The sequence below is a fragment of the Drosophila nasuta genome, chromosome 3 (genome assembly GCF_023558535.2).
Source record: "Drosophila nasuta strain 15112-1781.00 chromosome 3, ASM2355853v1, whole genome shotgun sequence".
Taxonomy (NCBI): domain Eukaryota; kingdom Metazoa; phylum Arthropoda; class Insecta; order Diptera; family Drosophilidae; genus Drosophila; species Drosophila nasuta.
This window is the reverse complement of record NC_083457.1, coordinates 10,653,652-10,774,684: the sequence shown is the minus strand read 5'-3', so window position 1 is coordinate 10,774,684 and position 121,033 is coordinate 10,653,652. Positions and strand designations below refer to the sequence as shown.

Here is a 121,033-nt window from a genome sequence, read left to right as displayed (position 1 = left end):
TTGTTTTTTTCTGCCAGTTTGATCTTTGCCATAAAAGTGATTTTTTCCCCCTGCTGACTGTTGCGTGGCCATTGCGCTACAGCAAATTGTGTGCTGTACTTTTGTGCCAAAGAAGCTGTGTAAGATTTATAGATTGTAGTTGCTAGTTGAAAGTTCAGCAAAGGTTACCATAACAATTGAGTCACTGATTTAAGCACTGATTGAGTAAAATGCTCCTCACTCCACCCCCGCCCCCGCCTTCATCTGCCAGTTAAACTCGCTTAGAAGCATGCTACTATACTATTGGGGTTAATGAATCCTCACCGAAAAGTGAGAAATCGTTGCGCAGTGGGAGATGAAGATTCAGATATATGTAGCTGGATTATTGATGGCTCTTAGTTAGTTATGGCGTGCAGAGGCCAACGATTTGTGTAGATCGTGGTTAACGTTCTTTAACTCTGAAATTCTCTTAAACAATTTTAAATAAATATGAAAAAAAAATTTGAATATGTCGTTTTACTCACTTATTTTAAAATTTTACAAATTGTAATATATGTAGATTGGTGTTACATTAATTAATGTTTCTAAAAGTAATTGTAATAAGAGCGATACAAAAATGTATACTTCCATACTGTCCAAATATATTTAAATCCTGATTAAAAACATAAATCAGAAAATAAAATTTTCATTAAAATCTTTTTTTTATATATTTTACAAATACAATGTGTACTCAATAAACCAGAAAATCAAGTATATTATTGTAACAAACATGCATCAAAATATTTATGTTTCAAATAATTTCTATGATTTATGATCCAAGTCATTTATTTTCACTAACTCCATTTAACGCTTGATTAAAACGAAATCATTAAAATGTGCAGGGCAAGCAAAGCTCGTGGAAGCGAACAATGAACTATAATATAATTTCTTTAGACAGGTATTCCCCAAATACAAATATGCACAGTGCATCGTTAAGTGAAATTAATCTATTAGCCAACATCGGCTGTCAATTTTCACGCCCTGCGTATAGCGCACATTGAGACCCGCCTAATTCAAACGGCCGGCTTCGGCTTCGGCTTCAATGCTGCTCTTAACTCTTGATCAAGTTTCTGTAGGTTTTTTTTTGCGTTGACTGTTTCTTGTTTCTTTTTATCATGTCTTTTTTTCATTTTGCTTTTTTTTTGTATTTTTTTGGCAAAAGTCAACTGTGCGCCATTGCCTACCAGGCAACAATTTGCTGCAGACAAACAAAAAAAACGTCCACGTTTGTGTGTTTAACTGGTTTTTAGCTTGGATTATTTTCGCTGGCTGTGGCTATGGCTGCCATATACAGGGTGTCGTAGTTCATTCCTGTTCGATACAAGCAGTTGATGCTGGTTAAATCTGGTGAACTTTCCAGTTGCAATCAAGTTTTCGTTAACTACTTTAGCTTTCGAATAAGACACCCTGTATATCCAGCATATTGTTAACTTTTGTTAATTTTAGCCTGCGTACAATATAATTTCAAACATTTTTCACCCGCATTGTTGAAATTCAAAATCAATAGCAATAGACACAGAAATACACACACACACATTCGTGTAGTGCCTTAAGTAGAGACACCGTCATTAGGCAGCGTCTTTGTGCCAAGTCGCCAGGTTATGCCGATTCTATATGTACATATATACCATACATACATATGTACACCTTGTCTCACACTGATACACACACACATACGTACGCATGTACAATTGTACTTGTCTTTACCTGTGCCTCTCATTTGGCGGGAAATCATAGCCTCAGAGCGCTCTCGAAAGCAATAACAAAAACCAAAACCCGAAAATCAGGTAACCAACTTGGCTCAGCAGCAACAGCAGCAGCGGCAGCAAAAGCAGCGACGTCGACGACGCGTCGAGAGCAGCGCAGAGCACAGGTAAGCGATCGGATCATCGTCGTCGACGTCGTCGTGTGGTTGTCTTCGTGAGCTACACCAACGCAAAGCGAATCAGAGACACACACACATACGCACACAGAGCAACTCACACTTCAATCTTTATATACAGCAAGGCAAGCAAAGTCTCTCGACGTCTCTGCCGCAGTCGCTGCCAACGTCGAGCGTCGCGAGTCGAGCGAGCTGCGCGTCTCAAGAAGCTGATCTGGAGCCCGTTTGTCGCATTTTTACCAAAACTGAATTTAGTTTAGAAGCGTTTGGCGGCGTTGAAGGTGTGTGCAAAAGCGCAATCCGGTGCCTCTGAGCAGCCACCGCATAGAGCATATACCATATTGGAGAGCGCTACCAAAAAAAATCTACAACTATATATATTATATATATGCCTCACAAGCATCATCGCACACTCACTCACTTAGGGTCTGTTGTCTGTGTCAACAAAACTTATACGAAAATAAATTCAAATTCAAATTAAAATAAAAAAAAACACCAAGAGAAATATTCAAATCGCAAGTGTTTCGCAGTTTAAGTGCAGTTACCAAAACGTGTGTCACACAACACTCTACTCATCGCAATTAAAATATATATATGTTATCTCATATGTATCTGAAGATCGAGCAACTCTAAAAGTTTCCAGAGCAACAGCTGAAAATCGTTAATTGAGTGGCGCCAAAAGGGTTTCTGCAGGTATGTTAAACAGATGACACAGACTTAATTCCTCTATACTACGAATACATCCGGCTACAGAGCAACGATATATCGTATATTGTATATATAAATCTGTATATAGATATGTGCACACGTTTCCAGAATTTTCAAATATCTCGTCCGTCGTTGTCGTCGTCGTCGTCGTCGTCATCGACCTCATCGCTTATTCATAGGCAATTTTTCAGCTCGTGTCGTCGCTCGTTCGTTATAAACGTGTTTTGGGGCAATCGGCAAATCGGCATCAAGATCGGTTTTTTTTTTCTCTGTTGGTTTCGGTTAATCGAGCAATCGAGGAGAATTGAGAATCGTTTGCGTTTGTTTCTATGCCATACTTCATTCGGCCTAATCAATTGCGGCATCTCTCGTATCCACGCATTCGCATATATGTACATATATAGTATTATACTACTCTAGTCTGCTGTTGTATCTCAACATCTTGATGAATGATTTATTCTTGGAACTACCACAGACATTTTTGTCTTTTTTGCGGTCAGGCGCAGCAACTTCGTGCCGAAGATCACAAGTATACAACATAAGTACACACTATATAGTATAAAGTAAATCTGTACAGCTCGCTTTCGTCATCGTCGTCGGCTCATTATGCGCGTTTATAAGTTAGCAACGACTTGACAGAGACTTGACCAAGACCTGGACTAGACTAGGCGCGGCTTGTTTGTCTATCCACAAAAGTGTTGAATGTTGAAGTGTACTCGAGGTAGAAAGATCTAAACTTGCTATTATAGCGTCGACCACACACACAGAAGATGGCAGAAAACGTGCTTAAATCATACACAAGCACTCAGCAATTAACATTGAAAGAAAGAGCTGGGTTGAAGGTATACAATTAGTTCGCTAACTTGGTAACAAGCTGTTATTTAATATTTCGAGAAAACTAGCCAAGTGAAGAAATTTCTTAATAATTCATCTGTTATGTGTTTCATAATCCATTCCTTAGCTTTATGTACTTCTTTTTTGAAACAACTTCATCACAAGCAATTTTCAACTTAAGGGATGAAACCAGAGTTTGATCCTCAGCAGAAATTCGAAAGGAACCAGGCTTATTGTAAGCCTGTTTTCATTGAGATTTAGTCAAGCGTAGCTCGTTTAACTGCAAGGTTGCTGGAAGGTCTCTGAGCGTTGAGCTCTGCATTGCGAGACCTGTGCTTGGCTGAGCGATTAGCCTTAAGTAATCCACAAATGACATCTTCTACGACAGTTCCATTTAAGTGTGCAGCGTATAAGTGATTGCTACTACGACTAGTTAGTTTGTCTTATGCCGACTGTCGTCATATCCATTGCACAATTTGACCAAAGTGGTAAAGTGGTGGAAAAGAAGAGAAGAAATAAAACAGCAGCAGCAAGCAGAAAAGAAGTGAAGTAAGACATTTCAGACATTTTGCAGGCTTTTCAACATTTTCCGCCGCTTTATGTTTCAACGATTATTACAATGAGTGTCGAGTGTGGAATGGTCTCAGGCAAAACACACGGAGGTGAAGTGAAGTGAAGTGTAGTTTGGAGTTGAGTTGAATCAAGTCGAGTCGAGTCGAGCGAGGCGCATAATTGTGGGAACCTACGGTTACGGAACGTTCGTCTAGCAGTCAGTAGACATAGCTAAGGCCAGTCAGCCAGTCAGTCAGCTAGCTAGCTAGCTAGCCAGCTACTCAGCCAGTCAGCCAGTGAGCCATTCACTTGGCTTACACACATTTTGCCGGCGCTATAATGCCAATGCAGCCAAGCAGCCAAACAACCACCCAACCAACGTGGGTTTCGCGTCCACTCTGTCGTCGTCTTGGTTGTCGTTCCAGTTACAGTCACTTGACCAACCGAAACAATAAGAATAAGAAGACGAAAACGCTTCTGCTTTCTGTTGCTGAGACTAAGACTCTGACTGAGACGTTCGGTTTTTGGTCGCGGGCATAATTGTTGATCGCCGTAGCGTGCATATTTATGGGAATATTTCTTTCTTTTTTTACGTAGCATAGGAAAAATCATTGCAATCTTTCCCCCCCATTCTTACAAAACACAAAAGTTCTGGACGAACGCGCGCGCGACCAACTTTGACCTTTTTTTTATTCTTCTCAATTGTTGTTGTTGCTAAGAGAGTTGTGTTGTGTTCACGGGGCCCCTCCTCAGAGTTTTGTTGTTTGCCTATGCAAAATGCATAAAAATTCCACGTAGCATTTCTCAATGCAATGTCAGTCGACGGCGACGCCTGCGCAAAAAACAAAATAACAAACGGCCGCCGACGATGACGACAGACATAACGTTGTGGACGGTCGACAGTCGACAATCGGCAGTCTCCAACATTTGCTGCAGTCGTGTGGGCGCTACCAACTCGACAAGTCGAGTGTATAGAGTTGAGAAAACCGAAGAAACCAGAATCCATTAATCGAGTGAATGTTTAACAAACTGGCGCGCGAAATTGGAAGGCCAAAAAAGCCAACATCAAAATCAAAAAAAAGTGAACGATTGCAATTGCCAAGCAAAAATCGCGACAGTTGGATTTGGGAATTGCGCAAGAGCTGTGTGCAAAGCAGGGTGCTATGTTGTCTTTGGTTATCTAGCTGTATGAGTGATAAATAACGTCATAAAGCTAGCTTACCGAAGTTAATATTAGTGTCTGTTCAACGTACCACGGCGCGTATACTCAATAAAACAGTGCCCAAAACGAGCAAGCATCATTTTTTAGCACCTTCAAAAATATCGCTTTAATTTTTAGGTGACGTCCACAAAATGTGCATTTAATTGCCAATGGAAGTACTACATATATTTAACTTAATGGTTTTTTACTTTCGAAAAGTTGCAAGTTTTAAAGTGCACACAAAAAATGAATAAAGAAAAAGTAATCACTATAGCAACGACCTTTAGTTTGTGACGGGCTTTAAGTACAAGTTGTACTGAATGCGTCGTTTTGTTTCTATTTTTGTCTCTTCAATTTTAACTATTATTATTATTATTATTTTATTTTCACCTTGCGTTTTCAATGACGTTGCTAATGAGCAGCTGATTTGTTGAAATCGATATGGCACAAAAGTTGTACCTCGTATTCACCTAGGCTACCGGCAACTGCTTCAGTATTGAAAGTCTCTCGGTGTTTTGAGGACTCAAAAGATGCGATGACCATGAAAGAGACTGCAAAAGAGAAACCCTCGAATTACTCTAAGCTTGAGGCGTTAAATGACTCAAGGTCTAACTCAAGTTGGCAATCTGCAATTAATCGCCAAAATTAAAAAATATTTCTGTATAATTTATTGCAACTAAAAAAGTATTCACATATAAACTTTAACGACACCATTTGAAGTGCAAAAGCTGTCAAAAATATTAAATCTTAATAATTGATAAGTGCTGTTGTGATCTTATAATTGGAATAAAATTACATGTTTTATTAAAATAAAATATTTTAAACCCCAATTTGAAAGGCTAAAACTAAATAAACTCTTCTGCAATATCATTAAAACCACATAAAAATAAATAAACTATTTATATTCATACAGTCATATATGTATATTATAAAATTTAACTAAATGTGCCATGAAGTTATAATAAAAGCAATGATAATAAACATATTAATAGTAATAGTCAAATTAATGAATGAATCTTTTGACTATCTGTCTGAAATGAATTTTAAAACAATTTGTTAAGCTCTTAGAATTCAGTTGCTGTTGATTAGAACTACAAATATTAATTTGTTTGTTCACGAGCAGTTGAGAGAGAGTTATGCAATCGCTTTAGTCACACACAGCTGCCTTTAATTCGGATGATTTTCAATGGCAAACTGAATATTCGGTCACACAAAAGAATAAAAATAAGTCTGAAATATTACTCAAATTCTTTAGAAGGAATTTCAAGCCAAAATTTCAAACTTATACTTAATTTATAGAATTTATTGCGTGATACTATACTATTGAAATTCTCCAGTATCTCAAGCCTTCACAGCTGACTGAAGTTGAGGCCTATGTCGAGAGAGTAAGCACTAAATTATGAACATATCTGTCTCTAAATAAATGACTAAGACTGAGCTATGCAAATGAGTCTAGCCATATTTGTAAGTCAGCCTAGCAATCAAGCACAACATCTGTGCATTATGGATAAAACAAATTACAGCTGCTGATTCAAGTAAGTATATATCTCTCCTATATATAACATACATATATAATACATCTGTGAAAGCGAACGATCTGACTATATCACATATATGTAAGTCTCTCAGTTGCTCCAAAGCAAACAGCATTCAGTTGGGGTACGATGTGCATATTCTACTAGTTATTACCTAGTATAGATCTCTAGTTTTATATAGCCGATGATGTATGGTGGGAATTTCCGTTAACTGGTGCTCTCGACTTTGTGTGTTTCGATTGATCTGTCGCTAGGCAAAACAGAGAACAGAGAACAGAAAGCAGAGCTTATAGAGAACTGAGAGCAAACGAAGTCGCGCATTTTTGTTGTTGTGGAAGTAAACAGATTTCTTTATTTATTTTATTATTAATTTTTTTATAGTTTTTTTCTTTGTTGTTTTTGTGTTCTGTTCAGACACAGACCCATGGCAGAGTTTATAGGTGTCAATTCGAATAACATATCACTAAAAATCAAAACAGAATAGTTCAGTTTCTTTCATTAATTTTAAATGTACTTAATAGCTTTTAGTTTTTGTTTTTGTTTTCGGTTTTTGTTTTGTAGTATTTAGTTAATTTGGTTTGCTTTTGTTTTGTTTGTTTCTTTTAGAATATCGCTACAGGAATTAGCTCTAGTGGCCAAAACTTGTTGTATTGTTAACCAAATTCATCGTATTTTATATTTTGCATTGGAATCATTTAAAGTTGTTTTGAGTTTGCATTTCATTTTTAGTTTTTCTTTCACTGCAATACTTTGTTGTTGCACAGATTGTTGCTAAATTAATGTAGAACTTAAGGTATTAGAAATTAGAGTTAAAAATACAATTGAAATAGTCAACACCATAATAATAAGTACATAATAATAATAGTAATAATATCATCATAATAATAATAATTATAATAATAGTAAATTTATTATACATACATACAAGCTCAATTTTGTTATTTTTATTATTTGTTTTTAATACGTATTGAACTAATTTTAAATGTTTGATTTGGTTTAATTTATATATATTTAATTTACTTTGAGTTTGTTAGAATTTGCTAAGAGTTTTAATTTTAGTTTGTATTTTTGTTTTTCTTTTTTGGTTTTGGTTTTGGTTTTTAATGCTTCAATTTCAATTTAAAGCCTCACCTACACACACATACATATACAGTTAAATAGTTAATAACTTAGTTCTTGGAAGAAAGTTTTTATTAAGACGCTTTTTCGAAATATTTTGATTTGTTCATTGGAGTACGATTTATTTGACTGATACAGATATAGAGATAGATAGATAGATAGAGAGACAGAGAGAGAGAGAGAGTATGTCGAAGAGAGATGACTGAACTGAAACCTTTTGGACTATATCAAAAATATATAATATACGAAAATTTTGAATGCGCTAAGAAAATCATAAGAATTCCTAGTAGTAATACGTACTTAAGAGGTGCCAGGCCAAATGGGCCTGGGAAGATTTGCCTCTTGGAAGAAATAATAGTGGATAGTTGAACATTATTATAAATACATACTAAACTACGGACCATTTAAAAAATACGTGAAATTTGTTCATTATACTTTTTTTTTTTAATATTAATTAAATGTTTGCTTTTGGTTTTTGCTACTACACAAATCGTTTGCTTACGATGTTTGCGGTAATGTTTCCTTATCGATTTTGTTTCATTTTGCAATTTTCATTCTCATTTTGTTTTTGTTTTTATGTTTTACTTTTTGGACCCAATGCAACTTGCTTGAGTGTGTACATTACGTTCGTTAATTTACTTTCTTCAATCTATTTGCAAATTCTATTATGTTGTTATTTGTTTTTTCTTTTTTTATAATTTATTTTGTTAATGCCCGCTTAAAAACATACACAGTAAATTCCTCTAAAATGCTTCTGTTGCTTATTTCTTGTGTTGTTGTTGTTGTCTTGTCACCTATATAAAGTAAATAGTGTTGCATATTATTAATATATTTTCTTATTTTTCATATTTGTTAACGGGGTCTCGCTAATCAAATCCGACTTTGCCGTTTGGTAATTAAGTTTTCGGGTGTTTCTACTCATCATACATCTATCATCTTTCCTCTTTCTATGTTTAACCTCTTTAATGTGTAGCTTGTGTTGTGTATTGTTCATTTGTCGTGTTGTTTGTATTTTAATTACATTTTACACATTCAGATGTTTGCATTTTGGTGTTTTTTGCAAAATTTAATTAAATATACTTTGCATATAACTCGAAAATCAGATTTTAGAGATTTTTAGATTACACATTGTTTACTTTTGTTTTTGTTTTCTTGTTTTTTGGTTTAGTTTTGTTTTGTGTCTACAACAAATTCAATTTAGTTTAAAAACTTTTCAAGTTAGACTAAATGTAAACGTAAATCAGCATCATCGTCAGCTTTATCATCATCATCAACTCCAGTTCAGCATCAGCTTCTCTGCCTTATCCACCGTTGGCTCAGAACGAAGCCTCCACCAGATAGGTGCCATCCATTGGCTGATTGTTTTGGCTATTTTGAGCATTGCTGGCAGCTGGCATATACTTGCCACAAGCCTGAAGAATAAATAAGAAAAAAGAAAGACATTTGCAGGAGATGCATTAAATTATGGGTCGAACAAATGATAAATGCGACTTTGAGATATTGTAAATACATAAATAAATGCCAACAAAGTTTAATTTGTGACCATACTCGTAAATATCTGCAGCTTCAGTTGTGGCATCTTCGCACTTAGATTTCAATTAAAATGTTTAAACAAAAAATTGCAAATAAAAGTCTTTCATCCGGTTCATATGAGATATGAATCATATTTGATGTGACTTCAGTGGGGTATTATGAAGCAGATTGAAATGCTATAATAGTTTCACAAAAGACACAAAAAGTACACATGCAAGAGCTACAGTTCTGTTCAGTCCGTCGAATAAAGTGCTATAGCAGACGGACACGTATAAATCATTTTAGTTAATGTTTCTAATCATTTTTAATGTTTGTTTTGCATGCACGCGTGACAGAATTGTTGCAATAGATAACTATATTGTTTCTATTCTATTGTCCACACAAGTATCCTTCGCCTTATTTCGTATTCCCAAGGTCACTCGACCCCATTTCGACGAGTTTCTAAAACAAAAATTTCAATTTCAGCAAAAACTAAACCCCATTTATCCCGACGGCCTAAAAGCATGCAACATATTTTCACAAAGAACATTTGTTGCGGCTGGAGGTCAAAGTGTTGCATACTTTTAGGCTGCAGTGCAACTGTACTAGAAAATCTCTTGTGTTTTAAGTACTTGTCTTTGTTATTGTTGTTGTAGTTGTTGTTGTTGTTGATGTTGGTTAGAAATGTACATGATGAACACCGAAACAAGAGCAACATTTAGCTAAGTATATTATACTTAAGTACAAAAAAATGTAATTTAACACCCACCTGTACTTGAAACACACACATACATACATACAACAGTAAAGTATACAAAGGATATTACGTAAGTAAGTATGTAAGTAGTATTTACAGTTTGTGTCTTACCTGATAACGCTGGGAACAGCAGCGTCCGCAGCAAGATTGCAACAGACCCGCAGCGCTGTTCGTCGAGTGGGCGGGACTGGCCATCGGCGAGGGCGAGCCCGGTCGCTTTGGCTGGCCGTTATATGGTATTTCTAACTCGACAAATTCACGATCCTTTATGATTTCGAGCATTTTGAGTGTGAGTACCAGAAGAATTTTACAAAGAGAAACGTAGAATACATAGAGTACAATGTTTGGTTTTACTTTTTTTTTGTTTTTTTTTTTTTTTTGCTTTCAAAACAATTCGACATAAATGTACAGAAAGAAACATACTTTAGGAGTGGGGGATATTAAGCCAGGTTTTACACACACTCACACAGACACACACACGCACACACATACATACATACATAAAGACAAACACAGGATTGGATATTACATGTATATATAATATATGGTAATCATAATAAATAAGTACTTATAGAGGTTTAGTCAAAACAACAATCAGAACAGTAAAGCAGGGGGGAAAATTGTCAAACATTAGAACGCTTAAAGTAAGTACGATTAAGTTAAGGCAAATATAATGGTCGGTGAGGGGGCGGGGTGGGAGATTAGTATCGGCTCCTAAGCAATGACAATATTACAATAACACAATGAGAACAATGTTGTTAGTTAGCCAGTCAATGGGCGAGAGGGAGTGGGCATGGTCGGCGAAGGGGCGGAGGACTGACAGCAGAACGAACGCCAGGCAGCAGGGAGAAGGATTTCAAAGCAAGCGCGAGCGAGCGATTGTTTGGTTAGCGGTTAAGGACGCGCACGCGATTTACCGTTTAACCGATTCGTTTAACAGTTATAATAATTATTATTTAAACGTTTAGAACGCACATCAAACGGTTTTCTTAGGATTCGTGCTGTTGATTCTGTAAATGTTTTTAAGAAAGAAGAATTACTCTATTGAACACAAAAGTATGCGGAATTTATTATTATTGCAACATTTTCAAATCAGATCTATTTTTAGTAGTTGAAGCCATTTAAAAACCATAAATTTAAATTCCTCCCAAGTGATTTTTAATTGAACTAATTATATTCACATAAAAGCTCAGTTAAAACATGCTCAAACTGGATATTAACCAGTTGTATGCTGCATTATAAATTTGAATCGAATCCAATTAATTTTCCAAAGTGATGCTCATATAAATTCCATAATATCATTTTACAGATTCAACAAACAAATCTCTAATAAATTAGCCCATTTGTTGTGCGCTCTTTTGCAATCGAATTGTTTAATTTTCAATATTTTTTTTTAATGTTCTTTCTTTTATTTAGTTTAAGTATGTTTTTGGTTTTGTTTTCAGTTTAGTGTGTTGACAGCCATCGATTGCATGTGGTGGCGGGTGGTGGGTGATGGCATTTTTTCAGATCTTTCTTATAGCATTCGCTGGGTGCTTTTTTAAGCATTCTCTTTTTTTTGTATTTCTTCAATAATTGCCAATTAAAAGAACTTAAAAAATCTTAAGTTAAAACAGAACACAGCGCATAGCTTTCAACACAAATCGTTTTCTGCTTTAGAAACGAACAACAAAATCGTAAAACTTAATTGGTACGCGTAAATGAAAGAAATACAGAGGAAGAGAGAGAGATAGATGAAGATAGGGGGAAAGAGTTAGAGATAGATACAGAGAAAGAAATAGCGAAAAGAATGGCATTTAAGTACTAACCGAAAGCACTTACTTTGCAACACGAATTTATTTACGTTTCGCTCTTTGATATTTATAGAAAGGAGTCATAAGTACGTAAGATTGTTTTTGCTTGATTTATAATCGTATATTGTTTGGAATACGATCCATGTGAACAATATGATACGAATGGAAAAATCTTTCGAAACTCAACAACGAAAATAAAATACACAAAACACAAATTTTAAATTATTTCTAGATATTATTTTTGAGATTTATATTGAATACAAATGTAAAATGTACAAAATGAAAATAAACTGTAGAATTTCGCACACCATTTTCTATGTTTAAATTATTCAAATGCTTTTTTTATTATATGTAGTTGTAAGTACTCGTATTTATGCGTGTTTAGTATGTGTATGTATCTAAATTATATGCTAATATTTAACTTTATTCAGGATCGAAGACAACAAAACAACATTTGTTGATTTGTGTTGTCCCTCACTTCTTATTGTTTTAATATTTTATATTGTGCATTAATTATAGATGTAGTATTAAATTATTGGTATAGTTGCAGTTGTTCAAGTTGCTGTGTGGCTTGTCATTGCTTGCCTAATGAGCACGAGGCAAAGGTGAGAATTGTTTTCTACTAGAAAGATGTTCAAATGTTGCTACATCTGTCGAAAAGAGAACACATAGAAAACAAAACAGAGACATCTGATAAATCAATAATGTAAATGAAAACGAGAACGATAACGAGAACAAGAGAAAAAACAAGAAATCAAGATAACAAATCAAATATCGCACGTTGCGTTTCTTTTCTTTTCTTTTCACGGTTCGTTGTTGTCCTGCGAAGAGAATCCTAGAAAGAATACATCGATATGTTAAGTATACGCACCGTTGTCTTTTCAAGACACCGCAACAAATGATGATGCTGCAGTTCAAAGATGTCCTCATCCCTATAATTATCATCCAGCTCAATGCCTGACTCCTGTGCAGCCCAGCGCGCCTCTGCCGCCTTCTTCTTGCTAACAAAGGCAGCTCCCGATGATGCCTTGGCAATCCGTATGCGCGCCAGCCGTGCTTTCTGCATTTACAGCGAAACAATTAAAACGTGAAATGCTTGAATGCATGGGATGCAACTTACCCGCTGCGCTTTACGCTTGTCTGCGCGCTGGTTCTGGTGATAAATTCTACTGAAGTTCGATACAATAACAGGTACAGGTAAGGCGATGACCAGCACTCCGCTGAGCGAGCAAACACCACCAACTATTTTGCCAGCTATTGTCTCCGGCACCATATCACCGTATCTGAAAAACGAGGAAACGAAATTAAAAATCGTATTTCAAAATGCAAAGAATTTCTTAATTTATAGCTGTCAGATTCAATACTGGAATAAATTGAAAATTTCCATTTTTTATTCTTTTTTGCTGTTTAAGTAGGAAAACATTCTGGCCAAAAGAAGTTATTTAAGATATGTTTTATAGGACACAAATTTGGCTGCAGTTTGGCTTGACAAGGTGGTCTATAGTATATTTTGAACGCAAAGTATATCGATATACCAAATAGGGCTCTATTTAGCTTTTCTTGATTAAGAGTATCTCAAAGTCAAAAATTTTTGACAGACGATCACACACGACTTGTTTATATGTTTTTTCTACTTCTACACTAGCAAATACTACTCTACCTTTTACTTTTTCAATTAAAATACTGAATTGTACATACATCCATTTTCCAATGCAAATATTTGTTGCATACTTTTCAGAGCAAGCTTATTTTAAATCTTTTAATCTAAGGCTAAACTGTATTATCATTGATTACAGCAGCTATACAACTACTTAGCGAAATGCAAAACATAAAAATAGTATCAGCTTTATGGTCAGTAATGATATATGTATGAGCATGAAAAAGTCAATAAAAAGTTATTTTATTGCCCATTTAGCTCGTAGCCTCGGCAGTAAAGATTTATACCGTATATGTAGCACTTTTCTACGGTTTTAGCCAACTGAATCAAAGACACATTAATCTTAGCGAAATATAATTTTGAACATATAAAATACTACATTGATTTACCGACTGAACTACTTGCAAATAGCTAGCTGAATTCTCTAGATATTGCAGTTTTCTTAAGTGCGCACTAAAAGCGGAATTTTTGAAAATTCCTCCCGGAAGGGGGTGACATTTGTTGGAATTTCCGTGGAGGAAGCTTTCTTAGGAGAAATCCCCCATGAACACTGCAAGTAAACAGTTTATTTCTTAGAAAATTTACTATGCAATCGAGAAATAGCCGCGTGGGATTTCTTGAATGTGTAATGTCGAAAAGTTTTAATTTATATTCAATTGCGCCGGAACTAATTTTCTAACTTTTTGGTTTAAGAAAATGATAGGAGGGGAATCAGTTTCTAACTAGTTGCTTTAAGAAAATGATGGGAGGGGAATAAGTTATGATACAACTATTTTAAATAGTAAGAGAAGAAGTTTAAAAGTTGTTGATTAAGTTTTAAGGTTATTCTCATTAAAGTTTTAAGGAATGGTTTTTGGGATGTTTTTTACCTTCTCTTTAAGCATTAATAAACTCTCTAAAAATTCCTCTTTAAACTATATTATATTTTTGTACTATATGTTATACTTTACTTACCCCAACGTCGTCATGGTGACAATTGTGTACCAGAAGGCCGCCGGTATGGAAGTGAAATTGGTGCCATTCACGTTCTTCTCGGCATAGAACATGACCGTGGCGAATATGATGATGGCCATGGCCAGTGAGAAGACCAGAAAGCCCAATTCACTGGCGCACGACTTGAGCGTATAGCCGAGGATGCGAAGACCCTGCGAGTGGCGGGAGAATTTGAAAATGCGAAAAACGCGGAACACACGCAACGTGACAAAGGCGCCGCTAACATCATCATTGTCCGTGATGCCCAGACCAATGTAATATGGCATAATGGCCACCACATCGATGATGCTCATCACGCTGCGCACAAACTTGCAGCGATCGGGCGCCGCAAAGAGACGCAGCAAATACTCGGCGGTGAAGATCATCACACAGGCGGTGTCCAGGCAGAAGAATACGATTTTGTAGCGCTCGCCGCAGGGCAAGGTGCCGGCCCGTCCGGGCCGATGGCCGCAGGGCACTGTCTCCACCACATTGGCCATGACGGAGACGGCAATGAAGAAGCCGGTGACATAGTAGAAGACCAGCGCACTGGTCGATGTGTGTGGATTCTCAAAGGCACGCCACATCTTCTGGCGTATGTTGGTTAACTGCTGTAAATTCTGATCACCATTCTCCGACAGTTTGTCGTCCATCAGGCGCTCGGCATTCTCACGCTTCCGATCGCGATAGTCCTCGTAGCAGCAATCCCCAATGACATCCGGCAGGATGCCAAAGAACGCGAGCTCCTCGTCGTAGCTGGTGAGGCATTCGTGTTTCGGGTAATGCAATTTCCCAGTGCGATAATAGTTGAGTATGTGCCGAAAGATGTCCGGATCCCGATCAAAGAAATACTCTTTGCAATCCTCATCGTAAAAGAATTCCCGTTCGTTCGACCCGAGCAACGTGTCCGGGTATTTTTCCAACGTATTGCGCCAGGTCTCAAACCGACGACCAGAGACATTTATCAGCAGCTTCTCGTCGTCCGTTTTGCGACGATCCTTGGGCATGGGAGGCGGTGGCAATGGATGCGTAGCAATCGGCACCCCCAACCGATGGCCGCCGCCCGTGCAAAGGGCAGCCAAGCGGCGACCGAGGCCATACTGTGTGGTGGAATGTTTCAGTGTCCCAAGACGATCACGGGGCGTATTTGTTTTTGGTTTTTTTGTTTTTTGTTTCTTTGTGTGGGAGGAGGGATGGTGGGACGAGGCGATTCACGAGGTATTCGGCGGTCAATGGAGGCTTCACTGTGATCTCTCTCTCTCTCTCTCTCTCTTTCTCTCTTTGAGCTTCTCTTGATTTTGCTCTTCTTGTATTTGAAGTTTTTCTCTTTTTTTTCTTTGGCTCACTTGGACTTAGTTCTAGTTAAAGCTTTCACACATTAACGGCAGCTTCTTTGATTTAATTAGCTTAATTTATTTCAACTTGCTTGATTGAGTAAAGTAGTAATTCTTTGCTTCGTCTTCTTCTTCTTCTTTTTCTGCTTTTTGGGTTTTCCTCTAACTCACTTTGCTTACTTTGTCGCTTCTATTCTTTCCTTGCATTTCATCTTGAGTTATTGATGTTGTCTTGTTGTAGTTGTTGTTGCTTTTGTTGGTGTTGTTGTCATTTGGCGCTGCTGGCCAAGCATTTTCTTATTGCTTAAACGTATTGCTGTCATTTTCGCTTTATTGTTGTGCGCGTCGGGGAAATGGAAAATTTTTGCTTTGCTTTGCTTTGCTTTGCTGTCGCTTCTCTGTTTTTTTTCTCTCTGGGCTGCAGCACTGCAATTGGCAAAAGAAGAACAATAACAGAATAAATAATACAAAGTTTTTTGCCAAAAAAGTTTCGCAATAAGTTAAAACACAACTCGCACTCACACACATACATATTCGGAAAAGTTTCGCACAACCCACACACACAAATACGTATGCGCAATGCCCCAAAGTGTCACCCACGCACTGTGTGTGTGTGTGTGTGTGTGCGGCAGATTCGGAATGCCACTTTATGTAAACATTGTGCAATTTTTGGTTTCTTCGCATCCAGAACATGAAAAAGCAATGTAATTATAGAAATGCCCTCACGCCAGCATTTCCAGCACTCGAGTAAACAAAAAGAGTTGTCAACAATTATAACATAGTACAACTGCATGGGCATTAATAAAGAAGGAATCGACGAGAGGGATACTAAATGACGCAAGCGAAAATCTTTTAGAAATTTCAGAAGTGTTTTTATACTGACACCAAAAATAGAATCATTTATTCTTAGGAATTTTTTATGTATTGAACAAAGAACGCTTTAAAACGAAACAGCTAACGAAAATATTAATGATTTATTTTCTAAATTATTGCATTAGAAATAATCATTAATCATTATTTATTTAATTTTAAATTATAAATAGTACTAATAATGATCCAATAAAAGAAATCATAAGTCTGTCAATTTGGACTTTTTTGTTCACAGTATTTAAATGCAGAAAGACGGAATAGAAAACTTTATCAAAAATTTAAGAACGTTTCTTAAACTGGCATAAAATATATAATCTTTTATTCTTAGTAAATCTTAAATATATTGGAAGCAATAATTTGTGTATTGCTTAAGAAATAGTCATTAATCATTATTAATTTAATTTTGATTCCGAATTTTAATTTAATTGTTTTGAAATCATTATTTATTAAGTTCACCTATTAGCTAAATATATAAATTAGAATGAAAACTAATGAATAATCATGACGATAAAATTATTTCCTTTGCGTTTAAATTAGATTCTTAAACACAAAAGTTAAAAGAAAAGTTATGGAAAATAAAGGACAATTTTGAATCTATATAAAACTCTTACCCCTTTGAATATTTAAAGAGGATAATTTTAAAATTGTTCTATAAATTCACAAACAAAAATAAATTGCAAGAGTTAAGATTGTATCCGTAAATAGCAAAACTACCCACACAATTCGTCGCATAAAAAGCGAAAAGCTGATTTCCATTTTATGCAGATTTAAACATACTTAAACTCAGCAAAAAAATACTCGCAGTAAATTCTTTTTAGCGAAACGTTCCAGATTTGCGATAAACATTCAACACGTGTCGAGCAATATATGGCGCCTTTTCTTTCTTTCTTTTTTTGTGTTTTTTTTGCATATGCCTGCAATGAAATTTTATGAAATATACAACAAACACAGTTTTTTATGGTATCGGTTGGGAAAATATTTTGGCATTTCCGGTTTAACAAATGTATTAAATCGAATCATAAAACTCAAAAAAAACATTCGAAGAGCATTCCGGGGGAAATGCTCTGGCGTTTGTTTACATTGTTGATTTTCGAACAGAACAGAGCAGAGCAGAGCAGAGCAGAGCAGAGTTTTCAGCTCATCCTCATAATGCAGACAAGACGCCAACATTCAAAGTTGTGTTGTCTAAACATCTAAAAACGAGCCACATGCACATGCTAGGAGAATGGCCACAGCTGCCCCCAAACAGCAAACATCGTTGAATACTCGCCACCAGTTTAATGAGTCTGTTGTACTTTCCCCAAAAAAGAATCGACCAAGCAAACAAATCTATCGACCAACCAACTGACTGACTGACTGGCTGACCAACTGAAACTGAGCAATCAACCGACTGGCTTCCATCTGTCTGAGAGCGTTGGCGTTTTTTTTTCATTTTTTTTTTTTTTTGTGTTGTGTTGTGGGTGGTGCTTAATGACTGGATGGTTCAGTGGTTCAGTGGTTGGGTGGTGCTGTTCTTGGCGTATTTTCGTACTAAAATTTATGTGCATTTCTACACAGTAAACACCCCGAAACGGTCCCAAAGTCATTTTCCAACTACAATTAAAACGCAAACATTATTTTGCCTCGCTTCTTCGAGTGTCTTTCGAATTTCCCCCCCCCTCCTCGTCGGACAATCGACGTTGTGGCATTTGTCTTAAGTCGTTTGACAAAAAGTCATTTGTTTCCATAAATGTCACATTGCTGGCGTGCTCTTCAAGTCCATATAATGTGGCTCTCTGATTTATATAATATTTACGAGTAGTATGACTGGCACGATAGTTGTTCTTGTTATTGTTATTGTTCTTGTTGTTGGTTGACAATCGATCCGAGCGAGACTTGTGAATTGAATTCTATAAAACGGGGGAAGAAGTGTTTGCATATTTATGGGCGCTGTCAAATGGATTATAAATATTATTATTAATGCAGATCTAAAATTGACGAGGGGGGGGAGTGCAGGGAGTAAAGAATGTGGCTTTTATAGCTTAGGTGCGTGGAGCCAAAGACCGAAGGAACATCTCGTTCGTTGTCACAGTCGAAGCCATGGCAAATGCCATTAGAAGTTATTAGTTATTTGATGGTCGTTTCTCGATGCCGTTAATAGGTGATGGCTTTTCGGCTAAGGTTACGCAAGTTTGACCTGTGCTATCCGAGGTCAGGTGTTAGAGTGTTTTCATTTCACCCACAGCCCAAAATGGGAAATGCGAAAACAAAAGAAGCAGATTGAAATTGATATAGCGGAAAGTAGCCACGGGAATGTCGTAACATTAAATCTAATGCCATTGTATAACAGAACATTAATTAACGCTTAGCAGAGTTCATGTACATTCAGTAAACAGACATCTAAAAATTATTATTGCAATGGAAATTTGTTTAGAAATTTAATGACGATAAACAAATAATTTAAGAATATAGAATATCTTAACTTATGTATATTCGGCGATTGAATATCTACGAATATTATTAGAATAGAAATGAGCTTTAGAATAATTCCAAATGCAAATAACAATTTAAAGATATATAAAACAAATCTTTAAATTTATATTCAATTAAATTAATAGGCATACATTAAAAGGCATCATAATATAAGAAACTGTGAAATCTAATTTTGAAACTGATATCTATGTATGTATATAATATATTTAATTTAGTGCACACTCAATTATTAACAAAGTAAAGTCTATAGCCATCCAAGTTTTTGACATAATTCTAGAAGTTATTGTTTTTAATGAACTGAATTTTTATTTTATATTTCTGAAATAGAAGTTTTGTAAGTATTCCAAAATAATAAATTCTATTTAAATACTGCTATTCTTAATAAAAATATATAAAAACACAAAATCAATAACAAACTCATTAGGTAATAAAATTACCAATCACACAACAAATAAACTCATCCCAAGAAATATAAATTTTTCCAATGAAGTGAGAAATCTATTTATTGATTTTTAAATGAAATGCTTCAAAACACATTTCAAATAATATAAAATTTATAGACTACAATTTGCTACTGGAGATGTTATTTTTGATAGGAATACTGTCGTTTTAATGAAAGTAAATAAATTCAGAAAACCATTAGGTTATTTTTAATAAACAAAGTTCTACTCCAAGATATGTGTTATATTCATATTTTTTAATGAACTGAGAAATCTGTTTAATGATTTTTAAATTACTTAACTCAAACACACACATTTTAAATAATTCAAAATAAGTCGTCTACATTTTGTTCCTGAATTTCTGCATTTTATAGAAACATTTGTAAAATATTGTTATATTATTTTTAAAAGTTTTGAAAATGGGGAATACTATTGATTTAATAAAATTAATTAAATTCAGAAAATTATTAAGAAATCTAAAAATATTAGATTATAAAGGAGTTTCATATAAGGGGTTTCAATGAAGTGAGAAATATGTTTATTGATTTTTGAATTCAAACACACACAATCTAAATAATTAAAAGTGAATAGACTACATTCAGTCACTGAATTCACAGCAAATGTTTCTTAAGTATGCTTTTATTTAAATACAGTTTTTTGTTTTATAAAATCCTAGATCAATCAATCTGACCCTACAGCACAAACGACAAACAGCTTCCCTCTGTAAAAAGTACGTGAAGCAAATACGAGTACACAAGGACATTTAGTTGGGCAAACGAAACTCGTTTAGCTTTGTTTTAGCATTTGGGGGCGGGGTCTTGACTTTGCTTTTATATTCGATATAATGTAATAAAGTAATTGCATTTTATGCTCGTAGTTTACGCTGTGAGGAGATGTCGTCAGCTCCAAGTGTCCAATCGCCACCCGCTTATCACTCAAAATCAGCGCACATAAATGTACACACCATTTGACACACACACACACACACACACACACACACATACGCATAGACACGCTCTTCAAACAGATTCAACGGTTGATAGACTGACAGCTCGGCATAAACACACACACACACACACCCAAACACACACACACACATACAGAGGCACTCTAGCTGCTGCTGTGGCACTTTACCTCAACGCCTCAATCAAATAGAATCACCCAATACTCCCGCTTCGCACTTCTCTGCTTCCGAACTCCCCGCAGCAGCCGTCGCGCCTTAATGTTTTAATGCCACATTATCCTATCAACAATTTTGCTGGCATAGGTCGACCTTGCTGCTTTCGGTCGGTTACTGTGCCCCAAATGGAAATTAATCAATGCCGTTTGCTTTGCTCTCTTCCATTGATGTTGACGTCGCGTCGCCTTGCTGACGTCGTTGACTCGGCGCCCGATGTTATGCTATAGTTATACAATTACAACAACAACGACAACAAGAAAACAACGAGAACAACAGCAACCACATTGAATTGACGTGTGCGTGTTGTGCGCCATCAAAATAAATTGTCAAACATCAAATGGTTGGCAAAAGCCAGCCTCAGCAGCCCAAACGCAATACAACACCTAACACACAGTCTAGCCAACAGAAAGTGTGCGGAAAGGAGAGGAGAGGAGAGGGGAAGAACTTCCGTTCACCTAAACAAAGGCGCCACATGTCCTTTTTTTTGCAGGCTTCATTAATTATTTGCGTAGCTTATTTTTGAGACAACTCTCGCTTGGCCCCTGCCTAATTATTTGTTTTTATTTTTTCGCGCATTTTGCGTCTCAAGGTTATGCTACAAATTTGCTCTATCTTCAACCCGAGAGTGCAGCACAGTCAACACCAACAACAACAACAACAACATCTGCTAAAAACAATGCCCCAGCGTTTTTATAATGATGCACATCCATCCATTCGCACCGCGCGCCCATAAACCAACATTGTATACAATTTGTCTTCGCCCTTGCCAAAAACGAAAAAAAAACAAAAAAACACAGAAAGCGAAAAGAAAACGCGAAAAAAAAGAAAGAGAGAGTTCAAATGGTCGGGGTGATTGACTTGTTCTTGAGGTTTGCGACGTCCATAAAACATAAACAATTGCCAAACCGCAATTATGAATAGAACAACAATAAACAAATCAAAGAAGATCTATTTAATTGATGGCAGTCATGCAAACATTTTGCGCTATCTTTGAATGGGGGGCTATAAAATTGATTTCAGCTCTACCTCACGAAAGTCAACATTAATAATTGCCTTGAGCGTAATTGAGATTGTATTTAATTGTTTATCCATTAAAAAGTAATCAATTTACCACAAAATATATTTAAGTTAAATTGATCAGAACAATATCAATTTTATAAACATGAAAATAAAAGAAAATTAAAAGGCTTTAAAATTTATGAAGATAAATAATTGTATTGTAGGAAAAAAACAAAGAATTATCAGTGAAAAAATAAATAAAATTTGTATAGTAAAATGTAATTATTATTCACCAAATATAAGTATACTTTTAAATGTAAAATGTAATTATATTATTATTATCTTTTAAAACGTTAACAATGAATCGAATATTATATTTTTCGTCTAAGCCAATGCAACTTTCAAATAAAAAGCTTCCAAGTCTTCACTACCAATTATTATTATACTATAAATAACCTTGACATTTAAAGCCACAGTTTCTCATTAAAGAGGTGCTAATTTCATTTTAATGGTGAATTATTTTAATGAGTTCTTCGCAATGAAATTTATAAAGAGCAAACACGAAAGAAACTTTGTTACTTTATTTGGACTTCAACAGTTCAAATTTAAATCCAATTAAAGTACATTTACAATTCGCATAGTAATTAAAAATGGAAATTCTGCCTATTTTTTGTTTTGATGATTTCTCAACGCCTATCTTAAATTAAAGTGTATATACAATTCGCATATTAACTTGAGATAAAAATTCTGCCTTTATCATTTCCCCCTATTATTTTGTAGCTTTATTTTTTGCGCGACGCTTTTGTTTTTGTTCTTTCCTTTTTTTAGATTCTGTTTATTGTCGAGTACTGCGCACAGCCTATTACCATTACCAGCCTTAAACCAACCCCTTGAAGCCCCTCTTCATGTGACGACGTTCTCGCATCCGTTCGGCAGCTAGTTAGGCATTAATGTACAAAATACACGTAAAATCTACGGAAATCCTGTGCATTTCTTTTTTCGAGGGACCCAATTACCAGAGCATTATTATGAGTTTGGTTTTTTGCTCCGCAACTAGCGTTTATTTTTATTCTCTCCCACTCAGATTGTCACTCTCTCTCTCTTTGTAGCTGACTCTCTCGCGCACGCACACACTCTCTCTCTCTTTTTAGCGGCAGCAATTTCCAACATTTTGACCACCGGAACCGCCAAAATCCCTAGCCATATTGGAAAAAAAAAAAAGAAAAGGGGACAGTGCAACATTTAAAAATGAAACTAAAAATTGCTTTCAGTTCATAAACGCATTTTTACGATTACAACGACGAGTGCGAGTGTTGGGGTTGGGGGGGTTGGGGGATGTGCATTCGAGAATATTGTATTTTTATGGACATTAAGTTAACAATGTTTACATTCAGCTGTGTTCTATTTTTAAACAATAACAACGCAACTAAAACCAAGCCAAAATCCATCCGTCTGCTTTTGCTGCTGCTTCCAAATTTTGTTTACAACCAATTTGTGTATGTTTTAATTTGTTGGATTCTGCGTTGGCGGCATTCGTATAACCAAACTATTGAAAATTTCCAAATGCAAAAAAGAAAATGAGACTATTTTTTTTTTGTTGTTGGGGAGAGCCGAGTCTGCGCCTGCTCAGAGGCCCCAAGGGGGAGGCGGCACTTTTTGATATGGGTGGTTGATTCTGGGGTTTGGGTCGCTAGGCGGTTTTCCTTTACTTTTCTTTTCTTTTCTCGTTTCGTTTCTTTGCTTTGCTTTTCGGTGGGTCGTCGTCTTTCGCCTCGTTGTCGACGCCATCGTCGTTGCGTCGTCGTCGTCGTCGTTGTTGGTTGTGGCATCTTCTTCGTTGTCGGCTCAACATCAAAAACGTTTTGCTGTTTGTCTCTGGGACTTATGAACATTTTATAATTTTGCGTCCGGGTTACTTAAGTAGCGCTTATGTATCCATTTCTCCAGTGGCCCAACAACTCAATTGAGGTGGGGTTTTTCCTTTCGGTTCTTTCCACTGCTTTTTTTGCCCAGGCCAAAACCATGCTCATTGCTGATATTTAGAATGTTGATTCATCATTTATAAACAGGCCTAAATGACATTTCTAAGTAAGGACATGACAATTGATGACCCAGGCGTAATAAACAACAGTTTCGATAGCTTGATTGATGAATCCCAATTCAATACGAAATTCTAGCCAGAAAAATGTGTTGATCAAAATTTCGAATTCCTTAAAGAAAACGCTCGGCTGAATTATTGAAAACTATGGTGAGAATTGTGTCAATTGAGGTAATCAGCCACATTTCGTTACTATTGGGCCAACGTTGCGTATGCTTATTATTAATTTAAAACATTGCGTATACGTCACGTTGTTGCCAAGCAGCAGCACATTCGATTGCCAAAAGCTGATGTATTATTTAAATTGCGTGCGTAGTACGCTCGACAATCAGATAGGCACCTCAGACGATGCTGGACGATTCCTCCCATTGGGAATCAGTGGGCAGGACATGTGCAACTTATTGGATTTTACAATCGGCCATTCGAATTAATTGCAAGAGCCATAAAATTCATGTATGTGTGTGTGTGTGTGTGAGGGTGGGTGAGTGTATAATTGTGCTTATCGGTGGAACGCATCGACAGCACCGAAAAACTTTACGTTCGCATTTAACGCGCCACTGAAAAAGGCGAATCCGAATGAAAACGAAACCGAAACCAAAACGTGATAGTGACCCAAACTAGGATAACATGCAGGATGTGTGGAGGGGGGAAGGGAGGGCCAAGGCAATGGCGTAATTTATGTAGGCTCGCTAAGCCTTTCATGCGTGAAATGTGATTATATCTACGTATAAAACCCTTACATACCAGAAGTGTTTGTTTGCTTGCGTGTGTGTGTGAGTGTGGCAGATATAATTCAGGGTTGTCAAGCAGTCTCAATGAGCATTAAATCCAATCGGAGAAGCATCTCAAGTACGATTAAAACATTTCATAAACATCAACCATAATCAAATCTATTAACTTTAACCTTTTGCAAAAACAAATCTAAACAAATATTTTGATTTATATTCGCACCTTCGCAGAATTGTTCTTGAATTCTCTTTGTTCGCCAATTTTGCTTACAATATTTAGCAAATTTATTGATTAAGTGTTTTTTTTAAATTACTATCGTGAAGAATTTGTGTTCGCCGCATGAAATATGAGTAATGGCAAAAACAATAATTATGTTTATGTTTTTTTCGTGGGCATTTTTCAAGGTTGTGCTGGAATATTGAACCACACACAATTATTTTGTAAACAACCTATGAGCACATTTTATGATTTATTTATGAAATATTGTATGAAATGTGAAAAAGTGCAAGAAGTCATGGTCTATTTATTTTTAGCCAAACTAAAAAACAATTTAAATACAGAATCACAGCGTAATGAAAATTTCTTGAGTAAACAGCACAACAAATTTTTGTAGATGTTGAATCGATGAGTAATTTAAAAGATCTTGTACGGAAGGTCGAAGAAAATATTTATGTTTACTTTATTGATAATGTTTGCTAAATGATTATTGTGATTTAGATGTTAAACCTATAAATATAATCTGTTTTACTTATTGATATTGATAATTGTAATTTTGATTATTGATTTATAAATATTTAAAACATCATTAAGCAAAATATTTAATGAGCAAATAATTGCATGGAATTTGCTTTTGAAATGGGTCTACAAATTTAATTTTAAAATATAAATTGTTTCATTGATAAACATAATTTGTTCATATCGTATTTAATAGCCAATTAAAAGTAAAAGAATTTATTTTAATAAAAAAGGCTTTAAGTTTCTTAATTCATATTGAAAATATTACATTAAATTATTTTAGATCAAAACAGTTTCTTTGCGTCGCAGAAAGAACTAAGTGAAAGTACAAGAATTTAATTTTATAAAAACTTATTAGTTACGTTATTCAATTTATATTTAGAATTTCAATTTGTCAGATTCTTCGTGTCCCAGAAATGACCAAGTAAACTTATAGTGCAAAAGATTGCTAAAATAAAGGGTCTAGCCAAACAGTTTATTTAGATTATTAAATTATCTCTTTCTTCAAAACTTGATAACAAAAAAAATGGTAAAAATAACAAAAACATTATTTTCTTTCATAATTGGCCTAAAACACTAAATTTTAATTAAGAATACATGTAGAATATTAAATTGAATCAAATATGTTTTTCCTATAAAAGTGTTATTTATTGGATTGATAAAAATAGCGCAGTGAAAGTAAAAGTGCTTATCAGCAGGTTCATGCTGCTAATATTAAATGGTTACTATGTGCACAGCACTTTGCAAAATCCTTGAAAACTAGCGCAAAAAAAAAACCGTTAAGCCTAAGCACAGTTTAAAGCTTTCATTGGATTTCCATCTATGTTGATAATACAACGGCATTGGCAACAACAACGGCAGCAGCAATAAGTAAAAACCAAATGCAGGACGACACGCAGCAGCAGCATCAGCAGCAGCAGCTGCTGTGCATCAAGCGCGTCATCAACACACACATACACACACACAAGCAGGACACCGACACAAAGGCACGTGCACATAAACCATTATGCTATATATACATATGTGTGTGTGTGTGAGCAAATGTACACACATATGCACTGTGTATGGGATGGTGTTGGTGTCTGCGTATTAATGTGGCTTTGTTGTTGCGCCAAAAACCAAGCCAAGGATTTTTCGCACATTTGCTCCAGCAAATGGACTGTTTGGACTTAGCTGCTGCCTCTGCTGATACTGTGCGCTCTTTCTCTCCTACAGACGACCTTCACTTTCACACACTGAGAGCGCACAACACAGCCGCCGTGGCCGTCAACGTTAGTTTTTGTTGAATGACTTTTTGTTGCTACTGCTGTTTGTTGCACATTAAAATAAAAAGCGGGCGCACATTAATTAGGCCAACACCGTGCACTTGCACGCAACGAAGCGTAATTAAAATTAAAAAAAAAAAAACTAAATTATAATGTCTACACTTATTATGAACATGAATTTTCACAAGGACAATTTTGTATTCCTTTTTGGCTTGTATTTTGTGTTGTTTGTAGGTGTCCCTACACGAGACGACCGACTGTGTCGTCTCGTCGTGCAAGAACAACAACAAGAGCAACAACAACATTCGCGCGGATACACACATTTTCACAAATCAAAAAAGCAAACGAATGTTGCCACACACACTCACTCTAACCCACCCACATACACCCACACACACACGCAGTAGCCGTATAGAAAAAAGTCGCTCACACATACACACTCAGACACACATGTGGAGCGTTTAATTTTCATTGTTATGGATTTTCCGCCTCAATCTGTTTTATTAAACAATTAGTTTATGCATATTTCATTAAGCATTTGGTGTTATTGCTGCCTGCTGCTTGCTGTAGTACTCTAGTGTCTGTGGTCATTGTTATGCCACACACACACAAACACATACAAATACCCAAATACATATACACATTTACAACCAGGCACTTACACTTACATTCACGTATGCGTTGTGCGGTTGTGTGTGTGCGTGTTGTAGTTTACATTTTTACACTTGTTCTCGTTTTAGCTTTTTTCACGCTGCCCGCACATTTTCGCTTGACGCGCTTTTGGCTTTTATTTTTGCACTATTTTTTTGCACATTTCTTCCTCAGCGCGTTTGCTTGCAATTTGGAATTCTTTTTTCTCTTTTCTTTTTTTTTTGCTGTTCGCTCAGCTTTTTTTGGGGTTCGCCTGCACGCACGATTTCCAAAAGTCCCGTTGCGTTCAAACGTTCTCGACAAACTGAAAGAACGGAAAGTGAAAAGCGCGCAGCAGCAGCAGCAATAGCAGCAGACCAGCAGGAGAGCGGCAGGGTTGCTGCTGCTGCACCTAGCTGCGCCTCCTACGTAGCCGCCTACTGGCCATGTGTAATACTACGTAGTCGCTCTCCTCTCGCTCTCTTTACAGCTGGCAGCAATCCGGGACGCGCATTGATTCACTCTCCTTTGCTCTCTCTGCGCAATTGCACAGACTTTTGGCGCAAGTGGTGGTCACTGTTGATGATATTTCTGCTTACGCACAGTGGCTCACAACACAAGTGGACCACTAAGAGATTATCGAAAAAATAACAGTACAAAATTTAAGTAACAGCGAATGAAATATCGATATTTTTCAAGCTTAGCTATCGCTTTTGTCTTCCCATAATAATGAATGGAATTTTACAATTTAATTTGCAATTTTAAATATTGCATCCACTCTTCTTGACGCTGTCAATAAAATTGATTGAACTTCTAAGACAATTATTAATATTTTTCCACTGCATATTGTAAAGCAATAATAATTATTTGCCCAACTGATCGCCAATTGCAAATCAAACATTAGACATGCCCAATAAATATGAATTTCTTTGCATCTGGTTTTCTACATTTTAATATCTCCTCTAATTCTCACATGTGCGTCGGAGCCAAAAATATTCTCGTAATAAAATTTTCTAAATATTTATTTCAGTGCTGTGTGTGTGCTACAATAACAGATTGCATCTGGATTCTACTCGATGCTAACAAAGAAAAGTTGCAAATATCACTTATACGCACCGAAGAACCCAACATCAAATTATACATAATACATATTTCCATAAGGTTCACAGTTGTTGCATTTAGGGTTTTCGTGTCGCGTATTTATTTGCCTCCAGCTGCGGCGTCCGTATTGGCAGCAGCCTGATTAAACTGATTATGCCATTCCAGATTTTGCTTTGTCACCGATTCACCTCGCTTTGCAGCCTGTTTACCACTATAAACCATAAGAGCGCAACCGACTACAGTTAAGCCAATCATGATGTTTGCCATCTTGATACGAATTTTGTTGCGGCAACGCTCCATTTCCTCCTGACTGTAAATAGTAAAAACAAAAAGAGTTACAAACAAAACTGGCAGATGGTAAGTAATAATAAATCATTGTCATACCTCACCAAAGCAGGAATCTCGCTAGCCGACTTGTACTTGCCACTCCAAACCAAGAAGCGCTTCTCCAAATCATTGGGAATATGATTTTTAATGCCCTGGCTCAATACTTGCGTGCTGCCAACGCTACGTTGCGTCAGCATATTGCAGGCACGCTTTCCCAAGGCGGCAATTAACACTGGCTTAGTTAGCATGTTGTTACTCAGTTTCGTCTGCGATGTTCTAAATAAAAACCGGCTTCTTTGAGTTGTTTTTAAATCGCAATTGCTCGGGGGATGAGGACGGTAAACTTTATGCAATGGTCGTCAATCAGCGTGACCACCAGTTGAATTCAAATTTATACTATTTTAGGTCTACAAAAAATACCAAGAAATGTAAGGCGCAATTTTATGAAAGTATATTATTTCAATATTTTCTTTGTAAACTACAGGACTTATTGAACGTATTTAGTTTATTACTCAAATATTTTCTTTAAACTAATTATCTTTCATTAAAATATTTTTATTTTGTGATTGCACAAACAAAAGGCTAAAAACATTCAAACTGTTGGTGATAACAGAAGTGCTCCCATCACCAAATGCACTTGTTGAACGTTGCCACTTCGGGAAAACAAGCTATTCTGATTGGAGTTTTTCGTGAATGTGATAATCGATAAGATTGCATCGATAACAAAAAACTAAAACTGCCGGCGAAAAACAATCCCAAAAATGTTTTTAAATATTATTCGTCGAACAGTGCAATCGAATATTAAGAATGTGAATTACAATGTGTTGCGGTACAGCAGCTCTGCTGGTCCAAAAGATGAAATTAAGGATGCATTGGACATTGAAGCCAGTTTATTTGAAAATTCATTGCTAAAGCATGAACCAGTGAGCACGAGGGACGCTTTACGCAAGCACAAAACATCAAACACTAGACAAAAGAAACAGTCGGCCACGAAGTCAGAAGCAATCCCTTCGACTAGCATAATAAAAAGTACAGTGGCTAAAAATGCAGTTCCACAAATTAAACGCGATCCAGCGCCCCTTATTAAGGACAGTGAATTGAATTTGGAGTTTACCCGCCTCTCCTTGCAGGTAAGTTAACGATTTTAATTTCCCTAGCAATCAATTAAATCGAAATCTTTTTCGCCACAGGATCCACTAATGAGCACTTTGCTAACCGAAGTGCGTTCCCGCAAGCGTCGCGATAAGAACAATCAGATCATCATCGAGGGCAGACGCCTTATTGCGGAAGCCCTTCAAAGCGGATTGCGTATGAAATCATTATTCTTTAGTCAGAAAGATCAATTGGCACTACTACGCGAACCAGTTGCACAAGCTCAGGAAGAACATAAGACGAAGATCTACAAAGTGCCACAACATGATCTGAAGACCTGGTCCTCTTTGGTGACGCCGCCAGGATTAATGGCACTTTTTGAACGCCCCTCCTTAAAAGGTGTGGAGCAACAGCAATCGCACGCTGAAACGCTGCCCATAACTGTAGTCTGCGACAATATTCGAGAGCCCAACAATCTGGGTAGTATTATACGTACCTGTGCCGCCTTGCCCTGCTCCCAGGTTGTGGTCACACACGGCTGCTGTGATCCCTGGGAGTCGAAAGCATTACGAGGCGGTTGCGGCGGACAATTCCGTTTACCCATTCACGACGATGTTAAATGGAAACAGCTTGCATTACATATTCCACCTGAGACAGCTGACGACTGTCATGTATTCATTGCAGAGAACAATTTAGAGAAGTTGAAGGAGCAAAATGGGGTGGCCATTGATTATGCAGATCTGCAAAACATTGGAACGCATAATATTCTGATCATTGGAGGAGAGAGTCACGGTGTCAGCGAAAATGCTTACAAGTAAGTCTTTTAAATGTCATTCATACCCACAATTAAATCAATTCTTATTTCAGATTCATGGAGCTGGTGGGCAACAGAGGCAAGTGCGTCTACATACCTTTGGCGAAGGGCATTGACAGTCTTAATGTAGCTTCTGCACTTACATTGCTGCTCTTTGAACTACGCAGAAAGTTGATAGGTTAAACATGGTTGAGTACTCGATTGTACAATGTTAAATAAATATGAAAATGTTATGGGAAATTTCTTTTCTAATCTGACAAGATATTTCCTATCTTGGCATTACGACTGGCCTGAAGGCCAGTATATATCAATTTAAGTGCTTTCTCAGCTATCTTTAAATTTCAAACTTCAAAAGAGGGGATGTTATTTCTGGCTGTTTAAATTCCAATAAAAATTGACTATTAACTCCATGCTCAGTCCTTAAATTCCTTACTTAATATAGTATGTTGGTATGTATTTAATAATGCGATTCGATTTCATGTTTTATGTATGATTTGACATACTACAAATTTATTGCTAATTTGTTTCACTTATTGTTGCGTGTAAAATAAATAAAATTCAACTATTAGCTTCGATCTCCTTGTAGACTTCTTTCTTGTATTCATCCAAGCCACCTTCGATAGCGCGCACTGTGCGATTCCCACAAACCCAGAGCTCTTTGCAGACGACCTTAATGAGACGCTCGTCGTGAGAGACAAGAATGACGCCACCCTAAAAGTGGAAGGAAAATTATTTTAGTTATACAGTCAATATTGTATAAATAATTTCACTGCGCACCTTGAAAGCATTTATAGCTCGCCCCAGAGCATCGATCGTTTCAATATCTAAATGATTAGTCGGCTCATCAAGTACCAGGAAATTGGGTTCCGCTAAAAATAACCAAATTACGAATTAGCTAAAGAAATTAAAGCAATGTATTTTATTTAATACATACCCATACACATTTTCGCTAAGGCCACGCGTGATTTCTGCCCTCCAGATAAGCTGGCTATGCTCTGGAGAGCGAGTGGTCCCGAAATACCAAAACTACCTAATTGTCGACGATACTCCTCGTCTGGCTTGCCGGGATACAGCTCAGCCAAGACACCAACACACGTAACATTCATATTCAAGTGATCCACATGATGCTGGGCAAAATAACCGATGCGCAGACCGCGATGCAGAACAATATTGCCATAGATCGTACTCAGCTGACCCACAATGATCTTGAGCAGTGTCGATTTACCAGCTCCGTTCTCGCCGACAATACAAATGCGTGAATCCGATGTGGCTGATAGATTGACGCCCTTGAAGATGGGCAACGGATCTGTGGGATTGTAACGGAAGGAGACTTCTGAGATGGCCAGCACGGGCGGATTGAGTGGTTCCACTTCGGGAAACTTGAGCGTTACAATGGTTTCCTTCTCCACAGGCTTAAGCTCAGGCCTGCCAACGTAATTAAAGTCAATTAATTGAATATATAGGTTTAATGATAAGTCTTCTGCTTACAGTTTCTCCAGCATTTTGATTTTGGACTGCACAGATGACGCACGATTGGCATTGTATCTGAAGCGATCAATGAACTCCTGAACATGCGCTCGATGAGCCAATTGTGCCTCGTACTCTCGCCGCTGCGACTTTAGTTTCTCTGTCTTGGTCTTCTCAAATTGCTCGTAATTTCCCCTAATCAATTTAAATACGTGAATAAGAATTGGAGTTTAGTTTAATCGTCTACTCACTTGTATGCCTCAAGTTCCTGGGAATGTAAGTGAATAATGTCCGTTGGCACAGTATCCAGAAAATTACGATCGTGAGACACCACCAATATGGTTGTGGGCCACGTTTGCAAATAAGTTTCCAGCCAAATGATGGCCTTAATGTCCAACATGTTCGTCGGCTCATCGAGCAGCAGGAGATCCGGCTTAGAGAACAGCGCCCTGGCCAATGCCAAACGCATACGCCAGCCACCTGAGAATGATTTCGTGGGTCTCAGCTGCATGTCCGCATCGAAACCGAGACCCTTAAGTATCACAGACGCTCGTGCCACTGCCTTGTCCGCCTCAATGTTCTGCAAGGCGGCATATGTTTCGCTCAGCTCGCTGGAAAGCGCTGCATCCTGTACACCGCTATTCAAGGCGGCCAGAATTTCCTTTTCGCGGGTCAAAAGACGCGTTCGCTCCGTATCACATTCGAGCACACTGTCCACAGCGGAAGTATCGTCGCCAACCACTTCCTGCTCCACATGCAGCACAGAGATATGCGACGGTATTTGCAGCTGACGCTCGGCAATCATGCGCAACAGCGTTGTCTTGCCCAGTCCATTGCGACCAACCAGACCATAGCGACGACCAAAGGATAGCAACAGATTGGCATTTTGCAGTAGAACTCTGTAAAATAAAAATATTAATTAGTCCAACAGCCATTAATACTAACAATGTCTGTTATCAGCGACAAGTAGATGTAACAAAAGTGCTATAGTTAAGTATAGACAGTAATAAACCCTTTCCTTTTTTTTCATTTCTAGTTAATATATAGAATGAGATTTAAAACATCTAACTACTATCTACAGTTCCTGACAGTCAGGTGTAAATAAAGTTATATAGTTAGCCTCGGATATTAATGCAGATTGGAGATGTCTTCTTCCATTGCAATTTTGATAAATTTAATAGACCCTTTCCACTTTTTACAAATGTAAAGGGTCTCAAAAACAAGTATGGAAACACTTGTCGTCAGTTATCGGAAACATTTGCCTAATTGGAAGAGGGATAGAGTACACATTCTATTTCTGTACTCACTTTTCTCCAAAAGCTAAATCGAAATTTTCGATTTTGATATCCATGGAGCGATTGAGTCCCTTCTGGTCCAATTTGGTATTCTTTTTGTTGGTCACCTGCGAAGCAGTTGCCGTCTGCAACTTGACGGCGACTGGCACAACACCCAGTTTGGTTACCTCCTGACGCTTCTCCTGCTTCTGCATCAGCTTTGCTTCCGCCTTCTCCAGCTTTTTCGAGTCCACTTTCTGTAAGAGTAACATCAAAAATGAAACTGCACCTTAGACACACTACACTTTTTACTTACGTTACCACCATCCTTGTTTACCACCCAAATGCTCTGCATATCCTTGTCCATACGCTCCATATTCTTAGCCATTTCCTCGATATTAACGGGAGCATTGAGCACCTTACGTTCTACATTCTTCGAGTTGTTTTTCATAATGCCGAAGAATTCATCACACAGAGCTCGAATGTTTTCTTCCGAGCGTTCGCCATCAATGCCTTGGAGAATGTCGCCGACGGCATCAAAGATATCGTCGCACGTATCGAAGTCTTCGACACTGCCCGTTAGGACGCCCTCCACATAGTCCTTCAGCTCATTGTCGATTGCCGGAAACTCGCGTTGCAAAATACTGGCGTATTGACTCATCCTGGCGTAACTTATTATTATTTGTAATACCTACAATTGACCTTGATCAAGCGCAATCCAACTTGGGTTGCTGCACAATGGGACGCTCTGGCACTGGCCTAATTTTAATTGATTTATTATTATTTTTGATTAAGTGCTGCCCCAATGCGTTGGTCGCTCGTCAACGTGCCAACAAAAAAAGAAACCCCAATACAGGGTTGCTTCAGCGCATGCGATACATCGATAGCAAGCCGTCACAGAGCTTTCGCTCGTGTTATCGAAAAGCTTGCTTGCAATCGACATAGTAGTTAACGTTGATTTGAATTGTACAAGTTTTGTGTTGTTTGATTGTTAATGAAAATATATATTTTAATTTCAAATTTGTGTTAGAAGTTGATAACAATTTTTTCCAAAATATATTTAAATTAAAACTAATCGCGCATTGAGTTTACTACTTGTTTGCTTCAAGTAGTTTTGATAAGCAGCCATAACATAATACGTAATAAATTAAAATAACAATGCTCTAAACGCTATTAGAAGGAGACGGGGGCGTAGGTTTTTGTAAAACATAATAATTGGAAATGCATAGTTAAACAATTTTTTAAAAAATATGCAAAATTCTTCTATTAATATGCTTAGTATTGTTTTGCAATAAAAAAAAGCAAAAGCATGCATGAAATTGTATAAATATAAATAATTGTCATAAACGTAATACACAATACATAATATAAATAGAAAGAATTACAATATCTGTATAAATAATTGCAATATATGATGTTAAGTTGCTCAAGAAGTTGTTCATAACAATCTATAAACTAGAATTACTACTATCACCGTTTTATGCGCTTTACAACTTAAGATCTAGGACTAAACTTATATAGCTAATTATGTTCGTTATATATATAATTATGTATAAATAGTACACAATGCCTCTAAAGTCGATATTTATGTACATGGCTAAACATTTAAGCATCCACTAGGCGCAAGGCGTTGACGAATTGTTATTATTGCTGCTGTTACTGCTGGTACAATTAGTTTTACGTTGACGGGCACCTCGACCACTCAGCAGATAGGACAAATCGATGGGTTGCTCCTGTGCCGTCTGTGCATCCAGGCACTTGAGCTTCATCGTGTTGAGTACCCTCTCCAAGCGTGAACGCTTCTTTTTCAGCACCTGCAAAAAAGGAACAAGATAAAGCGTCTTTTTCAATGGATTATGAAGTAATATTTACCTGTCCATTGGGAGCCGTTGGTGTCAGTACTTGAACAGCTGTTTCGGTTACTGCCCCAGCCGTTCCAGCTTGAGCATTGCGCTGCTTTCTACTTCCTGTTGACACTGGCCCTGCCCGTGGTTCTTGCCTACCCACTTTAATGCGCGTTGTAGCTACATCTATATCAGTCTTTTGCTTCTTCGTCTTCAACAACGATGGATCCACATCGTGTGGCTGCAAAAAGTAATATATTTAATAAACATTGTACGCAAATTATTTATTATTATTATTCCACTTACCGCATAGCTCTTTGAGATCTTCAGTTTTTCGGGGAACTTTCTAAACGCATAGCTCTTAGTGCATGCCGGATGATTGGCTTTAGCTTTCGAGAAGAAACGCGCCGTTTTGTCCACACGCAATTCACAAATGAAGCAATGATCCTCATCGTTGCACTCCATGGGTCTACCCTTGCAGAAAGTGGTACGATCCAGCACCCAACAACGTCCAATCACGAGCTCAATAGGCACTACCTCGTACAGTGAGACTCGAACTACTTCGTTGGGATAAAATCGACGCGATGGCTCATGAAACGTCTCGTGTGGCCGCAGAAAATGATGGCCAAAGATGAAACGCTTTCCCTCCTCGTTCTTCCACAGATGCTCCACTCGAAATATGTCACACTCTTGATAATCAATTGCGCCAATCGTCTCGTAAGTGTGTTTCTGGCTGGGCAGCACTTTGCCTGCCTCATCCTTGATAGGTATGTCGCGCAGTACATAGACCGCATCGCCTTGACGCACCTGGAGGTCGCCACGCATCAATGACAGATAGTAGCGATGCCCCTCCTCGGTGTAGTCATCCAAGGGTATTTCACGATCCACTTCGCGAGGCTCGCAGCGTTCGCATTGATAGTTATCCGCATCGATGTCCGCCTTTGTGCATTCGGTGTGCTGCCAGACCATGCACTTGGCACACTGAATCATCAAACCCTCGTCCTTGTACAGGCCACAAATGCAGCGTATGACATCCTCCTCATCACCAGCAACAATGGGCAACTGGGTCGTATCAAACTGTGGCACGGCCACACCAACTGCATTATCCGGTTTATGCAGCTGCTCGTTGCTCTGTTGTGATTGCTCCACAATTGGCAACTGCTCCAACTGCGACTTAAAGCTATGCAGCAGCTCCGGCTTGCCAAGAATCTCTAGCAGATGGGCATAATTATTTGACTTCTGCTGCTCATAGCTGGCCATCAGCGTTTCCAATGCTTTGGTCTTGATCTCATCCTCACCATGTAATTGACGCACTTCCACAAATAGTTGTTGCATTTGTTCATCGAATTCCAGTGGTGTTTTGTAGTGTCCTTGCTCCACTTGAGCCTGTATGGCTTTGAAGTCGAGTCGCGACGCTTTAAGCTGTTTCTTTTTCTTATTACTGGTCACCGTGGTGAGCAGTTCAAACATCTTGACACTCTCCAGGGCCGTGCAAATATCACGCAACACCACCGCCATTTTGGCCATCTTCTCCAGCTCCGGATCCTGTACAGCTTGAGTTAGGCCACGCGTCTTCATGTTGCGTGGCGTGCAAAGTGCAGAAATCTGTGCAGCGAGCAGTGAAGTAGATGATGGCGTGGATGGACGACGTCCTGGTGCGTCAGCGTCTCCAGCTGCCGTAGGACTTGCTCTCTGCGCCTTTGCCGCTGCTTTCTTAGCCTTGCAGCGACGTATCTGTGGGAGGAAAGTTCCATTACAGTTATTTCAAAGAAAATTTAATAATTTTTAAATAACTGGTATTTACCTTTTCAAAGTTGCGCACCAGGAAGATGCTACACTGCTTGACGAGCTTCTTCTCCTTCTCCGACAACTGTTGCACACGTGCAACAACTTCTGCTTCCTTGGCCGCCTGTTGCTGACGCTGCGCATGCTTCTTCGCTTTGTGTTTACGCTGCCGTCCATTTTGATTGCTTGTAGCATCCCGTGCACCCGGTGTAACCCCGTCGCCGCCAGCACCGGCCTTTGCTTCCACAGGCAACGGTTTAATACGCTGCGATTTGCCGCCAATGACGCCACGACACTGCGGCATATTGCAACGGCAGGGCTGACCCTCGGATGGGTTAAAAAGCGAGAAATTGTAGTCGTAGGTGAGCTCCTCGCCCTGCTCTATGGCACGCTTAGCAAACAGCACCATGCGCGACAATCCATTAACACTCCACTTCTGCATCTCACAATTGGGTTCACACGAATGATTGACAAAGCGACAATCGCTACCCATGCGCTGTCCATCGATGACCAAACCACCATCCAGATGCAGGCAATAATGATGTGTGTCATTCAAATAGATGCTGGCCATGCGCTGCTTAAATTCCCGCTCGGTCACCACCTCGCCGACATATTCCAGTATATAGGTGCCCTTGACAATGGGAAGCTTTGTGCGCACGCCCCAGCCCTTGTCGGTGGTCATGAAACGCTCCACTCCAGGTGCAACCTCATGCCGTTGAATCTTCTGATTGCGACACTTGTCGCCAGCCGGACAATTGCTGGGAGCGCACTCCGTGTAAACCATGCGATTGAGACAGTTATCCAGACAGGAGCCACTGGATTGAGGCTTGCAATTGCAATTGGGATGATCGAAACCCGCGAGATTGGGTCGCACTGACTCCGCATAGACATTGGTGCGTATTTTCCGATAGTTCCACGACGGCACAACATGACGTGTGGGCAACTTGTCGTGACTGTAGGCCCACCAGATGTCGTAGGGCAACTCAAAGTCACTGACGGCACGTCGGAAGTAGCGCTCACAATATCTTGGTGGCGGTAGCAAGGAGCTGCCCAACAACTGTTGTTCACCCGGAAGTTTCTTGCTCGTCTGCTTGACAGGAACAGGTGTTGCACTTGTAGCTGTTCCTGTGGCTACCGGCAACTCTTTGTAGTGATTGGAAAATAATCCGGCTGGCAGATAATTCTTCTTCAGCTTGGAGCGCTTCCGCTGTGACGTCGTGCTGCACTTATCCTCGCTGGTATCGCTGCAGCTGGCGTAATCCAATGACTGATGCGCCGAGGACTCCTGAACGGGCAGCACGTCATGTTCATTGGCGGGCACAGGTTGTTCCCTACGTTTAGCGGCCGCTTCCAGTTCAATTAGTGCCTGCTCATCGTTCGACTGCGGCATTGGCGGATCTGGTAGTTGCTGGGAAGGTTGCGGATGCACTGGCTTAACTATAGGTTCCTCTTGCTGCATATTTTTGCGCCGCTTAAGGCGTATCTTGCAGCTAAAGTTGGTGTTGGGATCGATGCCCGCAGGTAGCTTTATGCTGGTCTCCAGTTTCCTCTTCAACTTGGGAGAAGCAGCAGCATCTGACTGCTTCGATGCACGTCCACGCTTCTTGGCTGGTCGCAACTCCAAAACCAAAGAATGCTGTTGTTGCTCCTGATGTGGCTCTTGCTGTTGTTGTGGTTGCTGCTGTTCTTGTTGTTGAGGCTGCTCCTCCTCTATCGTTGCCTGTGTCGGCTGTGCTCGCTGCATCTTAGGTCTGCCTCTGCCGCGTGGTCTGCCTCGCCCGTTACCCGTAATATTAGCTGGCGTTTGAGGTCGCTGCAGTCGCTCCAATGCCACGACAGATAAACGCGGTGTGCGCTGATTGCTACTGCGTGCCACAAAGGTTTCTCTTGCCTCACCTGCTTGCGGCACTCGCTCGCAATCCATGGCCACGGCTGGTGTTTGATTGCTGCTGCTGCGAGTCTCACGTGCTGGCTGCAATGGTTCCACCGACTGCTGATCCTGCTGTAATGCAGCCTGTTCGATGCTTACTTTCCGCTTCTTGCGTCGCACAGTTGGAAAACCGGTGCGATTAATCTTCTTGCGCTTGCGTTTGAGCAGGAGGTTGCCGCCAGTCTTATGGAGCAGTGTCTCCAGCACACGCTGACACTGTTCCTTCTTGTTGGCATCCTCCTTGATGTCCAGTGCGGCCAGCAATGGCGATTCCACCTCTGACTTGGTTATGACCGCCTCATTCAGTTTCGCTATGGGTATTTGAATCTCCAGTTCCACCGATGGCTCAAAGATGCCGGGCGGCGGACAACTGTTGCTACCCGCCGGCGATTGCAGCTGCTGCGACAACTCTCGGGCTGCAACACCTGCAGCAGCAGCTGCGGCTGAGCTCTTTGATTTGCCTCCCTGTCGACGCTGCTGCTTGAGCGAGCACAACGAACTCGGACTAATGTCCAGCAACTTGCCGCCACTGATCGAATTGTTGTCCACAACAATGCGCAACGGTGATGCACTCGCTGCTGCTGCCGCTGTAGGAAGAGCTGCCTCTTGGCTGACGAGCAAATGGCGTTTCTTGGGCGTCAGCTTTTTGGCATTGAACTGCGCCTGGGCTTTGGTACTTGCACTATTCTTGGCAGCCGCTGCAGCTGCTGCCCATGCCTCTGCATTCAGTTTCCCATTGCTGGCAAATGCGGTGGAGACATCCGCGCCCGTTGTGACCAAATAATGCCGCTTCTTCAGCGGCAATTTGTGATCATCGGGACTGGAACTGTTGCTTCCGCCGCTGTTGCCACTCGACTTCTTGTGGCGTCGCTTGGCGCCATTGTTGTTGCTGGTATTGTTGCTCAAATTGTTGCTGTTGCCCGCACTCGCCGACAACATGGCAAAGTCAATCAGTGGCTCGTTTAGCTTGCGCTTCTTCAGAGCTCGCTTCACTGGCTTTGTGGCCCCAGCGGGATTTGGTGTGCCATTGCTGCCTATAGCGCTGTTGCTGCTGCCATTGAGGAGTGGTAATGCGGTTGCTATGGGTGCCGTCAATGTTGCCTGCAGTTTGTTGGCTTCTGCCAGCAGCTTCTCCTTGCCACTGCTGGCAGTCAGTCGATCATCCTGTATGCGACAACGCGCATGAAAGGTGCTTGCAATGATATCGATCTCGGTAAGCAGCTTCGAGTCAATGTTCAGCGATTTAGCATGACTGAAACTCTTTCGCCGATGACGACGACGCATTCGCGACGCACTCGACACATAGCTACTGCACATGCTGGCCGCCGAGGAGCGTCGACTTTTGATCTTGCAGGCACTTCTGCTGGGCACAATTGTGTCGCCGCTGATCGAATTCTTGCGCTGCAGCATCATTTTGCCTGTTAAATTAAAAAAAGTATAAAAGTCAATCATTCGAATTCATTCAACAGCTGCTACTCACTCTGCATAAAGTTTTCCGCTGAGGCTGTGGCAGCTGCGCCGCCGGCAACGCCGCCAGTGATCGCCTTCGTGGTTCCACTAAAGTATTGGCCCGTGGTAACGAAGCGATTAATCTCACCATACTTTTTACTGGCACTTGTGCTTGGCAAGCACTTTTGAGACTGGGTTTGCTAATGTACTCATTGCTTTCCTCGCTGCTCTGACCCAGCGAAAGTCCTGCCAGCTGCAATATGTCCTGATCATGGTCATCGCTCAACGCATTCGACGTCGGCTCGTGGCTGCTCTTCAGCATAGAGGCGCGTCTCCGACGTCGCAATGATTTGCTCGACTTCCCTGATGACTCCTTGCAGTCGCTGCGATAGCCACAACTCTTGGCGCGACTCATGCGACGACTGGCGCAGCTACGACTGCTGTAACGACTCTTACAACTGGCGTCTGATTTGTAGCCCGAATTGTGATTGTGACGCTGATGCCGCACACTGCCATAATCCGAGACATAGCCACTTTTGGCCGCGAGTATTTTGCTGCAAATGGTATTGGAGGTGCCACTACCAAGACCACCACTTCCTCCGCCTCCACCGCCATCACTTTTATAGCCGCTGACGGTGCGCAAGCGAAACTTTTTATTAACATCGATTTTGCGCCACAATGGATCGAGTTGCAACTCCTCCTTGTTGGCCTTCTTGTTGCTCTGACGTCGCTTGCTGCGCGGCGGTGGATACAACACTCGCTCCGTGGCATACATGCGCTTATCCAGATAGGCCATGTCAATCTTGGGCTTCGGATTGTCGCTCAACGCTATCTGCTGCATTTTGGGCGATGGCGTCGTGCTTATCACGCCGGAGTCGGCAGATTCATTAATTGTGGGCACGGCGACGGCAACAGCGGCTGCCACAACGGCAGCTGCAACAGTTGTCTGCAACTTTTTGGGTCGACCGCGTCGCTTGCGTTGCTGCTGCTGTGGTTGTTGTTGCTGCTGCTGTTGCACATAGCTTCTCTCGCTAGTTGCCGCCTGTCCTGGCTGTGTAGTTGGCTTTGTAAGAGTTGCCGCATTGCTGCCCGTGTGATTCAGCATTTGGGTCTTCTCCATGAAATCCTGCAAGAGCGTTGACTGATATTGTGGCAACTGTTGCTTCGATTTAGCAGCTGCTGCTGCTGCCACACTGTTAGTGTCTTCCGTGTCACTTTCCACACACTTTATGGCCGCCTTCACCAGGTTGGGCAAATACTCGTTGTCGCTGCTAGAGATGCCAATGTTATCGGCCTGCGACTGCATTCCTACGCCACCAATAGCGGTGAGCAACAGACGTGGGGCACGTTGCATGTGCATTTTGAGTGGCAAATCATCGTCGGAATCTGAACTGAATGCTGCAGCAGAAGGACGCTTCGATTTGCTGTTGTTATTATTGTTATTACTGATGTTGTTATTATTATTCAGGTTGCTGCTTCCGCTCTTCGTGGAAATTTTCTTTCGTTTGACTTTCATCTTTTTGGTTGTATTCACAATGTTTGTTGTCAACAACGCCGTGTCGTTGTCCCTCGTCGTATGCTTATTCCTGTTACTTGCTTCTGTGGAGCAACCGCTCCCTTCATGCTGTGGTGCGTCGCTCATTTTACGCACTTTTGTCAGCTTTTTTCGAGATGAATTCGATGCTAGTTCAGCGACAACTTCTCGGCTGTTCGCTGCTGTTTTTTTGTTAAGGGTTATGAGACTTGTGGGCGGGTTTCTTATGGCGGAGATTTTCATGCGTAATCCATCAGTATCCGAACGTTGCACGCTAAATTGTGTTGCCGATTTCGTAGACTTCGATTGACTCGATTGATCCGTAATGGAATCAGTTTCCTGCATTAATATATAAACACTCCTTTAACACTTTCTATACATATATATAGATAATTGGGATGATGGGAGATACTTGCCTCATTTTCACTGCCGGATTCTTGTGTACGTTGCTGCGTTTCGAAAACCTTTTCCTTTTTTGCTGCTGCGGCTGCCTCATTTTGGCCACTGTTCATATTTCAACACAAAGACGGCTCTGTAAAGCAATCACAACAACAAAATGTCAAACTATCCACATTAATTACAGCACGTTTAGAATTTTTGACAATCAAACTAGGTCAAACCACAAAACACACAGTGACAAACACACACACATACGCACACACACACAGAGTGCAGCAAGCGATGACAAATGAAACGCTTGGGGCGGGGAGTTGACGTGAGATGGAGCACACAAACACACGCACCCACAGACGCACAAATACACTTACGTTTCAGATATTTTCGTTTTAGCGTTAATTGATTGTGCACAACGATAACGAAATTGTTTTTTGAGCATATGCAAATACGTTTTGCGGCTTTAATTGCATCGCATTCAGGTTTTGCTTTCTGCTTTTGCTTCTGGCTTTGTTTTGTTTCTTAAAATGGCGCCGTTTTCACTTCGCAGTCTCGCGTTGAATTTTCACTGCTGCTGCTGCTGCTTTGTACGAAAGGCGCGACGCGACATGCTTCGTTGCACTTGCATTCAATTCCTGTTTATTTAATATGCACTTTTATTATCTTTAGATTATTTACGGCATTACGTTGGCTAAAATTTTTAAGATATATGCAATAATTTCAATAATAAAACAAAAAAGCCACAAGGTACGAAATAAATAAAGAAAACAAACTACGAATCAGGGATGATACCAGCGTGACCGCAATTTTTATTTCAAAATGTACTATTTTTCTTTGAAATATATACCACAATTTCTATCACATCTCTGGAAATTATTAGTATTTATGTATCACAATATCGTTTTGGTCTATTAACGGTAACACTCTCGATATGCAGTCTGCAAACTCATTCGATTGATATTTCCTTAAAATTTACCAACACTTTGTATGGATACTTCATAATTTGCTCAAAAATATCACTTAGAATGTGAAAAATAATTCTTGTTAAAACAAGATCGAAAGGAAAAAATATGTTTGAAATACCAATGCATTTGTAATCAAAAATTTTGCATGTGGTTATTTAGTATATTTTTGGCTTTGAATAATATATTATGAATAAGTATTTACGGTCACCCTAATCAGTAGTAGTTTCACCACTAGCAGTGGCAAGAAGAAGACGACTTCTGCTTTTGGGTGGAAAAAACTTTGTTTTGTTGTCAAAATGAGTAATAAATCGTCAAAAACAAATAATGCCGCTAGTAGTATGCTATACGGCTCTAGTATATCAGCGGAATCAATGAAAGTAATAGCTGAAAGCATTGGAGTTGGCTCCCTGTCTGACGATGCCGCTAAAGAACTTGCCGAAGATGTGTCTCTCAAATTGAAGCGTATTGTCCAAGATGCCGCCAAATTCATGCACCATGCGAAGCGCCAGAAGATGTCAGTTAGAGATATTGATCAGTCGCTCAAGATACGCAACATTGAACCGCAATATGGGTTTGTGTCCAAGGACTTTGTACCCTTTCGTTTCGCCTCCGGCGGCGGCCGTGAGTTGCATTTCACTGAGGATAAAGAGTTGGACTTAAGTGAAATCACTGCAAACAGTTCAATAAAGATACCACTAGACCTGACACTGCGCTCCCATTGGTTCGTTGTTGAGGGCATTCAACCCACAGTGCCGGAAAATCCGCCTCCTCTCTCTAAAGACTCGCAATTCGTGGACTCTGTAAATCCGGTCATAAAGCTAGATCAAGGACTGAACAAAGATGCTGCTGGTAAACCCACGACTGGTAAAATTCACAAGCTGAAGAACGTGGAAACGATACATGTGAAGCAACTTGCTACTCACGAGTTGTCCGTGGAGCAGCAGCTGTACTACAAAGAGATCACCGAGGCTTGTGTGGGATCTGATGAGCCGCGTCGTGCTGAAGCCCTGCAGTCTCTTGGTTCCGATCCTGGCTTGCACGAGATGCTGCCACGCATGTGTACGTTTATTGCAGAGGGCGTTAAAGTGAATGTGGTGCAGAATAATCTGGCATTATTAATCTATTTAATGCGCATGGTGCGTGCATTGCTCGACAATCCATCGCTCTTCCTCGAGAAATACGTAAGTAGCAGTAGCAACTGCGTTCCAGCTTTGAGTTAATTTTCTCATTCTTTGTGTAGCTGCACGAACTTATACCGTCTGTGATGACCTGCATTGTATCGAAGCAGCTTTGCATGCGTCCAGAGCTGGATAATCACTGGGCATTGCGTGACTTTGCCTCTCGTCTCATGGCCCAAATTTGTAAGACCTTCAACACGCTCACGAATAATCTGCAGACACGTGTGACACGGTAAGCATTTAAATCAAATAGTTTGCATCTGTTTACTTTACGAACATGCTCTTAATTCCTTTACAGCATCTTTAGCAAGGCGCTGCAAAACGACATGACGCATTTGTCATCTCTCTACGGGTCCATTGAGGGTTTAGCGGAGCTGGGCGGCGAAGTGGTGAAAGTGTTTATCATACCACGACTCAAATTCATCTCGGAACGCATTGAACCGCATCTGCTGGGCACATCGATGAGTAACACGGACAAAACAGCAGCTGGACACATACGCGCGATGCTACAGAAGTGTTGTCCGCCAATATTGAAGCAAATGCGCAGTGCTCCAGACATTGGCGAGGAGTACAAGAATGACTATGGCTTTCTAGGTCCATCGCTATGCCAAGCTGTCGTCAAAGCTCGCAATGCGCCAGCCAACAGCACTGTGGCACTGGCATCCACTACCATCAATACGGCGCCTATAACAAGTGCAGCACAAACGGCCACCACAATTGGACGTGTCTCGATGCCAAACACCACACAGAGGCAAAGGTGAGACTGCGAGTATTTCATTGAGAGAGAACAGTAAATGATTTGTTGTCATTGTCATCTTTAGCAGCCCTGTGGTGGCGACGATGCCGCAGATACGTGCCATCCAAGCCAATCAGCCGCCGCAAAAGTTTGTGATCGTCACACAGAATTCACCACAGCAATCACAACCCAAGGTGGTGCGACGCGGCAGTTCGCCGCACAGTGTGGTGTTGTCATCGTCCTCGGCGAATGGCGCCAATGCATCTAATTCGAACTCATCGTCGACGGGAAGCGTCAGCGGCAGTGCAAATAGTTTGTTGACGTCGCGCAGTAATGATAATGTGTGTAGCAGTCCTGGGTACCTGCCAACTCCCTAAATGAATCCTCCAACTCTAATATGCTGTTTATACGCATTTCAGAGCATTGTGGATGTCAATTCGTTGATCATTGAAACGGAAATCGTACGCGCACCGCCCGAGCTGGATGATTTATCACATCTGGAGTAGCCTTAAACACAGTCCTCTTGTCTCTCCCCATCCCTTTTAGTAATTTAAGTGTAATCGTTTATATGCAATAAACAGTAAAACAATTGAATCAACTACCCTACAAACTAGCACTTGAGATTAACCCTCAAACTACACGATACAGCGATGGCACGCAATGCAACACGCAATACGCATGTGCGGGAGCTCGTGTAGTGGAATCTATTGATTTTTACCCCAAACGGCACGCAGCACACAAAGCAAACCTCTTGTACATACCCAATTTCAGTGTGTTAGACAAAGGCAAAGTTCATTGCAGCAAAACGAGATTTCTTCGTTAAGCAGAATTTTCCAAAATAAAAATTAAACAGAAAAATTCATTAGAAATGCACGCCAGATTCGCGGATCCTGAGCCCGCCTCACCGGACAGTGTGGACAAAATCGAGACGGAAACGTTGGAGTCACGCATTGAGGACTTCAAACAGAATCCCAACAACATGACCGTCCTGCACGAGTTCATCGATGAGGTAGTCCAGCATGCCGAAACCGAGGCCAATAAACGTGCGCTTGAGGCACAAAAATCGCAACAGGTTGGCTAATCATTTATTATCCGTGTATTTGATATAAACAATGCAACAGGAAGAACATATTTACGAAAACACACCTATTTTCTCTTTTCACAGGGCAAGGAGAAACGACAGAGTAAGTAGAACCCAAGTATCTAATAATGTTTGTACTCCTTTTCGTTAGACATTTTTTTTGTTGCTATGGAAATTTGAAGTTGGCACGATCAAAGTCTGCCATGCACTTGCTTATGTAGTAGACCTTCGCGCATGTATCCTTGTGTTCTTTCTCTGAAATGGGCAATTTATCATTAGTATACATGAATCTTAGTCTTTGTCTTATCGGGATAAAGCTAGAATTGAGTACAGCTAATAATATTTCTTGCTTTTTTTCTGAATTGTAAGAACGCAAATTATGCATAACTAAATATAGAAAAATATTAAGAAGCCAACGATTTTTTATCATATTTAAGTTTGCATGATAATAGAAATAATAATATTAAAATACTTTTCTTAAGTACCGTTTATGAAACTTTTTAAATTAAAAATATTGTCAATTCCATTGGACTAGTTTTTAACATCATTTGCGACAAAACTAAAGATTTAATAACAATATTTAAGAGAAGTGGAAAACTTAGGTAGTGCTTTCAAATTAAAATATTAAAAATAAGGGGCTCAAAGGTTTGACGACAAGTGCTTAGAATAAGAAGTTTTTTTCTGATATATTTCCGCAGATAGTGAAATTTCTGACTAATAATTTAAAGGGGTAGTAAGGATATCGCTTTACTTACGTGCATCCTTGCAATGATTTAGCGCTACCTTTGCGGGTTCCTGCAGCTCAGGAGGCAAAATGATGGGCATTTGAGCCTGAGCCTTGGACACACTGAACTCACCCTTCTTGGTCAGGGTGCCCGCCAGCTGGGCAATGCATTTCGTATAGCACTAGGGGATAAGACGGAGTAATGCAAGAACATAGGGAAGTAAATGCCAAAGAGGATAATTTCTTACCAGCAAATCTTGATCGGGCTCTACGCTAAAATCGCCATCTCGTATGCGATCCAATTGATCCACTTGAACCTTAAATTTGGGCATGCAACCGTTGCGCATCATGTCAAGCGATTGGATAAACTGTTGCATGTTGACGCCGTCACAGAAACGTGGCAGCAGCAGCAGGAGAGCAAGCACCAGCTGGTAGGACATGCACCTACAGGTGCTTTTGCTACACCTGGAAGCTGAAGTGGATTCGTTGAGTCTCATGATGACACGCAAAATGCGTCGGATCAACGTTGTTTGCTTTGATTTATAAGCTTGCCTATGGAGCGTGAGAAAACTGTTGGTGCTGCTGCTTGGCAATTAAAAACAATAATTAAAAGTTAATAATGCTGCAATTTTTCTAAATTTTTGTTTTTTTGCTTGATTGCATGCGAATCTTTTTCGTGGCACTTTTCTCGTAAGCCTCTCACCGAACCTTGTTTTTTTTTCATTTACTTTCAATCGCTTGCCTTGGCACTAATCGCTTTAGGTTTCGCCATACCAGATTTTAAGAACGGTAAGGTTGTCAATCGTGCCCGTGGCTTTGTGGTCCGCATCTTCGATGCCATCTGCAACTGTGCCAACAACAATGCAGCTGCAGCCACGACGCGTTTCAAGTTGCGCAGCAATGGCACCGGAGGAGGCGGTGGAGCTGGTGGTGGTAAACGTCAGCAATCCCAGGATGAGCAGGAAACGTTGGCGCTCAGCAAGAAGAAGCCATCGGCGGAGGGCAAGAAGAAAGCCAAAGGCGTCACCATGGCCGACAATGTCGAGGCAGGCGTCCGACTCATGGACTAAGGAGAGAGAAGAACTTCCCCACACTCTCCAAATGTGAAGCTCAGCAAAGGAGTCGTTACATAATAAAATCATTAATCTGTAAGAAGCATGCAAAACATTCAATATCCTGGCAGAGTGAAGACTACTTATAATGATTCATATTTGACTTGTTCTAACTGTCTGTGTCAAGTCAAAGTTCTTAGAGACGCAACATCTAAATATTTTTTATTTTTTAATTTCTCCAATTTATTTTATATATATATTCATATAATTCCCTAATTCTGCAAATTTTTATACAATTTTGTTTTTGAACCAAGCTTATCAAAACCTTTAAACATTGTAACAGAAAGTCAGAAGGAAAAACGATCACATATGAATTTCTTCATCGTTCTGATCGCTCTGCTAGGATATGAAAAGTTCCAGGCATTCTTTTAGCTATAGAAAAGCAAATGAATGAAAACTTCGGTTGATAAATTTATATGCTGCCAGCTTCAAAAACTTATTGAAGATACAAAAACTCCGTAACAAATCAAAAGTTCCATAGAACCAAACTCCAATTTCACTGAGTAAAAACCTCCCAAAGAACTTTCCTACGCTTAACTCTACTTGAAGTTTCTTCGTTGCTCAAATCTAAAGAGAACAAAGCACAAATTGTAGGTCTTCCCCTGGATTATGAATAAAAAAGCTTTAACGGCACCAGAACTGTCCCGAAAACTACATACATATGTATGATTATATGCATGTCTAAATTGAAATATCGGCATTACTTTATGATTTCGTAAACCTAAATGTGATCCCAAAATGTATGATAACAAAAATTGAGAATATGGATGACTTAAAATACAGTCCAAAGAGCACAATATTATATATCTTTAGGTTAGCAATTATCTAAGAAAGAAAGCAACAAATTGCGAAAGATCTCATTTCACATACAACTATCATAAAAAAAGCAAACCTTCACGCACAACACAATCAATTTGAAACTGAACAGAGTCGAAACATCCCACAAAAGGCCTGTAAAACTCCACCTAATTATAACTGTACGGTTAAAAAAAAAAATTAAAAAATAAAACGCAACATACGAGTACTACTATATTATTATTCCAAGATGTGTGAACCTATTTAGCTGTGTGTCTAGTAGTAAATGTTTTCTTATATATACAGATATATACAAAAAGCATATGAATGTGTACTGATTTTATATACATACTTAATACATACAGATATATGTACTTATATACTTAGATATATTTAGTTATTTACACCGCAGATTAAAAACAAAAATGTGACAACCGTACAACTCTTTCGATACCGCATAGGTTTCTACACGACACGCTCTATTAATATTTTTGTGAGACCCTTTTTGGATACTACTTATAGATCTACTACTTACATACATACCTAACTATATCAACAAAAACAAAACCATAAAAAAAAAAAAAACTGAAAAATAGCTAACGATCTTTATACACAAATTTGAAAAAAAAACAAACGATTTTTATAAGAGCTCTTTAACCAAACGCTGTAGAAATTCCCAAAAAAAAACAAGTTAAATAAGATGTTTAATTTTATCTTTTGTTTTGCGTTGCTTATAATATGTGTATTATAAATACTGTTGTATTCAGTTAACAAATATCAGCAATAAAATGTAACAATGTTTCAAAGATGTTTTTGCGGAACTTTATTGGGGAACGTATATTTATATTCCACGTAATCTTAAGTTCTAAATTAGGGGGGTGATAAATAAACTAACTAATTCTTAAAACAAAATATATAAACGTATATATAACATGTAAACCATCTTCAAATATACATAGATAGACTCCGCAAATAGATGCAGGAAAACATGTTTTCAAAAATTTGTGTAGATTTATTTTGTGCCCTTTAACCGGACACCCCTGTGTGATCTGTGATGCTATATTGTGGTATACTTCTGAAAATTCTTTCCGCATGTTTACTATTAAATGCTTAAAATAAAACGATAATAAATTGCCTGTACATTGATGTGGGTATAGTGCAGAATCAAACGAATAACAACAACTAATTTTAGGTTTTGTGATAAAGAAGTGGAGACCCTTACATGCCATTATATAAAAGGCATTCCTTAAAATATTTATGATCAGAGTGTTCAGAACGATTGAATATGAAGGTGCTCATTATATTTGCTTTGGTGCTAGCCTACGCCTCGGGAACGGTTCTTCATGATGAGCTCAACATTGAGTCTAGTAACATGTGGAATAATCGCAATGTTAACATCATCAACGGACATGACGCTTCTCCCGGACAATTTCCCTATCAAGCCGGACTAATTATGTACAAAGTTGAAAACATTTCTTTTTGCGGTGGCTCCTTGATCAACAACAATTGGATTTTGACTGCTGCGCACTGCACGCATGGGTAAGTCGATCAGTCCCTAACTAAATGACTGTTCACTAATCACAACTCTTTTCGGTAGTGCCCATAAAGTCCACATTTTCTTGGGCAGTGTTTTGCTTAACGAGTCCAAAGTTACGCTAATCGTTCAAGAGAAAGACATCATCGTCCACGAAAACTGGAACGGTACTCTTAGAACCAACGACATCTCACTCATCCGCATTCCATATGTGGAGTACAGCAAAGACATTCAACCCGTTAAGTTGCCGAAGATCCAGTCGCGTAATGAGACCTACGCTAATAATCAGTCAATAGCTTCCGGCTGGGGACAAACCTCGAACGCTAACCTTATCAATATACTTCAATACGCGAAAGTAAAGATCATGTCGAACGAACTTTGCAAGATTTATTTTCCCTATAAGATTATCTCTTCCACCCTCTGCACTTACACGAACAATGCAACACCTTGCTTCGGCGACTCTGGTGGCCCATTGGTGGAGTTGAGCAACTTGGTTCAGGTCGGTATATCCGCTTTTACTTCAGCAAAATGTAGTCAACGAAATCCGGCTGTTTTCACCCGTGTAACAAGTTTTCTCGACTGGATCAAGGATCACACCGGCATGATTTTTTAATTAGCTATCCAGTTTCGGTCGCATTGTATTTTGATAATTGTATGGAAATATTACTACATTATATTATAAAACTCAGAGCTAGAGCTGTTTTTTGTTGTTCTAGTGTTCGCGGATGTTCAATCACTGAATGAGTGAATGAAGAATTTATGGCAGGGAGATATATGTACATATGTGTATATGGTGATTATTACAAACACCACGTTCCGTCAGAGAAGGATCAGCTATTTACATCTAATTTGGCTTTTAAATATGAATCAAAATAATTATATTACATTTCCGAAAGTGCTATTAAATAGCATTTACAATTTCCAAGACGGCTCACTCAATGTCTTCCTCACGACATTTTTCTCTCATTCCGGTTTGTTAAATTTATTGTGTTGATGTATAGCTAACATTGTACATTGTTATAAGGCAATTAAATGTAACCAGCTACTCGCGAGTATTCGTATTTGATAATAGTTGCAATGACTTCTATGGAATTAAAACCCGCCGAACCGCATCATTAACAATGCACGGCACGTCGATTTTCTTTATGGGTAACAATGCCAGGCTATAGAGCATATTGCGGAGCAACTTTTGCAACAACAACAGTTCATCATTAAATTTTGGTAAGTTGGCGAATTGAAAACGAAACTAGGTCTAACACTTTGCTCATAAGCATAAGCAGCACAGGGACCGGCATTGTGAGAGCTGATAATGCTCACTTTATGGAGAAATATTAACATGCAATTATTACGAGAACTTGAATAAATTTTATAGCAGATAATACTGAGTGAGTACTTTTGTATAAAGAAGCAAGAAGAGTACGAACATCGCTTAATCGCTCCCGAGAGCTTGAGCAATATGGTTCGTTGGATACGCGTCGGGAAACTTTAAATATTACGTATACGCACATATGTCCATATCAATTTCGTAAAGGAAAAACCAAAAGTGTCAACGCCTTAAACCAGTTCAGTGGCAAGGTGAACTATTGTAATCCGATCCAAGCTTAAAGAGAACCTCAGAGAAGCTCAGCTCGGACTCATCCGAACAAAAGTGCAAAAAAAAACACAAAATAATATCGCGATTGCGCTCAGCGGAAGCGGCACGTGATAAAAATTTTAAAAAAGTTTCGCAAAACTGTCACGAATAAATTCAAGTTTTAAGTTTTACATTCTTGTCGACAATGATGAAGTGCCTGCAGCTTAGTTTTGTTCTTCTGCTCAGCTTCAGTAGGCAGCTGGTGCTGTCCAAAAGCTATTCAAACGAACACATTGGTAAGTAGTATAATTTTCTAATTCCTAAATGAATAGTTTTGATTAATCATTCTCTTACGTGCCGCAGATCTGCTTGACTTAAGCGACAACGATGAGTTCCAGTGGGGCGCTGACGAGAACAAGTTGTATAGCCAAGCTAATGCCAATAATGATAGTAATATAGATGGAATATCCAATTTTCTGTCGCGTCATCGACTCAACAAACGTCAAGCTCCGTCTGACAGCCCTTTGCTGGTGAATACCCCAACCATAAACCTAGACTATCATTGGATTACTATAATCAGTGAATATATACTAACATAAAGCACGACTGTTATCTACTTGTAGGAGAACAAGGATTATGGTGCCTGTCGCACGCCACTTGGCGATGTGGGACGCTGTCGCCACATCATCTACTGTCGCATGCCGGAGCTGAAGAACGATGTGTGGCGTCTGGTCTCACAGTTGTGCATCATTGAGAAAAGGTTGTGTCCCCAGAAAGACCAAGTTCAAGTTAATTACTTTCAATTGTTGCAGCGCCATTGGCATTTGTTGCACGGATCAAGCGACCAATTCTCGCTTCAGTCCGCAGATTGTAAGCGGAAGCGATGCGGAGACTCCACGTATCATTAATCGGCAGCCGGAGCAAAGAGGCTGCGGCATAACGACTCGTCAATTCCCTCGCATCACTGGCGGTCGTCCAGCGGAGGCCGATGAGTGGCCCTGGATGGCAGCATTGCTACGCGAGGGTTTCTCTTTTGTCTGGTGCGGCGGAGTGCTCATCACAGATCGTCATGTCTTAACCGCTGCTCATTGTCTGGAGAACATCAAAAAGGATCAGTTATTCGTACGCCTGGGAGAATACAACACGCATGTAAGTTGAAATCCGTCTTTAAATCGCCATTTAAGAATTGTCACTCAAGTTTCAAATCCAAATAGCAATTGAATGAGACGCGTGCGCGTGATTTTCGCATTGCCAGCATGGTGCTCCATGTGGACTACGATACACACAACTATATGAACGATATTGCCATGATACGCATCGAGCGACCCACGTTGTTCAATACCTACATTTGGCCAGTGTGCATGCCGCCTTTAAATGAGGATTGGTCGGGACGCAATGCCATTGTCATGGGTTGGGGCACGCAAAAGTTTAATGGTGCACATTCCAAAGTGCTTATGGAGGTAAGGCAAACAACTGGAGTTGTGATTCTTAAATTCCTCATCTAATCTATTCCCCAAGGCAAATTTGCCGGTGTGGAAGCAATCGGATTGTCAGGCTGCCATGGTGGAGCACATACCGTCCACAGTCATCTGCGCAGGTCTACCAGAGGGTGGACAGGACAGTTGCCAAGGCGATAGCGGTGGTCCGTTGGTGGTGCAGTTGCCCAACATGCGTTGGGTCACCATTGGCATTGTCTCCTGGGGTTTGGGATGTGCTCAAGCGGGTCGTCCTGGTGTCTATACACGCGTCGATCGCTATCTGGACTGGATCATCTCCAATGCAGACATTTAACATAAACAAATTCTTGACATTTACATTCAATTTACTCTCGGCATTAACACAACAAATGCTTTGTTCTAAATACATATTCCTAGACATATACATATATACCTATAATCTTGGTAACAGTTGCTTGTCCCCAAGGCCCAACCCAGTGCTTAGCCTAAAATTAGTGGCTACCACTAAGAGCTGCCTGTCTTAGGTGAGGCTGTGGCTGCGCTTGGGATCTTTTCACGCTGCGCCACCGGTGTGGTGCTATTTGTCTCTGAAGTCGTCAAGTTAGTGTCAGCAAAGGCAATCTTAAAGACATCGTCGTAGTCGCTAGCAAAGTGCACTTCTAAACCATCGGTAATAAAGCCGGGTAACTCCTCAAAGTCCTTCTTATTGTCAACTGGTAAAATAAGGCAAGTGACACCGCTTCGTCGAGCCTGAAATAACATAAATAATATCAATATATATGCTACAAATATAACGAGTTATCGCTGTCTTACAGCAATGGTCTTCTCCTTTATGCCGCCCACAGTTAAGACTTTGCCCTTGAGTGACACCTCGCCCGTCATGGCCACATCAGGACGCACAGGCTTGCCGGTGGCCAATGAAACTAAAGCTGTGATGATGGTTACACCTGCACTGGGTCCATCCTTTGGCGTAGCGCCCTCAGGCACATGCAGATGAATGTGTCTGCAAAAGGAATATATTTAACATCAACGACATTTACTTATTAACAGCTCTTACTCTTGCTCTAGGAACTTGTTATTTGGCTCATGAGTGTACAGGAAGTTGCGTGCTACGGTGAGCGCGATTTGTGCCGATTCCTTCATCACATCGCCCAGATTTCCAGTCAAATGTAGACTTCCCGTGTTCGATTCAGGCTTCTCGGCGCGTATATGACGCCTGGAGGTCTCAATGTACAACGAAGAGCCACCCATGGCCGTCCAGGCTAGGCCCATGACCACACCAGCTGGTGTTGTGTTGTACATGCGATCGGAGCTAAAGACTTGTTTGCCCAGGAACGTGGTCAAGTTGTCTGCATTGACGGGGAATTCCTCGCCCTCTTTCTTGACCAAGCGGAACGCCACCTTGCGTATGACCTTCTCGATTTGCTTCTGCAGATTACGTACACCACTCTCACGGCAATAGCTCCGAATGAGCATATTCAGTGCATCTTCAGTAATATTAATTTGTTTCTCCGTTAGACCGCAATCATTCATGGCCTGTGGTATTAGGTATTGACGTGCAATGGCCACCTTCTCTTCAGCCACATAGCCAGACATTTCAATCAGTTCCATGCGATCACGCAGAGGTTCTGGTATGGTATCAATGACATTTGCGGTGCAAATGAACAGCACACGCGACAAATCCACGGGCACATCGAGGTAATGATCAAGGAAATTGGCATTCTGCTCTGGATCGAGCAGTTCTAACAGCGCAGAGCTAGGATCACCCTGATAGCCTCTGTGGAACACAAATGTTAGATAAATGCGTCTGGAATATTCCGATTGTTTTACTCACTTGCCAATTTTGTCGACTTCATCGATGAGCACGAGGGGATTCTCCGTTTTCGTTTTCTTCAGGCACTGAATAAGTTTGCCGGGCATGGCGCCTACATAAGTGCGTCGATGTCCCTTAATTTCGGCCACATCCGTCATGCCACCCACACTGAAGCGGAAATATTCGCGATTTAATGCGCGTGCTATCGACTTGGCAATACTCGTTTTTCCCACACCAGGTGGACCATGGAAGCACAAGATTTTGCCCTGGGTTGTGCCCTTCAGTGAACTGACTGCAATGAACTCCAAGATGCGCTTCTTGATGTCCTCCATGCCGTAGTGATCGTTATTCAGAATTTCGGTTGCCTTGTCAAGGCACAAGTTTTCGGGGCTAATGACGCCCCAAGGCAGTGAGGTGAGCCAATCCAAATAGTTGCGTGTAACGCTAAAAACAACAAAAAAAATTAACAATTTGCAACAAGTAAAAACATTTTCTAGCTGCAATATTTACTTAAATTCTGAGCTGTGGCTCTCCAAGAAATTTAGCTTGGTCAGCTCTTCGTCAATAACAGTTTTAATGCTCTCCGGCACGGTTTTGTCTTTAAGTTTCTCGCGATACTTCTCACCAATGGCATCCTTGTCGTCCTTCTCAATGCCCAACTCCTTTTTGATAACCTTTAACTGTTCCTGAAGTATATATTTGCGATGCTGCTGTTTGACCTTCTCCTCGACCTCACGTCCAATCTTTTGCTGCAAACGCGACAGCTCCAATTCCTTTTTTAAGCAGCGCAAGTGCTAACAGCAGTCGTTGAGGTATCTAAAAATAGTACTCTTTGATTAATTCCAGCTTCATTTGCGCAACCTTGAGCTCTTACATCGGTTTCCTCTAATATTTTCTGCAGTTCGCCAGGCTCACCAGCTGACAGGGAAGCGCCTAAATCACACAAGTAGATGGGGTTGTCAACAACTCTTTGATTCTGATGTAGCATCTGCTGCAAGCTCTCCCTGAAAATGAGGTAATATGCTATAAATATAGCTTGAATGTAATTGGAAATGCTAGACTTACCTGTAGAGCGGATTCATGGTTATGATATCACGCAACGTCTTAATGATCTCCTGAGTTAGCGCCTTCACTTCCTCGGTTTGCTTGTAGGCAGGCAGCTTGATATTCTCTACCTCCACAATAAGCACAGGCGGTGTTGTTGGCGTCGTTTCCGCATCCTTGTTCTCTTCACCGGCTTCGCCAGCGGTCTCACTTGCTGCCACTGTGGGTGGTTTAGGCGTTGCTGTAGGCTTCACACGACCACTTGGCAATGGTGACTCCAGCGTCTGGCGCTGCACAAGCTCTTCGGCAGCGGCCTCTTCACGCTTATTCGTTTGGCGTCGGGCATTGCGTCCACGAGGTTTGCGCATGCTACGATTGACCAATCGCGATGTGGCATCAGCATCGGCATTCGACTGATCTTCAGCTGGGATGCGTAATTTTATATTAAATAGTGGATAATGCAAAGTTGTCATTTTCGCTGGGAGTTAAGAGACGACGCAATTGTCACAATATCAATGTCAGTGTTACAAGTGTCTTGGCAATTTACCTGACTTTGATGCGGGCTGCACATCCTCCATCACCTGTCCAGTGATGCGAATGCGTCTGTGTGCCACCACAACCATACGCAGCTTGTCGCCTAAATCTTGGAGTTCTTGGATCTGGGCAAAAGTTCCCACAGCATAAACATCATCCAAATTGTGAATGATTTCCTCTTCACCGTCGGTTTTCTTTAGAAAGACACCAACATAGGGCTGATTAAGCTTCACTTTGCGTCGCAGCAGATCCATAACAATTGGATTCGAGACCTACAAAGGAAATGTATCAGTAATATATACAACACCATCTTAATTGTGTGTTGTCAAACCTCAACAATCTTCATGAAGCGCGGAAAAAGCGGATGCCGGCGCATTGCCAACATTGGCACATGGGGCCAAACATCGGGCACCGCAACTGTTGCCGGTAGTTGTTGTCCGTCACGTTGATCCGTCAAGAGTTCGGGTTCCGCTTCCGCCATTATATCATCCTCATCACCACGCTTGCGACTAAAATACCGCTGAGTCTGTGCCGTCGAAGCAGCGGCTCCCTTGAAACGCAGCAGTCGTACCTCATTGAAATACTCAACCATCGAATTTTGAGCATGGCGATTGTGGCGTGTGTACGTAGAAGCCATTGTGGAGAGGCCGCGCAGCATTGAGCGCATACGTATGGCACGTGTAAACATTTCTGTTTTTAATTCAACACACACAACTAGAAAAATAACTCAGAAACAAGAGCAGAAGCAGTGAAGAATCGAAAGTGTAAGTGTAAAATGATTATGTGATAGCGCTGATGAAATGTCAGCCCAGTATGATACAATAGTTCGTTCGTTATCGATAAGCAGAGCGATATTTGAGTATCGATTGATTCATATTTTGTTCTGTTAATTCAAATTGCAAGCAATTATTCGATGAGTAACTGGTCGAGTGTTCCAATAAGAAACAAATTGTGCAAATATCAAAAGTAATTATTATGGCACTCAAAATAAACAATAAATAAAAATGTTATATTCATTGGTGAAACAAATTTTAAAAACAGTGGAATAAAAGTCGATATTTCGATTACTCCAATAAGAAATAAAGCGAAAAGCTTATCAAATGTTAAAAAAATCGACATTTGATATTTTTACACATCACTACGTTACATTTAACTATCGACCTGTCGGCAACGTCCACATACGAACTGTAAATAGTTGAAAAAAAGTTGAATTTTCTTGCGTGTTTTCTCCTGTTGGCAACATGGTTTCACGTTTCGATCAGCAAAAGACGAAGCACCAGCTCTTCCATGTGTCCATCAGTCTGGCCACCATACTGATATGCATGACCTACATGCAATACCGCCGAAATTGGGCTCATCTTGGCAGCTTCTGGGACTCGCTGATCGTGCCGATTGTGTTCTTTGGCGAGCTCCTCAAAGTGATACTGGCCCGCTTCTTTGGACGCATCGAGGACGGCGTGCTGACAGTTAAGCAACGACAGAAAAAGGCCGCCTATTTCACTCCACGTGAACTATTAGGCGGACTAACATTGCAATTTTTGTGTACGCTGCTCTATGCATTTATCTGCATCATCTTGGGCGCTCCAGTGTTAGCTAATTACGAACAGACATTTGTGTTGTCGCTGCTGATGACATTGCTGACAGTGTCGCCCACTGTTTTCCTACTGGGCGGCGGTGGAGCACTCCAAGTTTGTTTCTGCGAGAAGCCCGATTTTATAACCAAGTGCGAGGATACGGCTCTGCATCTGTTCAAGTACAATGCTCTTGGCGGCATTCTTGGCGCCTGGGCTGGCAGCGTTGTGGCTCCGTTGGACTGGGGACGTGACTGGCAGGTGTATCCCATACCAAATGTGATTGGAGCTCTGCTTGGTAGTGCACTGGGTAACATTTATGCCTGCACGCATGTCCTGTATATGTGCGGACGTGTGTACATGAGCAAGAAGCGCTCTTAAGAGGACACTGCGATGGAATGTATTCAATATGTACTTATCCTGCCACCAAGATATTTACGTTGCGCTGCCACCATACACCACATCCAAAAAATTAATGAATGAATTCCACATCATTGTCGTCTAGTCAGCAGCTTAAGATAAATATAAATCCCTTATACCTAATACATTCATATACATATACTATATACCAAAAAAGCAATTAACAATACTTTAATGTTACCAGTTTAAGCAATTTATTAGCCATGTACAATTAACACATTTCTAAATCAATCAAATAATAATAAACTAACAATTTAACACTCTCGTCTACAGGATCTCCGCAAAGGAGTAGCTAATATTCATATCTCATTCCAATTTCACCTTCATCAAATCCATGCAAATTTGTTTTGTTATTGTATTATTATTATTATTATATATACATAGATTAACAGTCAATTTATTAGCTTATGTAGATCTGTTTAATCACATGCAAAAAGACACAATATTTTAGTTTTTCTGTTTTTTGGAACGCTCATGAAGTTAACAATTACACAAATAGATACAAATTGAATAAAAATGATAAGATTCAAGTAGTTTTCAGATTTCAGGCTCTGGCTGACAACACAAAACTCTCATCTTCCAATATGCAGCGTTGCGACACATAATGTTCGTTTGGCTCCCAAAAATCAGCCACATCATCATCGGCAAGAGGCTCACTCGCTGCTTCGTTACCCACATCTTCAGGCAGTTGAAACTCACGTCTATGGTGTGTCTCATCTGTGGATGGTCGACGTCTGAGTAAAGCCTCTCCAACAGCTGGGCAGCTACCCGTTTCGTAGAGATTGAAGAGCTTTATAAAGTGCACACCACTTGCAACCCTTTGCACATCATCCTTTCGCGTCAGAGCACTCCAGCTGAGTGCGACTGTGGCATGTGGCACGTAGGTAGCGATACTGGCATTAAATTCTTCTGTGCTTATGTTGGTATTAAAGAAAACGGTTTCCTCGTTACTTAGAAAACTGTGCGGTTCCTGCAGTTGGGGTGCGTGCTGTTCCAATTGCTGTGCCGGCATCACATCCAGGCGTGAAAGGCGCGTTCGCAGCAACGTTTTAAGGTTGGGTTTCTCCTGCAATTGTTCTTCGTCCTTCGGCTGCATGCGACATTGAAAGCTGCAACATTTCGCCGACTTTAGGCAACGATTGCCAGCCTGACCAGGGCAAATCTCCATGTTATTCATGACTAGCAGAGGAAAGCAAGTTAATATCACTTCGTAAAATTCTCCATGCTTACTTACTGTACAAGTTATTAGGCTTCAATGCATAATCCTTGGAGTACAAGGATAATGCATTGATGTAGACCTCGGTTGATTGCGCAGCGTGCACATTTCGTAAGCTGACATCGAGTCCCAATTCACGGTTCACCGCATTGCTGATCACACAGGTAGCATCAGCTTGCAAACAGCTTTGCACTTGAACTTGCCAAATGTGACGCACCAAGCGATACTTAATGTGGGCATTAACCGATGCCGGCAGTGCGTAATAAAAGAGAAGACGCAGAGTAAATGCGCCAGCGACATGCGGTGCCTGTAACCACATGGATATAGTGTGACCCTGTTGAGCATCAAGAGCAGCCAGTCCAGGACGCTGCAGTAGACGAAACACGCGTTGGCGTCGTATTTCCTTGTCTTTCACCAGCTTGTCATTTGATAGATCACGCAGCGCTGCAAGGAAAAATGCATTAGAGACGAAACTTTTAAATAATCTATTCACTCACAGCTCATCATGGTCAGGGGCAGTTCCGTCTGCTGCTGATCGAGCAGCGTCAAACATCGCGGATTATCGCAACCCAAGTAGATTTCCTCAATTGGAGAAATGCCCAAATTGCGTAGCGTTATGGAAACAGGCACAATTTCGCCAGCCAGCAATTCAGCTGGGACTGGACTAAAGCTGACACATAATGCTGGAACTTGTGGCACCAGCTTTATGCTTAGCCTGCTGTCCAACAACGTTTGTGAGGATTGTTTGGCCGCCGTGGGCTTAATGCGTTGCGTTTCAAACTGCAAAAGACCCAGTAAACTGGCTGTTGGCTCCGCCTTGGCTGCCACACGGCAGATAACACCCAAAATAGATAAGCGACCCGTCAGCTTGGGTGTTAACTTAAAGTGCAACAGTTGCTCAGCCTGTTCCGCCAGATCCAAAGAGGCCACGCAACTGGTCTTAATAGCAGCACTAACTGCCAGTTTGCTGGCGCTGTCCGACGATTGCTCGTATACACACTGATTTGAGAGCACCTCTTCGTTGTCCAGCGTAAGGCGCCACAGCAAATCTATGTCCGACAACGCAATGGGACAGCGTACACTGTTGGAGAGCGTCACGGCTAGCTCAATGGGTTCACCCTGCACGGCCAGCGGACACTCTGTAGCCGGCTGCTGTTTGGTGAACAAATAACGCGATGGCTTAAACACAAACGGCTTATTGGAGGCGGCTGTGATGACCAGCATTTCCTCGATCTTGTGCCAAATCGCCTCGTCGGCAGTTAAATTTGAGTTAATGTCAATGTTGCTTGCTGGCACTTGAGGTGGTTGTGCGCTGGGCGGCTGCACCAATGTCAACACGCGAACAGAAGATTGCACGACTTGGGGCAAGGCATGTGGCAGTAGTCCCAATTCAGGACTCCGTTTGAGTAGTTCCTGTAAAGCACATACATTAGTTAAGCAATGCAATGACAAAACTTGTGTAGTAAACTTACATTCTGCGTTAAAATGTACTCTTTCAGGAAGCTGCTCTGCTGCTGGGCGCTCTGCAAGCTGCCAGGGCGTAATAAATGAGCAAAGGAGCGACTTGCTTCCTCCAGTTGCTTCAGCATATACGCCTGCTTGGCGACCGTGTACTGAATGTGATCCTCGGCCAAGCTCCATTGCCGCTGCTGGAACACCTGATACGCCTGGCGATAGCAACGATAAGCATGCTTGCGTTGCCCCGCACGCGAATAACGATTCCCGGCAAGCACAATATGGAACGCATACTTGCGATGCATGGGCGGATGGGTAACAAGAAAACAGTACGCCGCCTGCTCTAGCAACAAGGCTGAACGTAAATCCGACTCCTCACTGGTCATGCGTATGAGTTGCTTGGCCACCTCGCTATAAAGACGCGCCGTCTTGAGGCACTCCATGCTCAACAAAGTGGCGCGCGTCGCAAACTGTTGCAGTCTAAAATACAGTTAATCATTAAACTAACGATTAAGGTCAAATAAAACTTCTACGCACTTGCAGACTGTTAAATAGCACATGATGGCATCTTCCATGTAGTCGTAAGTTTTGCGATGCGCTGTGCCCAGCATAAACGCAGATAACGCCGCCATTTCCAAGGCACCAGCATAGTACTGCCAAGCGGAGTCGGCATTAAAATCCCGTTTTGCCTGGTGATACGACTGAAATGCCAAGTTGTAGTGTCCAAACATAAAGTACAGATCACCCAGCTTGCGTGTTTGCAACTCAGCTGATTCGTTGGTATATCTAAAAGATAATGCTGGTTAATTTCTACTCAATTCAGTTATTCTTTGCCACTTACATGACAGCATTTTGATTGTTGGTGCCGGCGCCCGGTTTGCTGGTGACAAACCAACGTTTGGTGGCACTCAACAGCGATTTGCTAACACCCTTTTTATTTGTGACACCCTCGCTGAGTATGGCCACCAAATGCTCGATATACGGTATTAAGGCGCGCACCGCATAATCCTGCACAAAGTGTCGCAAATTGTCCACATCACGCGCAGCTAGACAACGTCCATGTGGCGCATCTGCATCCAAATCGTTTGCCCACACATTAGGATTGATCGTCTGCGACGCAATGCTTTCGGTGCTGATGCTAAACTTTGAGTTAATGGCTTCGGTGGCGCTCTCCTGCATGGGACTCAATGGATGTAGCATGGTGAGATCATTTTCCTGTGCCGCAGCCCCGTCCAGCAACTGTGACATTTGCATAGCTGGCATGCTGATCACCGACACCGCTTCTTGTGGCGATTTCGGCGCACTTAGCTCACTTGAGGTCATGGGATCGGTTTTTGGCTGTCGTTTAATGTAGGATGTCCAATGGTCTGGAATGTCGCTGATGGTATTTGTCTCTTGTGAGTTGATGGACACCAGAAAGCATTTGTTGTCACCAAATGTGGATTTCAGCAGCTCGAAGCCCTGCTGTGCCTTGGACAGATCTCCTTGGCTAGCCTCATGCAGCACAACATAGCTGTTGAGCACATCGGTGGGCTGAAACCATTTGGGCAATTTTTGTGGCGTTATGCTTTGCATTTGCTGTACGCGCTGCGTCAACTTCTGGGCGGTTTCAACAATCTGCGGATCGGCACTAGACAAAACCAGCAGACAGCTCAACAAATGTCTGGTGAACTCGTGCTCGGCTGGAAATTGCACAGTTAAAAAGGTTTCACGCCATTGCTCAAACCATGGCTCTGATGTGGGCAGCTCCAGATCGATGTCAGCTGCAAATTAGAGAATTTATTGTAATATATGTAGCTTTAACAATAGGAAAATCGGTAACTTGCCAATTGTTGCAACCTTGGTCTTGTCATTGTGTGCATTGGTCACCGACTCATTAAGCATTTTACGTGCCAGCACCGTTTGTGGTGGACGCCACTCCACATCGCAGAAATTGAGTCGCAAGCCGCGCACCGAAACGCTGGTGCCGGACACATCTCGAAAGTGTGCTAAATATGTACGACAAGAAGATAATAATGTGTTCACTAAAAGCGTAAGACGTAAACATCCTTGAGAAAAGCGTGCCACTACTGTACAGCTATTGGCCTATCCTTGTACCACCCACAAGTTGATGATGAAGTAATTGTTGTTTACTCACCGTCATTGGGCAATTTAGCGAAAGGCTGCAGCAGCTCCACAAAGGACAAATTGTTGCGATGGCAAATCTCATCGGCCTGGTTGCTGCTCAGCACACCAATGAGGGGTGAGAATATGTTTTTAATTATATCACGAGCATTATAGTTTTGTCCCGTGAGATGTATCATATTTTATACACTTTCGTTTATTATTTTCACAAACACCTCCCAAATCGGCCTTTCGCACGGCGTGTGACCAAACTAATGTTATTGTCTTTATTGTTATGAATTGCACCACTAGATTTTAGGCAGGTGTTGCGCAAATATACTGGTCACACTTTTGTTATGGTCGTTACATCTGTTTCTTAATTTCGAAATCAAAATGTGGTACCTATTTATTTATTTTATGAAAAATAAACTATCTCCTTCCAAGGAATTAGTTAATAACACGTAAAAGACTAGCGTAGAAGTTAAATTTATAAAAAATTTTCCTTATTAACAGAACGTTTGAACTAGTTTATGGGCAGCATTTTTCTGTCCAAAGCTGTGGAAACTCATTCAATAAAATCAATTACCAAAGTGTATGCTATACTTAAACGTAATGTCAGTTGTTGCTCAACAAAATTTAAAATATCCAGCTTTTGGGGACGTTTCTTTAATAAATATTTTGAGTTTCACAAGACGTTGAAATATTTTTAATTCAAAAGCTTGTATTATCGCAGCGTTGCCACCCTTTTTTAACATATCATCAAGCTGACTGAACGTGTGCCGACAGCTGGAATTGGCGGGAAAGCCTCTACCAGCTGCTGTCACTCGCAGTCCACAAAATTCATTTGCTGCTATTAAATCGTTTGACAAAGAAATTACTAAATATTAGAAATAATTATTAATATAAACCGAACGCGACAATAATATCAGCGATAAATATTGAACGGATTCAGTAAAGTTCCAACTTGCGTATTAACTGTTTGGTGGAATTTCAACAGCTCACGCTAAAGAAAAAAAAAAATACCGGAGAAAAACGCGCGCCGCTTCAGCGTCATCTTTGTGTTGTCCATAGAAGTCTTGAAAGTTCCTGCGCGTGCGGTTTTATTTTCGTTGTCAGCTTCAGCATGGCAAAGGTACACATAACCAACGTTGTTGTGCTGGACAATCCAAGCAGTTTCTTCAATCCATTTCAATTTGAACTAACGTTCGAATGCATCGAGGAGCTGAAGGAGGATCTCGAATGGAAAATGATCTACGTGGGATCTGCTGAATCGGAGGATTACGATCAAGTGCTGGACACCATATACGTTGGCCCCGTGCCCGAAGGCCGTCACATATTTGTGTTCCAGGCCGATCCGCCAGATGTTAGCAAAATTCCCGAACCCGATGCAGTTGGTGTCACAATTGTGTTACTTACCTGCTCGTATCGTGGCCAAGAGTTCGTTCGCGTTGGCTACTATGTGAACAACGATTATGCCGACCAGGAGATGCGCGAGAATCCGCCACCGAAGCCACTCTTCGATAAGCTCACACGCAACATTCTGGCCAGTAAGCCGCGTGTGACACGTTTCAAAATTAACTGGGATGATGGTCACAGCCAGAATGGCAACGGCTTTAATGGCCATGAGAACGGACACGACATGATGCACGACGGGCCATCGACATCATCAGCAGCTGCGGCATCTTCACATCACGAGGCTGCAATGGATGATAACAGTCTGGCCATGCCAATGGAGAATGGCGTGACGGCGCTGAATGAGAACTCAAATTCACTTGCCATGGAGTGTTGAAATATCCTCCTCGCCCCCTTAAAATGCTCCTGGTCCCGTTAATTAAGTACTTGTAATTTAAACCTCATCGCAGTTAATAAAATTAATTAAATTTATCTCTAATTTGTTTGTGGTTCTCTTTCGCTCCTAACGAACGTCGATCGATCGATTACAACACTGTTCTGTCTATCGATCTTTAAATTATTCTAAGCATTAAGTTTATATCTATAAAATCAAAAATTACATTTATATACACACTTCCATCGAAATGTTTTTATTTTTACCATTTTACTGCATTTCTTAATCTTAATCAGAAGTGCATCAACTGTTATCGCTCCAGGCTTACACACATTCCGAAATGAATCTTAATGATATAGCTTTCAATGATTTCCTTTCGCAAAGGAGGCGACACTTAATTATAAAATTGTTAATTTGTATTGTCGCTTGAAAGTTGTTTGCAGTTATGATTAGTATTAGTTTTTCTTGATTCTATATTGCTTGCTTTACCCTTTAAATTAAAATGAATTTAAAGTTTATTGTTCAAACATTGTGATTAGGAGTATCCAAGAAATGTAATTTCATTATTATAATAGGGAATTTTCTATATTCTGTTTAAGGGTGAAATATCTGATTGGAATTCAATATAATACAAATCTTAGTGAAGACGCCCTTAGCGGACATCTTTATTATTCGTCTCTCTTGGGCGGACGTTCATTACGTTCCTTTCGTTAAATAGAATAGAATACATAGAATTTTTTAATTTCTGAAAATTTAGTAATATTCAAATAAATAAATCAACTTTTAAGAATTAGCTCCTCTTAGAATAACTAATAATAATAATAATAATAGTAATATACACATATTTGAGTAGTGCCGTGTGTTTCAAATCAAAATCAGATAATTTAAATATATTTTTTGTATATTAACGGCCTCTAAGAAAAATTAACCATCTTTAGTCTATACCACCCTAAAAAAAATTAGATAAATTTTATGTTTTCAAAAATTTACAAAAATGTCGAGTATCAAGAAACGACCAACTTACAGCACTTGCCAGGAGAACAAGTCAACAACCAGTCGAAAGCGTTCAATTTATAGCAAAATCGGAGCAAGCAATAAGTAGGGATTAAAGATAAAAGCCTTTTCCTTATTTTAAACTAAATATTTGTTTATAGTAAGGAGAGAAAACGCTGCAATTTAGTTGACAAGGGGAAGATTAGAAGAAATTGCTCCGAAGCGGACTCATTAGTTTCCCACTTGCGTTTGACCTGCTCGACGGCGCCAATTGTGCGTCCTTGTAACTGCCATGGAAAGGAGTTGCATGAGCTTACGCTTGGCCAGGACTTGACCACATATCTCAAGGCATTCGCACTCATCTATGTGTTGCCCGAGGAGGAATGGACAGCCGAGTATATCGACAAGTTGCTGCTCGAGGGCGAGCAGTTGTTCCAGACGACCTGCTCGGAGGATGATGACCATGCCGATGGACCTGAGCATCAGGCCAACATAGGTGACAGCCCTGAGCAGCCCATCAAACGCAACTTCAAGCTGGAGGGGCACAACTTCACGCTGGAACTTAAGTCACCGTACAAGGGTGACAAGAAGAAACCCTCCTCTCAGCGGCCTCAACATATTATCAGAAATCTCAAGCCGGTGCTGCAAGAATTCTTTCGATCTGCCCATTATTGCATGCTGCTCACAAAGGCGGGATATCTTTTGATATGGCGCCGCCGCAAAGTTTACTTTGTGATGGATGTGAAGGGTCGTCGCCGTGAGGATTTGGTCAGCGTTAGGCATGGCGTTGCAATGTTGATCTGCTTGCAGTCCATCGACAAGGTTGTCCATCTGATCACCCAGCTCAGTCCAGTCTCTTATACCGATAAATTCTACATTCGAGAACTGGCCGTCGTCCGCTTGGTGACGCCCGATGGACGAGTCTTTATGCGGGAATCCGATTCGCAGCCTGTTGAGTACAAAGTCATCAATCAGAACTATGCCTACCTCACCAGTCATCTGCATCTATCTTTGAATCCGGATAAGAAGTTGCGCAATCGCAGTAGTCTTGTGGTAGGAGTGACCGCCATTCTGGCATCCAAGATTGAGCATCCCGCCTCATGGAGCACCAGCATGTTCGATCGCCTCATTTGCTATGGGGTCGAGATTTGTCGCAGTTGCTGGACCGACAAACGTGTATCCATCGATCTGAGCAATTTCCCCTCTCAGCTGCGCTTGGGTCAGTTTGTTGTGGAACTGAAATTGGGCTCAAATGTATTTACTGGTCTCTGGAGATACTCTGATGATATTCAAAAGGTAAGAAGAAAAATATTGGTATTTATCTTGTAGTTTTGTATAGGTATTTATGGAGCAACTGAAGAAATTGTTCTGAAGTTCCAATTAGATTACGATTTATATCAATTTTGAATGCTATTGTAGAAGAATGTATTTTTAGAATAACTAAAAAATAGTGTTCCCAGTTCCAGAGCGGTTGAAAGCTTTGTTTATTGTATATAATTTTTTCTTATTACTTACTTTCCCTAACATAATATATTATTTATTCACAATTATTTTCTTCCTTATGCCTTTAAAATGTATTTTATTATTATCTTCTTGAAACTTTGGGTAGGTTTATTTAGCTTTGTTTGTCTGACCTTATACTAGATGATCTCACATTATAATATATGTATATGGGCATTTCCCAAAGTCGCGAACGTACGTTCGTACGAGATAAATTAAAAAAATAAAATCGAAAACAAACGTTTCTTGAAACTTTTTTTTTACTCTTCGACAGCATTTGTTTAGCTCTTTGGTTAGTGTAAATTATGGGGGCTTATCGATTTTTAATTTTCATAATATTGTCAAAAAACATGCGGTCGCGAACGTACGCAAAATGGAAGTCGAATTTGACTTAATACAGTAAAATGCAAAACTCTGCGAATTGAGACGGAATATTTTAAAGAAATAACTTTACTTTCAAAGTAGAATCATGTAGCTTTCTATTAAGTCTACTCTTAAGAAAATATCTTCATTTATTTATTTTTAATTTAATTAATTTCCGGTCGCGAACGTACGGTCGCGAACGTACGATTTTTTCATGTTGTTTTATTTATTAAATTTTTATTTTTACCACAACTTTTTTTTATTAATAACTTCATATTTCATAAAAACAAACGGATTTAACTCAATTTAATGTGTCTAATAACATTTAAAAGCAAAAAAAATAAATTTTTATTAAATATGAAAAATGTAGTGAAATTTATTATTAGCAAGAAAAATATGTAATAAATAATAAGTAATAACTAACAAGTAATAAGTAACTGCAAATGACATAGTTTTTAAAAACAAAAACAAAAAAAAATTTTTTTTTTTTAAATCCATGCGACGCTAGTAAAAATCGACATATGCTTATAGGTAAGGTCGCGAATGTACGCTACTTTGACAATCAATAAAAAAAGATTGGTTAGAGTAACCCCAACGATTTTTTATATTTAAAATATATATACCAAAATAACTTAACACGCGAAGTTTCATTCACCTGCTTGCACTTAATGCGAAGCAATTACAATAAAATGATGTTTTCGGTCGCGAACGTACGATTTGAACATAGATAAGAAGCTAAATAAAAATAAACAGTTAATTGAACATTTTTTCGCTCACTTTGCATTTTTCATCTTATTATTGGATTGCTATTAAGAGATTTGGTAGAAAAAGAGCAAACATATCATATGTTTTCCTTGTGAAATAATTATTCAAAAAAATGCATATAAAAGTAGCTAAATGTGAAAAAATTACATTTTTTCAGTTTGCAGGCAAATTTTTTTTATAAAAACAACGGAGATATGGTACGGATCCATTGTATTATGAAAATTTGGATATTTCTTTATGACATTATACAAAAAAATACGATGAATGTGAAGATTTTTTTTTTCGGTCGTGGTTTACCTTTTTTTGGGAATTGCCCATATACAAATGTTAAGCGATGTCCTAATAATCTTTTCATTCTTTTTGCAGGACAACAAACTGGAACGTGAAATTCAGCAGACCTTGAAAGCCCATTGCAATGCACTGTTTCAGATAAACAGTCAGACCTATGCAATGTGGGTTAAAGAGAACTTTTACTACTTGCTCGATCCCTATCGCCACACCGTGGTAACTCCTCTAAAACCAGGAGGTAACGGGATCGTTTCGGGTAAATGGTCAACGGTGCGCATGTTTCGAGATATTCTCACCATGCTCAGCGTCTTCCATCAATTGCTCAAGGAGTCCAATCGTCAATCTCCATACTCTGTTCATGTGGTGCACATAAAGAACATCAAAAAGTGTCCACAGGGATATTCCTTGAAGCCGTTGCCTGATGATGCCAGTTACGATGTCAAGTCGCTCAATGAAAAAATTAAGTTTCCAGAAAAGATCAATAACAATGAGAATCTACTGAAACAGCTCAGTGATGATGAGCCGGATGAGTTAAGTGACCAGGAAGAGCAGAAATTGAAGCCACTGGTTGAAAAGATAAAGAATAATGAGAAAATTGGGAAGGTACATTCAATGGCTAAAGTAAAGTCCACATTTACTAAGCCACCTAAAGTTACTCAAACTCTACTCAAAGACCGTAGTTTTATTGAGCTCGATTTTCCCAATAGACAGCATGAGAAGTCTTCAGTCTTAACCATTGAACAGGAAGAGACCTCTTCAATGCTTAACAAATTCAGACTACAAATAATGAATAAGGAGAAATTTACAAATAAATCCACATACGTCAAGATACCTAATCATGCTCCCACTCGCTGTGCGTCTCCGATTTTTAAGCCTTTACCTGCGGGCGTTATTATCAAACCCGATATAAAACCACCGCCAGCAGAGCCAAAGATCTCCAAAATCAAAAGTCAAGTGCCAATCACAACAGTAATTAAGCCGTTGATACCAAAGTCGATTTTCTCTGGAACAAAAACGACAAGGAAATGTCAAAATCTTTACGATAAATATCGGAATAAAAACGGAGAATCTGCTCCCGGAACAAATGCAATCCATGCAAGCTCTGTAGCAACTAGACGAAAGGGAGTTTGGAATGTAAAGGCCACGGACAACTTGAGCGCTCTTCGCATTGTTCAGAAGACAATACTTGGAAATAAAAATGCATTAAATTCTAAAAATATTGACAAACTTAAACAAGTGAATAAGAAAAAACTTAAAATTCTAAGTTCACAGACGAGTTTTCAATCCGCCCAGTTGCCACATGACTTCAGTTCAGTTACAGATCGCATTGCATTGCCAAGCAAGGAAGTTAGCTATCCTGTTTATACCAAGTATCCACATGTTCTGGCCGTGGCTGGCTCTGAGAGCGGCACCATGGAGAGCCTGAAGCGTCTGCTGGACTATTCTTTCAAGGTGAGCAATCGAGTGCTCACCATGACGCCGTGGGGCAACTATGTGGTCTTTCGATATTGCCATTTGTTTTACTTGTTCGATGGTTGCACCTGTAACATTGATCGCTTTCGCCATCTTGACCTAAGCTATGGAACTGCTGGTTTGCTGCCCTTTAAGACCAAGGGTCAAGTGATCTGCTACATGATCGATTCACGGGAATTGCGAGCCTCCAAGATGCTGCATTCAACTCTTGACGATTCTTGTCACCAATTCGAAGAATTTCTGGGTCGTAGTGCATAGATCACTTCAAAATCTATTTTATACAGTGAACATTTCTTAAACTTTTTAAGGTCATTGAATTCAAATCGACTGTTGTCCGTCTGCCTGTTAAATTGAATTGAAGTCTATTTAAAATCTGTCTGTACGTCCGTCCGACTGATCGAATGCGTCATTCATAAAATAATGATAAAGAAAACAAACTTAATATCAAAGTTTTCAATGATTATTTTGACTGTCTCCTAAAAATAAATGAATAAATTATTAACGAAAAGAAAAAAACACAATCGTTGCTACTTTTTGGGTTTTTGGTTTTATTATTATTACTACTAATTCGTATGAGTCGTTAAATTTAAACTTAATATGGAGTACATTTACATAATGTAGAGAAATTTTTGCATGCGACGCATCTTACGATAGCTAAACATCCAACTAGTGTGTAAATATATAGTGTATATATTATTGAGTGTATATAGAAATATGTACTTTAAATTTGTATTTTTTTTTCTTTTCATATTATTTCTTATTTGTTTTGCAGCGTGATGTGCGCTTTCGAGAAGTACAAGTCTTGAGCGGACAATTTGGGTGGCATTTATATAGCTAAGTTTTAAAATGGGGGATTAAAAGCGCACATTTTCCACGTCAAAGCCGTGGCTAATCATTTTACAGATCTATTACAATTTTCAGTTGTTTTATTTTCTTTGTTTTGTTTTTTGTCGATTCTCAAATATTTGCTTTAAGGCACTGAAGCTTTGAATTTTGTGCATATCGAAAAATTAAGTACGATTACCAGAATGGGCTAAATCCAAACGTGATTCGGAAGTATCCCAAATGCAAACTACAAAATTATAAAATCTAATGCGCTTCGTTTTAAAAAACGTTTCTCTTCGATTTCGTAGCAAATTTTCCGTATATAAAAAATATCCCTGACTATTTTGCGTTACACATACAATAAGTATTTCTCTCATTCTTTTTCTATTTATTGCCTGAGGCCAATTCTATTATTTTTCATTCTTTCTTAATTACTTAATTTTTTTGTTGTTTTTGTTTTGTTTTGTTTGTTGGGAGCGTGTTGCGATTTAAGCTCTTACGATTGAATACTACTTAATGGCTAAACTAAATGTACAATTACGGCATTTTTTAAATATATTACAAAGGCAGCTTACTGAATCAAACAAAATCATTAACATAGGTGGTTTGCAAATTAGAGGAAATGCAAGAAAACATTACAAGTAGATGACAAAGATTGCCCCAAAAACCCTTACAGTGAATATGGAGGATGAGTTTTGGGTTGGGTTAATGTGGGGACGCCCTGGCTGTTGCGATTTAGGCAAATGATTTAATGGTAACTGAAACGCTCAACGCTTCAAATTGTTGGCCATTATCTATACAGATACATAAACTAAAGAGACGATCGGACATGGACATACATAGTACGACATACGACGACATAGATAATACCATACAGTTTTGGATTTCCTTATGTTTTTTGTTGTTTTTCGTTTTTTTGCTTTGAGTATATAGAGATAGTTGTTTGCGGTTAATTGTTGTAGGAGTTTGTTTTTCACTTAGGCTATGAGTAACTAGGTTAAACCATATTAACGGCGCCATCAGCCTCGTAGGTCGGTATGGATATAATATCGCTGCTGCGAATCGAGCCCATGGCCAACGCTGAAGCCGAAGCTGTTGCTGTTGCTTTCGGCTTCTCCTCCTCGTCTTCGCTGGAGTCGCTTGAATCCGTCTCGCTGGAACTGGCATGCTTTTGATGTTGCTGCTGCTGCGTCTGTTTCAGAGCATCCGGCACGTCCGTATTGCTTTCGAGCGTCGAGTGCTGACTCGATGGAGAGTGACTGTACTCGGAGGTGTTCTCCTCATCGGATACAATGACTACATTCCGTTTGTGTATGGCAATCTTTTGGGATAGCGGCGCCTTGTAGCTGCGTCTTGGCCTCATGCCACGTCCAATGGGGAGACGACCAATGCTGCAATTGCAAACAATTAAAGAACTGTCCATCGATTTGAAAATCAATTAAACTTACCTCCTTCTGCGCAGCGCATAGTTGTAGTCGGTATCCTCGCCCTCCTCATCCGACCAACTATCCTCGCCCAAATGCTCCTGCGACTCGCCATTCGCATTACTTGCAATCACATTTGTGGGATTCTCCTGCAATTGCGTTCGCTTCTGTCTTCTACTCTGCGTGCTGCTGCAACGACTCAGGCTGGGACTGCTATTGACGCCCACATCACGCAACTCTGGTGTCGTGCCGGTGTGTGTGTTGACTCCACTGCCACCGTTGCCATTCTCTGTAGCATTTGATTGTATGGACAGCCGATTCTCGTTGATGAATTCAATCACTTTGCGGCCCAAACGCTCGAGATTTTCATTGTCACTGCAGCAGTCGGTGATGTCCAGTCGCTCGTTGCTGTTCATCACATCGTCGATGAGTTGATCGGGACTCGAGCAGGCATCCTGAAAGGTCAGCTCGCTGTTGCTCAGCGAATTGCCATTCGATGGACTGGCGACATTGGCTGGTGAATTGTTGTCCGTTGGCGTGCTCGACTGCACCTTCGCCTGCTGGGCCATGACAGCGGCCATTTGTTGCACGCGTTGCAGCTGCAGCGGCAACTGGCGATGATTGGGAGGCGGTGTCACATCGATCGGTTGCTCGGCACAAGGACTTATATCCGTTTCGCTGACATCCATGGCATCGGTTTGAGTTTGCCGCTCGACCAGCTGCACTTTGCGGTTCTCCGGCTCGCTCTGGTAGCGACGATCCCGTGTCGGACTGTATTTGGGCGGTGCGGCAAAGGAGCCGGAGCCATTGCGTCGATGACGCCAAGTCTTTTTATTCTTGCTACACATGCTGCCGCCAATAACGAGACCGTTACTCACAGCACAGTACGATTTAGGCTGACAGTTGACATCCAGCTGCGCATACAGCATGCACTTAACAGGACTCTATAAAACGAAAGATCTTGAATTAAATTGTTCGTAAGTCATTGTTAATAAATAAGACTTACCTCTGGTGTGGTTTCGGGATCGGGTGTTGAGGACTGCTGTTGGATTTGTTGGGCTGGCGGCGCATTCAGGCGACGCCGATAGTGCTGCATTTTCCTGAGTGTGTTTCCCAGTCGCCTCGTGGGCTTATAACCAGATCCAGGCAATTTACGTTCTCGTTCGGCAATTTCCTTCTCCTTCTCCTGCAGCTGTGTCATGCACTCGCTCAGCTCGAAGAACAATTGATTCGTCTTCTGCAGCTTATCCTCGTAGACCATGCGTATGTCTTGGGCATGTCGCCATTCAGCAGTGCGTCGCTTTATCAAATCCTGCTCATACTTGTGTATGCTGGTGCCATTCTGTGTGATCTCCTTCAGATGGCAACGCACCTCCTCCTTCCAAGACTTTTGCGTCTCAAAATATTGCTTTTCAGTTTTGCGCAACAACTCCGGCCCGGCAATGTCCAGATGACTGAGTATCTGCCGGAACGAGGGCCGATTGCGTGGCTTACTCTTCCAACAGAGCTTGACGAGCAGCTTGAAGCCCTCGGGGCAAGTGCTGGGCACGAGCAGCTTGAGCGAATTGTTGCCCACACCCCAAATGATGGCCGATGAGTCGACATCCTTGTAGGGTATCTCACACGTGAGCATTTCCCAGAGCACCACACCATACGACCAGATGTCCACCTTCTCGGAGCAGGGCTCATTGCGTATGACTTCGGGCGCCATCCAGGCAACGGTGCCGGCAAAGCTCATCTTGGTGCTAATCTCATTCCACTCGCGACTGGTGCCAAAGTCGCTAATCTTCACCACTTCGTTTGTACTAATCAGTATGCTAAATAAGAGAGAGTGGAGAATTCCAGTAGAGTTCGTTTTCTTAACTTGAATTTAGTTGCACTCACTTGGGACTCTTTAGATCACGATGTATGATCTTGTGTGAGTGCAAATATTGCATGCCCAGGGCGATTTGTTTGGACCAAGAGACCAAACGGGACGGCAACATGACCTGCTCCTCCTTCAGTATATTCTGCAGTGGACCATACGGACAGAACTCCATAATGATGCAAAACACCGGCGATTGTGTGCAAACTCCTCTGTGAAATTCAAACATTCAATTAAGCAACTGTTAAACTTTCTAATTTAAAAAAAAAACTCACTTGAATTTGATAATGTTCTCATGATCCAGCTTGCGCAAATGCTTAATGTCCGTTTCCTTCAGTTCTTTCACCTTCTTCACGGCCACAATTTCATTCTTCAACTTGCCGCTGAAGACGGCACCTTGGGCTCCGCTGCCCAACCATTCCAGATCCGTTATGGACTCGAAGGGTATTTCCCAGTCTTCACTACGTGGATTCTTCACCTCAATCACACCAGCTTTCCCTATGAAGGACAACACGGGCTTCATACAGCCAAGCAGCCCATACATCCAGCCAATGGGCTTATCCGGGTGCCCAAAAGCACTAGCCAATCCTCCTCCGCCGGCGTGTGGAGGCCATCGCTGTTGGCACGTATTCTCGGCACTGCTGTCCGTGATCTCTGCATAGTTATTGTGATGCTGCGGGGCAGATGAGTCGATGTCGGCTGATTTGAAGGGCAGGTCTGTTGTGGCCAGTCCTAGATGTCCAAACTCATCCTGCAGACAGGCCATGCTTTGAAATTAGAAGAGCAAAATGGAATTCAATGTTTAAAAAAATAGTCTGGATTCAAGAAATCTCATGTTGTAGAATTTCCCCAAAACCCTTTATAGAATAATTGAAAAATTGCAGATATATTATTTTGTCTTGATTGTAAACTTTGAAGCTATACAGCTAGATAAAATCGAAAAGCCTTATCAATTTTCCTATTAAATGATCATAGATATATGCAGGATATTCAGATTCAGATTCATGCAAAAACAGAATATAGTACTCAAATTACTATCTCGTAGACTTAACCAGGTCTTGAAAACTTTAAAAGCTATATTTAACAAAATTTAATTGACCTGTTCTTTTTTTTAGAATTAATTCTAAGAAGTGAGATTCACTTATATTGTGAATAAGGTATTTCCAAACCTATTTCAAACTTTTTCAAAATTGTTAATTTTTCGTTTATAGAATTTTTTTAACTTTCTCCTTTTGTGTGCGTAGTTTAAAAATAAAAGTTTTGATTGATAACACTTGACAATTTGCATGGAAAATTGGTTCTTTATCTAGAACAAAGTTTGTGTATCTTGATGTTGATATCACCAACGTTATCTGGTTTTGTCAAATCATATAGCGTGACGCTGGTTCTATTGTCCATTTAAGGTGCTTTGACAAGTTTCCAGATCACATTTCCAATAGAATGGAAACTAATTTTAGAAAACCGGTTCACATACAAAAATTCTAATGTTCATTATCATATCGAGGAACAATACAACTATGGGACATAAATCTCAAGTCGCAATAACAGATATGTTGAACGGTAAATTATAAATCAATTGCGTACAATAATCTACTAGTAAGTGATTCGAGGGTTTTATATTTAGAATATTAGATAGTGTGTCATTAAAGTACATATGTACATTCAGAGTGTTTGTATAGTATACATACTATAAGTATGCACAACTAAAGCTCTGCAAATAAATAGTCAAAGAGCCGGAGAATGATCACGATAATAGTTCTTTTCACAAATGAAACTTCTAAGCATACACACATACACCACACACACAGATACATTCCAAGAGTTTGTGTGCACTAACACAAAAGCAGTTCCTGTCGTTTTGAAGCTTGTGCTTGGAATTTGTATTTGTTGTTTTTATTTTGCACGCGATAAGATAAATAATCACCAATAACAGAGAAAGAGAGAGGGAGAGTGAGAGGGAAGCGCAAGAAGCATGAATAGACAGCCTAACGTTCGCAGCCGTTGCCGCAGCTTTTTTAGTTTCAGGTGAAAAACATTTATCAAAACAATAACAATAGCAATAAAAACAACAACAACAAATAGGCAGGCATAGAAAGTCTGATGGCTTGTCAAGTCGAAGCGACGTGAGCGAACAGGCAAAATCACCTGTTGCCGTCGATAAGCACACAACCACATTTGCACGCACGCACACAGACACAGATTCGGCACCTACACATTGACATTGTGTGCTCTGTGCAGATTTTGTTTCCCAGCATGTGCAGCTATATAGACATCCCGCTCGCACTGCTTTATTGGTGTGGGGGTGATGAAGCTGTTCTTTTCACAAGTCGACGCCGACGTCGATGCCGCTGCCGACGCCGACAGCGCACAACTAATGTCAAAAACCTTTTAATTATGAAATTTAAACGCATTAATTAATTGCTATAGCAGCACGTTTTGACCTTTTGTTGCTGTTGTTCTTTTTTTTTGGGTGACGTGCAGTTCATAGAACGCGGAAATTTAGCTAGTTTTGCTTGGGTATTGTTTTTTGCCGAGCTCAGCGAGTGCAACGCATAACGGTATTTTCTGAAGTGAGTCAGTGTTGTGTTTCCCCAAAATTGCAGATGTTGCAGTGTTGGCAAAAGAGCCAAGAACATGTATTATTTCTCTAACGGCCAGCAATTTATCGATATCCTTGATTGCACAAACGCCATTTTTGCTAATTTACCTCTTTTCCTTTGTTATTATTTTATCCGGTGGATCGGTGCGACCAAAAATTGATATATAATACACCATTGTGTTGATGTTTTTTCACCGCTTCTTTCGCGCTAATTTTCACGGTTAATTGTGTTTGTTTTTGCAATTAGTTTTGTTGTTCTTTGCGCACTTTTGCTTTTTTGTTGTTTACGAACTCATTCATTAATACACCGACGACGACGACGCTTTGCTGCATTAATGCAAATTTTTACACTCGGCTCTTTTTTGCGGTCGCTGCCAGACGTTTTTTACGCACTGTATAAACCCAGTGACAATAATAACAACAACTTTTGATTAAAAAACGTTCATTCGCTTCGTGCCAAGCACAGCCAGCCACCGAACCGAACCAGCCAACCAAACACCACCAACAAATACAACAAGAACAACTATACGCTTTTTGGCGTTTTTGTTGTCGTCAGAAAAAAAATGACGTCAAGGTAAGTGGTAAAGTGTCGCTGCTGCTGCGGCTGCGTTAATTACACGACCAAGAAGCGGCTGCGTAACACTTTCGTTTTGTGTGTGTAGGTGTATGTAATAATTTCATGAATTTTTTGCACAAAACGTATAAAAACTGCGCCATCACATGCACGTATGCACACAAACACTAACACATGTTCGCAACTGATTTGACGATAAGCAGTGTTATTTTTATTATTTTTGTCTGCTCGCACATATACACATGAACAACAAATACAGAGACACGTTAAGGCAGGCTCACAATTTGATTGACACACACAGACTCGATCTCACTCGCTCTTACGCGGCGACAACCAACTGAAACGATTGATTTTCGCAGACTAAATTGCGAGCGTAAGCGTTGGAGCATAGCCCCCAAACGAACGCTCATTTCACATTATCAGGCACAGCTTTGCGCTCTCCCACTCCCTCTCCCTCGTGCTCATTAGTGTTTCCTCTCGCCACGCTCCATCTCCATCTCTCTCCCGCTCTCGTGCTTTTGCACGTTCATTGTTATCAAGTTGTGTTGTTAGAGTGACCAACTTTGGGAAGTGCTTGCATTGGACACCACTACCAACAACAACAACAAAGCAGCATGCGGGCTGGTCCGCCTTAGCTTTGAAACCAGTTTGCGACACATGCAGGTGTGTGTTTGTTTCTGTAAGGCAGTAATTTCAACTTTCAAAGGTGGCCTGCTTGCCTGCCTCCCATTGTGAACAAGGAAACTTAAACGTTCCCGATTCTGTGTTTATCATTTCACCACAACTCAGCGCTTTGCACGTGTTCAATAATTGTTTATCGCAAACATACAAATATCCAATATTGTACACAAACAATTGCGAGTGTATGTGTTTATTTATTAAGAAAGGGGGGTTTTATTCCAGTGTTCGCTAGCTGTGATAAAACTGTTATACTCCCAATGAACATGACCTTGACCAATAACAATTTATGACATTTTTTTCGATTATGCACAAGATACAAGATCGATAGCTTACCTTCTGCGCAAATTATCGGTTTGGTCCAGCGATAAATTTGGACTGCTGCCATGATGTCTGCGCCTGCCGTAGTGCAGTTGTTGTTGCTGCTGCTGCCTGGAGGCGGCGACATTGACCAAATCATCACGACTTTTGCTCAGACTGTCGCTAAATGGTTGCATTGTCCGTTACTTTTGTTGTGGGAAATTATAGTTGCTGGATGCCCTACGACATGCTGGGCGTAACGGTCAGGCTGTGAACGAGCAACGATGAACGCGTTAGAAGTCGAAAACGTATCACAAACATTTTATCAATGAAAAACTACGTAAAATCAATAGGCAGCCGAACGACGTCAAACGCCAACTCGCAGGATGCGCATACAAACAAATACTGTGTTTGAGTGTGTACGTTTGTATGTATGTGTGTACGTTAGCATTGGGGGATGCAGGCACGTTCAGTCGCATTGGCGTCAGTCCCCCCCTTCTCGTTACGCTTGAGAAAGAAAAAGCGAAATGCGCAAACGGCAAAAATTACAGCAGTGGATGGCGAGCGACCCACGCAAAGCGTTAACGCATCTACAGTGAGAAGGGGAGGAAAGCTTTAGGCCATCGCGGAAGCGCGTGATAAAGCACAAGAAGAAGAGACGTCGATAGTCCATTGAACAATTTCAAGACCATCATACATACAGACACTTGTCTATGTATAGTTTTATTTTATTCATATATCAATTACCGCACTTTTCACTTTCAAATGCATCGCTGCTATTCATTTTTTTACATTTTTATCGTATATGCCTTAACTTGGCAAATTACACAAAAGAACGAACACACACGCACAGCGACATTTTAATGTGTGTGTGAGTTTGTTGAGCATACACACACATAAGCAGCTACGTACAACTTTGTATTCCACTTCTTCTGCTTCGCCTTTTGCTTTATTTTTTTTTGTTTTTTGGTGCTGTGCTTTTTAACTTGGCTAAAGCTAGAACATAACAACAACAACCAACTACAATGAAATTTTGCCACACACACCAACGCGATTTACACACACACACATACACCGACACACGGTCTCTCACAGAGTCAGTTGGAAACCTTACAGCGCAGCTTATACTTTTGTGCTGTTGCTGCTGCTTCTTCTTCTTCTACTTCGTTTGCTTCAGTTAAAGAAAATCAATAAATTTTTATTTGCACTTTCAACTGCAGTTTTGTACATTTTTCACTTAGTTTTGCATACGAATTTCATTACTGATATTATCACTTACATTTCTTGTGTATTTCGAGAAATTTATTTGTAGTTTTAAACAAAAAAACATTAACAAACACAAAAGACTGGTTTGCCTTTAGTTGCGCTTTTAGATAACGTTCCGACCGACCGACCGTCCGCACCAAAGGTAGATACAAATCAACTAACCAAAAAAGACGAAAAAAAACTGGCGCACGCTCAGCCTGAGACTCTGGCCGAGAGCATCAGCAATTGGTATGTACCAACTGCTGATACAGCGCTCAAGCGGGCCAATTTCCTCCCTCAAAACCAGTTTGGAGCGCAGGTTGAACTGCGCATGTGCCTGTGCAAGTGTGTGTGTGAGAGGGAGACACACACTGAGAGAGCGAGGGAGAGTGAGAGAACGCACAACTGAGAGCCATCCCATGGCCAGTGAGCGACGACAGCGACAACGATGGCAACCACCAACACCAACATTAACACCACCACCAACACATTTAAGCTGTAGTTGTTGTTGTTGCTTTGCTTTTCAAGTTGTTTGGCTAAGTCAAAGCCGAAGTATGCACGATCACGAGCCATTGAAAAGCTCCGTTTTACGGTTACAAGAGCTTCAAAGCTCACAACATATTATTTGTTTACGCTAAGGAGGTGTTATATTTATTCTTTTTCAGATACATTGGTTCTTTTCGACTTTCTTTAGATATAATTTTGTCAAGTAATATAGATAAGTTGAAGAATAGTTAAAGATTTCAAATATAGGTAGTAATAGTATTATATGCTAATTATTTTTGTTTGATGAAACTAATTTTACTTACGTGTTTACATACATGCCACTTGATACTTGCGTGTACTTCACATTATTGAGTGGAAAAGTTTGACTTACACTGGACTGCAAAATTGGGACATTGTGTTGCAAAAATGAGTGGATATGTTGTTTTCTTTGAGTAATTGTCTAATTGTGCATCATATGTAGTCTTTTTATTACGTATACGTTTTGTAGGTTTGTAGGTTAATATAAGACTTTTTTACTTTAACATAGTTTTGAAGTAAACATAATATTTTATCTTATTTGAAAACTTTTTTGAGCAGTGGAAATATTACATCCATTAAGTATCGATCTCAACATTTCCGTGAAATCGATTTATGTATAAAATTTGCTAATACTTACTTAAATGATTTAAATTATATAGAATTTCCAATTTTATGTTAAGACCATTATTTGAACCATTTATAGGTTTAGTGGCCGTTAATTTTTTAAAACATAACGAAGCTTTGCATTTTGTGACCGTTTAAATAAATTTGTTTTAAACGCTTTTGTTGATCATTAATCGGATTATTAATTTAGATTCTATGTGCTATAAACGATTTCTCAGAATTATGTAGATTATTTCAAGTGTGCAAGCACTGCAGCTTGTCTGATAAGAGGCGGCAACAATGTGTTACACAAGTTCTGTCGACGTTTGCCTATTTAATTATGTGATATTTCAAGAACAGGTAAGAATACGGGAGGGCATAAGAAAAAATGCAGCAGGTAGCATAATTTCTAGGTAAACAGCGATGACTCATACAGGGAACTGCTGACACCCAGAGAACTCTCCAAAACCCGAATCCGAACATACATATTTATGTGACAGCTACGATCGCTGCTTTGCTTGCTCCATCTTTTTTCACACTCCCATTGCGCACTCTTTCGCACGCTTACACTGCTTTGAGCCTGTTGCTGTCCGTTTTCTTGTTTGTTCACTAACAACAACAACAACAACAACAGCAGCAACGGCGATAATAAGAGGCCCAGTAAATTAATATGCTGCATACGTGCGTTTTCTTTTGGTCCATTGCGCATGACTCAATAGTCAAGCATTTGTAGACGGACAGGGTCCGATGCCGATCCCCCTGTCCAAACGATTTTCAGGTTCCCCTCGCGAAGAACAGACAAAGACCAAAAAGGTAACGAAAAGGATTTCAATTGAAGTCGAGACCAGGTAAACGAGTATAGAGAACAAGTGCTTCTTGAAAGAGGGTTGCTTGCTATTGACACCAATTATGGAAGTCTTGATAGAAAAAGATAAATATCTGAATGTTTTCAATAGAACTGTGATTGCACGATATTGTAGATTGTACTGTCACATTAATCATTGGGTTTTAATTTAATATGATATGTTACATCAGAATTAGAATAAAACTTTTCCCTATACTCTGAACTTATTAGTTAACAGTCTTCGACAGTCTCATCCGATGTACTGGGATAACTGCAATTATTATTACTAACAATACTTGAGTTGACGTTCTAGAAATCATACTTTCGTCATTGTGGTCGGCAATTTTTTGTCATCTGCAGATAACCGTAGATTAGATAACTATAAAGATTTATGCTTCATGTAAAATATAGTACGTACATAGATATCAAAGCAAATCTTATTATATTTTATTTACGTACTTATTTATTTATTTATTTACTTACGGGTATATTGGAATAACTTTGCTGTTAATTTAGTCGAATGATCATTAGAGAAAACAACTTGTTCCGGTATTTTGTTGAATGTGAATGTTTATTGCCAACTTAATTACAATAATAGGTAAGATTCTTAAACATAATACTAAATCAACGTGTCTTGCACACATCAGCTGCTTCTTCCTCTAGATAAAACTAGGTATATCTAAAAATATGCCTCATTATGGAGCATTATTTTTGTTTTATTCTGAGTGGTTATTACCAAGTATTTCATAATGTTTCAAGTACATATGTGTATGCATAAATGAATTGCTTAAATAAATGTGACATGCTGTTAATGTAAGGTTAACAATAAGCGGAGTTGTTAATATTTTGCGCTTGGCACAGAGTTTTGATTTGATTTAATTTCCCATTACTAAATTAGAGCATGAATTTATGATGAAATGAATAAAGTCTTTAGTGATGCTTAAAGTTATCAGATCAAAGAGAACCAACTGGAGAAAGAAAATGACTATGCGAGGCAGAGAGAAGAGACAGAGAAAGAGAGAGAAAAACTTTCAGGAGGAGGCATACAAAATGAACTTAATCTAATTGAATGTCTTTTTATTTTTGCCGGACATGAGGATCAATGTGACAGGTATGTAAAACATATGAGTAATACACATTTTTGTTGGCTTTTTGCGTTTTGATATTACCGAAGGGGGAGGAGGAGGAGAGCTCTCGCAGTTGTAGTCAGTAGAGCTTTAGGAATATCGTTGATACAAGGGTAGCTATGAATAGGCATTTCACAGTTAGAAGTAATGGCGGGGTACAAATCGAAAACGAATCTATAAAACAGTAGTCACAAAATATACATAAATACATTATTAATATATTATACACGATTTCGAGTATATAGGCAATTTGCAAATGCATTCGGGCTAGACACAATTGACGTTCAACGTAAATGGAATACAAAAATATAAAGTACAGAAACAAAAATTCAGACTCAATTGTGACTAACCGAAATGTTAATAATAACTTATATATTAAATGTTCACAGAAATGTTTTATATATTTTTTAATCATTATTTTAACGCACTTAACGGCGGACTTATAACACTAACAAAACAGATTTTGTTCAGTTTTGCAGAAGCTACCCAAAAATAATACATCTACTTTATAAACTGAATTGCACTTCAGTTAAATGATAGTACACATCAAGTTTGTCCATTGATTTCTTGGTCACCCAATCGAATATACAGATCTGTATTGTCCTTCTCACACTACGCTTTTCTTGGTGGATGCTTAATTGGCTCGGTTGCGGGGGTTAATAGATATTCTTTTTTTTTTTTTGTGTTTTTACATTTATATATGATCATTGTAAATTGTTTGTAAACACAAGTATATCTTATGTTAAACACAGAGGATTACGATACATACATAAGTGAATAGCTTGACAACAATCCATTAAAGAGATTCGGAAGCGATCTTAACTTTGAATATTATACTTTATGTGGTATTTTGGTAATCTGGGATTTCTGTGAATATTTTGTGTGTTTGTGTGTTGTCTGTACTCTTGGAGAGACAATTTGAATATGTTGACATTACAATTACCTAATCACATCTCGCCTTTTTAGTTAGCTCGTTTACAGTTTACGGTTTGTTCAGGTTCAGATCGATAAGGAATTTTTATGTTCTATATGTATGTATATATAGTGTATGTTTTGTATTTGTATTTGTAAGTATGTATGTTACCCTGTTGTCTTCTTCTGTCTTGCACTCTTGCTCACGCATAGAGCCCTATATAGTGATTTTATATAGTTAGTTCTCAGGTACGCGCGGCATTTCTCTAGTTAACATCCCGAAATGATGACATTTCTAAAAAGGAACTTCGATCGCGTTTCGAGCTTTTAGCTGCTTTCATTTTACTTTTTGTTTAGTGTATTTCTAAGCTATGTCTTGTAGATTTGTATGTAGAATTGTGTGGATGTGTGTGTGAGTGTGGTGTGCTCAAGAAAGTTTAAAAACCCATTGTGCCATTGTGTCCATTGTGTGGGCGTTCGCTCGCCTCCGCTTGCTCAACCACTGTTGTATTATTATCGCCTGCATTATGCTCATCGGCATTGTCATTATCATCGTCATCCTCATCACTGGAGTCGGCAAAGTTACGCATGGTGAGCGCCTGAAAATCGTTCAAGGCCTGCTCGAAGAGATCTATGGTATGCTGATTGGTCTCAATCACCTGCTGTGTCGTATCCAGCAGATCCTCGGTGGCACTGAGCATGAGATCCTGTATCGAATTCGAGTGCGAGGAGGCAAGCGAACGCGAGTGCGAGGCACTCAAACCCACCATACCAGGGGACTGTTGCTCTGTTGTCCCGGACCCAACCCCGGCACCTGCACCTGTTGTGTGATTGTTTTGTTGTGGATTGGAGTAGGTTTGCTCACCGCTCAGATCGTTGGCGCTGTCACTGATATTGCTGGCCGCCAGGCCGCGTGTCAGCTCATCCGCATGGGCAAGCGTTGAGCCAATGATGTCGCTGGCAATCCGGATGGCGGCATCTCTGGCTGCGATCGTCGATATAAAGCTGGAGGGGCCACCCAAAGCGGCAGCTGTCGGTGTGGGATTGCTGGGGCGACTGAAGACCGTATCGCTGGTCACCTGGTTGCCCTCGATGCGCAATCCAGCGACGCCTTTCTTGGGTATGGTGGCCAAGTCACGTTTGACGCGACGACATCGATTGGGCTCGTTTTGACGCTGCTGCACCAGCTGCTCCAGATCCACGATGTACACATAGCCGGCGACGAGTATGGAGCAGGATTTGTCACCCTTTTTGAAGGCCTCCTCAATGTCCTGGCTGGTGCGATCATCATATTGCCACCATCCTGCACAGTAAGCATTTAAAAAGTGGATTTTTGTTGACTTAGGATTATGGAATGGTGAAATGCGGGAAATTGGGAAACGAGGAAGTGTTTTGTTAGATGAAATGGTCTGTAGTTATTTGGCACGAAGTCCAGCGACGCCTTTAACCACTGGTTTTGGGTCCGACGACTTGAGACGCACAATATTTCGCTTTTTGCTTGGCTGTGAGCTCAACGCCTGCGACATTTGAGCCAGATCAATGATGTATATCTGGCCACAGATTAGCTGCGTCAATTTGCTTGGATCTGTCGTCACTGCTTCACAGTCGGAGCTGCTGTCAGTGGAGGACTGCGTGTAACATTCAACATCGTCGTAGTCATCCTCATACTCGAAGTCGAAGCAATAATCATCATCATCCATAGAAATACACGAATTTCTACTCTGTGTAGTAGACGTCATCCATTTAGCATTTGTGGTTTTATATGCTTCGAAGGCCTTAAAAGCAGTCTCGATGTCATCGTTCGTACGCTCGTCGTAGGCCCACCAACCGCCTACGATTTGATTTTGTGTGTGTTTGTGATTTGGATTATGGACAAATGGAGAACTGGGTTCCATGGGGGCCAAAGGCGGCGCCACCATCACCACCACCAAAAAGAAATGCATACACTCACCATTGCGTCCCTCGTAGTACCATTGATAACCATCCTCGGTGGCACGTGTGGCATAAATATCATCGATGCCATTCACTAGCTGCGGGTGATCGAGGAATTCGGCGGGAATCTCACGTCGGCACATCGCACAGCGACGATTTTTGTAGGCAACTCCCTGTAAGAACAATAGAAAGGGTTAACAAATGGTTTCTTAATATTTTATAAATGAAACACTGATTAAATTTGGATATTTAGTCAAATCCCTTTACATTAACGGAACTGTTCTCATTTAAAGCATGCAAATCGTACACTATGAAACACAATAAATCAAAACCATTTTACTAATGAGAATACAAATCTAAGGCTTTCTAATCTTCCAAACCTGAGGCTTACATATTTTAAAGTTGTTCTTAATCTCTAGAAAGCTGAATTCCTGGTTGATAATTATTCAAGCTTAAATCTATAATCGTGTCGCTTTAAAACAATGTAAATGAAGAAGTTTGCATAATTTAACATGTCATTAAGATATCGATGTTTAGCTGAGCACAGCAATGTTTATAACAGAACTACTTTTAATTGAAACTATTCGACATTGAAATAAAGGTTTTGATTTATAAACCGTCTTAAATCATTGTAATGACAACCGGGTCTGGGAATGTATTCTATTTATAAACACTATGTGCAACAACTATTTATCCTTGCACGAACGAAAACTGGTTTCACTTCAATTACAAAAATGTAGAAGATTTCTATTGAGGCCAGCGACTTTATGCTTTTCCAGCAATTCGATGTCGCTATGCGGAAGCTAATAGAATATAGTAATTGAAGCTGGCGCACGTCCAGTTCGATTTGGGTAGTAGAAACAGCCTTGAACTTGCTTTTGGGCGCACGCGTTTAAGCCGATTTTGGGCGAATGAAAATTAATTCACAAAAAAAAACTCGACAGGAACGCAACTTGCATGCGTAAATAGCTTGCAAATGCTTCCGGCTTTGGGTGAGGGGGGCTGGGTTTTTTAGGTTTGCGGCTGTGATTGGAATACGCACCTTAACGCACAAGAAGCAGAATATGTGACCGCAGGGAAGACGTGCGGGATGTATACAGGTCTGTAGGCAAATGGCGCATTCCAGTGCAGCGCTCTGAGAGTCCGATGTGGCATCAGGTGCAGGTGCCAAGGCGCCACCATCTTGAGAGGACACAAAAAGGGTTTTATTAAGAGACGCACTTGCGTTGTTGTAGTGTATTGTTACCCGTTGTTTCACTGTTTGCTGTTTTAAGTGAATCACCTGTTCCAGTGTTGGAATTGGTCGCCGCTGCAGCAGCAGCTGCGGCAGCGGCAGCAGCTGAGGTGGATGGTGACATGCAGAGATCGATCACAGGCATAACAGGACGCGCAACACTAACAAACTGCACATCCTTCTCCTCGTCGTCACTGTCGTCTAAAACTATGATAGCATTGTTGGTATTGGGGGTGTTTGGCTCTGTGTTATTGATACCGCCATCGCTGCTGCTTGTTGCACGTTGTTGCGACATGATTTATGGATTTATTCACGTACGCGAACGTTTGCACAACGCGTCAAAATAAATGTTTCTTTTTCTTTTCAGCTGCGTCCCAGGTATGTTGATCAGCGTGACCGTTCAGTTGACAATTCAAAATATACTAGAAAATATATAATATATTGCATGCAGTCACACTATTGTTGATATACAAGTTGCTGTAATCGATACATTTGCTTATGTTATTTCAAATACTTAATAAAATTATAATATAAACAATTTATAAATAAGTAGTCTTTAAAATGCTGTATAGTATTATGAATTGCAGAAATACACAGATTAAAAAGCTGTGCATTAAAATTTATGGGCAGCACTTGCAGTATGCTCGCAGAATCGAAAAATGTTCGTTAGTGTTGTATAAAACTGCGCAACGCAAAGCGCGCAATTTGAATGACAATTTAAAATGGAAGACCACGGCTTTAACGATTTTTAATTTTGGCATGATAGCTTATTTATATTAATTCATTAACGAATGTGTTCAGCCGACAATCTACAGTTGAATTATAACACATTCAATTTAATTCATGCAAAAGCCAATTAAAATTATGCGCTTCATTACATGTAACACCTTTTCACACACACACAATGCGTAGTCAACAAGCTGACCTGCGAACCAGGTAATTTAACTTCATAAAAATTGACAGCCCTTACAGTCGGCAGCATAAATAAAAAACTTTAACGCTCGTCACATGGCATCACGCACATTTTAATATGCAGTCAGCATGTTGCAAAAAAAGGACTAAAAAATAGAATGAACGAGGCAAGCAATTGTTGAGGAGACAGTCATATGCAGGCCTTTTGAACTCATTACATGAAAATCAATTTTTGGTTTATTTTTGCTGCATGGGCGACTGTCCTCCACAATTGCATGTCATTTTTTGTCAATTACACACACACACACAAACACCCCATGCGAGTTGAAGTTGCATGGTCAATTGCCTAATTGCGCGTCCCCCGGGCAGACAAACGCGTTGAACTCAACTGCCGACTGTCGACGAGTTTTGTAAATTACTCCACACATGCCAATGTTGCTACTGTTGTTCTTGTTGTTGTTGTTGGAGCCTTTGGGCTGTTTAATGCACGTGCCTCACTCAGTGTTGCCATTTAAAAATGTGCCTGCAAAAAGAGAAGTCAACCACTACGTGCTCCGAACTCTCTCTGATTTTCCCCCAAAAAACTGTTTAATATGCGACACAAGTTTTCCAACTCGAACCAACCATTCCCTTCACCTTGTGCCATTTTTAATTGTTCCACGAGTCCTGCCAATTGAATTTTCATGCGACAAACAAGTAAAGCAAAATAATGTTAGCTTCTGTCTCCAGTGCCTTGTGGTTATTCGACCACAAAGAAAAACATCTAATCCTCAATCTGAATGTAATTATCACAAAAAAAAGAAAACACGAAAACCGAAAACGTTTATGGCCGCAGTTGCCTCTAGATTATTAACACAAAGTGCGCCATCAAGTCATAAGCATAAAAATATTTCAACTCACACTGCTTTCTTCGCAGTTTTTTACCCTCAAAAAGACAAAAAAGAACTGCGTTGTCCTTGGGGCAGGGATCGTCTTTGCTATTGTCTACTTTGCACCCTCTTTTGCGGCATTTTGTAATAAGCTACTTTTGCATTGCTCTTTATTTTATCATTTGACTCTCTCCAACCATTCATTTTATTATCTTTTTTTTTTGCTTTCCTTCGTTGTGCAAATCCCTTTAATCAACGAAAATTGTCTGTTCACACATGTGAGCCTTGAGCCTTATTACGGAAAATGTTGTGTATCGCTAAGCTCTAATAAATTTACGAGCATTTAAGCAAAACAGCCTAAATTTGCACAATTTCCGATTAAAATGTTGATTTTTATATCGTTTTTTTTTATATTAACAGATCGTAAATTGGTTATTGCTTATAAGAAAATATGATGCTTCAAATTGCAAAATAATTTATAAGAATACGAATACATAGAAAAATTATCAAAGAAATCTTTCAAAAAATTGTTTTTTTTTTGGGTTTTTATTTATATTTCTGTTATTAGTAATTTTTTATAAATAACTTTTCCAGGAATATTGTGCTTGCATATTTTAAAATTTCGCTTTCCTCAGCCCTCTTTAACTTCACTGCATCTTCAGTTGTCAAATCATGTGCTGCTTAATAAAAAAAAACTTAGCGACAATTTCAGCGTAATCTAAACCATTTCAATTTGCCAAACTGTCTGTTGCCTCCAGCCAAAATCTCACTGACAAGCTATCCAAGTCAACTTTCAACCTGTCCCCATTCCATTTCCATTTCCATTCTCTTTCCCACCTCAAGCAACTGTCCTGCTCTTCTCGTTGGGGGTTGGGCGTCTTGTTTGTCCTCGAGTCTCAGCTGCTTGTCACTTGCATATTGATTTTAAAGATTTACATCAGGCGAGCATAAAGCAGAAGCAAGCCAGGCAGCCAAGCAGCCAGCAAGCAGCAGCAAAGCAGGCACAACAGGTGACAAGAAGCGCAACGCCCATAAGTAGGTTAGAGTCTTAATACCCTAGCAAATAGACTACCACGAAGGGTTGTTAACTGTATAATATATCGAACAAAAACTACCTTATAATTAATAATTAATTTTAATTTCTTTTAATTAAATTAAATTTAATTTATACTTGAATATAATTTTGTTGATGTGCTAAATATTGGGTTTTAACTTTCAGTGAAGCATACAAAATTTCATACTACAAAATAAAATAAATCTAATATGCTTTTGAATAGAATATAGAATAGAATACATAGAATAGAAATAGAATATACATATCATATATGTTTTTCAATAAAAACAAGAATATATAAATTTTGGAATATTCTTAATTATGCTTGTTTTGGTTAGCGTTCTATTGTTTTCTATAAATATTAGCTTAAAAATCAATTAACAAAAATAGTTAACATTTTCTAAGTTATTTTAAGTAAGCTAATAAGGAACACTTTTATTTGTAAACCTATACTTTTTTGGAAAATAAGGCGTTGCATTTCTCCAGGGTATTTACTACACCATTATTACAATTTTACTCCTGTTTACGCCCCCATTTGCTTTGGCTGTCAACAAGGTGCAAAGCTTGCCCCCAGGACAATGTTTCGATTTGTGATTTTATCGCGTTGTATTTGATTGTTATTGTTGTTGCAATTTGCTGGCAGCAATTGAAAAGCAATTGAAAGCGATATGCCAAATACCCGTAACAGTTGACAATTGAACTGCAAAGTGGATGTGGAATAAGAAGGGAAGAAATTGTTCCGTCTCAGCTAATTAAAAGTTTGAACATTAAAAAACAGTTGACAACGAAGTGCGAATGTGGGAATCTTATCTTAAAGCTCATAAAACGTTGGGCAAAACTTCTCATTCCTCCTCTGAGTTGCAATCAAAGCACTTGAAGTTGACCTGGCCAGTTCAAGTCTTGGGTTAATACAACGTCTTATGAGCTACTTTGAATGTGAATGGCAAGTTGCAGACCGAAGCTTATCGTCTACAACAAACAACGAAACCAACGACAAAAAAAAAGGAAAAGGACTCTGCTCTGCTTTTGTTGGGGGGTGTCAAAAACCACACGCCGCTTGGCTGCCTTTTGTGCCCAGCTCTGCTCTAGCTTTTGTCCATAATCTTGGGCATTTTATCGCCGCCCATCTGTTGATGTCTTTATTAGAAAAAAAGAGAAACCAAAGAGAAACGGCAACAAAAAATGAAGGAAGAAAATGCAATTTTTAGCCCATTTTTTTGTGGGTTTTATTGCCAGACAGGACACTCCTTAAGCATTTTATTAGCAGCAAACTTTTGAACTTGAAGTTGTCTTCAGTCTGCTGTTGTCCTCAGCAGGCGCTTCACATAATTAAATAAAGCGTTAAAATTAAAAATAAAGATTTTCCACAACGATTTTGCGACGAAAGGTTCTTCGGTGATGAGGATGGGGAAATATGTTTGCTGTGTCCTGACACAGCGCATCCTTGCTCGGCCTGGTGATAAGCGTAGTTACAATGCGGCAACATTTTTGTCACCCCCTGCATTCCTCCGCCCAGTGTTAATTCGTTTTTTATGCGCGTTTGCGTCTTATTCTTTTAAAGCACCAAAGTCAGGCGAAGATAAGGCGAAAATGTTGCGACATTTTCCGCCTTGTAATTGTCCTACAGGATGCGCGGTGTCCAAGTTTATTGCCTAACGACCGCGGCACGTTCCAAGTTCCGAGTTCTGGCCCCATTCAGAGTGTGGTCTCCTTTTTATATTTTAATTAAAAAAATAAGGAATGCTAACGTTGACACACTCTAGTCATGGCAGGAAAAGAGTGAATGAAGCAAGAGAATGGGGACAGATAGACGTAAAGAATGGGGAAGATGGTAAATGAATGTTCAGTTTAGTTATTAACGTTATGAATGCTTAAAGTGTGATACAATTTCACGCACTTTTCAACGAAGAAAATCATGACTATATATATTTTTTATAGGGGTCAACATATAACTGAAACTACTTCAAATAAAAGTGTTGATACTGATAGTATTAAAACGGGTTTCAAAAACCATAAATAGACATTTTGACAATCAGAACAGGGTTATTTTTTAAATAGAATGTTTGAAATCGCTACATATTTCCAATTTAATGAAATTAATGCTGTATTATTTTTTAAATGTACCAAAATAATATACTGACAAAAATACTAAATAATGCCAATGGCTTTATTTGGTATATCGATATACTATTACATTCTAAATATACTGAAAAGTAACAAGCCATATATCATAATAGATATAAATAAATATAAAGTAATTTAAACTGGCAGAAAATTCGGTTTTATTATACAAATTATAGTAAGTTTTTGTTCAGACTTTTGAAAGAGTTGTAAGGGGCTAATTATTAAATGCTATTCGATTGGAAACTTCTGTAATACACGCTTCACATGGACAGAATTGTCTTCTTGATGATGTCAATGCTCTCCAGCATTTGTGCCTCGTTGATGACCAGCGGAGGAGCAAAGCGAATGATGTCACCATGAGTTGGCTTGGCCAGCAAGCCGTTGTCCTTAAGCTTCATGCAAACATCCCAGGCATCGTGTTCTAAGAAAGCAAAGAAGAATTTAGTTGATGATCGTCACTGAAATGAAGTTTGTCTATGACTTACTTGAGCTAATGACGATGGCATTGAGCAGTCCCTTGCCTCTGACCACAGATACCACATCCTTGGGCAACTTGGAGAGTTCGCTGCGCAGCAGTTCACCCATTTTGAAGGCATTCTCGGCCAGTTTCTCCTCCTGCAGCACCTCTAGAGCAGCCATGGCCACGCGGCAGCCAAGCGGATTGCCACCATAGGTGGAACCGTGCTCTCCAGGCTTGATGCACAGCATCACCTCATCGTTGCAGAGCACAGCCGAAACGGGATAGACACCACCGGACAAAGCTTTGCCCAGAATCAGAATATCAGGCTGAACATCCTCGTAATCCACTGCCAACATGCGTCCTGTGCGTGCCAGACCTGTCTGCACCTCATCCGCAATCCAGAGTACATTGTGTTTGGAGCACAGTTCTCGCACCTTGCGCAGATAACCCTCGTCGGGCACCACAACACCAGCCTCGCCCTGAATGGGCTCCACCATGAAGGCGCACACATTAGGATCCTGCAGAGCCTGCTCCAGAGCAGTCACATTATTGTAATCGATCAGCTCAAAACCGGGCATGAATGGACCAAAGCCCTCGTAGCTGCTGGGATCATTCGATGCAGAAACGGCGGACAATGTGCGACCCCAGAAGTTGTTGCGTGCAAAAATGATCTTCGCCTGATTCTTGGGTATCTGCTTCTTGAGGTATCCCCATTTGCGGGCTAGCTTGCAAGCTGTCTCACCGCCTTCCACGCCCGTATTCATGGGAAGCACTTTTTCGTAGCCAAAAAACTTGGTAATATATTCCTCGTATTCTCCCAGAACGTCCGAATAGAAAGCACTAAGTAAAGGAAGAAAACCGGAGAGGAATTAAAAAAGGTTGCCCAAAAAAAGGTAAATTTTAAATGTAAATAAAAGGAATATTTTATGGTAGAGTACTCTTCAAAAAATAATCAATCAAATAATAGATTTTTATTTATAGTAGAAGAGATATTCTATCTAACAATATATAATAGTTGATTAGCTTTTTTCGAAACATGAATTATGCATAGTACAAATGTAACAGAGATAAGTTTGAAATAAGAAAATCAGGTGGACAAAAGTACAGACGAAAGACTAATTTATAAAATGAGGCAAACTTATAAATTATAGATTTGAATTTAAAAATAAAGACACCATTTGAAGGGCTCTATTCTAGACCTACAAAACACTAATCGTATGGGGAAATAATTGAGATCTATGACAGCAGTCACATGACTACATAAGAAGAGGAATATTGAAATCAATCTGGCTACTGATAACCTCAGAAGTGTCATTTATTTTCAAATCTGAATCAAAATAAAATATTAGTCGCAATTCACCCTCTGAATGCATCAATAAATCATAATTTGAAATCATTATCGTATTCCGTTGCACTTGAATAGATTTTATGAGAGATTTGAGAATATTGTCGCCGGTTTTAATTGGTTTTCTTTGTTTCAGGTTCAGTGGTAATGTTTGACTTTTAGGCTCAATGATTGTTTATAAGGTTCATAAAATGATACGAGCTTGATTAATCACTTGTTATTTTATTTTTCTTGTTTGCTAATTTTAGCACATGGCATACATTTTTAGCTGATAAGATGTTTTTTTTGTTTTTGTATAATTTTAGGTGTTGGTAAAGCAAATCACGAGATTAAAGTCATTACACTCGAGAGCCAAATTATCATTCATCCTGTTTTTAAGTAGTATATTTTGTTACGCTCTCTAGAGTACTTCATATAAGCATAATCATCAATTACTTTGATTAGATAAGAAAATTACTATTGCCAATATATATATTAAGAGATTGTTGTAGGCGGAATAATGAACAAACAAGTGGAATATTTGTGAAGTAATTTTTTATTCACAGATAATTCAGTTGTCATTTCGTTATCTCTTTATAAGTCGCAGACAGTCAATTGGTACTGTACTCAGTAAAAGCTCTGCTCTAATTTTGTTTAACTAATTCAATTAAAAAGTCAGACTTATTTATTAAAGCTATTAATACTCTGTCAGTTGGTAGGAATTTATCATTAAAAACCAATCAATTATTTGTAGAATTTTATTTGTCTAATTTGAGTGTCCAAAAATGAGTAAGTATTTCAAATTTTCCGTCAATTGGTTTTGTGTTTTCTTTTTCCGCAGTTAGCAACAGTTCCATGATTATTGATAACGGAACTTAATTAAGTGATAGCAAATCATTTCCGTTGCTTATATACATTTTTTTTTAGTCCTAGCAACTAGTATTATATTTTTCTGTAACCGCAATAGTTTTAAGAAAATATATTATTGTTTTTGTGTTCTAATATAAAAGTTGTACACAAAAATAAAAATATTTACTATTTTGTATAAACAAATCTATAAACTTTAATACGCATTTTTCTACTATTGACGCTCCCCTTAATCTTTTCTCACATATTGCGTGTTAAAACCTAATTACTCTGCTGCAAAGAGTAGCTAAAGTCAAGGTCACTGAAATATTTTGAAAATAAAGCTCTTAAAGCTCCGCCCGATAAGATGCAAAAGGGGCACGTCTGGTGGAAAGTGATTCTGTCATTCTTTCGGGTGTTTCAACTCACCGTGACGTCAGCGCCAGTTTCTGTGACTGCTCCGTCAGGGCCTTAATAATCTTGGGATGGCAGTGACCTTGATTGACAGCCGAATAGGCGCTCAGATAGTCAAAGTAGCGTTTGCCCTCCACATCCCACACGTGCACACCTTCGCCCCGGCTAAGCGCCACCGGTAATGGATGATAGTTGTGTGCACCGTATTTCTGCTCACGTGCGAAGACCGCCTCAGAGCGACTGCTGCTCTCTGTTGCCTCTTTGGGTTGTGTCTTTTGGGCAATGCCACCGAGACGGCTGGCAATACCGCGTGTGCACAGTTTGGAAAACATTTTCGCTTAGTAAATAATAAACGTTCAAACACTTTTACTCTTGATCGCTGTTTGGGACTAACTGAAAGTTCGCTGGCGTCGACAGCGCGCTATTTATACTTTTTTTTTGTTTTTTGTCAAGTCAGGCGATACGCGATAAGCTTTTTAAGTGCAGCCCCCCAGCGTAGATTCATTAAGAGAGCAAGCAGAGAGAAAGGAAAAGAGAGAGCGCGTGGAAAAGAGAGAGGGACCGGTGTCTATAGCGTGCTTGTACTTAATTTTTAGCAGGTTGTTTTTTGGTCTGTTTTCGCAGCTTAGTTGGATTACTTACTTAGTCGTCTTATCTGCGTAGCTTTCGGCGTAATAAGCTCCTTAGCAATACACATTCATACATATTTTAATATACATGAGCGTCTGCACATGTAAGTACGTGAGCTTATAAATAGCTTAACCGATGTATAGTCTTGTTGTTGAGTTGTTATTATTATTCAGCACTCATTCAAAAAATTTTCCATTGCTCAATTGAACTGGAGCTTTTTATCTCTTGCTGTTGTCGGTTTCTCTTTGTAATGTACTGACATCAGCCTATGTATGTGTGCGTGTAGACATCGCGGCGTAATTGTTGAAGCTTTTAATCACTTCTTAAGGCAAAGCTCGACAGCAGCAAAGCTTCGATCACTCCACCCAAAGGAAATACTCTTCTCGTTACTTTGTTAGTAGTTTATGTTTTTATTTGATTTTTCATAAATATTTTACGTTTAAAATGTACAACTAATTTGCTTAGTTATGATAACTAATTTCATTTGTATTTAACAATTATAGCACATTCAAGAATTTAGATTTAGATTTAGATTTAAAACGGGAGAAAATTATTGTAATAATTGGGATAATAGAGCTGCTTCAGAAACAGCTGAAAAAGGCAACACAAAATTGCACTAAATATCAATGCGAGGAAACAAAAATGTTGTTGTTAATTTCGTACGCAAAATGTACAGACCAAAAAACAAAAACGGTGAAATAAAAAAAAACGTTGCTCGCTTTTAGGCGACGCGAAAAACGAAACGATGAAAAAAAGTGTTGCCCACTTTTGGGGCGACCGCTTGACATGCTCAATTAAACATTTGATTTTTGTTTAATTCGTTTCATTAGCTACCACAATATTTGAATTAATTAACTGTAATAAATTCACGCTTTGATTGCTCGTTTCGCCACAATGCATCTACTCCATCGCCGGGGTGGCAACGCTCTGTTGCGGCGACTGGGCGGGCGATGGCGACAGGCTGCGTGGCGTTGCCGTATTGGCGGCAGCCTCCCCTCTGTGCCTGCGCCTGGCTGAGCAGCTCCTTGTTGAGGCGATAACTGCTCATGACGTTGGCACAGCTCTGATGGAAATAGAAATTGCGACCGCGCAGAAACGCATCTGTGTTGAGATCCTTTATGCCTGTCTTGAGAGAGCAAAGTGAGAGAGAGGCAGGGCTTAGAGCAATGATAGATTCATTCATTGAGGCAACCATAACATGCAAAAAAAATAGTGCAATAAGTGTGGGCAACAGCCAGAGTGAGGGAGACAGACAGAGAAAGAGAGTGAGAGAGATTGGGGTGGAGGTGGAGACAAAAAAGAGAGAACTGAAGCAAACTGAGAAATTACCTTACAAATGAAACATTTGTTTTCATCGTCCGGTTTTAAATCCGAACTTATTCCCACCTTTGTGTCCAATTGCGTTAATCCCGGCACGCCCATCGACGACAGCTGCGACAGGCTGTTCTCCATCGACTCGACATATTTGGTTGCTGTTGTTGTATTGTTGTTGTTGTTGTTGTTGCTGTTGGAGATGTCCATGGGACCGGGTTCAGTGCTGCTAACCTGCGGCTCGGAACGCGGACGCTCCTCACTAGGCGAGATGTTCTCCATGCTTCTGCAAATGTCAATTAACATTTTTCAGGGGAATCCCTTGGCTATGATTGCTGCTCAAGTTTACCTGCTGCTGCCCACATTCTCATCCAGACGTCGTTTGTAACTGTGCGCGGACTTGGTCGACATTTTCACCGTCTCATCGTCATCGACAATCACATCCTCGTCGCTGTCGTTCTGACACGATGCCGTGTCCATCATTAGCTCCTTGCTGCCATTGTTGTTGCTGCCGCTGCCGTTGTTATTATTATTGCTGCTGCTCTGCTCGTTGACGCCCACGCCGCAGGAGTCCGCGTTGTAGTAGTGATGTGTGGTAGATGACAGCTCGCTGACGTTTTTCACTGCAAAATTATACGAGGAAAGATGTAGGATGGGCGATAAGTATAATGAGAACAAGTAATATATCTCCACTCTCGAGTGCTCAACTGTGAGATACTTTCAACAGACTTTTAAGCACATTAAGTGTGACCAACAATAATTTATTTATACAAAAAGAAAAACTACGATAGAAAACCAAGAATAAGTTTAAGGAATTCATACATTTTTCAATCCTAAAATATGTTGAATCAAGAGTTTAATCTTAAATAAATTAAAAAAAAAAGTTTTCCATATTTGTTATGTATAGTAAATTGAGATTTTGATTTTAAATACTTTTGGATTTATTCATTCTTGGTTCTAGAATGTTTGTTTCATCTGTTCAGCTAAAGGTCTTTGAAATTATTTCAAATATATTTGTTAGTTCTAAATGAATGATTGTATTATTATTAGAATACTGTGCAATTAATTAAACTAATTTTATTTAAGAAAATCATGGCTATATTCTTTAACAAATCTTATAAGCTTGCTATTCCAATGTTTTATAATTGTTGAGATCTAGGAGCTTTAATAAACGTACAAATATGAAGATGTGTAGACAGAATTAGCTGCCTTAACTGATAAAGCTGATTAGAATATTTCAGAATATACATTCATTTGTATAACACAAATTTCTTCACTTGTGACGAACTCCTAATACCCTTTAACTCGATGGATAGCAATTATAATTAGCTGCTCGATCAACTCACCACTGATATGTGCCTGGGTGTGTGGAGTGCTGGGTGTTGTTTCACCCGACCAGCTGACACTGCTGCTGCTGCTGCTGGCCGTTGTGACATTTGTGCACACATCCTGCTCATCAGCATGCCCGTCCTTCTGATTCATCACGCACGCTGTGCGATAGAGTATGCCATCCAATTTGCCCGGCTGTGCATTGCTGTTGTGCATGCTGTTAGCTGACAGATTGGAGGTCAAGCCACCCACACCAGCTGAGGCGCCAGCTAGCTCTGAGCCCGAATCGGGCACATCATCGTTGCAGCTCTCTACATCCACTGTTTCAATCTCTTCCTGCATTTTATTATCCTCCTACAAGGGAATTGGGGAATTAGCTGTGCTTCGTTTACGAGTTTTTACTGCTGCTTACCTCTGGTGGCAGCTTGCCGGTTTCTAGAGCATATTTGCGCTTGCAGATGGGACAACTGCTGCAGTAGAGACTCTCCATCATGTACATTTCTCCGTATTTGCGTTTGCGCACCTTCAGTCGCAGTCGATTCTGGCGATTATTGCGTATACGTTGAAAGGTCTGCAAGGCGCAAGTTAATTAGAGATTGCTCGAGTACTTTAGGAAGTAGTACTAGTATAATAAAATACCAAAAGACTTTGAAGTAACTGCATTTTTCTATATTTTCTCTATTTTTTTGATTAATTAAATTTATGCCTGAGTTCCACACAGCACATTTTTATACACCTGCATATACATAACTTCAAGAAAGTTTGAAGGTATTCAAGAATTAAGTTAATATGTCAAAAACCGGTGTGTTATGTTTATATACTGTTGTATATTTATTATATATTACAAATATAGCACATCGTAATACTAAATGTAGCTTTTGAAATAATTTAGTATTTTCACGAATATAAATTCAGTATATTTATATGTTAATACCGCGTTCGCAATGTTTTGCTGAAATTAAAAATGGACTGTAACTTTGTGGCTTATTTCTGGTTTATTTTAGACAAACTGACATAAAGTCAACTCACAGAATTTATCTCTTTTTCCTTTGCTTTTCTAACTAGTTTATTTTTGAACCAATAATTCTATTGGCACTAAATGCAGATGTCCTCATTAAACGAGTTGTGGGTATATTCTTATTTAGTACTCTAGTCTCTTACCTCCCAGCGATTGTGACTGGTGCGTATGGCGTTCTCCTGCGCCGGACATGGTGGGGCAAACATGTAGGTCGCCTGGAGATTGGCACGCTCGAAGCCGGCGCTCAGCTTGTAGAGACGATCCAGTTCGGTGAGAAAGTGCGTGTGCCACTCCTCGGCACTCAGCTTGAGGCCACAGACGGGACACATTTCGGGAATGGCGCCGCCAGCCGCAGCTGCCTGCAGTCCACTGACCAGACTCAAGCCACCTGGCACCGCACGCAATCCGGCCATGCTCAGGCTGGCCAGTGCCGCATGATGGGCGGCATGATGCGACAATGGATGGGGATGAGCGTGGGCCATGTGATGGGCATGTGTTGGCGGCGGCGGCGGTGGCGCTCCACCGGCTGAACCGGCGCCACCCACATGACCATGGCCATGATGATGGGAATGCGAATGCGGATGCGAGTGCTGGGCGTGCGTATGGGCGTGATGATGTGCTGCTGGCGACGATTGATGCGCCGCCAGATGTGTGGCCATGGAGACGACGGCTCTGCTTGTGGCCGCCGCTGCAACGGCCGCTGCCGAGCTAATGGCTGCGACAGCGGAGCTGGTCGAGCAGGAGGATGAGGAGCTGCTGGATGCTGTCGAGGATGAGGCGACCGTGTGCGCCTTGCTCACGTTATGCAGATCTGGAATTAGGAATTAGGAATTAGGCATGCCGCATTCATCAATCAAAGCGCCGTGCAATATCAGGGCAATAAAAATTGAAATTCCAACAAATTCCCTTCCCTCTTTTCTTCCTTGCCCCAAACAGTCGCGCATTGATTTCAATTTTGGAATTCCACACAATGAAATCGCCCCCCGTTTGCCACCCCGATTTGAAACTGGGTTGGTCCATAAATTTTGCTGGCCAATCTCTAATTGCATGCTACACATTTTTAACACGTACTTAGCCCAAATTAATTGGCGCTCGTTATTTTTGTTGGAGCTTTCCCAAAAACCGTTTGCTGCCATTCGACGTTTGCCGCATGTCCTTCGTATCCTTGCGAACTGTCAGCAGCACGTACACTGCCCAAAAAAAAAAAAGAAGAAAATGCTGTGCACAACAAACCACACAACACAAAACGAGAACTTGTGTTTGCCAGTCAAAAGTTCTGCACGTGACTGCGGCGGCAATTAAAATATTATTACAATAAATGCGACTAAAAATATATGCGTGTGTTTGCATTTATAGTAAACTTGCTGCTCAACCGCTTGTTGGCAATTGTTATTTGTGTCTAAAACGAATGAGTAGTGCCGCGTGCTACATGTGGCAGCATAATATGTTGAATGCGTCGGTTAACCGCGGATAGCAACAACAGAAACAGTTTGACAATCAGAGCAGTCAGCAGTCAACATGTTGGCTAAAATGGCCCAAAGAGTGCGAGATGAGGTTGTTGCACAACTGTGCGAAAATGCTGCATAAATTACCATTATATTTATTAAATGCGTAATGCATTCAACACGGTTTAAGAAAATTTTAAAGCTTTAAATCTACTTAGAAAAGACGTCTCTATAGAGGTAAAAAAATAAGATTGGGTTGGAAGATTACCTTGAGTTTAAAATACTTGTTATAGAAAGCGCATTAGAGCAGAATAATTTGGGAACAACACTTGCAGCAAAGAATATAGAATATGTCTTATTTAATGAAACTGATTAATTCGAAAAGAATATTAAACAGATTTAAAATTAAATCTCAAGTTTTCAAACTGATTGTAATAAGTTATAAGGGAATTCATTAAAAATTTTTAGTAACTAAAAAATAATATGAACCCATAGATTAATTTGATTGAGATTAATTTTTAGAATATATATATAATATACGAGCATAGAATATGTTTAACAAAATTTATGTTATGCACAATAGTAAAATTTAAAAAGAATCAGCATTTTATATTCAACGATAAAAGTTTCTCAATAAGTTATGTATGTAATTTTTAAGGTATTTAAATGTTGTTCATTATAAACGGTACTTTTAGGGTAGCAGGGTATTATAAGCTTGTGCCAAAAGAAAATGTATGTTAATATGCATTAGAATTGATCTCCGACTCCACAAAGTATTATACATAAATGTATACAGACTTATTTTATATATTTACTTATAAAATATATTTACTTAAAAATAAAATAAATAATAAAAAAATTAAAAATTCCAAAGAAAAAATTAACATGATTAATTTCCACCATTTTAAACTTTAAATCGAATCAACTTTTTGTATTAAAAAACACAAGTTATCCAACCTATTTATAAAAGATTTCTTACTCTGTTTAAACTTTACGTATAAAATAAAATAATCACAGATTAAATTCCGTTTCTACTCTATAAATATAAATTCGAGTTGAAACTACAGTTTTGCAAATAAATCAACAGGATTCCTCCCCATCACGTGTCCATCTATGTATTTGGATTCATCTGCTCAAGACTTCATTGCATTCATTCCGTTATCCCGCACACACACACACACACACACAAAGAGGAAAAAGAAGCATTCCATATGCTGGTGTCGTGCATGGCATGAAATATGACTTTTATGGCGAGTGCCATTAATATTACAGAAATTAATATGAAAATTCCAAGTGTGCATTGGATATAATACGTAATACATCATCTGAGCAATAATAACAATAATAAGTAATAAGTAATGCTTGTAATAACAATACCAACAATGCAATCAAAGCGATTTGCAACACTTGCGCATCCTTTGAAGGAAACGAAAAAAAAAACCAACACAGAGAAGAGCACAAAATAAAAAAAAAACGTGAACAATAAATGAGCAAACATTATGAAGGGTAGTTTGGGGGTAGCTTATAATTGGCTCAAGTGGCAAGAGAAGAGTTGCAACATTGTCGCAAGGCTGAGTAATTAGCTGCCTTGTGCCTCGTGCCGCACAGAAAAATGATGCGTCCTGCCTGCGGTTTTGACTTTGTAGTGAAGTGCCACACGTACACACACAGAGAGAAGGGTTGGAGATGTCAGGAGAGGAGGGGGAGAAGGTTGGAGAGCAGAGGCTGCTACATTTCAATAAGCCAGTGCGCCATTTAAAACACTTAATGCGCACCCTTGAGTTAACCCTTCTATACCAAATACTTAACGCCAAGTGGCTGCTCAACTTTTATAAGAAACCAGAAAGCAGAGCAAAGCTAAAGGAATATTTACATTTATAATATCTATAGTTGACTTTGGTCTAGCTATCGATGGATGCCGCGCTTTAAACGCAGCTAATTAAAACTGCATTATTTATTAAAATTAATTTATGGCCTTCGGGTTAGTTCAGGCCACTGACATAAGCCAAAAGTTAAACACACAAAGTGATACGGGAAAACCTGTGTGTGTGTGTGTGTGCGGAAAACTGGTTTTCCGGCTTAAATAGATATGTAAATATGAAAGTCAAACAGAGAAGTTGTCCTTATACAAGAACGGAACAGGGGCGTAGTTAAAGGGAAACGTGATTAGAATGGAGGATAATTATTTGAAATCAAAATTACTTCATTGTTCTTTGCTGTGCGTAACTTAGTAATACATTATTGAGCACAAAGTTCAGTTAGAGAAACTAGGGCTTACTGCTTGATATTAATAATGATAGCTAAACGCTTTATCATTTATAAATAAAGTGTTAAAGGCTTTCTCTTATCTTGATGTATTTTTATTTATATGATGATAACTTTTAATTTTTGAAGTTTTGTCATTTCTAAATAAATTGTTAAAAACTTTCTCTTATCCTGAACTATTTTTTTTTTTTAATGATGGAAATTACTTTCATTTTTCTGTCATCGCTTCTCTTAAAGAATTTATTAAAAAATTGAGGAAATTATTTTTGATGTTATTTGCAGCTCAGGACTCTTTATTTGGGTTTACACCTTACACTTCTATCATCTCTATTCAAATTATCTTTATTACTTTATAAATCCAGTCAGTCTCATCTTTGTGTCTTTAGCATAGCTGAGTTAAATCGGTTTAGGTTTTTTTCGTTCAACAAAAATATGTCAATAATACAAAGAGTTGATTCTAAGTATACTTTTAACAGGTAACTTCCTTCATTATATTTATTCTACCGTGCTGTATTGTAAATTGCTCATATATTATAAGGAATATTAACAATAAATTCTAAGTTAATAAATGAATAAGTATTTAATATCATGGATAAAATCCAAAAGTTTTAATGGAAAAGTTCAAAGTTTTAAAAATGAATGCAAAAGTTTTAAATTTGTATTAAGAAAATATTAATTGTCAAAGTTGATATATATTTGACTATTTGCTTAAGTGCTGCTGTCTGTGTAAATGGCATTAGCGAATCCTTTGAGCAGCTGCGCCACTGCGTCAAAAGTCTCTGTTGACCTAACACCCCCCACCCCTTGAAATCACATCCCCTTCACTCGGCTCTTTTGCATTCATATTTATCATGTTCATATGCTGCTGACTTTTGAGCATAAGGCGCTTAACGGCAACGCAGTCTCTGATTCTGATTCTTACCAATTAGCAACGCATTTGTAGGCAATTTGTTTAGCCTACTTTTAGCCAAATGGGAGTAGCTTTAAAGCGAAATAAATGGAAGGGGAATGGGAAAGGGAATGCAACCCCGTCAGGTAAATATTTGCTGGAAATTGATTTAAATGTCTGCGCATAGGAAAAACTAATAAAAGATTTGCTAAAGTGCGGCCTGTCGCTTCTCTCTACCCTAGGCCTTGTCCCCTCTGGCCTTATGCCTGACAGTCAAAGTTAACCCAGTGAAGCGTTAAAATTGCGCAGAAAAAGTAAAATTGAAACAAATACGGCCAAAAGATTTTGATCAAAAAGAGGCAAAGGCAAACGTGGCCCGCCCACTTTTTTGTTTTTTTTGCTTTATCGCCAACATTTTTGGCAACATGCAAATTTGTAAAATAAACACACAAGAGGGAAATTGTGAGCTAAACTTACGTCTCAAATCCCTGGGATCCTGAGAGTTATTGCTGCGCGGACTTTCACCCTTTTCAACTGCATCGTAATCCTGTGATCCCTCCATGGATTCATGTGATGTGCACGTGGGACTGGCCGAATCCGTGCGAAATGATTCGCTTCCATTGAAGAGATTCTGCCAAAAAAAAACATACAGAGAAATATAGAATTCAATTCCAATTATGACAAACTGCCAATCCACACACGATTATCAACGGCTCAGTCACTGTCACTCCTTCTCACAATACTCCTCCTCTTCTCCCTTCTCTCTCTCTTACACTCACCTGGTCCAGAGATATGCCAATGTATTTGGGTGGCGAAAATGCCGACGGAAGCGAAAAGTTCGACAGCACCGACGGCTTCCCCAGCGGCGACCGCTCGCTGGCAAAATAACTGCCCGGTGCTCCGGCGGCGGCTGCTGCTGCAGCTGCTCCATTTGCCGCCAGCATGCCATGGTTGAGGGTCTGCAGCAAGTGCGGATGGAAGTTGTGCAGGAATTGGGTGCTATAGTTGCCGACTAGTGACATGTTGTGTAGATCTTTGGCGTCAGGTAACTGCAAGTGGAAGATGCAAGGTGGAGGAGGTTAAGAATGGAAAGCAATCTATTTTATAGCAAGGTTATGGAAAAGCTATCTTTGAAGCGATTCTTGAGATACTTTAATTTTTAAGGGTTTTTAAAGAAGGAAATCGAAAATTGATACAAATTTGTATAATAAATCGATGGTATATAGTATAGTATGTATAGGTAAATAATTGTTATTTTAAATGAATGTATTTTATAAATCACTTTTGAAAAAAGAGATTTTTGAGACACTATTTCGCAAATGAAATATTTGATTTTGCAAACTTAACTTAGTTTGTAAACCAATTTTGATTCATATAAATTATTTCAAAAATGTCAAAACTAAAGCATTTTGAATTTTATAATCAAAAGTTTCGTTTGCAAAAGCAAACTTAAAAGCTTTTTTAGAATTTGTAGAATTTCTGAGATAAAATATTAATTTTTGTCAATTACAAAATAAAATAACAGGTCTCAAATCAGTTTATCTTATAAGTCAAAACTTGAGTTTTAAAAATCTACTTAGTAGCACATCTTCATTTTCTTGAATTTTTGATTTACAATAATTTACAATTGATTTTATAATTTAATATACCATAAATTTTTGTAGTCTATAAAATAAGTGTATTTTAAAATGTAAATGTAAAAAGTGTCCGTATTATTTGATTTTGTATTTCAAAAGTAAGCACTCAATTAAGGTATTTTAAAACAATAATTATTTTTATAAAATAGAACTTGCAAATAATTACAAATATTAAAATTTTAGAAGTCTAAGCTCAAATTGTATTTGTTTTGATATTGCAAATGAACAATAAATTTCATTATAACAAAATTGGGCAATTTATCAATAGTTATGTTTGTGAAGAGTTACAGAATTTGTAAGCGAGATTCTGAATAGCACAATATGATATGCCATAAATATCGTAACTGTCACATGACATTTTTAGTCAAAGTTCTGCTGAGCTTAACACACTCGTATCAGTGGTTTTCCCACACTTTTCCCGGAAAACATTTTCAGCGCACTGCAGACAAATTTGTATGTAAATTCATTTTAGACAAGTTTCTCCACAGTTTGAGTTGCTCGAATACTTGTCACACATGTCGTCGTCGCTTACGAGCGTGTGTGTGTGTGTGTGTGTGTGTGTGTGTGTGTGTGTGTGTGTGTGTGTGTGTGTGTGTGTGTGTGTGTGTGTGTGTGTGTGTGTGTGTGTGTGTGTGTCTGTGTGTGTGTGTGGGTGTGTGAATCCCAGACGCTTAACACTCATCAGGCTCAATTTGTTGTAAACGGTTTGTCTGTTTATCCCTTGCTGTTTTTATCATCAATTCCCCTCCTCCTCTGTCTTCACCCTGAACATCACCCTCAATCTCACCCCCATGGGGGCACCCATATCATTTGCAAAGTCTTTTTGTGTGTTGGTAAATTTTCGCTCGTTATTTTACACCCCATTGGTGGCAGTCATTCCACCCACACTTGCGTTCCTCATATGACACAGTTTATTTTGTGTGTGTGTGTGGGTGTGTGTTTGGCGATATCGTAACTCTAAAATCTCTCAATTTTGCGCCGTTTAACATTTATTTGTCGTAAATTAAACATTTTTGGTGCACATTTTAAGGCGGCTTAGCTATTGATCTGTCCTGCATTTTTGCATCCTTAAATTTTCATTCTTTGCGATTTTAAGACTTGTTTTTTTCAGATTTCCTTGGTTAAGATTTTTCCTGCTTCACTTTCACTACCATATGTATCCACATTTCCACCTAAGCATAATTGGCTCATTTTTGTGCCAAGTCATGTGGCTGTCATAATTTTCCAGCAGTTTCATGTAATGCTTATTTTAATGCTCATATTTCACGCTCACTTAGCTTCTCATGGCTCACGCAAACTAATTAAAGCTTTGACTTCCCAGATTGGAAATCAAAGTTGTTACTTAGAAGGTGTTATAATGGGATCATGTGTAAATCATGAAAAAATATTATATGTAATGTTAATGTTTAAGTCTAGAAATCAATTGGATAGGTTATTTAAAAATTTAGTAATTCGTTTATCGAGATAAATATTTGTTCTTTTCACAATTTGAAGTAGGCAATTAATGTATACTATTTATGGGATCATTATTGATTCAATACAAAATGATTAAAACATATTTATATTAATGTTGAAGTCTAGAAATTTGCTTAGGAGCTTATAAATTTAATAATTTGTTTCTAAAATCAATCAAGATTAATATTAGTTTTCTTCATAATTTGAAGTTAGATTTAAGAATACTGTTGATTATTCCGAGTAACAAATTAAAATTGATTAACATAACCCGAACTTAAGAATGCAAAATAAAAACTTGTTTATTTCTTTAATTATGACTTAATCAGGCTTGTGAATTAATATTTTATTTATATGTTCAAAAATTTCAAACTGTATTCAAAAGTAAAGGTCTTTAAATGTTTTGTTTTATTTTGGAGCTATATTAGATGTTTAACTACTCGATTATTGGCTCACATTAAGAGTATTACCCTTGTTGTTTAATAAAAGCAATTAATTGGGGCTTATCAAAGTGTTGGCACCACTGAATTAGTACTGAAACAGATCCCAGTATCGAGGTGTTGGCAGACAAGTATCAGCTGCCTGCCCCATCATCAGGAGTTTAAAGCTGTTGCCAGGCACAAACAAATGCAAGTCAGCAAACCGAAAAGCCATTAGACAAATATACAGGCATAAATTGCAGTGCTAAATAAGCTTTGGGGTTGTGCGTAGGATTGGGGATGAGGTTGGGGACGGGGATGAACGATGGGCTTGTGAATGAGGTGTTTTGGCAACCGCATGAGTTGCATTTTGGGCTAAATCAGTTTGATGGCAGACCCCCTAATGAGTGGCACTGATTAAATGCCACGTGCACAGATGCTACATATCCAGCTGAAGGCAGGAGAGAAAGGTGGACATGGAAATGGAGAGGGAGAAGGAAGTGGTCAACCACTGGCGACTCTTGACGCATTCGCCTCGTTGTCGCCTTGGGTAAATTTGTCAGCATCGCCGAATGCGTTTTTAATGCGCTATGTAAACTTGCTCATAGAAATCTACCATTGATTTATGTGCAGCAGGTGGCACTTGCCACCCCATTTTGCCATTGCCACATCCGCATTGTTTGCATTTCTATTAGAGCCGAGATTCAAATGCTTTGGGTCGAGGGTTGTATCTACTACAGATTTGCATAATGCGCTTGAGCTTGTTGTTTGTTTTTTCGCTTGTTTTTTTTTGTTAACACTTGAATTATTGGCATTTGTCACTTGTCGTCGGTGAAGATTGTTCTTGCGTTGCAACCAACAGCTGCTTGTAGCAACAACAACAATAACAACTTAATTACAACAACACGAGTGAACACGAGTGGCATGAGCCAATTGTTCACATACAATTGCCAATTTCGCTTAACTTGGCCATAAAATACGACACAGACAACAAAATAGACAAACAACAACAGCAACTCCAAACAAACAACTGCCTTCTCAGGCTCCGCCACATATAAATCTCAATTTGTGGCAGCATAGAAAAAAAGAAAAGAAAAAACGCAACCTGAAAACGTTTAGCAATTGGCAATTTTCTCGAACTAAATGTTTATGGCTTTAGACAAACGAACAGAGGAGTGCGGTTATCTTTTTTGCCAGAAAAAAACTGTAGCATAAGTTAAGGCGTGTTTCGATAGAGGAATGTTTTGTATTTCATGAAACTGAATTGGGGATTTATTGAAGTTCCAATAAGAAATAACTATAACTAACATATCAAGAAATCGTCGTAAGTTCACAAACATACGTGAATGCTTTTTAGGCAATGCCAACATATTTAGAAGTACATATACGAAATTATCTATAAAGCGATTTGTACCTTAAAGATTATTTAATTCAATTTTCTGTGTATCTCATCATAGTGAAATGTTGAACGAAACAATACGTATCCCCCTCCATTAAATATATTTTAAGTATATTTCAAAAAAAGATCTGTAATAATAACACTTCCATTTTAAGGAAAATATTCATTTTTCTTGTTAAAAATAAATTTGTTAAATATCTCATTCTAATAATTGAAATATTTGTAGATGAAATTGAAGAATTGAAGAAAATTTATCAATTAAGTGCCTTTTTACAACAAATTTGTGATGTCTCCGCAATTATTTTTATAATATTTCCTAACTCAAGAGTAAGTTCATCATTTCAAATCTGTTTTAATTAACATTTGTGTGTGTGTAATTGTAAATACTTGTGTTTCACAGCTGATTTCTCACTGGCTAAGCGATTCGATTTATGAGTGTTTCTACTACTCGACACTTCCTAGAGCAAGAGCATTGTGTACTAAGTTGAACAAGTTTTGCTACTCGACATGATAACTTCTTGTTATACGCCTCGTTGGCTGTGCATTTCAGGCTCTGCCCTCTTGATAAATTGCTATAAATTAAATTAAGCGCCCTCCGCAAGCAACAAACACTCACACTCACACTCACACACACGCCTACATACATGCGAGTGCAAAAATGAAAATAAAGAATTACATTTCATATGTTGTTCCAGGTCTGTCTCATAATTTTCCAGGCCAGGGTTGCTGCCTGGGGTCTGACTGTGGCCCTGGCTCTGACTCTGTCTCCGATTGTGGCCATATTTTTTTTTTTGCGGCCAGGGGTCAGTCTGTTTACCTTTGTTGTCGTTGTTGTGGTTACAAAATTTTTATGGTGAGTTCGTTTTTGTTGCTCTCTTTCTGTGCTCTTCGGTTCGGGTGGTTAAATGGAGAACCAGATCCACATTAAACCATTTGACATGGCATTTAATATGCTTGGCTTGGCTTGTTTTTATTAATTTTTATTATTCGGTTATAAATAATGTGCATATTACAGGAATTGCACGGTAGTCTTTTTACTATGATACAGTCGTGCGACTAAGTAAGGGATGAATATTTATATAATTATAGCTTTTTATAGGAGTAAGCGATATACTTACAATATAGTCTTAAATGATCAGTAATATCATCGAGAAATCAAATCATAAACTTAGTAAATCATGAGTTTCACTTTCGTTTTGTCGCTTGACTTTCATTTTCAAGATATCTTTTCTCGACACAATGCTCAACCACATCAAATACAAGTTTTCTTGGGAGCCAGCATATCACCCAACTCGCATCTACAAGTCCAGGACATATTGTTGTCATGTTTAACATATCTTAACGCTACTCAATGCTATGCACAACAAGCTGCACAACGACGATCCCAATGCCAGAGAGATCAGTAACCAGTCGAGTTAGTTGCGAGTTGCCAAGTTATTCCAATTCTTGCAAAGCCGCCTGCTCATCATCAGTTCGAGTTCTTCATCATTTGTAGCATCAGCGTCAAGATCATTGCTCATGTTTACAATGATGACAGGCAGCGGGGGCAATTGAAGAAGACAACGCGAGGAGCCAACTGATCCAACTGAGTTGATCGCTGAGGCTGATCGCTACAGAGCATCATCAACATCAACAGATTCACTATAGACGCGGAGCTCAACCTGGTAGCTATCATAAATCTGTTCGACGCAAAAATCTACACACAATGGGGCGTTTGCAAACGCATTCGTAGATCGAGGAATGCGACTTGGGAAACTGCTAACTGAAAACTGAAAACTGAATCTGAATCCGAATCTGACTGACTGTCGACTTTCGATTGTCTTTGAACTGATGCTCCCGTAGTGCCGTACACTGAGAGAAATGTGTAGTTAATTAGCAATTAGAATTTCATTAGGGAAACTAAGAGGAAAGGTTGAAAATGAGTTCTAAGCTTTTTCCACTATTATCAATTATTCAGTATTGGATATTGCTAGATAAACGCAAGTTAAACAATGAAAATGGTTATAAACATTTCAAATTATTGTATACAGTTAACTAATTTAAAAAAAATTAAAAACTGCTTAACTGAAATACAAAATTTTTTGTGAAACTATGTAGTTATAATCTATTCCACGATTTTCTTAGCAAAACAAAACCTCGAGTTGAAAAATTCTTGATTTAATCAATAGAATAACTTTGGATATTTGATTAACTTTTCAAAATATGAGAACTTATGCGTGTTGTGTATTTAGAAGTAAAGAATCTGTTTTTCATGTGAACTCCTCTTCTCTTTATAGATATTTTTATATGTAGCCTTTACAATTTTGATAAAATGCTAAGGACTATGGCAAAACTGAATTCAGGTTTAAAGGTGATGGTTGTTTGTTGTCATAAATAAATGAAAATATTATTTGTTTATTTCTGAGCACTGAAGACAGATTGCCCATTTGCTTGTTTGAATCAAAGAATAGAAAACTTTTTTCAGTGTATTGTTTGGTTTGGTTTGTTGTTTTACAATGCGCATTGTTTTGTTTGCTGTTCTCGGTGCTCGGTGCACGGTGTGCTGCTGATTTATAGCATCGCTGGGTCAAAGCTTTGACTACTCGAACTCGAATCGCAGTCGAGGCAGAAGCAGAAGCCGCGTTGCGTTGCGTCGCGCCGCAGTTGAGTTGAGTTTATGATTTGTCATAAATATGTCGCAGTGACCGAATAGCCAAATCGCCGTACGGCGATGACGACGTGGGCGCTATGTGGTTGGATCAGAAGCCGTAGTCTGGCGGATTAGACTGCGATCTTTGGAGAGGGGGACTGAAGACTGATTGGCATTTTTACTTACTCTCGCTGGAAACGGACGTTGGCCACGCAGTGCCTCATGCAAACCGGAAGCGGCCTCCGATAGTACAACAAGCGCTTGTGATGGCAAATGGCTGCTAACAAATGCGTTGCTTTCCATCTGCAACTTGTGATTTGTTGTTGCTTCTTTTTGTTGTTATTGTTGGTACTGTTATTATGAATTTATTTGTTGTTGGCACTGAACAGCATAACGCGTGCACTTTCACTTTGAACTAACAATTGTAATTGCAATGGTAATTATAATTACACATTAATTGGCACTGCTGTGAAATGCAAGTTAATTAAATTATGCATAGTACACATTTAAAAATTTCTACACATACAGTACTCGTATATACATATGTGTGTGTGTGTGTGTATTTGTGTTTTTGTATTTATGACACGCGCGCGTCGGCAATAAACGGCAAAAGAAACGCACGCAGCACAGCTTAGCTCTCTTCTTTAGTGGCACCCGCACGTACGCGCAGCAAAAGTCCAACTGGACCAACTGTTTTCGCTGCCAGCTGAAGTCTGCGTTCAATTGTGTGCGCTGCCTGCTGCTGCTGCTGCGCAGTCGCCTGCTCAGTCAACGCCTCTGCTTTGCTGCCTTCTGATTGGCCAGCGCATCGCAACCGGTTTGCTTGCTGTGTGCTAGCTATTGCCAGCTCGCTCTCACCACTTGATGAACGCTGTTGCTGTTGCTGTTATCGTGTCGCTTCCCCCACTCTGGCACACTGCTGGCATTTACATTATGTTTACCTCTTTAGTGAGTTTGTTTTTGTGCATTATTATTCCAAAATGGTTGCATATCTCTTTGTTCTTGTTGTTGTCTGCTCTTGTCGTTTGCCGTTACCGTTGTTGTTGTTGTTGTTGTTGCTGCTGCTGCCTGTTTGTCTGTTTATCTGCTGGTTATTGTACGCCTGTTTGTCTGCCAGCACCTGGGACTGGTCCCCGCACTGTCTTCTCCCACTCCTATACTCTATCACTCACTTACACTCGCTCTCTCTCTCTCTCTCTCTCGCTCTCGCTCCCACTCTCTTGACATTCTGTGTAAATAAACCGTATGAGAAGCATTTTTACTTTGGATTGCCTGGCCTGCTGTTGGTTGTTGTTGCTCGTATTGTTATTGCCATTGTTGTTGTTTTTGTTAGCCTGGGCAGTGGCTGCAAGTATCTTGAAGTCACTTTTTTTTGCTGCTTGTTGGCTTTTGTATGCTGGTCACTTAATATACCACATTACTGTGGTATTTATTGGCCAAGAAGATGGCGAAAATTCTTACAGACCCATAAGAAGCATTGCCTATGGCTATTTTATGATGAGTTTAAGGCAAAAACAAGTTTTAGTGTCAAAATGCAAAGCTTAAGCATAACTTTGAGAATAGGTTCTTTGCTAGTAGAAATGGTCAAAGATTTAGTTGAGCAAATTGCAATGATTAAACATATTAATATAAATATAAAATGTCGAATTGCTTTTAATTAACTCTAAGTTATTGTATTATACTTTATTTTACAAAATAAATATAAGTTCGAACCTGAATACCCCAGTACTATCTTTTACTTTATTCACTAATATAAATAAAGAAAGATGCATTGATGACGAACATTCTAACTTTTAGATGATTTGAATTTCGAAGAATCATAATTTCGAAGTTTCTTTTATAATGTTACTGTATTTATTTGTATTACGAATATGTGTAATTATAAGTATCTTACTAAAACTAACTTTAATTAGCTGTATTGGAAAAGTAATTTCATTAAAATGAGATTTAAAATCAATTAAATATGATTAAAAACAAATTGAGATTATTGCCCACTGTGAACAGTGGACTGACAGTAAACCGAAATAGTTGTGGGACAGCATATTATTATGAAGGCAACAACTACAATTACAACATGTGTACATATGAACCTGACAACAAACAGTTACTGAAAAAACAACAACAACAACAAACAACAGCAGCAATAACAAGTGGAGAACTTTAACTGCCCAAAGAGGCAAACTAACAATAATAAAAAACCACAAAAGCAAGGAAAGGAGGCGAAAAATGTTGCTTGTGATTTTAAGTCGTTGTGATTTTGTACTAACTAAATAAAATATTTGCCTGCAATTTAGTCGCACTGAAGATAACACAAAAAATAATCAAGAGTGAAAAAAAGTCAACGCCTGAGAAAATGGCGAGAAAAAAATGAGTGGGTACAAAAAGTCTTTTGACATGTTTTATGGGTGCGCAAAGCACAGCTCGAGCACAGAGCTCGAAGCTCCCGAAGAAGAAGTGGCTGTCAAGCTAAGTTGCCCTCTCTGTGGGCTTTGGCCATGTCTTTAATTGGTGCCTAGTAAATTTAGCTTTGACCATGTTTGGATGTTGGCCTGCAAGAGATGTGCCGCGCGTAGTCTTGGCTAATTTTTTGCTCATTATATTTACATTTCAAGAATTCCTGCACAGAGTTACACTTTATAATTTGCAGGCATCGCTTGGTTTATTACCCGAGACCCAGCTGCCGACAGAGATAGCTGGAGACGACACCAACAAACGTTAGAGCGAGACAGCCAGCTAGTTAGGGAGCAGCAGCAGCTTTGTTGTTTTGTTGCTTTGTTGTGGCGCATGCGCCGCACATCGTAGCCTACATTATGTGCCTAATGCTCGCAGTCGCTGTCGCAGTCGCAGTTGTACTATATGAGCTAGTACATAGGGGAGGACTCCACTAGACGCTGCTGGCAGCGAGGTAACCAAGTGCCCAAGACTCTACTCTACTCAACTCTACTGTACTATGTGCCATGTACTACCTACTGCCAAGAGTAGAGCAGCTGCCCGCTTTTTTCGACTCAACTGCATTTGGCTGGCAGTAGATTTTTCATTTTATTTATGTGCTGTTCGCTGCTGTCGTTGCTTCTACAGTTCCCTCCCTCTCTGTCTCCTCTCTACTGATTTCTCAGCGATGCTTTTTGCTTGTATTTCTCAGTTTGTCAGCTTCTCGCTACAAAATTAAATACTTGTCTTTGTTTTTTATGGCCAGCACTTGGCTGGATGTTCGTTGAGCTCGTTGTGCGTTATGAGTAAGTAGGAGGGGAAGTAGGGGGCGTGGGTGTGGCCGTGTGCTCACTTATATGTATGTATGTATGTATGTACCTACCATAACATATATATGTACACCTCGGCCATAAACCGAGTGCCATTTTGGCCTGACAGCTAATTTATGTAGTGGCCAAGAAAGCAGCTGCTGCTCCTCCCCCGTTCTTCTCTACTCTCTTCACTCTCTTTCCGCGCACACTTCTCTAATATTTTTGGCAAACAATTTTCTATAATTTAGTTGAGCTTTCCCTATATAATGTGTGTGTCTATATTGCTGACAATGACTTGCTGAAAATTACTTATTAATTGCTTGAATTCTATTTCATTTTCGGTTTGGGGCCGCAGTCTCATCTGATGAGTAGATATTTTTAATAATTTCCACATATTACTTATACTATTCATATTACTTATACTATTAATGAACAGACCAAATTTTCGCGTGGTACATAAATTTAAGCGGTTAATAATTTTAATGTGTCAAATTTTAGCTTTGATATGCTTTTGATTCTATTTAAATATTCTAAGTAGCAGGTCTATATAATTCGTATAAAAATATTATTATTCAAAAGAGTAGATCGGTGGTATTTTCTATTGCCAATACTATCTTATTAAAAATTGGTAATTAAACATTCACTTTTTTACTAACAACAAAAAGTTACCTTTCAAGATTTTTAAAGGTTTTGTTCAATAGATATTTAAATTTTAGTTAAACATATGACTTTTGCGTTTGTCTTATTTATTTTAAACTTATAGATTTTAATAAAAAGTCCAATAAACTCATAAAAAAGCTAGAGACAAGTGAGTTTAACTGCAATACATCCGCTATTATCATTTATATATCAAATTGATATACCAAAAATACTGGAATATACCGAAATGTGTATTTGACTCTATCTCTTATCTCTTATAGAACAGACGGACATATCTGTATTGCCTCTGCAGTTAACATTCATCAAGAATAAATATACTTTATGTGTTCAGAGATGCCTTCTTCTGCCTACATTTCTGTCGGCAAAAAGCTATAATACACATCTACCCTACGGGTAGCGGGGAAAAATCATCTCGATTCCAATATAAAGTTGAATATTTGAATAGGCAACAATTTCTACCACTCAATATTTTTTTGCAATGTTAATAACTGTATTTTTTTGGCTATTAATTTAAATAATCTAGCTTTCAAAGTTTGGAATAATTCCAATCAAAAATTCTTTGTATTGGTATTCCTGCGTGTCTCTCCATAAAATATTCCTCTAAGCTGGCAATCTCTTTCATAGTCTTCTCGTCGTGTTCCCAGTCCAATGTCTGCACCTGCTCACTGATTCGGTGCACTGGTCTTCATCTCGCCAAATCCCTGACAGCCACGCCTTCGAATTAATTGAAACCGCATTGCAAGTGCAAAGCGAAAACTGTCAAAGCCAATTCCGACCAGAAACCCAAACTCAAACATCTGCGACTCACATAAAAAACCAAACACCACCCACAAAAAAAAAAAAATGCAGAAAAAAAACGGAATAAAACCAAAAAGCGAATCCCACACAAATCCCAGACAAATGTGCAGTAGAGAAAATGAACGAAAAGAGAAATTCGGCGATGGATTCATGTAAATATGAATGGAAATGAATTACAAGCGAAATAAATGTACGAAAATTGCATGGAACAAAGCAAAATCGTATCATAAAAATCGTAGTAAAAAGTGGAAAAAAGCAGAGCGTTAACATGGTGTGAAAATTGAAGGACAGAAGCCAGAAGAGGAAGGGCGAGGAGGGGGTATTGTGGTTTTTTCGGTTGCCAGCGCAATGTTGACATGTTCCAAATGCAATTTTAACAGGATTTGCAAGGACACATTTGCACAAAGTGACAGAAAAACGCAAGCAACAACAACAACAGTAAAAACATCCGTAACAACATCAGCAGCAAAAAGTCAACCCCCATACTGTGTAGCAGCACCCCCGGACTTCACCCGTCGTCAAACGGTGTGTGTGTGTGTGTGTGTGTGTGCTGTGTTGTGTGTGATGTTGTGTGTGCGTGGCTGGCATAACTTGCGGCTTAAAGGGCTCAACTTGTCATGTTGCCCGCCGCTGATGTCGGCATTGATTTTCCACTTACAAACGCTTACTCTCTCCCATATCTCTCTCCCTTCCTCCTCCCATCTGGATCTAGCCTAACCCAAAAGTCCAGCGCCCAACTCCATCTCCAGCTTAGTTCCAATTCCAGTTCGAAGTGCAGACCCAACAAGCTTGGGTCAGCTGTGGTCTTAACGCTTCATCAATATGCTTTTGCAGGCGCCGCTAATTTTTGCTTCACACTCGGAGTCAACCTCGCTCATCGCTTCCAAGTGCTACGTGCAGATTTATGTGTCATCCCGGCACGACAAAGCAAGTGGACGACTCTGCTTCCCTCGCCACTTGTGTGTGTGTGTTTAGTGTTAATCCGTCAATGATAAGCTCAATTTGTTGTGGTCACTCAGCGACAATGACCGACCGAAGTCCTGGCGACTTATTGTGTTGCATACTTTTTGGGGCTCGCTCAACGTTGACAACAACAGCGACAAAGCCCATTAAAGTAATATTAGTCAACAGCGGGTTGTTGTTGCCAGCATAGAGATGATAGCGTGACTAGTGGGAAGTTGGATTGAGATAGCAAGTATAGTATTTTAGTATACAGTTAACTATGGAAATAATATAGTTGTTAAATAAATTTAGGAACACAAAATGCCTGGAAACATTTGAAAGTTCTATGTAGTCAAATTTATTCTGTAATCTGCTGGCATTTATTTGGGGAAAGACTCTCTACTTTACCTTTGGTAATATGCTAAAACAATACAATCTCATAATCTGGAATACAAGTTGTAGTTCAATTCTAAATTTAATGTTGGATCAGCGTTTTTTTGTGACTTTCACTTACTTTATTGTTACCATCATGACAAATTAATTTAGATAAATACTCAAGGATCAGGATTATATATTTTGACTAAATACTGATCAAAATCAAAAAAATAATTCTTTACTTTCTTGTTACCTTCATGGCAACTTAATTTTAACCTTATCTCAAAGAAAGCTGCTATCAAGAAAATTAAGAACTTCTTGCAGATCTTCAGCTAACAGAATCACTATGCTTAGGTGGTTGTTCATCTCTTCAGCTTGTGGTCTGTCCATCTCTAGTCGCGGCAATGCATCATCATAAGTAATTCTGTCTGCGTGTCCCCAACTCGTGTCATTGTCTGCAAGAAGATTCATCACACATGTTTCCCTTTCGATGGGTTTGTGGCTGCCGTTGTCACAGCCTGCTCAGTAATTTAAACTTTGGCTATGACAAAGAGAGAGAGCAAAAGACTCAGAGAGAAGCCCTTTTGTTTTGCAGCGTATGTTTTCGGGCCACTAACTTGGCTGGGATTTATGTGAACGCGTTCGGCAGATATATGAGCGACTATATTATAAAAGTTTTGACACGTTTAGTGTTAGTTGGGCTTGATGAACAGTTTTTTCTTTGGATTTTTCTCAAAGTCGTTGTCACTTTGGACGCACGTGTGCCTGATGACATCGGTGGTTAAAGTTGTTGTAAGGCGTAAAGCAGACCACAAATGAACCAAGGATGGCAGCCCACTAATTGGCTTAGTGCATTAAAATAACTTGCCAATAGTTGTGGCCAGACTGTGACCTCCAGGCACCGCAAACAATGCGATGCTGTCATTGCCAAATTTATGAGCCTCCGTTGCTAATTTAGCAGAAGATAGTTAAGAGCCTTTTGTTTCTGGCCACAGGACCTGGCTCAAAAGTTAAGCCCAGCAGAAAGGATTTGCAGCAGAAGTCAACACAAGATAAGCGACCTTCGTTCCCTCTTAACATATAGAAGGGAAAATGCTCCATGATGCGGGTTGGAGCTGAGGAAATGGAGGTGGAGTGGGGAAATGGCAGCTCGTATGTCAAACTGTGACTAACAGCAACTGTCTCTAATTATACAAAATTATTTATAATGACCACAACTCCACCAAACTCAACCGACTCCACTGCAAACTGGATTGTGAACAATCAAACTTTTCGTTCCAAACACATTTCGAAATGTGTAAAAACCTAATTAAAAGTGAATTATTCATTTGCATTCGTTTGGTGTGGGAGCTTAACACTCAGTCAGCAAACCATACAAAAAGTCGTCTGCTCTGTTACGACTGTTGTTTTTGTTGTTGTTGTTGCCATATGTTGCACAAATGAATTTTGTTGAAATTTGCCTTGATTAATTGGTGGTCAAAAGTTCAACGAACAGCACAACAGCGGTTGCTAAGTAGCTGAGGAATTCATACATTGGGGACTGAACACACGAAGGATTTATCATGGGGATAACACAATTTGTTAAAGAAACCATTTGATTAAAATATTAGTTTTAGATATTTGGAAAATATGGAAAATATATATTTATCTGCATCAAATTTATTACATATATGTACATTTCTACTCAAAGTGCACTTTCAACCTTTATCACATTTAGAATAAAAGGCGTATATCGGGCAAAATCGATCGACAATCTGGAATATTTTGTAATCTGTGATATATTTCGAATAGTATATCGATCTACCAAATATACCCTTAAGTATATTTTAGTATTCTTTAGGTATATTATTTTGATATATTTCGAATGTAATAGTATATCGATATACCAAATATACCCTTAAATATATTTTAGTATTCTTTAGGTATATTATTTTGACGGATTTTTTTAAGTAATACCATCTCACAGTTGCTAAAATAGTATATTAATTAAGTTTGAGGAATAACTAGTTTAATACAAATATATATTCTAGCAGTAACTATTATTAAACTCGACAGTTCTGAAGCTGTAACTTTACTTGAGTACTTCTATATTTTTCACTTGCAATTGCAAACGGTAACTAAGACAAAACCTAATCATTTACCTTCGCATTGCAAATTGTATATGTAAATTTTGTGTTCTGGCCGTCAAAATTTATGATGTTTGGCCCTTTGAGGCATTTTCACGCCAAATTGATTTTATGTGGCGCCAAGCGTTAAAGTCCAAACGGCAGCAAAAAACAAGAACAACACAAATCCAACAAACAATTTTATGTTGTGCGCCAATTTACAGAGCGACTCCTCAAACAAAACGGCCATAAAAACCAAGGGCAGACCGCCCCAAAAAAAAGGGGGAGAAATATGCTCGTAAAGTCGAGCGGGGAATGTTGCTCTGACTGAATGTAGTAAGTATTACACCAATAATAATGAGCGCAATTAGAAAGAGTTGAGGAGAGTAACAGCTTAATGTGTGTCACAGAAAATTAAATTTACGCTAATCGACAGAGACATAGACATTGGCATTGCCTTCCTTCCTATGTACAACATGCTTTGGGCTGATCCCAAATACCGTTTGGCTGCAGACATGAAATTAAATTGTCGTTTTATTGTTTCTCTCCATCCAGACGTTTGCACGTTTAAATAGCTGGAATATTTTTCATACGCAGCCGTCGCGTTTCGCCTGCCATCGGCCAATTTGTTTGTTTAGATGGGGTTAAGACATTCCCATATATAACTTCACTAATCTTTTGGACCCCGTCTGACACCCACGCGCGACCAGACCTCGACCTCAACCACAGCGCAGCCCTTGCTATCGCTGCCACTCTTCCTCACCCTCGCCCTCGCCCTCTGTTGCTTTTTGCGCTTTTCCGCCCAGTCAAAAGGTGGCACCATATGGCAACAGTCCTCGCATTCAGTTTAGTTTACACTCATGTCTGTGTGTGGTTGATGTTGTTGTTGTGTGTGTTTTGTTTTGTGAGTTATACTTTTCAATGCTGAAATTGATTTCCGATTTGTATGCTTGTTATTATTGTTGTTGCTTTTGTTGTTGTTGTTGTTTATGAGTGCACTCGATCGCACACAGTGAGA

General features: G+C 39.5%; 19 protein-coding genes across 24 annotated transcripts; 8 read left to right on the top strand and 11 right to left on the bottom strand.

Annotated features, from left to right (window-relative positions):
- Positions 1–7,252: 7,252 nt before the first annotated feature.
- LOC132794206 (potassium voltage-gated channel protein Shal) lies at positions 7,253–27,638 on the bottom strand. The gene is given in 7 exon segments (XM_060804499.1): positions 7,253–9,261; positions 10,230–10,382; positions 12,783–12,971; positions 13,032–13,194; positions 14,523–15,583; positions 15,586–16,300; positions 27,325–27,638. Coding segments are annotated over 6 exon segments (1,716 nt in total). The 5' UTR covers positions 15,640–16,300; positions 27,325–27,638; the 3' UTR covers positions 7,253–9,165.
- A 658-nt stretch (positions 27,639–28,296) lies between these two features.
- Positions 28,297–29,095, bottom strand: LOC132794215 (UPF0389 protein CG9231). The gene is made up of 2 exons (XM_060804509.1): positions 28,778–29,095; positions 28,297–28,703 (listed from the first exon to the last, which is right to left on the bottom strand). Exons 1-2 carry the CDS (start codon positions 28,966–28,968, stop codon positions 28,493–28,495), a joined length of 402 nt encoding a protein of 133 aa, XP_060660492.1. The 5' UTR covers positions 28,969–29,095; the 3' UTR covers positions 28,297–28,492.
- Positions 29,096–29,414: 319 nt separating this feature from the next.
- On the top strand, positions 29,415–31,019 carry LOC132794208 (rRNA methyltransferase 3, mitochondrial). Its single transcript, XM_060804501.1, has 3 exons — positions 29,415–29,850; positions 29,911–30,626; positions 30,680–31,019. Exons 1-3 carry the CDS (start codon positions 29,482–29,484, stop codon positions 30,807–30,809), a joined length of 1,215 nt encoding a protein of 404 aa, XP_060660484.1. The 5' UTR covers positions 29,415–29,481; the 3' UTR covers positions 30,810–31,019.
- Positions 31,020–31,100: 81 nt separating this feature from the next.
- Positions 31,101–34,217, bottom strand: LOC132794204 (ATP-binding cassette sub-family F member 3). The gene is made up of 7 exons (XM_060804496.1): positions 33,684–34,217; positions 33,401–33,624; positions 32,345–32,992; positions 32,115–32,288; positions 31,561–32,051; positions 31,404–31,495; positions 31,101–31,337 (listed from the first exon to the last, which is right to left on the bottom strand). The coding sequence occupies exons 1-7, from the start codon at positions 34,026–34,028 to the stop codon at positions 31,185–31,187; spliced, it is 2,127 nt and encodes a 708-aa protein (XP_060660479.1). The 5' UTR covers positions 34,029–34,217; the 3' UTR covers positions 31,101–31,184.
- A 146-nt stretch (positions 34,218–34,363) lies between these two features.
- LOC132794201 (histone-lysine N-methyltransferase ash1) lies at positions 34,364–43,095 on the bottom strand. The gene is given in 8 exon segments (XM_060804492.1): positions 34,364–35,181; positions 35,240–35,452; positions 35,518–36,945; positions 37,016–40,344; positions 40,407–40,554; positions 40,557–42,248; positions 42,326–42,441; positions 42,677–43,095. Coding segments are annotated over 7 exon segments (7,104 nt in total). The 5' UTR covers positions 42,422–42,441; positions 42,677–43,095; the 3' UTR covers positions 34,364–34,983.
- A 356-nt stretch (positions 43,096–43,451) lies between these two features.
- Positions 43,452–45,775, top strand: LOC132794205 (transcription initiation factor TFIID subunit 6). 2 transcript variants are annotated; one of them, XM_060804498.1, is made up of 5 exons: positions 43,452–44,448; positions 44,508–44,677; positions 44,744–45,202; positions 45,270–45,522; positions 45,601–45,775. In XM_060804498.1, exons 1-5 carry the CDS (start codon positions 43,564–43,566, stop codon positions 45,685–45,687), a joined length of 1,854 nt encoding a protein of 617 aa, XP_060660481.1. In that variant the 5' UTR covers positions 43,452–43,563; the 3' UTR covers positions 45,688–45,775. The 2 variants fall into 2 exon arrangements, with proteins under 2 accessions (XP_060660481.1, XP_060660480.1); XM_060804497.1 differs by having other exon boundaries at positions 43,457–44,448; positions 45,267–45,522.
- A 123-nt stretch (positions 45,776–45,898) lies between these two features.
- Positions 45,899–49,496, top strand: LOC132794213 (uncharacterized). 2 transcript variants are annotated; one of them, XM_060804507.1, is made up of 3 exons: positions 45,899–46,253; positions 46,347–46,365; positions 47,764–49,496. In XM_060804507.1, exons 1-3 carry the CDS (start codon positions 46,050–46,052, stop codon positions 48,054–48,056), a joined length of 516 nt encoding a protein of 171 aa, XP_060660490.1. In that variant the 5' UTR covers positions 45,899–46,049; the 3' UTR covers positions 48,057–49,496. The 2 variants fall into 2 exon arrangements, with proteins under 2 accessions (XP_060660490.1, XP_060660489.1); XM_060804506.1 differs by having other exon boundaries at positions 45,911–46,253; positions 47,749–49,496.
- On the bottom strand, positions 46,234–47,483 carry LOC132794214 (general odorant-binding protein lush). Its single transcript, XM_060804508.1, has 3 exons — positions 47,235–47,483; positions 47,018–47,168; positions 46,234–46,517 (listed from the first exon to the last, which is right to left on the bottom strand). The coding sequence occupies exons 1-3, from the start codon at positions 47,481–47,483 to the stop codon at positions 46,429–46,431; spliced, it is 489 nt and encodes a 162-aa protein (XP_060660491.1). The 3' UTR covers positions 46,234–46,428.
- Positions 49,497–50,172: 676 nt separating the features above from the next.
- On the top strand, positions 50,173–51,265 carry LOC132794210 (collagenase-like). Its single transcript, XM_060804502.1, has 2 exons — positions 50,173–50,432; positions 50,491–51,265. The coding sequence occupies exons 1-2, from the start codon at positions 50,179–50,181 to the stop codon at positions 51,038–51,040; spliced, it is 804 nt and encodes a 267-aa protein (XP_060660485.1). The 5' UTR covers positions 50,173–50,178; the 3' UTR covers positions 51,041–51,265.
- A 277-nt stretch (positions 51,266–51,542) lies between these two features.
- On the top strand, positions 51,543–53,887 carry LOC132794207 (venom protease). The gene is made up of 7 exons (XM_060804500.1): positions 51,543–51,648; positions 51,699–52,296; positions 52,364–52,530; positions 52,624–52,760; positions 52,813–53,149; positions 53,215–53,460; positions 53,519–53,887. The coding sequence occupies exons 2-7, from the start codon at positions 52,206–52,208 to the stop codon at positions 53,789–53,791; spliced, it is 1,251 nt and encodes a 416-aa protein (XP_060660483.1). The 5' UTR covers positions 51,543–51,648; positions 51,699–52,205; the 3' UTR covers positions 53,792–53,887.
- Positions 53,817–57,658, bottom strand: LOC132794203 (lon protease homolog, mitochondrial). The gene is given in 10 exon segments (XM_060804495.1): positions 53,817–54,207; positions 54,271–54,460; positions 54,515–55,234; positions 55,292–55,714; positions 55,781–56,052; positions 56,054–56,086; positions 56,145–56,274; positions 56,336–56,738; positions 56,862–57,120; positions 57,180–57,658. Coding segments are annotated over 10 exon segments (3,033 nt in total). The 5' UTR covers positions 57,537–57,658; the 3' UTR covers positions 53,817–53,961.
- A 317-nt stretch (positions 57,659–57,975) lies between these two features.
- On the top strand, positions 57,976–59,372 carry LOC132794211 (uncharacterized). The gene has a single exon (XM_060804503.1). It carries the CDS (start codon positions 58,090–58,092, stop codon positions 58,798–58,800), a length of 711 nt encoding a protein of 236 aa, XP_060660486.1. The 5' UTR covers positions 57,976–58,089; the 3' UTR covers positions 58,801–59,372.
- Positions 59,373–59,374: 2 nt separating this feature from the next.
- On the bottom strand, positions 59,375–63,894 carry LOC132794202 (trafficking protein particle complex subunit 8). Its single transcript, XM_060804493.1, has 8 exons — positions 63,648–63,894; positions 63,337–63,498; positions 62,352–63,273; positions 62,048–62,296; positions 61,528–61,990; positions 60,553–61,468; positions 60,074–60,499; positions 59,375–60,018 (listed from the first exon to the last, which is right to left on the bottom strand). The coding sequence occupies exons 1-8, from the start codon at positions 63,811–63,813 to the stop codon at positions 59,384–59,386; spliced, it is 3,939 nt and encodes a 1,312-aa protein (XP_060660476.1). The 5' UTR covers positions 63,814–63,894; the 3' UTR covers positions 59,375–59,383.
- Positions 63,895–64,384: 490 nt separating this feature from the next.
- On the top strand, positions 64,385–65,641 carry LOC132794212 (histone chaperone asf1). Its single transcript, XM_060804504.1, has one exon. It carries the CDS (start codon positions 64,737–64,739, stop codon positions 65,400–65,402), a length of 666 nt encoding a protein of 221 aa, XP_060660487.1. The 5' UTR covers positions 64,385–64,736; the 3' UTR covers positions 65,403–65,641.
- A 599-nt stretch (positions 65,642–66,240) lies between these two features.
- LOC132789293 (uncharacterized) lies at positions 66,241–71,300 on the top strand. The gene is made up of 3 exons (XM_060797219.1): positions 66,241–66,497; positions 66,554–67,688; positions 69,387–71,300. The coding sequence occupies exons 1-3, from the start codon at positions 66,394–66,396 to the stop codon at positions 71,037–71,039; spliced, it is 2,892 nt and encodes a 963-aa protein (XP_060653202.1). The 5' UTR covers positions 66,241–66,393; the 3' UTR covers positions 71,040–71,300.
- Positions 71,301–71,979: 679 nt separating this feature from the next.
- LOC132789292 (mitogen-activated protein kinase kinase kinase 13-B) lies at positions 71,980–80,471 on the bottom strand. Of its 2 annotated transcripts, XM_060797217.1 has the most exons (7): positions 80,325–80,471; positions 79,082–79,313; positions 75,170–75,661; positions 74,915–75,106; positions 74,037–74,847; positions 73,055–73,974; positions 71,980–72,997 (listed from the first exon to the last, which is right to left on the bottom strand). In XM_060797217.1, the coding sequence occupies exons 2-7, from the start codon at positions 79,240–79,242 to the stop codon at positions 72,604–72,606; spliced, it is 2,970 nt and encodes a 989-aa protein (XP_060653200.1). In that variant the 5' UTR covers positions 79,243–79,313; positions 80,325–80,471; the 3' UTR covers positions 71,980–72,603. The 2 variants fall into 2 exon arrangements, with proteins under 2 accessions (XP_060653200.1, XP_060653201.1); XM_060797218.1 differs by lacking the exons at positions 79,082–79,313; positions 80,325–80,471 and adding an exon at positions 77,602–78,425.
- A 2,341-nt stretch (positions 80,472–82,812) lies between these two features.
- On the bottom strand, positions 82,813–87,889 carry LOC132790516 (E3 ubiquitin-protein ligase rnf146). Of its 3 annotated transcripts, XM_060799068.1 has the most exons (5): positions 87,480–87,884; positions 87,276–87,415; positions 86,253–86,406; positions 85,167–85,604; positions 82,813–83,563 (listed from the first exon to the last, which is right to left on the bottom strand). In XM_060799068.1, the coding sequence occupies exons 1-5, from the start codon at positions 87,760–87,762 to the stop codon at positions 83,469–83,471; spliced, it is 1,110 nt and encodes a 369-aa protein (XP_060655051.1). In that variant the 5' UTR covers positions 87,763–87,884; the 3' UTR covers positions 82,813–83,468. The 3 variants fall into 3 exon arrangements, with proteins under 3 accessions (XP_060655051.1, XP_060655050.1, XP_060655052.1); XM_060799067.1 differs by lacking the exon at positions 82,813–83,563 and having other exon boundaries at positions 84,045–85,604; positions 87,480–87,883; XM_060799069.1 differs by lacking the exon at positions 82,813–83,563 and having other exon boundaries at positions 85,587–86,132; positions 87,480–87,889.
- Positions 87,890–92,560: 4,671 nt separating this feature from the next.
- LOC132790369 (ornithine aminotransferase, mitochondrial) lies at positions 92,561–95,869 on the bottom strand. Its single transcript, XM_060798867.1, has 3 exons — positions 95,486–95,869; positions 92,912–93,726; positions 92,561–92,847 (listed from the first exon to the last, which is right to left on the bottom strand). Exons 1-3 carry the CDS (start codon positions 95,800–95,802, stop codon positions 92,687–92,689), a joined length of 1,293 nt encoding a protein of 430 aa, XP_060654850.1. The 5' UTR covers positions 95,803–95,869; the 3' UTR covers positions 92,561–92,686.
- A 751-nt stretch (positions 95,870–96,620) lies between these two features.
- On the bottom strand, positions 96,621–117,783 carry LOC132790368 (protein Teyrha-meyrha). The gene is given in 11 exon segments (XM_060798866.1): positions 96,621–97,093; positions 97,095–97,226; positions 97,487–97,697; positions 97,761–98,034; positions 98,758–99,094; positions 99,153–99,311; positions 99,902–100,569; positions 104,835–104,988; positions 105,137–105,406; positions 112,080–112,359; positions 117,252–117,783. Coding segments are annotated over 10 exon segments (2,415 nt in total). The 5' UTR covers positions 112,197–112,359; positions 117,252–117,783; the 3' UTR covers positions 96,621–97,000.
- Between the last annotated feature and the right edge of the window lie 3,250 nt (positions 117,784–121,033).

What these genes read in the sequence shown, in the direction of transcription:
- LOC132794205 (XM_060804497.1), top strand. Translation starts at nt 43,564, where the DNA reads ATGAGTAATAAATCGTCAAAAACAAATAATGCCGCTAGTAGTATGCTA. An exon ending in CGCTCTTCCTCGAGAAATAC is followed by an intron (nt 44,449 to 44,507) that starts GTAAGTAGCAGT and finishes TTCTTTGTGTAG; the next exon opens with CTGCACGAACTTATACCGTC. An exon ending in CTGCAGACACGTGTGACACG is followed by an intron (nt 44,678 to 44,743) that starts GTAAGCATTTAA and finishes ATTCCTTTACAG; the next exon opens with CATCTTTAGCAAGGCGCTGC.
- LOC132794207 (XM_060804500.1), top strand. Translation starts at nt 52,206, where the DNA reads ATGATGAAGTGCCTGCAGCTTAGTTTTGTTCTTCTGCTCAGCTTCAGT. An exon ending in CTATTCAAACGAACACATTG is followed by an intron (nt 52,297 to 52,363) that starts GTAAGTAGTATA and finishes TACGTGCCGCAG; the next exon opens with ATCTGCTTGACTTAAGCGAC. An exon ending in CGTCTGACAGCCCTTTGCTG is followed by an intron (nt 52,531 to 52,623) that starts GTGAATACCCCA and finishes ATCTACTTGTAG; the next exon opens with GAGAACAAGGATTATGGTGC.
- LOC132790369 (XM_060798867.1), bottom strand. Translation starts at nt 95,802, where the DNA reads ATGTTTTCCAAACTGTGCACACGCGGTATTGCCAGCCGTCTCGGTGGC. An exon ending in AAACTGGCGCTGACGTCACG is followed by an intron (nt 93,727 to 95,485) that starts GTGAGTTGAAAC and finishes TCCTTTACTTAG; the next exon opens with TGCTTTCTATTCGGACGTTC. An exon ending in TGCCATCGTCATTAGCTCAA is followed by an intron (nt 92,848 to 92,911) that starts GTAAGTCATAGA and finishes TTGCTTTCTTAG; the next exon opens with AACACGATGCCTGGGATGTT.
- LOC132789293 (XM_060797219.1), top strand. Translation starts at nt 66,394, where the DNA reads ATGTCGAGTATCAAGAAACGACCAACTTACAGCACTTGCCAGGAGAAC. An exon ending in AAAATCGGAGCAAGCAATAA is followed by an intron (nt 66,498 to 66,553) that starts GTAGGGATTAAA and finishes ATTTGTTTATAG; the next exon opens with TAAGGAGAGAAAACGCTGCA. An exon ending in ACTCTGATGATATTCAAAAG is followed by an intron (nt 67,689 to 69,386) that starts GTAAGAAGAAAA and finishes TTCTTTTTGCAG; the next exon opens with GACAACAAACTGGAACGTGA.
- LOC132794210 (XM_060804502.1), top strand. Translation starts at nt 50,179, where the DNA reads ATGAAGGTGCTCATTATATTTGCTTTGGTGCTAGCCTACGCCTCGGGA. An exon ending in GCTGCGCACTGCACGCATGG is followed by an intron (nt 50,433 to 50,490) that starts GTAAGTCGATCA and finishes TCTTTTCGGTAG; the next exon opens with TGCCCATAAAGTCCACATTT.
- LOC132794211 (XM_060804503.1), top strand. Translation starts at nt 58,090, where the DNA reads ATGGTTTCACGTTTCGATCAGCAAAAGACGAAGCACCAGCTCTTCCAT.
- LOC132794213 (XM_060804506.1), top strand. Translation starts at nt 46,050, where the DNA reads ATGCACGCCAGATTCGCGGATCCTGAGCCCGCCTCACCGGACAGTGTG.
- LOC132794212 (XM_060804504.1), top strand. Translation starts at nt 64,737, where the DNA reads ATGGCAAAGGTACACATAACCAACGTTGTTGTGCTGGACAATCCAAGC.
- LOC132794214 (XM_060804508.1), bottom strand. Translation starts at nt 47,483, where the DNA reads ATGAGACTCAACGAATCCACTTCAGCTTCCAGGTGTAGCAAAAGCACC. An exon ending in AGCCCGATCAAGATTTGCTG is followed by an intron (nt 47,169 to 47,234) that starts GTAAGAAATTAT and finishes CTTATCCCCTAG; the next exon opens with TGCTATACGAAATGCATTGC. An exon ending in AAATCATTGCAAGGATGCAC is followed by an intron (nt 46,518 to 47,017) that starts GTAAGTAAAGCG and finishes TGCCCATTTCAG; the next exon opens with AGAAAGAACACAAGGATACA.
- LOC132794204 (XM_060804496.1), bottom strand. Translation starts at nt 34,028, where the DNA reads ATGAGTCAATACGCCAGTATTTTGCAACGCGAGTTTCCGGCAATCGAC. An exon ending in CAGGAACTTGAGGCATACAA is followed by an intron (nt 32,289 to 32,344) that starts GTGAGTAGACGA and finishes TAAATTGATTAG; the next exon opens with GGGAAATTACGAGCAATTTG. An exon ending in CTTAGCGAAAATGTGTATGG is followed by an intron (nt 31,496 to 31,560) that starts GTATGTATTAAA and finishes GGTTATTTTTAG; the next exon opens with CGGAACCCAATTTCCTGGTA.
- LOC132794202 (XM_060804493.1), bottom strand. Translation starts at nt 63,813, where the DNA reads ATGATACATCTCACGGGACAAAACTATAATGCTCGTGATATAATTAAA. An exon ending in GCCCCTGACCATGATGAGCT is followed by an intron (nt 60,500 to 60,552) that starts GTGAGTGAATAG and finishes TTTTCCTTGCAG; the next exon opens with CGCTGCGTGATCTATCAAAT. An exon ending in GAAGCCTAATAACTTGTACA is followed by an intron (nt 60,019 to 60,073) that starts GTAAGTAAGCAT and finishes TTCCTCTGCTAG; the next exon opens with TCATGAATAACATGGAGATT.
- LOC132794215 (XM_060804509.1), bottom strand. Translation starts at nt 28,968, where the DNA reads ATGCTAACTAAGCCAGTGTTAATTGCCGCCTTGGGAAAGCGTGCCTGC. An exon ending in GAGATTCCTGCTTTGGTGAG is followed by an intron (nt 28,704 to 28,777) that starts GTATGACAATGA and finishes TACTATTTACAG; the next exon opens with TCAGGAGGAAATGGAGCGTT.
- LOC132790516 (XM_060799067.1), bottom strand. Translation starts at nt 87,762, where the DNA reads ATGTCGCAACAACGTGCAACAAGCAGCAGCGATGGCGGTATCAATAAC. An exon ending in AGCAAACAGTGAAACAACGG is followed by an intron (nt 87,416 to 87,479) that starts GTAACAATACAC and finishes TGTCCTCTCAAG; the next exon opens with ATGGTGGCGCCTTGGCACCT. An exon ending in GTACTACGAGGGACGCAATG is followed by an intron (nt 85,605 to 86,252) that starts GTGAGTGTATGC and finishes CTTACTGTGCAG; the next exon opens with GATGGTGGCAATATGATGAT.
- LOC132789292 (XM_060797217.1), bottom strand. Translation starts at nt 79,242, where the DNA reads ATGCAACCATTTAGCGACAGTCTGAGCAAAAGTCGTGATGATTTGGTC. An exon ending in GAGAACATTATCAAATTCAA is followed by an intron (nt 75,107 to 75,169) that starts GTGAGTTTTTTT and finishes TGAATTTCACAG; the next exon opens with AGGAGTTTGCACACAATCGC. An exon ending in CGTGATCTAAAGAGTCCCAA is followed by an intron (nt 74,848 to 74,914) that starts GTGAGTGCAACT and finishes TCTCTTATTTAG; the next exon opens with CATACTGATTAGTACAAACG.
- LOC132794208 (XM_060804501.1), top strand. Translation starts at nt 29,482, where the DNA reads ATGTTTTTAAATATTATTCGTCGAACAGTGCAATCGAATATTAAGAAT. An exon ending in TTACCCGCCTCTCCTTGCAG is followed by an intron (nt 29,851 to 29,910) that starts GTAAGTTAACGA and finishes TTTTCGCCACAG; the next exon opens with GATCCACTAATGAGCACTTT. An exon ending in GTCAGCGAAAATGCTTACAA is followed by an intron (nt 30,627 to 30,679) that starts GTAAGTCTTTTA and finishes TTCTTATTTCAG; the next exon opens with ATTCATGGAGCTGGTGGGCA.